This window comes from Cimex lectularius, unplaced genomic scaffold, assembly GCF_000648675.2.
Source record: "Cimex lectularius strain Harlan isolate CLEC.00 unplaced genomic scaffold, Clec_2.1 scaffold43, whole genome shotgun sequence".
Lineage (NCBI taxonomy): Eukaryota > Metazoa > Arthropoda > Insecta > Hemiptera > Cimicidae > Cimex > Cimex lectularius.
In genome coordinates, this window is record NW_019392661.1 from 29,350 (window position 1) to 145,775 (window position 116,426).

Sequence of the window (116,426 nt, forward strand, 5' to 3'; positions counted from 1 at the left end):
TTAAAGAGACAAACGATTTACCAAATATACAAATTTTTTTATCCTCCATTAATTTATATTTTATAATATTCGTAATGTGGTTGTTATCGATCATTTTAGTGTGCCTTCACTGAGTAGACCTGGTGGGATGGTTTGTCATCTGACACAGACCGACCCACCCAGGAATGCACTGTGATGTTTGTGTGAACGAGTGAGAGAGCCAATTGGGTACATATATGGGTGTGTGTGTATATATATATATATATATATTGCATCCGGATTCAAATGAGACTGAATAAACATTTTAAATTCCATAAAAATTAAACATTGAAAAATCCTTTATCCTTGTTTTGGATTAAGGTAAGTGTGTTTACCTCTAAATGATATTCCCAATTTAAAATATAGCATAAACAAATATTAATTGGTAAAAACAATGAGACAAATTAAGGGGAACATTTTTTTATCGAGAAAATGAAAAAAAATCAATTGGGCGGAATTTTTTGCCTGTCAGTGTATATACAAGGAGAACACCCCTTTCCATTAAAAATCGGAAGAGGGGGCTCAACAACCCACTCTCGGGCTGTCTTTAAATGGTGCCATGCCTACTCGCTCAAGGGGCCAAGGCATTCTGAACCAATTGTGACACTCTGAGTAACCATCCTCTACAAGTGGGATACCTACGGGGTCTGTGCCAAAAGCAGGTGTTGGTGTTTCAATCTGGTATGACCTAGCGTCAAACGGGTTAGCATGATCACTTCCTTGCGTTTCAGACCTTCACGCGAGAGTTTCTCGGACGATACGCATTGACGCTATCAACGTTCTTTTATTGCTTTACAGCTCGTAGGGTTTCACCGGGCCGGATCACGGTAGTTCTGTCAGTAGGGACGCCGCCTCGTCCGTATGTGTCTATGCAAGACGACTACCACCGTTTTTATGAGACGCTCCATATCAGCATATCTCTCTAATAGGAGCTCCAGTTGTTAAATAATGTGATATTCAAGTGGAAAATTCAATCAGCCTAAACAAGTCAAAATCAAACTTAAAAAAGTACTGTCCATTAGCTAATAAAAGATAACAAAAATAAACAACCAATCATAAATTGTAATTGAAGAAAAGTGTTATTGCATCAAAAATCCAATAGTATAACTAAGGCCTTATTAGTCAGTTGGAAAGTAAGCATTGTGTACTAGTTAAATATGAACTATTACTATAATTTTGTCTGCTGTTTGTTTTTATCTCAACGTTTTCCCAAGGTTCACCACCTGTGATGGTTGCAAAATTCCGGAATGTGTCGGACAGATCAAACCAGCGAGCATGGGCAGAAGATGATCATTATCGATCGAAGTAAATGATTTTTTTTTAATGATTCCAGCTTGAATGTATCGCTTGGTTGGTTCTCGCCACCATCAGTTTGTCTGTTGTATTTGAATATGTGGCTTGGTCATTTTCGATCATTTTGGGTGTCTTATTTCCCTGGGTCGGTGGCAGTTATGATGATTGCGAATTGCGGATATGGTATGGTATGGTGGAAGGGACGCTGGGAATCGGGGCTTGTATTCCCCAGGCACTGCAGCCTTCTGGCTTATTGTACCTTCCCAGTTCCCTAGTTTAGTCAATAGACTCAATCCTTCTTCTCAGAAGTATCAGGTCATTGACTGTTATTGCTGCAATTTGGTTCCCTGAGACTTTTTCGTACGTTAGGTTAAACCTCCATTGAGCTGTTGCTTCGCATTCGAAGACGATATGAGAGGCTGTTTTCTCCTCTTCATTACATAATCTGCAAATGGGATCATCATTGTATATACCCATGTTGTGTAGATGTTTTCTCAGATACCAGTGACCGGTTAGTAATCCCACCACTCCTCTGAGTTTTGCCCTCTCCAATTGTAGCAGTGTTTTTGCCAATTTTGGTGAGGGTTGTTTCATCATAAGTTTACTATGTCTACCACCGCTAGAGTTTATCCACTTCTCTCTTTGTTTTGTTTGGATCCATTCTGCGATGGAGGATTCTATGTTTGTTTTTGTTATCCCAAGGATAGGTTCGGGCCTATGTATGGTCTTGCAGATCCTCCTCTGGCCAGTTTGTCTGCTTCTTCGTTACCCAGAATTCCCCTGTGCCCTGGCACCCAAGATATCATCAGGTTGTTGTGTTTTCCAAAGTTTTGGAGATTTTGGATACATTCACTGACGAATTGCGGATATGCAACTGACAACAATTATCAAGCCTATCACTTTGAAAGCGTGTCTTACAGTTTAACTCTATGTTTCTTATATGGAATTTTAAAAATTTAATACTTTTTATATGTGTGTCGTTATTAAAACACTTACAAAAAATATACATGTCAAAGATAACGGATTATTTTAAAACCACACGTACATGATTTTTCTTTAGAAAAAGTCATAATTCAATTCGCCAAAGTTATATGGCTGACTAAAGTCCATAAAAAATCTCCCGAGACCGATTGTTTCCAGTATCCTGGACAGGCACACCTACTCACAATCTTTCTGGTTATTTTCCGGTTATTTCAGGCTATTTTGCAAATTTCTTAACGAAAAATTTTAAATATAAAATATACATCTATGTTTACCACAATATCTCTATTTTTTCTAATTTCTAGACACTTTGTGGGTAAAATCTATATCCGATTATAGTTAGATAACTTTATCAGTTTCAATCGCGGGCGTTTATATTTTCGGAAAAGTTTACAATTAGCCGAGTCAAGATATTTACAATTTTTTATGTTCGATTGTTGTCTATATTTATTAACAGATATTACTAATATTAGAAAGTTAATATCAGTCGATTATGATTAGAAAAATGGCAAGGCCTTTTTTTTTAAAGAAAATTAAATCATTCGGAAACTGGCTCAAAATGTTATAACAAAAATTAATCATAAGGAAAATAAAAATGAATAAGAATAACCTTAAATAAAAGGTAAGGTAAATACAACCTTTCTAACAATATTTAAAAAACTAGATTGGGTTTTATAATATGTGGTAGTAAAACAATATGACCTTTATTTATTCTAGACTATTTTAATTTAATTAAAATATAAATATATTTTCAAATAGAGAACGCGATGGGCCAGTTGTTAGTGCGTCCGGGTCGTTTTTGCCATATTAGCGGTTCTGTGTTCGAATGCCGGCACGCCTGGATTTTAATTGATAATATAAAAAGTAATAAGTTAAGCACAATACTTACTAAAATAAAAATCTATGAACATAGTGGAATTGGACAACATACACTAATTAAACGGAAATAAATTGTAGTCTTAGGCAAATTCTTCATGCTTGTATTATTTTAAATATTTAATAAATATGAATTCCTGGAATTCCAGTCACAATGGACTTTATCTGTTATGTTATTAATCGCTCTCCGTATGATTTTGGTCTAAGTACAGCACAACGGCCCGGCCAAGCTTATAAGTAGCGCTATTTACATTTCTCTTCAGAGATTTCTAAAACGTAAAATACATTTTACATTTCTTTGTGCTAGTGTAAATTTGTGAAGTTTTTGTAATTAAAAAAAAATTCTTTAACTTTGTTTTACTCTTACCTTTACCAAGGAGAAACCTATGGATGTAAGAGTTAGCCCGCCTATGATGTACATTATGCAACCAAGCATAAATTTCCTATCCTTAAATAAAATATATTATATCAAAGATACAATACATTTTATAAACATTGTACCAAATTTTGTACATTTTATAAACACTAATTTTACCAGGATGAAATCCCCGAAGCCTATTGTATACAGTGTTATTATGGTAAAGTATAAGGAGTCCAAGTAATGTAGATGTTCTTCGCTTGACATAAAAATTTTAACGCCGATGAGAACGTAAAAGATTTCAACCGTGAAAAATATCAACATGGGCCTCTTTGATACTCCGGAAATTTTAAATCGCCTCTTTTCATTTTTTTCCAACTGGCGTTCGTCTCTGCTAAAAAAAATTAAACCCCTTGATCTGAATTCCGAATAAAATACTATAAGACACAAATAACATACAATTTGCCACCCTTGGGGTCAAGTGGAAGTATGTGATCAGACGTCGTATTTATAAGATTTGCAAACGTCTCGCCGACAAAGCCGAGTAATATTAGAAACAACGGTATGCCAAAAAAGGCATAAAACATCATTAAAATTTTCCCAACAGTGGTTACAGGCGTAATGTCGCCGTACCCTGTAAATAAAAAATTTAACACGTTCTTCTGTTTTTGTTTGAGAATGTGATTACCGATGGTCGTGCAAGTCGTAGCGCAGAAGAAAATGGATCCAGTCAAATCCCAACTGAGTTCATCTCCTCGAGCAAATAGGTACTTGTTTATTTTAAATTTTTCAGTCAGAAAATCGTAATATTCGTTCAACAGTGAATCAGTAACCTTAAAAAAATTCAAGAGTAATCACGTAAATTTCTGCAGATTGAATTGGTTGTCTGTTTTTCTATTCACAACGTATCGCTTGTATTTGCAGTTGATCTTGTTTAGAGTGAACCAAGGATTCGAACATCCTATATCAGAGGTGGCAAAATCGTATTTTTCCTTAAAATGCGTATTGGTTAACTGTGATTGGTTCATCTGTGAAGGTTACAAAATTTCGGAATGTGTCGGACAGATCAAACCAGCGAGCATGGGCAGAAGATGATCATTATCGATCAAAGTAAATGATTTTTTTTTTAAATGATTCTAGCTTGAATGTATCGCTTGGTTGGTTCTCGCCATCATCAGTTTGTCTGTTGTATTTGAATATGTAGCTTGATCATTTCCGATCATTTTGGGTGTTTTATTTTCCCCGAAAGTGTCACTTATGATGATTGCAAAATGCCGATATGCAACTGACAGATTAAACCATCAAGGGTAGGCAGACTAAGATGATCAGTATAACTTCAATTAATAATTTGAATTGGGGCTGCGGCCATGATGGTTAATCAAATACAGATGTAAGATTTTCTCCTGGACACGTAATTTGATCATTACCGATGATCTAGGTCTGCCTATCCTCCTAAATTGACTATCAAATACATCGTCTGTTTTATAAGTCTGTAAGAGGTTGTCTTTCTTAGTCTTCGATGTAATAAGTCTGGGGTTTTTTTTATTGTTCTGGTCAGTATTTTTGATCATCCTTTTCTTTATATTTCCCACACTGGTTTAACTTAGGTTTAATTTAAAAAAATGTCAAAAACAAGATCACGTCACAACCTTACGTGAAGCCTGTTAACTTTTGTTTTTAATTGCCAATATCAGAACAATAGTAAATCAGATTAGACGTTTTTATAAAAGAAAACTAAGCGAGAACATAAAAAACAGTAAACATCCAAGTTTCACATGCCTGGAATAGTAGTTTTCGTAATAAACTTTGACCACGGTTAACCAAGTTAGCCACGATCGTTTAGTTTTGTTAAACATTAGACCAAACAAACGGTATAACAATAAGTAAGAATAACAACAAAATTGATTGAAACGTTGTTAAAGAAAAAACTCTATTCCGTTCATGGAAATAAAAAACATAGTTTCTGTAGATCGTACCGAGTCCAATTTAGCGAGTTTCGCTCTCTCTTCTAATACTTCATTGACTAACTTTTGTTCGTAATATCCCTCAACTGCGCGGAAAACAAATGCGCCTAACAGGGTGTAAAGAATTACAGCAATACACATCAAGATGTAAAACAACATGACATTCTTGGATCTGGTTAAATATTCATTCAAATATATAATCAACTTCTCTGTCCAATGCAGGTTATTATTTTCTGAGATCTTAAATTCTGAAATATTTTCTCCAAATTTATATAATGTAAATTAATTTTTAATTTGTTAATTAAGTTAAAATAATAATTAATGCGATAAAGGAACATGGCATGAACTTCATTTTAACTAATGTAATACCTTCGTAATGAGATTTAAATTCTTCCCGTAGTTTTAAAGATATTGATTTCCTGATCCTTCTATGGTATTTAGCCGTTTTCTTCCATAAATGTACATTTTTTAAGTATTTTTCTAAGTGTTTTTTCTTTCCAAGGGTCTTATTTAAGTTCAACAATTTTGTCGGTGTTGTGACCTTCAGTTTTACCTCCCTTAATCCAATAAACTTCGTATGCATGTCTAATCTATCCTTTCTTTTGTAATTATGATGTACAAGAATCTTCTTCTTTAATTCGACGTTGTCGTTTTCAAGTGCATTAGCTGAATCGGTCAGGTCCTGGCACCTGTACGACACCTCGGCCACGGCATCTTGGATTAAATACAACAAGTAGCGAATTTCTTTGAGATTTTCCACTTTTTCCTTGATTTCCCAGTTTCCGTTGACTTTTGTATACGAAATGTTTTCTCTTCTTTGCGTTGGCATTTGTTTCATATTGCGTTGATCTTGATTATCTTTCGGTTTAGTTCAGAACGGTTTATTATGTTTCAAATAACAATTGTCTGATATTGTATTATTATCGTTGCTAGCGGAAACCGATATAATGAATTATACGTTCTGAAGGATAACTAACCTCTTATCTTTACAATGACAACTCAATAACTTAGTTTTCAATGCTAAAATGTCTAACAAGAAATAAAGGAGTTTTCTTCTACAACGTATTCAATAACATGTGTTTTTGTCCATAATTCCACATATGGTCGATGGTAACGGACTTAACCACAGCGATCCGGCACTCTGACGATAAAAATACATTAAAAACATGTATGTTAGAAGAAATCAAAAGCGTCCGTGAGCCGGATGGGCAGAGAAGCTCTCACGTATGAACAGTACTATCGATAAGTGGTCCTCCAAAAATCTGACTCGTAGAAGAAGGTTCATCCTCATTAGATTTAGGATAGCCCATGCAAGGTGGGCACACGGACAATTACGTTTGGGCCAAAATGTGTCCGGTATATGTAGAGAAAGATTACTCTATGTGTCCCACCCAATTAAAGGTAGCAATTCCTTGACTCCATATAGAGAGCGTGTAGGAATGCCTCCTGATATGAGAATTGTGCTTGAGCACGGCAGTAATCAGGGCCCATGTACTGATTTTTAGAGGAAATGTACTACTGTATTGATATCTCGTCTTGTGTGTCTTAGTGCATTTTAAGAATGAATATATTTTTTATTATTTAATGTTTAGTGTTAAAGGGCTGATGGCTAAATATTGGCGACGCCATCGACCTTCATCATTAGGTTAGTTTTGCGGAAGTGTCGCACACTCCCTCTCCCTTTCTCTCACTTTCTCTCTCTCTCTCTCTCTCTCTCTCTCTCTCTCTCTCTCTCTCTCTCTCACTCATTCACTCACTCACTCTAAAATCTCCTTTGCGCATATTTTATTTGGTTGTATGTCTTATATTTTTGGTGGTATTTTAAACTATTTTGGTAGTGTCTGCATGCGAAAAATCTCTGAATATTGTGCATTATTTAATAAGTGACAATGCTAAGCCAGTAACACATTATGGACTTTCGGAAGTGTCGCACACTGAGCCGTACTTTAAGTCCTTTCCTCTCTCTCACTCTCTCTCTCTCTCTCATTCTCTCCCTCTCTCTCTCACTCTCTCTCTCTCTCTCTCTCTCTCTCTCTCTCTCTGAAATCTATTTTGCACATATTTTATTTGATTGTTTGNTCTCTCTCTCTCTCACTCACTCACTCACTCACTCACTCACTCACTCACTCACTCATTCACTCATTCACTCACTCTGAAATCTATTTTGCGCATATTTTATTTGATTGTATGTTTTCTATTTTTGGTGGTATTTTAAGCTATTTTTCTAGTGTCTGCACGTGAAAAATCTCGGAATATTATGGATTATGTATTTAATAAGTGGCAATGCTAAACCAGTGACACCTTACAGTCTTGCGGAAGTGTCGCACACTGCGCCGAATGTTAAGTCCTTTCTTTCTCTTCTCTCTCTCTCACTCACTCTCTCTCTCTCTCTCACTCTCTCTCTCTCTCTCTCTCTCTCTCTCTCTCTCCCCACGCTCTCCATTTTTTCTTAATTTATTTTCATCCACAACTGAACATGTATTATGTACAACGAGCACATTGAATTTCAATTTTGATTGTGGACATTACGGTTATAGTTTTCAACTAACAATAATCGCATCTCAGTAGGACTTCACTGATTACGATATTGCCACTGCGCAAGGTGTAAATTTGTCATCACAATTTGTAAAAATGGGACCAAGGTAGCCTAGTAGATACCGGGGTCGTGGGTTCGATTCCCACCGTCGCCCTTGGAATTTTTGGCCCATCCCCTTACTCAATATCCATGAGAATTAAGTAACGAGGCTTTTCTAATGTGCTAGTCACGACGTCATTAACAAATTAAATTATTTTATTTTGGTACCTACCTATATTATTTCTCTGACGATAAGTTTTCAAAAATATTTTTACTAATCCATATATGTTTAGTGGTCAGAATTGAACATATTAATTATTTCAATTTTTTTTTATCTAAGGACTTCATAATGATAGCTCAAGTGGTTAGAGCAGCGGCGTATTGAGCCGAAGGTCGGGGGTTCGAATCCGGGTCATGACACTAACTTTTCATCCAATCAAGACCTTTGTTAAAAGAATAATTAATTGCAATATTCTTTGAAGTTTACCGATCATAATTGACTTATTTAATTATTTCAATAGTAAGACATTTTATCTAACGTTTTGGTTGAGATGAAAAAGTTAATGTCACGAGCGGGATTCGAATCCATGACCTTCGGCTCCACACACCATTGCTCTAACCACTTGAGCTATCGTGTCATGGATCGTGGTGTCCCAGAGGATCGAAGTCACTATAGCTCAGGTGGTTAGAGCAGCGGCGTATTGAACCGAAGTTCGTGGGTTTGAATCCCGGTCGTGGGACTAACTTTTTTATCTCAACCAAGTCCTTAGTTAAAAGAATAATTAATTGAAATATTCACTGTTATTTTATCTGATTCAATGTTTATTCTTATATGAAATTTGTATTATTTAATGTATTTTATCCGACGGTCAACCGGTTATCCGGATCGGTCACACTCGTGCGACTCATGGGTACCTGTTGGTTGGCGCTAGTCGACCTAGGTGTCCAGGATGCCAAGATGACAGATTCACGGTGTCGCACGTGTTGGAGTGGTGTCGCAGCTTGGCCCGGTATAGGGACCGAAATGGAATACCGCCAGATTATAGGAGAATGCTCGAGCATGGCAGTGAGTTTAAAGAAAAACTTTTTAGGTTTTTAAGAGATATTGGGATAATGGGTTGTATATAGTGGGGTATTTATTTCATAGGCTAAAGTTTAGATTTAGATCGTGATATAATAGGAGTATGCTAAGCCGGGTCGGGGCGGAATATCGAGTACCCTCCGACCCGGATTCTACACAGAGGATATGCAAGTGTGATTGGGGTTGTATATAGGAGTATGTATGTATTTATTGTATGAGTGAGTATGAGAATGACTATTTTTAGGGAACGAAAGGGCGCTGAAATGACCAAAGAAGTCGATGGCGCCCGACCAGAGCCCAACCTCGGAGTCGCTCAGGCAACAAGTTGGATACTCCACTTGATCTATCAGGGAGAGGCCAGAGGCCTCCTAGGAGGTCTCGTAATTCTATTTTCTATTTCTATTTTAATGTATTTTTATTCAAAAACAAAACCCTAAGCGCATAATCAACCATTGACTCGATGAAACACAATACGATTATTTATCATATTGAGGCCAGACAGAAAGTGTCTGTTCGGACAGGAGGAAGATGAGTATAAAAAGAATCCCGGGTTGGATCTTACGCGTTTACGTCATTACACTTCGACGATTTGACGCGTTCGATCCTCTTCGTTCTATTAATAATTTGCCGAGTATGTCTTAACGCGTACAAAGACACGTTGTTTACACTATTTTTACCAGGAGGTCGGTTTATTTCGGCAGAAACCGTCCGATTCCGGCTCTACGCGGATTCATAACTCACCTTCCCCATCCCATCCCAGCCCAGCACCCAGTCTCTCTTTCAGTGCGGCCCAAATGCCGTTACAGATCCGTGGGACGAGCAGAGCAACGTTTCGTTTCATCTGTTAACATCAATGTTTGCAATTGTCAAACGTTGCTGACATGTGTGAGAAAAATAAGTGAAAGTTCAATATACTGTGAAACATTTAAACAAGTCTATTACATTTAAAATACTTAAAATAAAGTCAGTATTGTTCAGTTTTATTTATTTTTTATATTTTTTATTTTGTATAAATACTTTTTTCCACATAATCAAACCCGTTGCAGAGTTTATTGATTGCATGCAGTGAAAGCTTTCAGACGCAACCGCATTTTGTGTCAAGCAATCCTCTTTAAATATTTAAATCAAAAAAGCTTAAAGTTCATGTTTTTCTTTAAAAATAATAAAAATGCATAAAAGTCTGATTATTTTTGCATGCAGAGAAAGCTTTCTAAAGCAAAATTGATGAGAAATATTTCACAAAGCAGAGCATCCGTTTTGTATATTTAAATATAACTCGTTTTTATACTTTGTAATGTCTCTTTGTAACAAGTTCTAACACATTGCTTATTTTTATTATTTTATTTATTCATGTTAATAAAATATTGTTTCATGACTTTTTCAACTCTTTTTGTAGAGTAGGTACCACCCAGTCCTGCACACCATTGAACCATTATACTTATACTATACTTTACTGAATCATTATATTTTAAAAAGAAAAAACATTACAAATGTTCTTATTAAAAAGTAAAAAACGACTAGCTGAGAAGTAGAATGGGAAAACAATGCTTAATTTTCTAGTTTATCTCGTGACACCTGCTGGCAGAGTCACGTGTTGACTGAAAACTGTATTTTATTTCTGCCCCGTTTATTCCAAAAGTGGAAATTCCTACTATTTGCAATTGTTCATCAAGAGACATCAAGAAGACACTGAAAGTTACGAATTTTTTTAAATTGAATCATGAAATCATCATTGCCAAATTGTACTAGAGAACCATTTATTTGTGATTTACACTAAACCTGGACTATTCAGCAATGAGACATGTTAATTAGAAGAATCTTAGTTGAATACAAATAATTTTACATGTTTTATCCAATTCGACATAAAACTCGATTGAATTATATTCAAACTATTCTTTAAAAAACACGGTAGTATTGCAAAGTTTGCTGTGAGATTTTTAGATTAAAAACAATAAGACGTTTTCGAATTTTTTGTGGTAATTATTATTTTTTTAATTAGAAACAGAACAAAAACAATATTCAGTAGAACAGTTTACTCTTTTTTCCTTTGTTTATTTATTGACGTTTCAAAACTCTTTGTCCCTTTTATTTAGGTAGCCTGAATCAACAGTATCTTTTTAATTTTCCATATTTTTTTATTTTAATTTACTTAAAGGTATGTATACTAGGTGTTTTGATGAGCTGTTGCTCGTTTAGTTTACTTGTATGTACAAATTTTTTGAAGGTATACTACGAAATTTCAAAGGTTATTTTTATACCCAATTAAATGATTTATTAAATGATAAATTACATGGATTTACACATTTTATCAATTATATATGTTTCATTGATTCGTCAGTTGTAAAAGAGGAAAACAGAATTTGACGTTACTCAATTTTCTCCTAATGATCCAGTAGGTACTGGGTAGTACACTATTAATTTTTCCTATTTTCCAACTTTATTTTAACTTTTCTTGCGCTTAAGAGAGAATCATTCAATCAACTAAAATTCATTTTACATTTAAAATTGTAAAGTTACTGTTGTTTTAAGCCATGTTGATAAATGAGTTTAAGATTCATGAAATATTAGTAATTAAAAATTCGTTTTTCATTTTTTTTTCACATCCACAATCAGATAACAAAATATGATAATATTATTTTACATTTTTGGAAAAAATTGCATACAAAAAGTAACAAATAATTTTATACATTTTTAAATTTTGTTTAATACCATAAATAAAGTTAAAAAATATATGTATTTCTTATTAAATCTAATTTCAACGTTTTGCAAATAAACAAAGACATTTCAAGAGTTTATAGACCATAAAAAATATGTAAAAATATAAATTGTTTTTGGAAAACCTGAAAAATGTGGTTTAATTATAATCTTGATCAAGCAATAAATTCATTACTTGCTAGAAAAAACACCTGCACCATTAGAATCAAAAGATTTTATAAACCATACTTATTCCTATTAGATTATTAAGTAAAATAATACATTTGTTTATGCTAAATTTATAATTTTACGCAAAAAATATTATACATTTGTTTGTATTTACATAACAAATATATTGGTGTTAAACTAGTAGCAATATTCATTTCTGAATTCGTCGATGAATGTCAATTATCTCGATTGCTCTAAAAAAATGACAGTATGTCTGAAACTATAAGTTAAATATTGTAAGTAGATGTTTATATTTGTTAAACTTGTAAAATATTAAAGTTTAAAGTTCTGAAGAAGGGGATATATTTCTTAAAAGCATGACGAAGGAACTTGGTGGGTTTTTGTACCAAAAGTGATCTCTAAAAATCGCCTTGATTTTTAGTGTAAAATGACCAATAAATATCGTTCAAATTGACTAATATTTTTTCCTTCTTTTTTATTATTTTATTCTTTATTTTATATTTTAAATTTGTAACTAGAACACTTAACTTGTCAATAATTTCAATATTTTCGCACTGTTTCCCTATGCATGCACAAACGCCGTTAGGTAAGGTTTTAGTTTTCAAATAATTTGTAGGGTAACTTTTATTTTAACAAACTAATAAATCATTGCTGTTGATATCTATTTTTTGGCAATATTTGATCAATTTAATTTTAATTTTAGCTAATGAGTTATTTGTGTGGTGATTAGTGACCGTTAATCGATAATTATTCAGAAATCGTGAGATGCGGTCTGGTGTGATGTAGGTTTCAGAAAAAAAAACCTTTTTCTGAAACCTACATCAGACCAGACCGCATCTCACGATTTCTGAATAATTAATGAGTTATTGTTCAATTTGACTTAGATACATATAATTTTTGGAAGAAAATGAGAAACGTTACGGATAAAATTATGATCAATAATGATAGAAATTAAATTTATATAGGATCAATTTATTGTTAAACTGGTATTTTACTATAAATGATTTAGCTGTTTTAAAACTCGCTGAATCTGTAGGTTTTCTTCATCGATGGGTAAATAATCTTAGTTCGACTAACTTTCTTTATTTTTTAACAAGTTATTCTTAATTATACATATATTGATATTACATTGAATTACATGAATTCCAAATACATCACTGTAGCTTACTTTTAGTTTCATTTGACGTTTAAAAAAAATTTAGACAGCAGAAATTTTAAGTGTACTTCAAGCAGAATTGAAGACTTATGGACTTGTTGCGACAAACCTTTTTTTTTGTCTTTTCGCAGGATGAACCAGTGGGACTCTTCGCAGAAATCCATGGACTCTTTATCCGTGCCCAATTCGTCGGAGTCGGTCCGTCCGACTTCGCCTCAACTCCCGTCTTCTCCCCACCAGAGGAGGGCGCTGCCTGCCCGGAACGCCCGGAGGCCGAGATCCCCCTACATTTTCACTCCGCAATCTCCCAACTTGTCTCGCAGCAGGTCTTCCTACTCGCCTGTGTCGCTCACTGAAGTTTTCTTCCCGACGTAAGAGCAGTTTTTATTTATATTTAAATTAATTAATTAAAAATAAATTAAATCGGCGAATTAGCAAAGAGCAACTGACAAGTTTGTTAATTATTTTTTGCATTAATATGAGAATCTCTCATCTGATAGTTTACATAGGTATATGCTTTACTGAGAAAATTTTAATTTATGCATAGTTTAGTAATGAAAAGTTATTTGAATAAAGGCCATTGAGAAAGAAGAATCTAATTTTTCTCCGTGTAGAAAGTTCAAAAAACAACCAACATAAATTTATTTAGTTCTAAGTGCTTTTATGATTTATTATATAGTTATAATTAATAATAACAATATGTAGGTTTGAATACTTATATTTAAATAAGTTTTTGATTGAGAAATATTTCATTTATATATATTTTTTTATGTTCTATGTGAAATTTTTCAGTCATTTTTAGACAAAGTTTCAGTGAAGTCAAATTTTTTTAAATGTATTTTTCCTAAGCACAACCAAATTGGCTACGAGTGACGTTGTTCAAAAACATTTAGGCTGGGCCGGAGTCGAAAAATAGCCGCCAAGAAAGATGTGTTTCTGTGATTGACAGCAGCCAGCAATTTGTACGCCAATAAAGAGAGAGAAGCTTTTACACTGCTGGACTCTTACAACAGATATTTCAATTTATTCCGACAGCGGTTTATATATTATATTTTACAATTTTACCGTTATGAAAAATAGTGAACTTACCTGAATCAACTGTTTGATTGGACACTGCTGATGGTTTACAGGCCAAGCCTATCGTTTTTAACCTGAAAAGTTATTCTTGACAGTAACATTTGGCATCGAACAGTAAGCATTGCTGATTCAAATCTTGATTGAATGCAACCTTTAAGTATACATCCAAATATAGAAACTTTATAAATGGTCCAAGTTTCAAGTAACTGCTTAACTTTTATAAAAAAATAACTTTTTATTTTTGTTGTTCTAAGAATGTGAAAATAGTTTATCTATTTAGCAGACATAATGACAATTATTCATTGTATTTTTATATGATTTATAAAACACAATTGAATTTTTAAACAGACTAAGAGTTGATTATAACCTTGTTTATTTCTCATGCTCTAGCAATATGGTAAAGTACATATACTAACTAAATCCTGAAAAATGAATCATACCATTTTTTACTTTCGTATATTAAAATTTGTCAAGCTTTTGAAAATAATTGAGATCTCATAGGGAGCGTGATGTTCAATGAAGTCAATCCTGAACAATCAAACTCCACAACGAGACGATTGTCAATGGCAATTGGTTTTAAATGAGCAAGAAGACGGGCAAACGTCATGTTTGCTTTTTCCCTATTACATCGAACTCTGACCAAAAGAAAATAATTTATGAAAGAAATTTCAGGAGTCCAAAAACGATAGATCATCTTTTATTCTTTTATTTATAAATCCCTAGATAATTATATTCGATCAATAACCCTTAGTGTAGAATAGCTTATTGTTGTTGTAATTGGTCAGTCAAGTTTAATTCTGGGAACAGGAAGAACAAGTAATAACCATATATTTTCGAGTAAAGCAAATGAACTGTGTGCAAGTGTATGTCTACAAATAAGATATACCACTTGATTTTTTTTTTGTATTTGCTCTGTCACTATCTAACTATAAAATCTATTTTGTTTGTATGTCTTCTATTTTTGGGCATTATCTACGTTTGTGGTCTATAATCCACATCTATCTTTGTAAGGTTCGACAATCAGGCATTGCTTTAATACTACAAAATTTCTGCGCTTTAAAATTGAGTATATATCTTGTATTTTTGGTATTATTTTGAATGATTTTTGTAGTGTCTGCACGCGAAAAATCTCGGAATAGTATTATTTAATAAGTGACTATGTTAAACCAGTAACACATTATGGTCTTGCGGAAGTGTCGCACACTGCGCCGTATTTCTCGACCTTTCTTTCTCTTCTCTCTCTCTCTCTCTCTCTCTCTCTCTCTCTCTCTCTCTCTCTCGCGCTCTCTCTCTCTCTCTCTCTCTCTCTCTCTCTCTCTCTCTCGCGCGCGCGCGCTCTCTCTCGCTCTCTCTCTCTCTCTCTCTCTCTCTCTCTCTCTCTCTCTCTCTCTCTCTCTCTCTCTCTCTCTCTCTCTCTCTCTCTCTCTCTCGCTCTATAGCTCTATATACATCTTTCTTTACCTATCTATTTTCTATCTGCCTATGTACTGTTACTTCGATACTTGTTCACTAAATAATTGTTAAATTATTTACTTTTTCTACCTTCTACTTACTAATTTATCTTTACTAATTTCTTCTTGTGGCTTTTATATTATTTTCATTCAATTCTCATTGAACTTTACAGCTTGTTTTGTATTATATTTTTATTTTTTGGGAAGACCTTTTCAAGCTCCATTGAGCTCTTTGTTAGCCAATTTGGCTGTTTGGCTATCCTCTTTAACAACAATGTTTTATTTATCCTGTTAACTACTTATGTGCACGTATGTAATTTCTCTCTCTCGCTCATTTTTGCTCTCCCTTTTTTTCATTTCTATGTGATGTCAGGCTTTTTCTTGATGAAAGTATTTGAAAAAAACAATAATAATGTCAGAGTGTCTAAGTGCAAAATTATGTAGAATTTATTTATTAGCATTCAATAACAAGCGATTTTTTGCAAAAATGTGCCATTTTTCAATCCATAAAATTATTTACTGTATAATAAATAATCTATTAAATTGGTTTCAGTGATAGTGATTTAGCAAAAATGCCGAAGAGCCCGTCGGAAAAGGGTGGACCAGCAGTGAGCCAAAAATTCCAAGGTAAGTTCAAAATGGGTAAAACTCTAACCCCTGCTTAGGACAACCTTTTTAAGTGCAAAACTTTGTATACTTCTTGTAAGCGTAAAATAGAACAAAACAGTTTAAATTTTCCAAAGGCTGGCTTTAAAAAGTCAAAGAGAATAGAAAATTCAGCAATATAATGCAGATTTAACTGCGGAACACCGACAGGGGTTTCGTGACCACTTGCACAAAATCCTGGCTAATTTAAACCGAGAGACGAGACCAGGCTTATACGTGATTTTCTCAAATTCAGACTCACGAAAGCTCAAATTGAAATGTTTTCAAACTTTAACAAGTTACCGAATCTGATTAGATTAAGTTGAGAAAAACTCCATTTAAATTCTTTTAAAGTTTCGAACTAAATTTAACAAGTAGATATAAAACATTAGCACGATTTAACACAATTATATATCATGGAATGATCATTGTGTCAAATGTAAAACTTCATAAGCATAAAATAATGTTCCTATCTACATTTTTTTGGACATGTTCTTAACTCATATAACAGTGGTAAAATCAACTGGTAATGTTTTAAATAAAACGGAAAACTTTCAGATTTTGGGAAATTTGCTCTTTCCTCTGGGCTAAGTGTTGGGGAGCGGATGACGTTCTTCCTACACGGCAAACTTTCTCAATTGTCCCAAAAGTGGTTCACACACATATTCCTTCTGGTGGCAGTCGTCGGTTACACCTTGATCGGAGCTTTGCTGTACAGTATTCTCGAGGGTCGGTCTGAAGAAGCGCAGGCCAAACAGCTACTCGGCACACGGAGGGATGTCATAGAACAAATACAGCAGGTAAGAGTATTTTCAAATAAAAAAAACTCCAAGGGTTAAACTTTCTGTCAGTTGGCCATAGACAAAGACACGGGGCTGGACGCAAAAGTGACCCAGCTAATCCGCAAGTACGAAAGCCAGCTGGTCGGTCACTATCAAGAAAACAGCAGACTGCTGATGAAAGGGGATAATGAGCTTAACTGGAATTTCTGGAGCGCTGCGTTCTTCTGTGGAACAATTTACACAACTCTAGGTTAGATGAGGAAATTTAGAAAGCTTATAATATTTTGTATATGTCTGGACCCTTTTTGTTTAGTGCTGTTTGGATATTTTGTGTTGATTTCTGTGTGTTTTATGTTCTTGTTTGTTCTGTTGCTTTGTATGTTTGTATTGTATTGATTTTTTTGGCTCTGCTGTTTCAAAGCTTTTTGTGTGGGTTTGGTTGAGTATGTATCTTGTGCTTGTACTGTTGCAATCCTTGTATGTTATTTTGTGAGAAAAATGTTGATTTTGTGTTTCAATCAAATGTACGTCACTTCACAAAACACTTCTTTTCATTTATTTAAACCTTTTTTTATACAGTACCAGCCGGCGGAAGGATACAGATTTGCAAAGCACAACGAAATTGCGTACAATGATTAACTGTTGCGCCGTTCAAAGTTCTTTGAGCTTTTCTTTCAACGAGTATTTGCTTTACTCAAGCGGCAAATCGCCATTTGAACCGAAGTCTCAAAATAGCTACACTTTGTCAACCTCGTTGACCGCAAAATGGCTTAGGGTCTCGAATAAGCGACAGTCCCCTTAAAATATTGACAATTTTAGTATATTTTCGTCTATGCTACTGGCCAATCGTTTGTTACCACCCAAACTGTGTTCGCTGTTTTAAATATTTTTAACGTTTAATTGGTTTGTTTTGCATTACATAAAAAAGCAAACGTACAACTTTAATATCATTTACATAAATAAATAAGTACTTTTTCAAAAATAGTATTCTCTATAGGGTACAAGAAGTGATTTATTTAGTCAAAATTAGTTTTTGGATGCACAATACTATTTTAGGCTAACATGAATATTTGATTTATAACTGACTAAATAAGATATTTGGATTTAAATTTTATCCCCTAAAGCAATATGCAGCGTAAATACGGGTGCAACAAGTGATAAATAGCATACAATACAGAATACAAAGCAGAGATACCTATTGGTGAATGAGAAAAGTTTAAAAATCGATTTTGCGCATTCTCGCTGCAACACGCCTTATTTTTAACTCGTAAGGAGAAGTGGACGGTTCATGCAACCCAGTGGCTAAATTTACATGGGAGATGTCGTAGTTCGGTACAGGGACAGCTCGGAGGATGATGTCCGACCGCGATTTTGCATTGGGATCGGAAAAAGCGCCGTCCCCGGTCATCAGGAGGCCGGCGAGAAGAAGTCCGACGACGGGCCATCGAAAAAAGAAAATCGAAATTAAAAGGAGCCAATCGACGCCGAGAGAGACGATCGTACCCACGAGTTCGGACGATGACGCGCAGATTTTGCACCCACGGCGTAAATCTCTCACCCCTGACAGGGGTGAGCCGAAGAAGACAATTAGAAAAAAGCACAAGCTCAAACAGAAATTAGCAGAAGATGTTAAAAAAGATTTCAAAGAAATCACTAAACCAGAAGTTCCAAAAATTTCGGAAATTGAAACCTCCATTTTGAAAGACATCGAGCAAGAAGAGAAGACTCATGAAGTGGACGATTTCAGCGTGATAGGACAATTGGAAAATGTTGAAACCGAAAAACCATCACAGGAAAAAGAAAAATGTGAAGAAAATACTGCACCGAGCCTTTCTAGTTGGTTTTCGTCCAAGTTTAGCTGGAATCCCTGGACAAGTATCACCTCTAAAAAGACAGAGACTGAGAGTGAAGAAGAAGCTTACGAAATTATAGACAAATCGGAGACGCAAGTTTCAGAATGTGAAAACAGCGATGAAAACCCGGAAGACGAGGTTGGACATGATAACGATTTCTCTTCTGACTTCGCCAAAATGGTAGCACTAGTTGAAATAAAAAAAGAAGAAACAACGCAGAAAGACGAAGGACCGTCCAATAAAGAAATTTTCTTCCATTGCATTAGAAATTCCAGAGCAGAATTTCAAAAAATGAAGGCAGAAATGCCTGAAGAGATGGCGACTTTGAGGAAAATGTGGAACAGATGCACCTGCAAACTTTTCATCATCCTTATACTTTGTGGTGTTGGCTCGGTTTCATTCAAGTTCACGGAAGGGGCTTTCGAGTCATTTTACAAGTGCGGGGTGAAAAGGGTCAAAAGAGATTTTATAGACGAACTCTGGCGCGGGAGTCATTTCATGAGGGAAGATGAGTGGAAATCTAAGGCCAGGCGGAAGTTGATGGACTTTGAAAATCAACTTCAGGACGCATTCGAAGCCGGAATGACAACCTACAGCGGGCAAAAATCGTGGAGTTTCCTAAATGGGATTATTTACGTCTTAACTGTAATTTCAACTATAGGTAGGTTCCTGAATTTGAATTTCACATAAATTGGAAAAAAAGCCTCGTTTTTCTTGACTAAAGTTAATTTTCTTTTGAAAAATCTACTTTTTCTTAATCGAGATTATTGAAGTCTCTTTAAAGTTTTCTAAAATAAATATGAATTTAGACACTACATTATAGACAGCACAAATAGCTGAAAAATCTAACAATGCACTTGTTGTTATTTTATTTAAATTTGTATGCATTGTACTTGTAGTGCCATGCCATCCGCAAGTTTAATAGAAAATATTAATTAAACTGGCTTAATGAGTGGCTAAAAAGATAATTTTTTAAGCATTATATTTATTTGTTCTCAGTAAATAGGAATTATTGAAGAAAAAAATCATTGTCTTTGGCCTGCAATTCGCTTTGATCCATCAAACTCTCTTAGATTTTTTAACATGCTTTGGCGTTTTGTATTTGTTCTAGACACCAAATTGCAACAACTAACTTGATGTATAATCAGTAATTATTTTATCTGTTATAATAATGTAAGTTCTAAACTTAATTAGTATCATCTTTATATACATCTAATAATTGTCCATTTTTTTAAATGTTTTCAAAGTAATTCTTTTAGAAATTTTCCTTGTCAATTTTATTTATTTTTATATAGTGCAGTGTAATGTTGTGTCATTGACTAACTTGGCATGTAGTCAAACAACACACTTCCTTATTTTTCTCTGGAATATTTCAAAACCAGAAGTATATTTATAAAATTACTTAATCTGCTGATTTTAATTTTCTTATTTTACTTTTATTTATCTGTTTGTTTAGCGTTTTATTAATTTTCTGTTAACTATTTTATACAATAGTTCTTGTTGATAACATTTTTCCTTGGAAAATCTACCAATGTTTTCTTCAAAGATTTTCATTACCACAGGATGACAAAACTGATGAATTGCCATTTTTAAAATTACAGGTTTTATTTTTTAAATTATAGGGTATGGTCATATTGTTCCGATAACAACTGCAGGAAGGGCACTTACTATTGCATATGCAATCATTGGAGTCCCACTTTTCCTCACGTTGCTTGCCGACTTTGGTAAAATGTTCACAAGGATGATCAAACTGATGTGGGTCTATGTGAGACGTCTTTACTATACTGGCTCTCCTCGCAAATTTCCAAAAATGGTACCTAATATTTTTCTTTTCATTAAATTATATATTATAAAATTTTTGAAAATGGTATTTTAGAAGCAAGATGAAGGTTCCCCTGATGTCGCTTCATCAACTGGTTACACAATAGATGACGAATTCAATCTTCCAATCACCATAGCCTTGATAGTTTTTCTTGCTTATTTATTTATTGGGGCAATAATTTTTTACCTCTGGGAAGAATGGAGTTTCTTTGAATCATTCTACTTTGTCTTCATCTCAATGGCAACAATTGGGTTCGGTGATTTTGTGCCTGAGGTATTCATTCTTCAAATCATGAATATTAGCCATAAATAAATATTTTAATTATAAATTGTCATTTTAGAATCAAATTTACATGATGCTGTCAATAGTTTATCTTGTTTTTGGCCTAGCACTCACCTCTATGTGCATCAATGTTGTTCAAGTGAGTTAACTGTACACTTTTGTAATAATATGTTTGTATTAATTATTATTTACATATAAAATTACAGGAAAAATTATCTTCAACATTTGCACAAGCTAGTGCGAAACTGGGTGCTACAATAGGCTTTGACTTGGGAGAGGAATGTGAAGTGATACAAGTAGAATCACCCTTACCAGTGAAACCTCAGAGTGCTCCGGCAAGTGTTAGCACTACCAATCCAGCATTGGACATTACCCCACCTAAAAAAGGGATTCTTCATAAAGGAAAACATACCCAAAATTAGTTTTTAAATTTAATTTGACTTTTTTACTTTCTACTAATTCTGCCCTTTTTTGTGATGCAATTTCCTGCTCAAAATGGAATATGAAAAATCTTCAAGCAACTTGCTCTTAATTTTAGTTTATATAAGGTAATTGTTAAAAATTTCTTAATAACTGTACATAACTCTGTTTATTTTTTAAATATAACTTTTTTAAGTAATTTATTTTATTTTTCCAGTTTTTCTCTAGATAGTATTTCAACTTTTATGCCTTGATATGTTTGAAATATGTTATAAATATATCTGACTTGGACCATCGTAATAATTTTAAATTTACTACTTTCCTTATATTATTCCATGATCGTACAAAACAATAAGAATAATTTTGTATTCAACAGAGAAGCTCTCATGTATCAAGAGCTCTGTCAATGGGAGTTTCTCAGAGGATCTGCCTCACAGGGACATCCTCATCTGATTAAGGATAGGCCATGCAAGATTGACATACGAACACTTTCTTTTGAGCCAAAGCTCGCGTATGTGCCCAGCATGTAAAGGTTGCCCAATGTGTCCCACTCTAATTGAAGGGTTTAACCCTTGGCTTTATATAGAGAGCGTGAAGCAATGCCACCTGAGAATTGTGCTAGAGCACCTCCTGATTGGGTCCCCTGAGGAAACTGGGCTGTTTTATTGAATATAGTACTGATAATTTTGTGCCCCTAGAGAGTGTTGAGAGTGAACATATTTATTAGCATGAATGTGTAGTGTGAGGGTTGAAGGCGGAATATTGAGTACCCAACAACCCTCAATTAGGTTAGTTATATAATATGTGTAGAGGATGATGGAGAATATCGAGTACTCCAATGCACTAATTGAACGAGTGATATGTAAATAGGAGTGAATGTATTTAAGAATGTAAGTGAGTACGAATGGGTTTGGAACTGTTGGATGCTCAATTGACCTAGCTGTTGGCAACACCCCCCTCCCCAAAGCTTACCTGTGGCCGGATGGAGAAGACTGAGGTCTGCCCCTAGACTGCCAAAACCCAAGGTGGGGGATTCTCAAGGCTTGTTGGTAATTTTTGTATGTTACAAAAACTGAAATTGCAGTGGCCTGCAGTAGATGATAGTGTGTATGTATTACATACATATGTAGATTTGAACTTACATAAATCCAAATCCAATAAGAATAATATATACTCTATTGGTTTAGGAAATTATAACAGTACACTAACAGAGAAGACAGCACCAAGTTTTATTTATATTGTTCAAACAGTTTAAACATCTATTACTTTATTCAGAATAATAAATTGACTTTTCAGTTAGACAATGGATTATCAACATTCTTCTGTTCTTCTGAAAAATAAATTAAAAGTTAATTGGCATCAGTACTGTCTTATCTGTAAATAAATACGATTAGAGTTGAACTATTGCACAACTTACACACTTGTTTCCAATAGTGAATGATTTAAACCCGTCTAAATTGTGTAGGCTTGATTCTGATTTTTAAAATCTAAAAACAAATATTGAAAAATACTTTTAAGTTATTTTTAGTAATATTGATTACTTTTAATTATTAGCATTTCACTGACAAAAGTAGACACTAGAAGCAATGGAGTAGTAGAAGAAAAAATGGGGGTAAATAATTTTTTTTATATATTACATTTATAAAACTAATACTTTTTAATCAAAGTTATACTCTTAACATTATGTAGTTATTTAATTTCAAAATTACAATTATAGACTTCAAGGTTCATTCATTTAAAATCAAATTTAGCTGTTCTTTCATAAATATTATCTAAAATTACATTTGCACAACACTGATCATTAATATATCATTCATTTATTCAAATAAATTGTCTCACCCAGTTCTTCTTAAGCAATTTTTTTGTTCTTGCTCAAGTTTTATATCAATAAGAGATAAATTCATGAGATACTGAAATTTCTGGTTCCACAAGTGAACCAAATCTAATCCTCCGTACTTCAAAGCAAACGGCCCGTATGCCAAAGAAAGATTATGAAATTGCCCAAGCCAAATGAGCTTTTTCTGGAGCGACCTACTTAGTGTTTCTTTTATATGATCAGACAACTTTATCCTCAGCCCTGAGCAATGTTCTCTTATGTCTTCTAAATTTATGCTTTGAAGTTCACTCATTTTATATTTATTTCCACGGGAGTCTTCGATGTACTCTTCCCAATACTTCGGTGCTGGTACAATCCCAACCATTGGTACAATTATGACAAAAGGCATTTTTGCAATAGAATTCACTGCTATACTGAAGTTTTCATTGGCTCCTTATTGTTTATTGAAAAAGTCAAATTCTTGAATCTCTGTTGAAGATAAAAAAAAAAACAATAACAGCTTTATAAACAATGCAAAGTACAATACATATGGTCATGGAAAATCATACTTTCCTAGTATATTTTAATGTTTTAACACATTGAGAATATGAAGTTTAAAAATATTCTAATTATTAAGATATCTTTTAAATGACATTTGATGATCATAGAATTTGGTTGTATTCATTAAGGAAGTTTTAAGCTTATTACATTTGCAACATACATAAAATATTACTACTATTCTGTAGAATGATAAGAAGCAACAAACAATGAAATTCTAAATAAAAATTTTGAACAAAAACCTTATAAGCAAATTCTTTGTAAATTTACAAATATGTAAAAATGTAATCTTAGGATGAAGCTGAGGAACAATATAACTTTTTAACTAGTAACTTGTTTACGGTGTTATAAATTCCAATTTATAAACTGCAAACTATGAATAAAACAGTGTAAAACAGTAAAATTGATTTCTTGGATGGTGATAAATAAATGATTCAACTTTAAATCTCTAGTTAAAATTACAAAAGAACGAATGTTTAACATTAGAAGTTATACCAACTGTTTTAAAAGAACAAGATTGTTGTTCGTTTCATTAGGTTTTTCAGATGCTTAATACCAATTAAAATTTGATTTAAAAATTGTAATGTTTGCTCATTATATTAAAATTATTATAACTAGTGTACCTAAGACATAAACAAGGTTGAAAATAATAAATAAATGATAATAATGTAGATAAAGGCAAAAAAAAAGTAAAAAGCTTGAGTAGCTACTGACCAACTGTTTAGATGGTCTATAATATTATTCCCCAGAATTGGTGAATTCATACTCATTGACTATTAAGATTGTTTTTCAGATGGAGAATAATATTTAACTCTTCAATGCCCACGATAATACAAGTTGTAATAACTAAAAGATGTCAATTTATAAAATCGTAAAAAAAAACTTGACTAGCTATTGACCAACTTGGTATTTAGATAGTCAATAATAATTCTCCAGAATTGGTGAATTCATACACATTGATCATTAAGATCTGTTTCAGAATATTTTATTAAAAAATTTTATAGATGGAGAATAATATTAACTCATCAATGCTCACAATAATGTAAGTCATCTAATAAAAAAAAAATTAATTCATAAAATTGTAAAAAGCTTGACTAGCTATTGACCAACTTGGTATTTAGATAGTCAATAATAATTCTCCAGAATTGGTGAATTCATACACATTGATCATTAAGATCTGTTTCAGAATATTTTATTAAAAATTTTTATAGATGGAGAATAATATTAACTCATCAATGCTCACAATAATGTAAGTCATCTAATAAAAAAAAATTCAATTTATAAAATTGTAAAAAGCTTGACTAGCTATTGACCAACTTGGCATTTAGATGGTCAATAATTATTCCCCAGAATTGGTGAATTCATACTCATTGATCATTGAGATCTGTTTCAGAATATTTTATCAGCATATGAATAGATGGAGAATAATATTTAACTCATTAATGCCCTGTAATACGAGTCATTTAATAACAAATAAAAGTGAATTTATAAAATTCTAAAAGGTTTTACTAGCTATTGACCAACTTGGCGTTTAGATGGTCAATAATTATTCCCAAGAATTGGTGAATTCATACTCATTGATCATTAAGATTTGTTTCAGAATATTTTATGAGTATATTAATAGATGGAGACTAATATTTAACTCATTAATGGCCAGGTAATACGAGTCATTTAATAACAAATAAAAGTGAATTTATAAAATTCTAAAAGGTTTTACTAGCTATTGACCAACTTGGCTTTATGGTCAATAATAACATTCCCCAGGATTGGTGAATTCATAATAAAAGAGGGAAAAGTGCGTCATTGACATTCACCAAACAAACAGCTGTGGTTCATATGTCCCTGAAGACGACCAAAAGTTTGATAAGTTTATCTCTGAACGTCGGACAGGGCAGAAGTAAATTGACTGCCTGTGCCAAGTTAGTCAATAGTTAATAAACATCATTCTGTTTGTGTGTGCTTTCTTTGGTTTGACCGCTCTTGCGGCTGCTTAGAGATGTGGATCAATTGTTTATTTGACTTTTTGTTCAGCTTTCGCATGTAAATATTTTGAAATTGATTTGTTTGAAAATTTTGGTGCCTGCCTTGAGCCCTTTACCTACCTAGAGGGCTCCTTGTTTTTGGGGTGTTCTCTGATCTGAGGTGGATGTTCTCAGGTAACTGTGGTGTAAAGATTCAAGGCTTTGTCTATTTTCCCATAGCAATTATTATCAATGACAAGCGGGATTGCCTTGAGGTTTTTTCTAATAATATTAATACTATTTATAATTAAAATGAAACAATATAATTATAATTACCTTAGATTATTTTACTTAAAGAAATTTATGAGAAATATGTGTATCATTATGAATAACATTGACAACGTAGGTGAAAATGAAAGTATCTTTAAAACTTAGAATTATCTTTTTATTACAATCAAACTTTCCATTCATTAAGTAACCATTTAATTAAAAATTTGATAAAAATTACTTGGTCAGACTGCTTTCTAATCTTTGCTATTTTGTACAGTATTTGTTCGCCCAAAGTCTGCCCAACAATCTTAAAGGTTTTAATAAGAGATAAAATTGTGCATTCTTTATCAAAAATTACACAAAACGAGTTTCCTGTTTATGTCATACATAGGTATACAGTTTATTTGAGGACATTCATCCAGTTGAACGCTTTATAGCATTATTATTCAAGTCTTTTTTTGATTTCTTTAAATTTATCAATTCAAGTATTTATTTTGAGATAATTATGAATTGTTATCATTAAGAAATGCATTAGCAGCGTTGGCATTCATCAGAGATAGGATGAAAGTACCTTTTAAAACTTATCTGAATTGTTCCTGTAACCGTATACTAAACACACCTTTTATTAACATAAAATTTGATTGTTAAATGCAAAATAAAAGTTGTAATAGTTATCTTTACCAGCTTAACTTTGAAATTTGCTGTTTTGTTTTGGTTAGCTCTTATTTGTTTCAGCCTTTAGTTTACATAATTGATACCACCATATTTTTTGTCTAATCGTATACTACTATAAATTAACAAAGAACCAACAATTAAGTTGTACAACTTCACTATATTGTCAAATATATTGGCTGTTTTATTTGTCTGCCCTTCAATTTATTAGTCTAAAGTCTGTCCAACAATCTTAAGTTAAAAAGTTTTTAACATTTATAGTCATGTAATGGTAGATTCATGCGTTTCTTATCTAAAAAGCCGGGTCGGGGCGGAATATTGAGTACCCTATGACCTGGATTCTAGACAGAGGATATGCATGTGTGATTTGGTTGAGAATGACTAGTTTTAGGCGCCAAAATGACCAAAGAAGTCGACAGCGCCTAACTATAGTTCAACCTCGAGTCGCTCAGGCACCAAGGTGGGTGACTCCCCCTGATCTATCAGGGAGAGGCCAAGGGCCTCCTAGGAGGTCTCGTAATTCTATTTCTTATCTAAAATCTACAAAAACGTTCTTGTTTATAGTATATATATATATTTTTTTTAGGTTTGTTTGTCTTTCCATGGTTTTTTTTTTTTTCTCAAGTCGTGAATACAAACAAAAACAAAAATGAACTATTTCCTGTTTATGGGAAAAAAGCGAAATTAGACAAAGTGATCCGGCTACGTGTTCTTCACCTTGTAGACACTATTTTTTTTTAATTGTTTCCTATTCTACACTGTCACATTCATAAATTATTCATATCTCTTATTTATTGATTGTCAAAATACATTTCAAAAATATGGCTTGTTTATGTTTGTTAGTATACCGTGTGAGTTTTTATTAATGAATTGACTGTACACATTTTTCACACATCTATTTTTAAAACTGAGCGACTACTAAATTCTTTGATTGTTGGTCACACTTTTATTGATTGGTTTACTGTTTATAATAAAATATATGTGTCTGTGTACATACATTTATATTGTTTTCTGTGTATTGTACACAGCAATATTGAAAAGTTTTTTTTAATATTCTGCTTTATTTTTACATTAACTTTTTTCAACATTTTGAGAATTAGCATCTTATATTTTTTAAATATGTGGGTGTGAATTACTGAAACATCCAAAAAATTTAATGTAAAAATAAAGCAAAAAAAAACTGTAGCAATTTTTTTTAATAAAAATCAAAAACTATAAACATAAAAGAGACATGTTAAGAAAAACAAAAAATCCATGTTATATAATAAAAATTATAAAAAGGTTTAATTTTCGTTATCAATCTCGGTTTTAAAAGTAAGTGTTATGACTAATCTCTTTAATTGTTGTAGCAAGAGAAAATGATCACTTGAAAGGGATAAACAAAACAATTCAAGATGGAGACGATCGTTGAGACGACAATTCCAGAGCCTTCGTCATGGAACTCCACGAGTCTGAATTTGGACAACTTGAAGATGGACAGCAACTTTGCCCTGTTGCTCTGTTCACTTGTTACAGCCATGATGTGGGTCATATATATCACATACTACAACTCGAGAGTGATTGGATACATCATGACGAGGGCGTTGAACAAGCTTTACATCACCGAGGGATATTTCAAAGTCGGTGAGTAAACCCTTCAGTCTTTCATTTCATTTCTGTTATTTCAGGCAAGAAAGCATTTAAATAGTATGTGCATATAATTTTTTTAAACTAATTTTCAATGTCGTTTTTTATTTTAAAAAATTGACTCATCTCTTTTTATAATAATGATAGTATATTTCAAAGTGTATAGTACATCAGCTATCTTGTATTTGTGTGTATGTTGTGTGTAACAAAATTTTGTGCCCATACATACACCCAGTTTATTAAGTACAGTTTGAATAATTTAATAATAATAATGCTTTTTAATGCTCTATTTCTATAATTGTATTGAAAATTAATCAAAGATAATAATTCATCTATAAAGTATAACTTTCAAAATGTTATACCTGACACCATTTATGTATTTCTGAAATTTGTTTCTGAAATTGCATTCCTTTTGTTTTAGTCCCTACTATTTGTTAAACTGCAAAAATTCATTTCTCTATTATATTTATTATTTGTAAATTAATATGTATGTGCTCCTATACTGTATACAAAAGGTGGGCCTGTCACCATAAATCCGACATCATTTCACACGTGAATTAGGGCCTTAACATAAGCACTGCTATTAGCAAGCAAATTCAGCTAAACTAGAATGTAATTTTGTTACAACAAAGTATATACAAAAAAAATTGATTAACTCAAGCTAAATTAATTTGTCTCTTATCTTAACACCAAGATTTCAATAATTATATTTATATCCACAAACTTAATGTTTAAGTCTTCTACAATTTTAAGCATTTTTTGATCTCTTGTTGATCGAAGGAATCGAAAGGAATTTCTGAAATGAAAAAATTAAATTAAATTAAAGATCAGCATTCCATACACACACATTAAAATAAAGACAAATATTTTTATTATTTTTTCTTAGTTTATTTCCCTCATTAATAAATATTCAGAAATTATGTCAGCATTAAATTTTTAGTTAAATTAGTTCATTTAAATTGTAAGTGATAATTTTATCCTTACATTCTTCAATTTTAGCTTGTGATACTTTATTTCTTGTGGATTTATTGAAAGAAGTTGTAGTACATTAATTACTTTAATTTTTAAGGGTCGTTTACTCTCTGCTGTCTATCTGGAAAGATAATGTTCAGGGACGTTGTGTACATTACACATGATTATAGCTTGAGGGTTCAGGATGGTTGGATGATTTTCAGATGGTGGAGGTCTTATGTGCCAAAAGATGTTTCTGAAGGTATATGAATTTAATTAAAATGTTAATTTACCCCAAAATAATATTATCTATTTTGTTTAAGATTTATCACATTCAGACACAAGGCTTTCAGTTTTGCTAAATGGATTCGAATTACATGTGTACAATCGGTCCAGTGTATACAGCGGGCTTGAAGCAGCTTTTGGACTCGAATCTGGAATCATTCCTCCAAAAGAAGCCAAAACAGAAGGTATATAATTTATATTTACTAAGGTATTTTTGTTCTATATATTTACTAATGTTTTTTTCTCTACTAGCTTCAAGAAATCAGGATAATTTAGAACTAAGCCCAAGAGACACACCACAATCTGCGCCTAGATCTCTTGGGAAAAGCTGGCGTGACTTAATTCCTGTCATAAAATTTGACTTGTCTTCTGTAATAATTTGTTTTCTAACACTCAATCTAACTTTGTTTATACATTTATTAATAATTTTATTTTAGGGTCGAGTTGTTTTGGGAAATAGGCTAGTGCAGTCTACTTTATCAATCCAAGTAGAAGAAGCTCATGTAGTGTATTCAACTAAACCAGCAGCATCTAAACTTGATTACTTCATGCATTTTGCAAAGTGCAAAGCTGAAAACTTCAAGGTAAGAAATAAATAAAGCTTTTTTTGTGCCATTACTTTTTTTTTAATTTGGTTTGTTTTTTCTATGTGCAATAGGTCATGTTAGCCCCTAGTCCAAAATTCACTGGTTTGGTAGATGATCCTCCAAGATACATGGGTGAAGGGTTCGTCGTCCTTTCCTCAAATAATGTAGATTTATATTTTTATATGGATGAACCTGGTCTAGTCCCTCCTGAACCATTAATGCACGAACTTGCCAATGGTGATATAGTAGAATCTCAGCCACCTATGTGGGGAATGGACATTAAAGTAATTTTTTTTTATACTCTACCCCTCATTTGCAAATAGCTCAAAAGTTTAATTAATAATTATATTGGACAGTGTGGAAAAGGCACGGATTTCAGTTACGGTCCTTGGGCAGACAAACAAAGAGAGCATCTGTTTACATTTTTCTTTCCACAAGATTACCAGCCACTGAAGGTATTCATTATTATTACATTTAAAAGTATAAAATATTTATTCATTTTTGCGTTAGATAACAAAACCACCCATTCCTGGTGAGAAACGACAAATGCAATCATTTGATATTAGACTCAGCACACTCTATGATGCCACAATTGACATTCTATTTTCAAAAAATAAAGAAACAAATGCAGTTCATATAAATGTTGGCCCTGGATCGTATCTTGAAGTTACAATGCCCTGGGTTGTCAGTAATGATGGTTATACAACAAAAGTAACAGGGCAGTTGCTTCATTTAGAAGCTACAACAAGTTTACAGGTAATTTATTTTATCTAATTTATCTTTACATTTAACAATCGTTTGATAATATATTGTTTCTTCAGTATCGAAGTTTAGTCGAAAGTGAAACTCTAGAATTCACTGTCAAAGCGCACTTTCCAGTTAAATGGAACGATCATCAAGATTGGTCATTAAACCTGACAGGCTGCAAGGCATCAGTCTGGTTTATTTATGCACATAAAGAATTTTTTCAAGCTATGATTAATGACTGGGCTTCTAAAGCTAGACCTGACCTTCTACACTTTATACCCTACACATGGAAATTCACTCTATTAATGAAAGAATTTGAATTTATTATGCCTGCAAATGAATATAACTGGATTGATTGTTCCTCCCAGAGCCATGAAAACAGTAAAAAAAAAAATACAAGCCTTTTAATTAATGAGGCTGCAACATTTTTTCTTACTATTATGTATTTTTAGTGTTTATCGCATTTTGTGGGGATCTTTTTGATTTCTCATTTGACCTACCATTCACGGACTTCCTTCCGCCTAACCTTCCCTTGAAATTTTGGATTCAGGTAAGTTTCCTCCTTAAAAAATTACTAAATAGATTTACAAATTATAGATCGATATTAGCTTATATTTATTTTTTGCTAAGGGTGAGAGTATGGACTTGGCACTTTACCTGCCCGAAGTTTACACTTCAAGGTGTACACTTCTTTCCTTAGATCAAACTGCTAAATTACTTGGCCGAGATGGTAATATCATGGCTCCTAGGACAACTGATACAAACAGAAAATGGAGAAATATTTGCAAGAGAAAGTAAGCAACATATCATCTTTTTTAAATTTATAACAGCTTAACACTGAAATTAATTTTAGGGATGGTTGGTTAGACTGTTGGTCGGTACCTATTGTTGCACTCTCCATAAATTACATTTATCACCCTATGCCTCCGTTTGGCCCTCCACCTCAAGCAGATATAACTACTCCTGAGAAAGAAGAAATTCTACTTTCTCCCATGAGGATACCGCATACAAGAAAAAGACCTATAATAAGAAATTGGAGACAGGATGGACCTAGGTTTGATCCTACAACATTGCCACCTGATAAAGTTAGTCTTGAACTCGAGATTGGGCCTTCAATGTTGCTTATTTATGGCTCATGGATCAAGGGCTTTATCAATCTTAAGGTAACTCATTAAAATAAATAATTTATTTCTGAAAATTTAATATTTCGGCTTTTTAAGGAAAATATTTTTGGGGATGACCAAGTATTTACAGACATGAATGAAGCACCTCAATTTTATTTAACACCTAAAGCTCCTACAGTACCTGAAACGCCAACATCAATAATTGATGATTCTATGATGGTTGACTTTGATCCTAGAATTTATCGACCTTTAGAAGTTACAGTCTCAATAACTATGCATGATATACAAGCTCATCTAGTTAAGGTATTAAGATCTTATTGAAACTTTATAATTGATGTACTTTATTATTTTTATATTGTTTAGAACTGCACTGAAAAAGATCCACCTTGCCCTATAATTTTATTAGAAAGGTTTGGCTTTGAAATGAAGAAAGGTTACAAAGAGACTCAGCTGCAGTTATTGTTGTCTCCAGCAATACTTTTGAGTTGTGACAAACTCTCAAGCAGGACATCCAAAGAGAAACATTTAAACCAAGGACATCTAATGCTATCAGGGTTCCAGGTAATTGTTGCATTTAATAAAATAATTACAATATGTAATTTTGATCGTTTTGTATCGGCAGCTTCGAGGTCAAGCGATGTTCAGCGATGAAGGAAGGAGCCTGGAGCAAGAAACTTTAGAATATGCATGGCTTCTTGAATTGCAATTAGGAAAGCTTAGTGGAAAAATGACAACTCCTCAAGTAATTAACTATAAAATACAGTAATTTAAAATAAAACAATTTATAATATTTTGTAAAATTTGTTAAGATTTATAATTTGATGACATCATTGGAAGCACTTTTTCTTTTGACAATGGATGATGAGAACCGCTTAGTGCCACCTAGAGCACCTCCTCCGTGCCATCATGGTCTAATACCTGTACAGTGCCCAGAAAGTGAACCTTCTGGCACATACAGGTGCCCACCACCAGACCAGATCAAATATCGTTTAGTTCGTGTCGCAGTTGATGCCTTAGACCTTTATGTAGTCGAGTCAGGAACAGCAATTCATTTCTGGGTATGTAAAAGTACAATAGACTCTCGTTATACATACCAAGCATCACCGCAAATAATAGGAAAACCTCAAATCTCAGGCTTCGAAGTTTTTCTTCTATCTGCATACCAGACATTTTCTGTATTGCGTATGCCTATTGTCAATGTTATGTATGAACTTATGTACACATAGTTTAGGTTTTACGTACAGGTTTTACTTTTCCTGTGATTCACCATGTTCCCACACTCTCCTCATTCCCACTTTCCACTAGAAGTCAACTATGGGGGCAACCGCGGATAAGTGAAAGCATGGATAACGAGAGTCTACTGTATTGGTGATTTTTTAAGGACTGCGATAAAATTGTATAATTTTTAGGCTGCACCTATTAGATTTTCAACTTGCAACCTACATGGAAATAAAGTAAAATCGGGTCTCACCGGTGTCATCCCTTCCATTAAAGTAAGACAAATGATTATTACCAATCAACTATCAGCAACAAACACAACTGGAAGTGGGAGATCACAACATAAGTAATAAAATAAAGTGTTTTGTAAATTTAATTTAACAATAATAAAAATAATTATTAATTGTTTATGCCTTAGGTGTAATAATGAGCCAGATGTTTGGCTTGAAGTAGGATCCATTTCCCTCGGCCCCCTCATTTTAGAAGCAGCTGTATCCCTGTCGAATACAGACCACAATTTACATCTCGTTCAACACAGGTATTTTATTTAGGCCTGATTGAAACTGATACATGCATTGTATTGTAATTTAATTGTAGATTTCTGAAGACACATGATGAAAGGACAAGAAGATTATGGCTCCTCTGGCCGGGTGAAAAAACAGGAAAATGTGGCTGTATTGGAGGTTGTTCTTTCTTCGGTAGTAATGCGAACGGTGCCAAATTCTTCAGGCCAAGTCGGCAAGATGCTGCAGATGGAATCAACATTGCTGCTTTTAGGTAAATTAAATCTCCATAATTTTAAACTGTAAAATTAATCAATTTTTTTTACAGGATAAATGAAAATGGAAAGGACCCAGGCTTTGGGCAGAGCATACTACATGAATCTCAGCTTGTATTTCACACTCCACCGTACAATTCGAATAATGTTAACATTTATGACACTGTCGGTGTTTGGACTGACACTCTCACCAGACCTTCCGCCTTTAAGGTACACGGATTCGATGTACATTTGATTGAATAGTCTAATTTCAACTAATTTACAGTTGAACAGCGGTTTGGAACCATCAGATAGCCCGCACAGTGAAATCAAAGTAGAACGTTCAAGGTCTGTAACTGATCATCACAGGGATAGGCGAAAAGTAGACACACCTAGTCCGGTAGCAAGTATTAAATCTAGTCAGCCACGTAGATTTTCTTATACATCTACTACACCTAACAGGTACTTTTTTTATTACTCAGATAAATCAAAATCTTTAAAATTAATCTGAGATAGCTTTTATTTATTGTGATTCTTTTTTCTCTTTTTCTTTGAATTTTAATTCATAATTGAATTACAATCTAATGAAAGTATGTAATAACAAGATTATCTTGAAATTATATATTCAAAATTATTGTTGTGATATATCAATTTTATGAATTACAAATATAAATGTTAATGATCTTCATACAGTGCAGTTTATTAAAATTTGTGATTAAAAGTTTACATTACAAATTACATAAATAATTCTTTGTGTTCATTTTTAACCTCTTGGATGGTGCATCATTTAAATTATAAATTAAAGTAAAAAATAAGAACTAATGATGTTGGTGTTCAATTCAAGTGCTGCTCATCAAACATATGATCACTCTAAAATACATCATTTCGGAAATAGTCAGTGACCGGAAATATAATGAGTTTTCGAACCGTTTGCCTTCACGAATAATCTGTATCTTGGTATTGTCTGGATGAAAAAACAAATTCAGCTGTTATCTGGCAAGCTTTAGCTATTTTAAGGTCATCAGCAGGACAAACAATCTTAAAGATGTGTAAAAATTGACATAATCAAGGTTTTAATAGATGGTTTCATCAAGAGGACCGCAGTGGCAGAGTGGTTAGAGTATCTGACTCATTGCCCCACTGACGGTTCTGGGTTCGGATCCTGGTAGAACCCTTGTTTTTTTAATTGAAAAATAATTTAAAAATGTATAGTAATGTGGTTTTTTCACCCAGACCATATCAAGATATAGATTATTTGCAAGTAAAAAAGTGGTTGATACATCTAACACTTTAAACTATAACTAAAATTACACAACCAATAAACTTTAAACTGGCAATTTCTTCTGTTAAAGCACTTTCTTTACATATACCTAGCATAAAAGTTTAATATTTGTTTTTAATATTAAAAATGTATTCATTATGTAGCATATTGCATATTTTATAATGAGAATAAAATAACATATTTCATAGAACCAAAGGTTCTAGAGTTGATTGGCTATTCTTTACTTTGGGATTTCTTTATGTACTTAAATATTTACATTTTAAGTTTGTCTCTTTGTAGAATTAATTTTCTGATATAGGAAAAAATCAATATACATACTAATATAATAATTTTTTTAAATGTACTAGAGACTATATTTTAGAATGAATTATTACTGAACCATGTTTTTACCTTTACTCCCCAAACTGCAGCATAGAGAAAAATCTCTTATACGTTTCTACTCCAAAATGCACACCTGTAAAGTGTACTGAGTCAGTCATATCTCACACATTCAAAGCATAATCTACTCTGTCAAGTTGTCTAACAGTAAAGAGAAAGTACCTATACATAGTTTTTCATAAAAATTTCTGTGTTTAGTTCATCTACATTGTAGTATTCATGTTTTATCTCTTTTACAAATTAATTAATATTATCGCACTATTGACAATAAGTGTGTGATGCATTTTAATTTTAATATATAATTATGAACAGAGTGTAACAATATTAATATATTATAGCTGTAAACAGAAGTATTTCCACCTTGTTAGGTATGGTTACAATTCTATCAACGTGGTAGATGCAGTTTAACTTGATCGTAGATATAATTATATATATGAGATAAAATGAGTTGCTTGAAAAAGTAGGGGGTAAACAGTACAGTACAAATCTGTTACAGTTTAGTTAGAAATGCATGTTAATACAACTAATTACTAGAAGCAGTTATAATAATTTTTTCATTAAAAAAATTAAAAAATAGTTTGTATTGTAGCTAATTATTAATGTGTGTTGGTTAGTGACCGTTAATTGATAATTATTCAGAAATCGTGAGATGCGGTCTGGCGTGATGTAGGTATCAGAAAAACATTTTCTTTATCGTGCCAACGTTTCGATCTTTATTGAGATCATCTTTAGGGCTCAATAAAAAAACGTTGGCACGATAAAGAAAATGTTTTTCTGAAACCTACATCACACCAGACCGCATCTCACGATTTCTGAATAACTGATTATTAATGTTACAATTGTTGGGTTGAAAATATTTATCCCTTTTTTGTACAAATGTTATGATTTTAAATTTCATATGCACTTAGGAGTTCAACAAATGGTCATGGAAAAGATGTTCCATATTCAAGGCTCGTAGATTCAAGCCCGACAAGTCTTTTGCCACCAAAGCTAGATTCTGATTCAAGGCTACATGCAAGTGATAAAGCTAGAAGTATCTTAAGTGTACCTGAAAGTGAAATTCAGCCAAAATCGAGTATCTCAGATTCAAAGCTCGCAGTTGATTATTTCAATTCAACAGCTCAACAGTACAACGCTCTTGTTAACAGCGCCCTCGCTCAGGTAGTAACCCGGTTTTTCTGTTGAAGTGTTGACTCAAATTATTGAAATTTTAGTGCACAATTGATCCTTCTGAATCTGAACATTCACTACAAGAGCAGCTCGTCCAGAGGACGATCTCCATGTGCAGCGAAAACCAATCTGAAGCATTTTTTTCAGCCGAAGAAGACATAAGCCAGGGGTTGTTACCTGGAGGAAGTAGATCTTCTTCACTTAGACACTCTATAACTTTATCAAGGTAAAATTATTACAAAATCAATTTAAATGCTAGCAATTATCTAATACTGTTCATAATTTTTAGGAAACCTTATGGAAGTGATATGAGCATTGTTGGAAACATGCCACCCACAATTGGTGCCCAAGTTTCGAGATTATGCTCCCACAGAAGCGATCATGAAATCCACACACCACAACATCGAACAGATCAGGTATTTTATTATTGAAACAAATAATTTAATATAACTGGTTAATGTTATCACTAAAATATCTGAAATTATTGATTTATTTTGCAAATTGGGTATATGTAATAGAAATATTGTATGTCTAATATACAATGTCACATTTGCATGTTTATATTTCATTTTATTCTGAGAACATATGAGAAAGTGAGCAAACATTGATCTGGAAGTTCCAGCCAAGTTTAACTTTGAAATTCTTATTCTTTGGTCCTAACAGCTTAAGTTTTTACTATAAAAAAACTTGAAAAAGAAGCCAATTGCCAGCTTTTTCAATATTCTCTACCCCAAGAAAATAGGATACAACGTATCTGTAATTTCAGGCCAGTTACATTAAAAACGGAACAGAAACCGAAAATACCAAACACAGCCTTGTCACACCTCTTTTCCGTCATGGCGGAATGAGCCCCAGATCTTTAAATTCCGAACATCAAGTAAGTAAATATTTACCCTAAAAAAGAAATGCTGCATAATACCCTAACGGCCTAACCCCTGGGCTCGAGGATATACTCAACAATAGAGAAGACTCTTTGCTTAATTAATCTTCTTCAAGCTTCTTTCTTCTATAAAATCTTCACTGCTAGATAGCCTCGTTTAGATAGTTTACGTAGTGTAGATAGATCTTATTATTTTTAACATCTCATGTTCATTTAAACTTATTGCATTGTTTTGAAAAAGTGCTTAATACTTAAGTGATTAATTGTGTTTAGGATGGAATTACAGTTTTGCTTGATTCTTCAGACACCCACTCAATATCAAGCACATCTTTTATATCTGCAGTTTCATCTCAGGAAGATTTGACTCTGGTCAACCTACATATGCAAGTCAATAAACCCATTGTAGATTCTCCTTTGTTGATGTCTAGTTATGTTAATCATTTATCACAGGTAATTTATTTGGCTGATTAAAAATTATTATGTGATGTTTACTAGTTCGATTATCATTTGTACATATAAATATATATGCTTATAATTTTAGGTTACTTGCTTGAACTGGGCATTGTGTTCTTTTCCAAATGGCTCGGATGTTTTCACAGTGCCTTTGTTCCAAAAGACCGATGATGGAAGATTGGTATATGTTGGTAAGTAAAAGCATAATTGTGCACTTTATGAGGTGAAAATTCATTTATATGTGATTCAAGGGAGCCGCTTTACACCACGATTTGAACATCTAACAGAAGGGTTTACATCTCTGAAAATGATCAATAGAAACAGAGATGGTTTCTCACCTCCTCCAAGCCTTGGAAAAACACCGACACATCCTTACCCATGGGATATTTTACCTCCAGAAAATCCAAAAAATGATTCTGAAACTGATACTGGTATGTAATATTTTTTGTTTCTGTAGTTGTTCGATTTTACGTGGTTTTCAAACTGGATTTGTTAGAAGACATATTATAAAATCTATAGATGACAAATCAACAAATCTGTACATCCTAATGGGACTAATTTGATATTTGAAAGTAATTTTAGTAGTAATTATCTATTATACATATGGGTAATAGATGAGGTATTCTCATAATACAGCAATAAATTAATATTTGGTATAAACAGTCAAAGTAAGCCTCTAGAAATAAATTATTTGTAAAAATGAAACTAACCTACTATGAAACTAATCCTCAAGGTTAAATACAATAGTTTTCACCAGCATTCTTCTGTTCAAGTTTCTTCAACCCCTCACAATAGGCTCTGTCTTACTTTTCACCTTGCTCAATTTGAATGTTTGTTTTCTTTTCCTTTTATATCAGTAAAAGTAAGGCAGAAGAGAAATCATAATCCAATTATTCTTGTGTTAGGTAAACGTGTTTGATATGGTGAAGATAGTTCATGACCTGAGGAAGTGCTAGGTTGGGTCCTCAGCATGAGAATTGTGATCCGGTCCATATTTTTCCAAGAATTATTTTTTATCGCTTTCCAATACTATTGGGATCTTGGACCCATTTACAACTCCTATGCAGTGACAGTATCCAAGTTTTGGTAGTTCTACTGAGGGTGATCCATCCCATTTTCTATGCCAATGTCTGGCATTCATCTCCTCTTTCTTATTACTGAGTTGGCGTTTCAATTAACCTACCTTCTCCCATTCAAAATTTTAAAAATTATATAATTAAACATAGTCGTTTACATAAAATTGTAATCATCTTTTCTTCCAGTTACCCAAGAGGAATTGCTTTCTTCAAGAAATGAAATGGGCACAAGAACTACAGTGGTGGTTAAAATGAAAGGCGATGTTGATATAATGGTTAGCCCACTTGTTTTAGAATCTTTACAAAGGTAAAAACTAAATTTACCAGTTTTTGTTTATATATATTTTTTGTTTTAATTTTTTTTCTTTGTCTAAAGATTTATAGATGCTCTTACACCAACCTTATCAACAATGCACCCTCTCAGTGTAATAAACAAATTAGGTTTGAGTTGCATGGGTCGCGTGGAAGCTAGCAATGTACTCAAAAGGGACCAATATCTTAGCCAATTGCAAGGAGGTGGCAGTAAAAGAAGTACTGCTGAAAGAGAAGGAAAAGTAAAAGGCCAGCCCCATTGTGTTATTGAACAATGTATCGCTACTCAAATACAAGCAACAGTGATTCTCCCTAAAGTAAGACTCTTTGTAAATATTTATAAGAAAAAGGAAATTGTATTATTCAAATTTATTTCTAGGTGAATATAGCACTTTTACAAGCGTCGGTCGTGGAAGAAGTTATTTCATTTTCTGCCCTTGATAACATCAGGGATCTAACATGTGTTTCCCTGTTGGCAGTGTCTTTCAATAACCTAACGGCCAGTTTTCATTGTGGAAAACAAGTAATTGCCATTTTGCTTAATTTTAATATTTATATTACAGACATACTTGATATCGTTGGCTACTTTTTGTTATTATAGACGAGAGAAATTGTAGAAACGTTTGAAAGGCCTGCTGTATTACCAAGCGGTGTAAAAAAGAGTGGCTTTGGGAAAACAGGAAAAGCTTTATTTCTTGGTTTGAGAACAAGCACGGCGAAACATGATTTGACTGGGGAGTCAGTTTATATTGAGACATCGCAAAAACAACAAGAAGAGACTGTCATAACACTAAATATAAGTATGCCATTCTCTTAATACTCACATAATTTTATGACGTATTAACATGTCCTTTTTAGATAAAATACATGCCCAGTTGAGAAGATTACACAATGAATGTTCACTTTTAAAAGATGCAGAAATCACCGCTATACCTAGCCATTGCTCTAAAGTAATTTTTACTACAAAATTGGCTACTAAATCCCATGAAGAGAGTGCAACAGTATGTTAATGTTTTATTTTATTTATACTTTATTAAAGTAATATTTATAATGATTGTTTTTCAGATAAGATACTCAGGAACAGAAGATTTATCCCTTGTTGGATTGTCAGATGAAAAAATTGGTTTTATAATGTGTGAAAGTGGTCTTGAAGGGGTTTCATTTAAGGTTTTTATTTTATTTTTTACATTAAATTGATAATTTATATCAATTATTTATGAATATATTTTTTCCCATGCAGGTTGTGAATAGGTCCAAATTTGATATTGAGGAAACAGATGATAGCAAAGCATCGCTGGCACCTCCTGGGGAAAACGAGACCAATTATACAGATTCTGTTCGTTCAAAGGATGAGCTTGAATCTGTCATCGTTGATCAACAACAGCAACAGAGCAGTACTGCAACTCAGCCAGAGCCTGTAAACATGACTCCAACAAGTGTAAAAGCCCCAGCGCCAGCTCAACAAGATTCAAGCCAACAAGAATGCCATTCAGAACCAACGTAATTAAAGTTAATATATTTATTAAATAGTGAATAGATATTAAATGAGCAATTTTCCAGAGCCAACAATACTCTATCGCTTCATGGGAAGGACGGAAATGCATCATCTTGCGTTATTGATGTTAAGCAGGTCTGGTTTAATTTCGCTGCACCTCCTAGAATACCAATCACAAGGAAAATTGATTATACAAGGTTTTACAAAAGATTATTTTGCTATCTAGGTTTTGAATAATGTTAATATTATATTTAAAATATTCTTTGCAATTTAGACTGGACTGGAATTTACTCAGCACAGCCTCACCAGCAATAAATGCTTGGATGAATCCTAACAACAGATTTGCAATAAGGGTTGTTCACATGTTGCGCTGCAAATACAGAAGAAGTACAGCTATTGTGACTTGCCTCATGGCTGAAGCACTCGACGTCCAAAAAATTCATTTGCCAATTAAGGTTTGACAGTACAATCCAATAAATCATAAATAATTGTAAACAATTTTATGTCTGCCTAAGTAGAGTCGACATGGAAGATTTACTCCCTTAAGCAAAACTCTTCAAGAAGACCCTTCATGCCAGTTATGCTGTGTTTTACGAAGATACCTTTTACAAACGACAGCAAATATAGAAGAAAACTTGAAGGAGGCTGACCTTCCACATCTTTCTACATTAAGACAGGTAAAAAAATGAATATATACATAGATAATCTATAAAGATTATGTGCATTATAAAAAAAGTTTTATTTTTAAATAAATTGGAACAGTGGAAACCTGTTTATCCAGACCCCGATTATCTGGACCCGTTTGTTAAAATATTTTTTTATAAATTTTTCATATTTCTCAATGCATGTATATTAATTTTTTTAAATTTATAATTCAACTATGGGCTTTTTAATTTGTCGTTCAAAATCGTAAAGGCCACCAAATCAAGGCCCTTCCACTAGTCACATGATCAAAGAGGCCGGAGAGGCCAACGGTCACGTTTTTGGTAAAAATAAATTTAAAAAAAGGTATATCCTATTTTAAAAGACTAGAAATTGTCGTAGTGTTGTTCATATGTTGGCTTCCATTGAAAAGGTTTTTTTTATTATGTATGATTATTCAGAAATCGTGAGATGTGGTCTGGTGTGACGTAGGTTTCAGAAAAACACTTTCTTTATCGTGCCAACATTTCGGTCTTTATTGAGGTCATCTTCAGGGCCTGGGATTTACAAACATTGTTTAAATTTAACAAAAACATGTAGGATGCAGAAAAAAAGTGAATTTATGCAATGCAAAAAAATATTTTTTTATATTCAATCAAGTATTTCTACTCACTCAAAGTGTTTTATTACATATATTTTTATTAGATATTTTTTATGTATAAATTTTGTCCGGGCTTAAACAAAAATAAAACTAATAAAAACTATCTATCACTTTAAATGTTTCGTGATATATGAATAAAAGTGTTCACTTTCATATGTGTTTTTTCCGTTTTTATGACACGATACTAATAAAATCACAAATTTTTGGATTATCTGGACTTTCGATCATCCAGACAAGTCCCGGTCCTTTCAAGTCTGGATAAACGGATTTCTACTGTAATTACATTTTTCATGTGTGAAATGTAATCAATTTAAATGTACTCACAATGACACATAATGTAAAAATTATTGTGTATTTTATTATTAACAAGCCAAGTGACTTAAAAAATAGACATAAAAGGGTTTTTAATGCAAAAAATACTTTACTTGTGCTTTCTTTCTAGGGTGTGATAGTACTCAGTAGGCAGTGGAAGAACATCTTGTACACACCTTTGCTCTTGGAGCATAATTTTAAAGCAAGGCATAATGTTAAACCATTTAATGTCACTTTTGCAGTCCCAGATGCTGAAGACGTAAGATATTTAAAATTTGAGGATAAATCCATTATAATAAAATCTGATGCCGCCGGCAGTTTTTTTTTTTTTTTTTTCTAATTCTTTAATTCGTGTTTTGATTTACTTTTCAGTCTTTTCATTGAAAATGGATTCCATTGTTTTTAATTATGTAGTAATACAGTATTTGATACTTCATTTAACTCAAACCTTTGTTAATATACCACAGGTTTCATTGTGTTACATCCCGGATGAGCAACTAGATCATGAATGTCGGCAATTTTGTAAGGAACTGAATTAAATGAAAGTTGAATTTAAAAAAGAGCTGAATTTTAAATGCTTTATTCGTGTTGGTGTTAGCTCTTTGTTGCGAGTAACCCTTGCTATGATTTTGGGAATGGATATGTTTTTAATTCCACACATAATATTCCGAAAGGCTTTATCCCTTTTTTGCTTTTGTAACATGGGGCATGCACAACTTGTTTTAAAAACCCGTAGTGTTTAATTTGCCCTCCTTTTACTAACTAAATAACAAATATTGTACTATGTATAACGCCAGAGTAACAAATTTATGTTCCGTAATAACTACACTCACAAATATTAAGAACACGTGCCTGCCAGAAAGTAAATGCCTTTTCCTCGTTTTTATTTCTGGTTTGACTATTAAAATTGGCTTTCTTTGGTCACTTAGTTTTATGATTTGGTTAGGTGTTAAGTAGAGAATCCAGCCACTAAATATAATTAAATATGTTAGAATTCAATTTGTCTTAAATTTTTAACGCTTAAACAAAATTTTAAAACGCCATTAAAAAAGAAAAACAATTATATAAATTGTCTTGCATGAGTAACGGTCGCCACTAAATGGAAGTTGTATGGTGAGGGGCTAGTAGACCAGAATCTCATTTATTACAAATGTTTTTCAAAGCATTTTATCTTAAAAAGTCATTGTTGCTAGTGGTATTTGAAAAATGTGTACATAAAGGTGAAAAAGTTTCAATATTCAATAGGGGTGCTTCAAAGTTAAAGTAATTGTTGTACGGGAGAGTTTATTGGGTGCTTCAAACTATAATCAGTGCAAACATTGTACTAAAGTTTTGATGAATACATTCAACTGTCATCATTTCTAGAACCATGAATTTCTTTACTTATCACGATTGCAAATTAAAAAAATAGAGGATTTATACAACAAATTTAATTAGGATAGTTTAATGTGCTTAAACAACTGACTTAAACAGTGCCAAATGAAGCAACATTTGACTGAACTATGCATAAACTGCATGCTTGTGCTGTTTGGCTTGACAAAGATTTTGTCAGATTGTTATATGTACATTTTAAAATGTTAAGGGTTTCTTAAACTTTAAGTGACAATTTGTCGCAATTGTAAGTGTTGTTTTGTTAGGTTTTTGAAAAAGGTTGTTCCTAGAGAATTTTTACATTTTAAATTTCAATTCTGACTGTTTTTAAATAAATAGCAATTATCAACATAAAGTAGACTTATGGCATTACTACTATACCAATAAATGAGATTCTGGGGTAATTAAAGAGACTATTAAAGAAATTTAATAAGAATAATTATAAATTTAAAAAAATTTAATTTTTGAATACATTTTAAAGAAACATTATTTAAATATTAATTTATCAAAAAGTATTGGATTTTTATTTTTCTAATTTAATTATGTTTTCTGATTAATTTGTTTTATTTTATAATTTTCAACTTTAATAGGCTCTTGGAATTTATTAAAGTGTAGTTGTCTTGAGTTTTGAACTTTGACCGATTGCATTTTGGGAAGCAATTTTGAAATTCAGTCCTTTTATTGTGAATTACAGTGGAAATTTGATTTAATGATGAACGTGTTTGACTTCTTTGAGAGTCTAATTTTGTTCTTCCAGCTATAAACAAAAAATTTAAATTTTTAGGCTATTTTAAGTGTTATAATGATCGACTTTGTATATAAAGATAAAGGCATTTATTTTTATGATTAAATTTCATGTTTCAAAGACCTATAAATTACAAATATGTAGATAAAAGCTTAGAAGGTCAAAAATTATGGTGTTGGGCGTAGGAAAATGTCCTGACTGATGGCGAATTTTCATATGAGGACTGCGAAATCACAGATGAATGCGCAATGTTGCTTAACACTGAGGCTGGAACCAATTTAAGAAAAGTGCTCAAGGCAACACAGAAACATGGTAAAATACAAAACTTCTTTAAATAATTTAAATATTATTTATCAAAAGACATCACTTAGTCTTTGTTTCTTATTTTGATTCATGTTGTACTTTCTTCCCTTTTGTAGATTTAAAACCCCATTCCTTTTACAGAAAATATCAATTTCAGCTGTGCAGTTTTTGTTTTCAGCACTTCCAGCTTCAGTTTTATGATTGCTTATTAAGAATATCACCTACTTTGTTTGCTGATTTTGTTTTAATTGAAATTATTTTTGCACTAGCACAAACTTCACATATTTTTGTTTTTATACACTCCTGATAGCACATCATTAATGCATGTTAGTGTAGTGTCTGTGTCTTTCTGATCAGAAAAAATGTTGCTTCAGTTAATTACATACATTAAATTTATATGGAATTATTCATATAAAATTTTGTATATGTGACTCAGAATGTCAACATAAACGTTATTAATGTCTCTGTAGATGTTCCAACTACTAGTATTGACGGGCCTACAATCAACATGCAGTCACCGCAAACTGGGCACATCACATTGGACAGTCTTCAGTTCAGCTCTCCGACTTCACCTGGATCTGTTCATCAGGTATTATTTCCTCCTTAATAAAGAAGTTCCTTTTAAGTCTCTTATTAAAATCCTTCATTTTATTGAATTTTTGTGCTTTTTATGTATATCTTTGTGTCTAAATTGTGATTTGTTCAAAGTAAAATATTAGAATTGTTGCTTGTTTTAGTTTAATTACAGCCTGTATATCTGTAAGTTTTTTATTTTTCTAACTAGAGCTACGAATATTTTTGTAATTTGATAAATGATGTGCAATTTACCGTGCTAGTGAATTGTAGATTAGTTTTATGGTTGGGTGTTAAATACTCTTAGAAGACAATGCGTACATGGAAAAGAATATTGTAAGTATTACTGAAATTGGGATGGGATAGTTTTGGTAAAATCTTAACTTGGCTTGCGGCCATATCTGTCATCAACCTTCTATAGGCTTTGTTCAAACTCTTTTTAACTTTTTTTAAAACGCCCAAAAATAAAACCAAACATTTTCTATAACCCAGTGAGTTTAATTAATAAGAAATCTGTGATTTCACTCATTTGGGACATAAAGTCTGTAGTTATGCAATAAGTTTTACAAACAGTCAAAAAAAATCTTATATAATTAAATATACAATTTTCTATTAAGTAATTCTAATTTTAAATTTTTTGAAACAAGATTAATTTTTAGAAGTCCCATAAAATTAAAATAATTTTAAAAAAATGTATGTATGATCCACGCAACACTGAACAAATCATAGTTGCTTTAAGTTTGTAAAATAAAATTTATTAACTGTAAAAAAAATTTAAAAATTTAAATGATAAATTAATGTTTCAAGTTGGGGAAAAAAAAATCTTTACTACCAACACAAATACCATCATCATCGAGAGCTAGTATTGTTTTCCCCTTACTGAACAACAACCCTTTTCTTGGGCATCATCGAAACGAAAGCGATTCTAAAGGAATTGGTGAGTCTCATATTATGCACGAACTTGACTACTGGTAGTTCTCATTTTAAAGATTCTATTCTAGGTTATTCTACTCTTAAAAAAGACCAAACAAGAAGTCTAGTGACAAATGGTTCAAATCCGTCTCTTTGCTCGGGTGGCAGGGGCGAGCCAGATGGTCAGGAAACATCCATCCCAAGTCTGGATCGTACCCTGTCTCCTCCGAGAGATACTGATAATGATGACCTTTACACCTGGATGGCGAAGCAACAAGAATTTACAGAGGCGAAGAAAGAAAAAGAGAAGGTCTTGCCCCCACCAATCACACATCCAACGGTGGTTTGTAACTGCAAAATAATCTGTGTCTTTGTGAATGTAGTTAATTTGTAGTTGGGCGTTTGTTTTTTTACCCCCTTTGTTTTGTACTACTAGTAAATGTTAAAGCATTTTAGGCTTTGCTTTTAAGTAAACAAAACAAAGCTTTTTTTGTCCTTTTTTTTATATATGTTTATTTCATGGTTTATAATCATTAATTGCACACATTTTTATATGTTTTAGTTGCTTATTGCTGTAGTTCTTTATATTATTTTGTTTTGCAGTTATATAACCTTATTTTTATTAATTAGCATGATTATATTTCTTTTTTTGTCTTTTGTTTTGTGTTTTTTTAAATAATATTTTTACTAAATAATTATCATTATTTTTAGGTACAGACAAAACCTACATCAGCCCCTGATGCACCTTTGATGAATCCAGATTACCTCCTACTAACGTCAGGATATAGTCTGTACCCAATGCATGATTCATTAAGGCTTCTTGATGCTCACCTCATATTTGAACCACTTTTGTCAAGTCTCGGTGTTATGCCTACACAAATGATCAGTAGTGCCGGTAAGATTTTTTTTTTTTTTTTTTTTTTCAGTTCTAAATACTTTTTTTTAATACATATTAATCAAATTTTTAGGTACTAGCAGCAACACTCTAGAAACATGGGGTTCAAACCTTTCATTAATAGGAGGAGTGGATTCAATGAGGATTGATATCGTAGTTAGTGAATATGGGAAAGTTCAGGATAAAAAAGGTTATGGTCAATGTTCAAAATTTTAATGCTCTGCTCCACATATGAAACATATAGTTGCGTTTTTTCCGTAATTATTTAATAACTTTAATTTCAACACATGTAAACATTGTCACTTCCAAAAGAATTTTCTCACTGGTTTTTTTATTATTTCAATTCATTCTTGGGGGGGGGGGGATGCGGTAGTTGAGTGGTCAGTTGACAGACTTTCGCCTGATAAACCTAGCAGTTGTGGGTTTACTTCCCACCATCACCCTAATCTTTTTTCCTGCTACCCTTCCCCCAATAAATTACTATGATATATTACATAGTACAGTACTCTTGCTAATACGCAAGAACACAACAAAACTTCTTTTATGGCTTTGTGTTTTCCACATCAATCAAAAAAGTATAGTGATGATTAAACAGAAGCTTTCATGGTATTTCTGGAATGAAAAACACATATCCCGTAGCTATTTGTGCTGACTGATGTTCTATTTGTGGAGTGGAGTATATTACATGAATTTGAAATATTAGAGTCTGTATAGGATTAAAGTCACATAACGACTAATTATTTATAAATTACAGATAAATTCTGGCTTGAAATGCCCCCTGAAACTCCTGCTTTTGTGTGTGAGAGGGTTGGTGTGGAACTAGAACTGTGTAGGCTGGCAGATATGACTATAGTAGAGGACTTGAGTAGGCAGAGGAGAAATATGTTATATGTGTCTAGAGGACAATTGAAGAAGCATTCTAGTACTGTCTTGAATGTCAGTATAGGAATAAGATACATCTCCCAACAAGTGAGTATTTTACATGCTTGTTTGTGATTTTAAATATGAACTTATCAAATGTGTCTAGGTTAATATGCCACTGTTGAGACTTTTGCTCCAAATAAGCAATATGTACCAGAATGTTAAAGAGACACAATCAGAACTGAAAGAGCAGCAGCCTGCTGAAAACAAGAATGTAGCGAAAACTCCTCCTGCTACAGCTTCAAGTAAGAGATTTTATTTACGGTTTATCTTTAATTTAATTTTTCAATTGTTTTTTTTTTTCTTTTAGGACTAGACCTTCAGGAATTTGTATTGCCTATACCAACAGAAACAGAAAAACCAAAGGTTTTTCAGAGGTCAAAATTCTCTGATAATAAAGTTCTAGTTTCACCTTCTTCTTCTATGAGGGCTCAATCACTTGCCAATAGAATAAGATCAACGGGCAAAAGTGTTAGAGGTCAGATTGAATTTCAACAACTACCCAATTTTATTATCACAGAATTTTCATAAAGACTTGTTATTCAGGTTACATGAATTTATCAGATACTAGCCAGTTGACCTCTCCCACATCAATTGTTGATAGGAGAGTTTCTGTTAAAAGCAAAGAAGGGTCTATTAATGTAACTCCTAGGTGCTGGAAAACGGTGTATCATCTTCTTGAACTTTATGCAACAATGCCCCACACAAAGACCATTGCGCACAGGTAAGAAGTCTTAATTATTATTACAGTTATTAATAATAACTACTAATTAGTGTAAAACATTTAAAAATTTACTACTTCTTGTGTTTTCTATTTTTTAAGTTGTACAGCCGGTTTGGTCGGTGTTGATATCTTCAGGTACAGAAGAGTATAGAATATTCTAATAGAAATAAAATTAGTGCATTTTAGAGGAAAAACATGGAAGCATGATATTTTATAATTTTTTGTATTCTTTTAAAATAATTATTTTCAAACAAATTTTTTTTTCTTTTTTTTAAAGAATTTAATCATAAAATTCTGTTTCAGTCGTTTTTCTGTTGGAGGAGATTTATCAGATAGTTTCCGCAAGAAAACAGAATCCAAAGATTCTAAGTCGACTGATGTTGAAAAAGGAGAATCACAGACCACCACACACAACCCTGTCAATCAAAAAGATTCCAGTAATTTTATAAAGTCAAAATATCTTTTTCCTGTATATACATGTTATGATTTTTTAGGCGTAACAGGGGAGAGAACACGGCTGATTGTTTTTGCAGTAGCAAAAATTCACAGAACGAGACTTTTAGCAACGCTGAGTGGCCTTAAATTGGAAGCGGAAATGACAAATCTACATTCAAGTCTGACTGTTAAGAAAAAGACGAGGCCAACAAGTCTGGAATGCTCAATTACGGGCCATGTCGGTAGAACAATGATTGTCTTACTCGAAGGAGTCCCACCAAATCAGCAGTAAGTATTTTAATTATTACGTTCAGACTAGTGCTTATCACCAACCAATTTAAGAGAATTATAATAAAATAAATTATTGTGAGAATGAAGAACCCCATCAAGAACAAGTGCTCTTGTCATTTCTGGGGAATCTGCTTTTTATAAAATAAGTCTTAAAAATAATTGAAACGCATAAAATAAAATGAAACTCACTATTTTTCATGGTCCGCTTGACCAATGAATAATATTCAATTAATTAAGGTTTTAAGTTGAGATAAAAAAGTCAGTGTCACGAGCGGGATTCGAACCCACGACCTTCGGCCGATACGCCGCTACTCTACCACTTGAGCTATCGTGACTTAGATTTTATCTCAACTTAAAACCACTTGCTCAAGCGGACCACGAAAAATAGTGAATTTAATTGGTTAAAATGAAGTACACTTCACTAAAGCTCTCCGAGGCCATTTCATTTGTCGCCGAGAATCCAGTCCGATTACACGACATTTGAAAAATGGCAAAAAGGAGGAAAAATTCAAAAGGTGGGGTTGAGATGGGAAGTTGGTGTCCGAGTGGATCGAGACTTTTTTTTATCTCAACTTAAAACCTTAATTAATTGAATAAAATGAAACTTTATTCACATTTTAAACGTTCGTGATTGAGTTTGTTTGTTTAAAAAAATTATTTTTATTTATTTATTTATTTTTTTAAAGGACTGTGGTAAAAGTGATGATTGGAAAATCCCAAGCCTTGTTCTCAAGCATGAACGTCCCAGGAAAAGACAAAAACTCAGCCCTGCTCACTGTCGGTTCAGTGGCAATTACAATTCCTCAACATCCAGTCGCTTTACACGGCATGATGGCAAGAGGAAGCAAGCACCTATCATCAACCCTTCAGGTATACCTAGAATTCAACTATCACAGATCTGAATCTAAAAACTTCAAAATTTTGTTGTGGTTTAGGAATTGCGAGTCACACGAACATCAAGCAGAATAGGCAGGGCACCTACAATTGACGAGGTGGATTCTTCTCACCCACCGCATTCACCTTGCCACAGTCGTACAGCTATACCAAATTATTCTTCCAGTCAGCAGAACACATCAGAAACTACTCCTCTACTCCATCCGTTAGTTATTCAATTCTCAATAGTCTTACAGGTTAGTGACTTTACAAAACTTTTTATTGAATAATAATTAAATTTGTAAAGATTGTATTTTATAAAATTCTCACTTTTTTCTTTATTTTGTAGAGTTTAAGCATCACTGCAGCTCTCTTACCCTCGTTACAAGCGCAGTATAAAATGGAACAGGTCACAAGCACTGGGATTACTGCAAGCAAGGTTAAATTTGTTGTGGATCTTCCAAGGCATTCACTTTCTTTTTCAACAAAAGTACAGGTTTGCTATAAATATATATGTTCTGTTCATTGGTTGACTTACACTACCTTTTTTCAGGTAACTGAGGCTAATCTTCCATCAGAAGCAAGCATAGCATTACCACAGGTGCATGTATCAGCAGAATACATCCAAGATGAGCATACTTCTATTGAAGGCCAATTTGGAGGTAAATCTAAAAATCCAATTTAATTTTTTGTCTGTCTTAATTTTGAATATGTATACTCATATCTACTTTGTTTCTTAGATGGCGTTGTCCTCCGGCATGGCAACTACTTAAGTGCTTTAGCAGATATTGGTGTTTTTGAACATTCTTTAACTACAGACTTGCTCAACCATCTTGTTTTTGTCCAGAAAGTGTTTATGAAAGTATGAACTTAGCATTAAATTTTCTTAGTTTAAAAACAAATTGATTTGTGTGATTCTTATAATATTTTGTTATTCACTTATTTTACCTTATATTTGTAGAAAAAATAAACTTAACTCTTTAATTTAATTAGTCATTAATGAACAGTTTAATTTTAGGAAGTCAATGAAGTTGTACAGAAAGTATACGGTGGAGAAAAGCCAGTTCCCCTTTGGGAGGACGACCCACAGGCTGATGGAAATATTAATAGAATGCTTTTCACTCTTGTTATAAGACTTCAGGTACAATTTTTTTAAGATGTGCCAGTTTGCTAGATGTACCTATTTAAATTCATTTTCAGCGAATCCAATTGACAGCCGTTACCCCGACGAATTGTGCTGTGAGGCTTGAAACTGGCAGTGTCGATCTTCAGCTTTCAAATAGAGTTCAGAATATATCTGGACCTGTTCCTCCAAACACAAATATGAAGCTTTTCATAAAGGCAACTGTAGACGTGAATCTGTCTTTGGGTCAAATAATAAAGCATGCACTGTTTGAAGAAGCTGATCCAGAATACCAGCAATTCGCTTTCTTCAGAACAAGAATTGGTATGTGATTATATTTATTATAAATTCACCATTTTTTTCTGGCATTAATGTTGAATTTTAGGTTTAAGAAATGCATTCCAAGGAGAAATGATCGGTACTGGTAGTGAAGGAAAAGAAGTGATTCTTATAACTTTAAGGAGACCTTTGGTTTACATTCAACCTATGGCTGTGGACAAAGCCATTCTTGTTTGGCTTAATTATAAAAATGCTTATGAATATTGGAATGAGCAAAGATCCTCTCTAAATAAAGAAGTACTCACAGCAACACAGCAAGTCTTTGAGAAAATGCCTTTTGAAAAACTCACAGGGCCTCCCATATTGGGAACTTTGTTTTTACAACTTACTGTTGAAGATATGGGAATCTGCATTCCTCTCAACCCTCTTCCACCGGTAAACATTTCAATTAAAATGTTTTTAACCCTTTTTTAAATGTATTATTTCTATTGTAGCCCACTTTGGGACGTCACATGTTTGCTGAAGATTCTTGTGCAGCAGTCGTAGTTACCTTGGAATCGACGAGTATTTCAGCTTGCAGCTGGGGCTCCCTTGTGAGCAAAGGACGGTTTGTCGGTTTGTGCCTAAGATTCGCCGACGATTTTGAAACCTCTTTAGATGACTGGAAGCCAGATCCTTCTGAACCAGCAATGAATCTCTGTGTTGTGTCAGAAGGCACGTATGAAGTTTGCTCAAGAACTGTAGCAGCTCAAAAAATAGACTCAGGTACTAAAAATACTTGAAACTGTACAATATTATCATTTTCTAAAGTGCAAACTTAATTTAGCATTCAATTAATTAAGGTTTTAAATTGAGATAAAAAAAGTCAGTGTCACAAGCGGGATTCGAACCCACGACCTTCGGCTAAATACGCCGCTGCTCTACCACTTGAGCTGTCGTGACTTCGATCCACTCGGGCACTAACTTCCCATCTCAACCACACCTTTTGAATTTTCCCTCCTTTTTGCCATTTTTGGCTCGTGACACTTTTATCTCAACTTAAAACCTTAATTAATTAAATGTTATTAATTGGTCAATCAGGCCACGAAAAATAGCGAATTTAATGAATTAAAATGAAGTACACTTCACTAAAGCCCTCCGTGGCCATTTCATTTGTCGCCGAGAATCCAATCTGATTACAGAACATTTGAAAAATGGCAAAAAGGAGGGAAAATTCAAAAGGTGTGATTGAAATGGGAAGTTGGTCTCTGAGTGGATCGAAGTCACGATAGCTCAAGTGGTAGAGTAGCGGCGTATCAAGCCAAAGGTCGTGGGTTCGAATCCCGCTCGTGACACTGACTTTTTTATCTCAACTTAAAACCTTAATTAATTGAATGTTATTAATTGGTCAAGCGGACCACGAAAAATAGTGAATTTAGTTAATTTAGCAATTAACATTTATCTTTGATTGTTTTACTTCAACATTGATTTGGTTAATTAAAAATTAAAGCCTGTTAAATTCATAAGAAATGGCCACTTTTCTCTGCAACATTGATTTTCCTACCCTTAAAAGAGATATCAACAGAGATTTCTGATTCATTGAGTAAAAGATCAACTAGGCCACAGGCTTATTGATTCCCCCAACACAGGGTCTACCTGTTGACCTCGCATACCACGGTGTGCTTCCCCCCCCCAGAGCTCGACCTCAATGGCTGCATGGTTAAGGTCTACACCCAGGGGTGGGTGATTCTTGAGTCTGCTGGCAATTTACTGTAAATACCAAAAGCTTGAATTGCCGGTGGACTACAAGAAGTAAATACACTCACTCGGCAATTTGTATGTTCTTACACATGCAGATTAGAGCCTATACAAAAATTCCAAATCATAAGCATAAAAAATCTTTGTATTCTATAAACTGTTAAATCACGAATTTATAAATTAGTGGTTGTTTTCAAAATTTTCAGATAATGCCAAATGGTTTTTGAATGTTCAGTGGGCAATGCAAGGTGTTGATATTCACTTAGATGTAAATATTGGTAAACAGTTATCAGCATTAGGGCATACGCTTACAACACTTACAAGTTATCAGGAAGATGACCTGCCTAATAGAAGTTATGATAGTGATGATGGTGACAATGCTGATAATATAGACAACTCAGTTGTAAGTTAGATACAAAATAATTATTAGAAGATAAAAAATGCTGTTTTTTTTTGTTTTTGTTTTTTATAGGAAAGTCCACTTTTGAAAAAATCACGACTGACATATGAAACCATTCCTTCTTTCCTTGATCCATCCATCGATTCAAAGAAACGTTCCAAACTAATTGAAAAGGAAATGAACGAACAGGCAAAAATAATTAATGACCTCAGAACACTAGGAGCGTCTCAAAGTACTATTGAGCAGGAGATGAAGAGGTTAAGGGAGTTGGAAGCGTTGATATTCAAGGATTTCAGGCGAGACATGATACAAAAACTGAGACGGCAGAGCGTCAAAGCTTCAAACATTAAAAAGAGACTTATGGGATCAAAATCTGCAACATTCCGGTCGAGGTCATTCATCGTACCCTCTCCTACACCTGAACACCAAATAGAAATAGAAAGGTAACTTTTGTATACATTATGCAAGCATGAACACTAATGTTCATCACAGATGCCTATTTTTATTATATCAAGAGCTTCTAGCATGAGTTAATTTTGTTAAACTTTGAAATTCACAGTCCAGACGTAGTAGCAGGTAGTTTTGGAAGTTCACCAAACACAACATTATTCCCTAGAAGCAATATTACACCAACCACAAGAGTAACATTTAGTGGAGAACCACACAATTTCACTAGGTGATAGTCTTCTTGCTTCATTCCAAGAAGTAAGGTTTCTTTATATCTAATATAATATTTTTTCTTTTTACTTTTAGACAATCTTCATTGCCAAGTGCTTCTTCTGAACTTAGTTTGCCTGTAGAGGGTGAATTGATGGATTGGAAAGCTGGGAGACATTCAACTGATAACATACCACCTCATACGGATGTTGATCATGGGTAAATAGTATTTAATAAATTAGCTTATTGCTAGGACAATTTTCGGACAAATTTAAATATTACAGAACTCTTCTGCTTGGAGATATTGAGAGCAGTACTACTGGTTCCAGCCCAAGTACAGCACCCGCTCAGCAGAAGCCGACAGAGCCTAATATTGATTTTGAACTTGACGTCAAAGTTTTGATAAACAGAGGAAAATGCGTCCTCCACACTAAGGACCAGGCGAGAGATGATGAACTGAAAATGTACTAATTTGATATTTTTATTTCAATTCCTTGAAAAATGTGTATAAAGTTTGTTTCCCAGGTTGTCAAGGATGAAAAAAGAGCGAAGTTGTTCTGGTGGAATGTTTGAGTTTCCACCTTCTTCACCTAGTCTCAGCCGCAAGACACACAGTAGGCATCATAGTTCAACTCCTGGAAACAGATTGAGACAATTGCAAGCTGCTCCTCTTGGGGATGTCACAGTTTTTCATATTCCTGGACTCGATGTCAAGGTATATTACTACCTTTGAATAACAATAAAAGAAAGATATTATTTTTAATATACAATAAATTGCTAAGGTTCACTATGAATCCAAGACAGCACCTGAATGTGGTAAGTCTGAATCTCCAGCCGGTCCAAGAAGAACTGGTTCCGGTGGGACAAAAAAAGCCGCCCTGTTTGCCTGGATGACACTTCAGAGTATTCCAGAAGAGACGATTATTTCTCCCCACATTCTTGAATTTTTGGAACAGACCCTTGAGCCTATCCCCACAAATGATAAAAGTTCCCCGTCTACACAAGGAGGAATGTTCGCTAACAATGGAAACATGACGAACAACACTGTTCAGTACTACGCATCTTTTCCTGTGGATGTTATTGTTTATTTCCACATGCAGCCATCTACTTTCAGATTTTCATGCCTTCCAGTTTCAAGGGTCGAATGCATGCTTCAACTTCCTTCCTTGGATATAGTGTTCTCCTCAAAACGAGCAGATCCCCAATCACCTATGTGAGTGATAATTTCTATATGATCAATAAAATTTAATAATACATTAAAATATCTTTATTTAGAACTGGAGTTCATGGAGCTATGGGTGGGATTAGTGTCACAAGTTGTCTTTCTGATTTTTCCTTGTATATATTTCATCCTTATGGTGGGAAAAAGACTGGTATGTATATAGTCAATATATTTTTTCTAAACTTTTTTTTTATTGCCTGTTATTTTCCTTTATTGTATGTTGTAATTAGGTGTAAAAGAAGCTCAATGGAGCCCTTTATCTGACAGTGAAAGAAAGGATTCTCTCAGCGTGAATGTTGAATTTGTAAAATTCCATCTTTCACGCTCTCGCAAACTAAATGTCGAACCTAAAAGTACATCGGACCATCAAGCTATCATTCGTTTTTCGAGTAAGTTAACATTACCAATAATATCCATCAAATAATATTAAAGCAAAAGTTGCTCAAAGTAGAATTTTTTTAGCCATTGTTGATATTGGATCTGCATCGTTTAAATATGACATGAGGAGGCTAACAGAGATTTTAGCATTTCCCAAGGCTTGGTACAGAAGAAGCATTATGAGAAGGCTCTTCCTTGGCGATTTAAGCAGTACTGCAACTTACAGTGATGGAGACGAGTCCGACACCGGTTGTGTGTAAGTGATTTATCTAAGTCCAAAATTTATTCCTTTTGTTGTGTTATTTACTTGAAAAAATATTTTTAGGGATAAAACGTTTGCTGAAAGGAGTCCTATTTTAAGAGAAAATATGCGACTGAATCTTGATTCAGAGTACTTGCTACGCAACAGATATCGCAGAGGTAATCTTTATTTATAAACTGGCCATTAAATGGAATCTTATTATTTAAAGTATAACAACAACAAAAAATTAAAGATAAAAAATATTTTTTAGATCGAAGTTCAAGTTCTGAGTCGAGTCCTGTGACTGCAGACAAAATTCCAAATTCAGCTTGGGAAACACTTGTCCTATTTGCCGTCAATTTCAAACGCTTAAATGTGCACATGAATATGGGAAATGTCATGGGCAATGTTATGTAAGTTGATAATACAGTTTAATAAAGCAAAACAAAAAATTATGCTTTCATGTTTCAGGTGGCTTACAAAAGATTTTCGATCAGAGGGAAGGCTCTCAATCGGAAGTTCAGGGCATAAAAACATGTACATTGGTCTTGGTTTAGCAGGTGCAAGTCTTGATGCAAAAGGCGGTATTGTGGGTGGTACCATTGACCTAAGCAACATTGATACTTTCAGTAATATTTATAATTTTCTCTTAACATTTTTGAACTTAGGCTCAAAACAGTTTTCTCTAATTTAATCTTTTCAGTAACAATAAGAGAGGATCCTGGTACTGAACCAGATCACACAGTAGGTTTGAAGCTGTCTGCTCTCGAATGTCGCCTTGATTATATGGGTACAGCAGTTTTAATGGGACGCGTCAGCTCCTTGGAAGTATTGTTAAGAGATGAGTGGAAAACTGGTGCACCCAATTCTGTATTTAGCCCTACACGAAGGTTTGTATTCAAATCTAAAAGTGACACTTCAAATATTTTCTAATCTTTATACCTGTTGATTTAGGCCAGCTATGATCTTTATGCACGGAGACTTACGATGGGATCAATTACAAGTGATGATCTCTAAATCAACGACAGTAGATCTCTTGAAGATGCACTACAAATTAGAAGAGTTTTTCACCCAGCAGTTTAAGAGTAGCAAGAGAGTGTTTTCATCTCTAGGAAATGGAGGGACTGGGGCAGGAAGTTCATTTAGGAAGCGTCAACCAAGGAAAAAGATATCAACCACTGAAAGTAATTATTAAAACTAAAAAATGATACTTGTTATTTTATTTTATTTTTTTTATTTTTTTAAGGTTGGGCTCAAGAAGCGAGACATCATAGGCATTGGCAGCGAGCTTTAGGACAGGCTGTGGTTCTGAACTTAGTCACCAACTCTGATAATTCTGCTGTTCTTGGTGGCACTCTTGAACTGAGAGGGACGAACATATCTTTAGCATGCTTTCACGGAATAAATTTTAAATCCAAATCATGGGCTTTATTTTCACTCAAAGAGCCGAGCATTTCTTTTGCAACAGAAGCACAAAGAGTACCTAACACAGAAAGTGGAGAAATCGATTCCCACATTGTACAAACGTTGACATTCAGTCTTGGAATGATGCAACAAAGAACCGCTCAGCATGACAGTATGGCAACAGTGTGCAAAGTATCAAGAAACGTAGTTTTCCCACCTCAGTTTAGAACTTTGCAAGAATGGTTCCATTATGCATTTTCATGCAGTGAAGATGATGGTAAATTTTAAAAAAAATGTAAATAGCTATTGTTAAAACTTAATAAGATTGATTTTTTGGCAGCTGTGGATAGATTTCCATGCGTGGAAAGAGAAACTGAAAATACAGGTGTAAGAGTTCGGGTTGCGCCAAAATCACCAGATCCTAAACATACAAGAGAAGTTATTTTTGCACTTCCTTCCCTACAAACACATCTTAAAACAGAACATCTACAAGCACCAACTACTCCAAACGTTGCAGGTATAAAACAGCAAACATAGGGGTTAACATACAAATTTACCTAGATGACAACTAACATAACTTTTTTTTTTCTTGAAGCTGAAGAAAAACCTGTGGTACAGTGCAGTTTTGTGACAGAATTCGAAGACCACATTTTTGTGACAGTGGATGCAGAAGCATTTTTCTTCCTCCATGATTTAATTACTTCTTATTTGAAGGAAAAGGATCGAGTGGTACTATTATTTTACACTATTATTTACTATATAGAAATTCTACAAAAAAAAAAATTAATACACAACTGAATCTTTATAAATGAACATGAATATGATCAATTTCAATTAATTTTTCTTTTTATGTGTGGTCTTGGTTGAGATGACAACCTTCGGCTGGTTTGAATCCCTCTCGTGACACTAACTTTTTCATCTCAAACAAGACCTTACATAAAAAAATAATTAATTGAAATAATTTACATGGTCAATTAGGCCACTAAACATAAATGGATTAGTATGATCAATCGTAATATCTTTTGGTTGGCCGAGTGATAAAATAATAATTATTTTATCACAATTATTGTTGTCATAATAAAAGTTAGTACACATTGAAAAAGTAATTGTGTTTGTTAAAGATTGTCATTGGAGATTTCAATGCAATTTTTAAAAATTTGAAGAAATGATTTTGAACATTTTTTGTCTGGCAAATTTGTTTTTAAATATGACTTCTAAATATTGTTTTAAGGAAAATTCAAATGTTAAAAAATTTGGTTAATCTCAATGATTTAAATATAAATTCACTAATTTTGTGGTCCGCTTGACCAATTAATACATTACAATTAATTAAGGTTTTTAGTTGAGATGAAACAAAGTTAATGGCACGAGCGGGATTCGAACCCACGATCTTCGGCTAGATACTCCGCTGCTCTACCACATGAGCTATCGTGACCTCGATCCACTCGGACACCAACTTCCCATCTCAACCCCACCTTTTGAATTTTCCCTCCTTTTTGCCATTTTTCAAATGTCGTGTAATCGGATTCCACTCGTGCCATTAACTTTTTTTCATCTCAACTAAAAACCTTAATTAATTGTAATTTATTAATTGGTCTAGCAGACCACGAAATTAGTGAATTTAATGATTTAAAATGAAGTATACTTCACTAAAGCTCCTCTCCGTGGCCATTTCATTTGTCGTCGAGAATCCAATCCGATTACATGACATTTGAAAAATGGCAAAAAGGAGGGAAAAAATTTTTTTAAAAAAAATTCAAAAGGTGGGGTTGAGATGGGAAGTTGGTGTCCGAGTGGATCGAGGTCACGATAGCTCATGTGGTAGAGCAGCGGAGTATCTAGCCGAAGATCGTGGGTTCGAATCCCGCTCGTGCCATTAACTTTTTTTCATCTCAACTAAAAACCTTAATTAATTGTAATGATTTAAATATAGTTCAATATTTTAAAGTGATACTTCATTCCACTATAGCTTTTTCTATATAAAAACTGTGGGTGTAACTCCTCCATATAGAAAATGTTATTCAATTTAGTATGTAAAATACATAATAGATCTTTTTATTTGTTTTTAATTTTTATTTTTATATTTTAAGTTGGGTAACCAAAATACTAGAGCGCAGAGTCCAACGCCTGAAATCTTGAAGAAAGAATCGAAGAAAAGCGATGGTGCTAGCGGAAGTTCAGATACTGGAGAAGAAGAAAAGAAGAAAACTGCCTTTGAACCAACAGATGTTTTCAACATGGACTGGAGGTCATTTGTTTGTAAGACATGGCATCTTGAGCCTACCGTCAGGTAAAATTAGTTTCTTACAAGACCTCAAACTCAGTATTGCAATGTAAATTTTTCTTTTCCAGGATTTTGTCATGGGGAGGTAAAAGGATAGAGCCGTACGGTGTGGATTACATACTTCAGAAATTAGGATTCTCACACGCTCGTACAACGATACCAAAATGGATGCAGCGGGGTTTTATGGACCCGTTGGACAAAGTATTATCTGTGCTTGTCTTTCGGATGACGCAGGTTGCAAGAGAAGAACTTGTCAAAGGCAAAAAGTGATGTCAAAGATAAAAGACTGATCTTAGGGAAATTGTGATTTTTGTTTATAAACTTTATTTGCGACATTATGTATTTTTCTGCAGATTTTTTTAATCAGTTTAAAGCTTTCCCTCCTCTCTCTAACTTATTGTTGAAATTGTTTTATTTTTATTTGTTATGTAATATGTTGTATATAGTCGATAAATAAAATGTGATATTCATTGTTTAAACAATTAATTATGTTTTTTTAATATAATTTCTTCATATTGAATTACTTTAATAAAGCGCTTATTGAAATAATTTTTTGTTTTTTAATTTTTTGATATATTTTATCAAAGTTGATGGTAGGTGTTGGTCTATGAGTCGTGAACAAATACTGAACTTCTTGTTCATTCCTTACTGGATGGCACAAAGGTGAAATATGTTTGAGTGACATCAAGAAGAAGAGTGTACATGGACTCAGCGCCAGCTTAATATATATTTTACCAAGTTTATTTCAAAACTTTAAAAAATAATTACTATTAGTAAATCTTTCTTTTACAGTCTTGCATTTTTCATTTTAGCCAACATTATGAGTTAGTTATGAGTACATTGAAATGATTGATTGAAATGAAGTACATTGAATGGGTCAAAATTTAAAGGACGATGATACAATTCAAATAAAGTATGTGAAATAAGAAAATCTGATTACGACAAAAAAAAAGTGTATTTGGAAGGTGTAAAATCTTGTATGATGGATACGCTTGGATAAGAAAAAGACATGTATGATTATGCATACTGCATGGGGTACAGCAGTTCCTAATTACAAAATGGTTAATTTGGAGAAAAACAATCAATAACAATTAATTATTCGTTTTATCTAAGGTTTTTGGTTGAGATGAAAAATTAGTGTCACTGTCACAAGTGGGATTCGAACCCGCGACATTCGGCTCAATACGCCGTTGCTGTAAACACTTGAACTATCGTGAGCTATGAAGCTCAAGTGGTTAGAGCAGCAGCGTATTTTGCTGAAGATCGTGGGTTCAAATCCCGCTTGTGACAATAATTTTTCATCTCAACCAAAAACCTTAGATAAAAAGAATAATTAACATGGTTAATTATGACCATGAAGCAAATATGGATTAAGTTAGCAATAATAAAATTACTTTTAACTGATCATATATTTTAAATTTGTTATATTACATACAAAATAAACTATTGCATAGACCCTCTTAGATTTAAAATATAAAAACCGTTTAAAGTCCATAAAACTTTATTATTATATACATTCTTATATATGTTTCACCGATAACAAGAACAAAAATCAAGAACTACCCGCTTTTCTCAAAATTTTATAAGTATCTTTTGAAAAATATACGTAACATATAGCTGAAATAATTGTAGTAGAGGCAGTCACACTCCAGAGATAAAGTAAATAGGGGTGGTCGCTAAAGCCAAAAACAGGGGACGTGAGAGAAATGCCAGCAGTTGCGAGTTGAAACAGAGTGTTGACTTTGCTAATAAAGAGAGGTTTGATTTTTGCAGTCGCATGAGACAGGTCAAAATATCTCGCAAAAGTCTTGGGAGGAGGAAGCGACAAGTACCGGATGTAAAACCCGATCGCAGCAAGCCATACATCTCGAGCAATTATGAGACTTGTCAACGCGACCGGGACCAAATCGACATAAGTCATGGTGATGAACATAGTCGAGATGAGAATCTTGTCAGCGAGGGGGTCCAAGAAACTGCCCAGTTTCGACGCCTGACTCCGGTAATTTCTTGCTATAAGACCATCGAGCAAGTCAGTGAAACCGGCAAACATCATGAGGTAAAACGCTATGTTAAAATCCTCCTTGACTATCAGGTAGCCCAGATACGGAGAGGCACATATGCGCATCAAACAGAGAATGTTCGGAAAAGTCCAGATATTTTCCCTTTCTATTATCCTCTCCATCTTTTCTTTTATCTTGTACTTTTGCTCTAGGTTGTTAAGCAGGATGCGGCTCCTTGTCCTAAGTTTCTGCTCCGTCTTCCAAAACTGCTCGCTCCGGTCCTTCAGCGTATTGTGCAACGCCTTCCTCCTGGCTCTAGAGCTCGACATGAACCTCTGCCAGGCAACTTCTTCATTCCGCTTTCTACTGTTTAACAGGCAAAAGTTGGCAGCATACAACGGCCTTACCAGCGACCCTTTGAAGAAATACCACGGGGACAGACCGGACGTCAGCGAAGAAGGGATCACAGCTAACAACGACATCTTTATTTTCTATTTTCCTCCTTCGCCATCAAACACGGTCGTACAAAAGAAAAAGCCGTCTTTATGAAAATTTGATTTTTCATTTGATAAGAAAAACAATAACAAAATATATCAATGGAAGGTTTCGAACAGTTTAAAACAGTCTGCACATCACTTTGCACATCAGGAATTGATTGTGTATACACAACAGCCTTAGGTGAAAAAAATTTACACGAGAAAAAAAGATCAAGTTTAAAAAATGTTTTTAAAATTATTTTTCTCTTTTTTTTTAACTAGATCACAAATGGTTCCTTTTATTATTACATTGTGGAGCATAAATATAATTCTAGAAGGACCCTACTTTAAAAGCAAGAGTTTGAACTTAAGGTTTTTTGTTAAAATATATTCTTTTGAAATCACAACTGTGTTGATTGTAAACATTTTATTTTAGCTTATGTAATACATTCAGCTGGATAACTGAAATGGTATTTCGTTTTTCTTTAATTTTATATTTTCAAGAGAGATGTTTCAAGGTGGCCACCAGTAGAAGTCGTTGGCCTGTCGGGCACCATCTCAACTAGGCCAGTACAGCAGAAGGAGTCAGGACGGACGGTACTTCGGACTGGGAAGGAACGGGCATTGTACCCAACTCTTTTCGTCCTTGGTGAAGAGCCGACGCCCCCCTAGCCTGATATCGGATGACAACAAGCAGAAATGGTGGATGTCAAGTCTTTCCCGTGGGTCTACCCAGTCTCAGAGAGGGAGTGCGACGACCCGGACGTCACTGTCGAACAGTACGTGCAAGATGTCAAAGATTTCAGCTCCCAGTACGGAAGCGACATCAGTATATCCTACACGGCATACAACATATCTGGCAAGCCGAGCAAGTTCCCCGACTACGGTGACTTTCCTCAGGCATTTGTCATGGTGGGTGATTTATTAATATTATTAACTATCGGTAAATAAATAATTAATAAACTAATATTAACACAGACAATTGTCTCTGCAGTAACAAAAAGTCACCAGACTATTCTTTATTTAACTAAAGTATTTCAATTTTGAAAAATTTCTTGAGAATTGTATGTTACATTGGAACTTAGAATATTAGAATTTTACAGCTAAACTAATTGAATTTATATTTGTGAATTACAATTTGTTAATTGTTTTGGTTGTACCAAAAACAAAATTTTTATAATTCTTTTATGTTCAGCGGTCTAATTGACCAAATTACTTATTTCAATTAATTATTATTTTTAATAATTATTCAGAAATCGTGAGATGCAGTCTATAGTCTAGACCGCATCTCGATTTCTGAATAATTATCTATTAACGGTCACTAATCACCATACAATTCTTTTTAATGTAAGGTTTTGGTTGAGATGAAAAAGTTAGTGTTACAAGCAGGATGATGGATCAGGTTAAACGAACAGAAATAACTTCAATCAATGCCCGTACCAAATTGATTATTGTACAGAATGGATCGTTCACCGCACTAAGTTACATTGAGGAATTCATTTGGAAACTGGTCCTATTTGCTCCAATTTTGGGGGACAACTTTGTATTAATGCATGATAATGCTCGACTGCGTATACCTAGAATGTCACCTATTAATTGGAAGATGTAGGGATAACTACAAAAAATTAGTTAGCACATTCACTTGACATGAATCCCATAGAGCACTTATGGGATGTGATAAAGAGATGGATTAGACATCGTTTACCACCTCCAACAAGTGTTGAACAGTTTCAAACCACTCTTGTTGAAGAATGGGATTCTGTTTCACAAAATTAAATCTGATCACTTATTTACTTGATGTCTGAGATATTTAAGTCCTCCATAATGTGCATTATTAAGAGTAAAAGTAGGTAATAAATTGTTAGTTAAATGTTTTGTATACACCAGTCATAATTCTGAGCTCTTGGGGCAAAACTGGATAAGTCAAATTTTGGCCAAATGAAATAAGTGCATATTCCAGTCAGTTTTAAGACCTGACAGACAGTATATTATTGATTAAGTCAAAATCACTTCCTTTAAAATGCAATGTGCCATTTTAGATACAATTCAAAAGATTTTGGCAATTCTATTTGTGCCAAAGGTTTAAGCTTTAAAATCGCAATGCTGAAAAGTTGGCTCTCTCACTTAGCCAGTTTTGTTCTGAGGGTGTAGAATTATGACTTTTATGACTTCTATTCATCTATGAATTGTATTATTCCTTCCAGTTGCAGTTGTGGTGTAATTCCTAAAATATTTTCTCCACAGTTGGTTGGCAACAGTGTTATTAGTTTCTTCTGTTTCTTTGCTGAATTTACACTTCTTGTGTCCATTGAGTCTGGAGATTTAAAAAAAAAACCTGCTCAAATTCTGGATTTTGCCCCCTTTCTCTTAATTATTCTGAAATTTATTCCAGCATATCTTGCAAGATTTTTGGATTGTGCCCATTGCTTAGTATTTTTTTCCTCATCCTCTCATCTTCTACTCTAAAAATGTCTGATAGTGCGTACAGAAGAATTGGGGGTCTTTTCTACTTAGCTTAGTTGAGGTAGCTTCATTCTTTTCAAGGATATCCACTTGTCCATTCCACTCAATTCTTGTGCAGGAAGTGTGAACATATTTAGTTTTCCATCTTGAGATTGATATTCCAATTCAGTGCTATTATTGCTAGGTTCTCTGACCTGAGCCTATGACCTTTTATTTTGTGTCCTCAAGTACTTGCATCTTTCAAATTTGTCTAGAAAGAATTTGGTGAACATGTCTACGAGTTCCAAGAATGCAACTGAATACTTTGGCAATTCAGTTCACCCTCAACAATGGTACTTTCTTTAACAGACAAAATTTCCCAAATTTCCATTTTGTTACTTAGGTATGTCCTTCTTAACCATGAATATTAGTTTTCTCTCATCAAGGTGGTTTGATCCTAATATTTATATTTTAATCCCCCTAAGACTTTGTTTTTTATTTTCATAATTGCAATATTTAAATTGACTGCTTTATGTATATCTTTTTTCTTTTAGTTAAGGCAACTGTGATTGTTTGACTAGGCTTATTTCCTACTGGATTTATACTGTCAGTCTATAAATTGGCATCATGGATATTATGGCACAGATTATTTTCCAGAAGTTTTCTTAAATGTATTTGATGTATTTTCTACATTCTAGCTGTAGTAAATGTTCTCTTTTTGTGCCTTTTATTATATATAAAAGGATGGACTTCATTTATTAGCAACACATACTTTAAACTAATCTCAGTTTATTGCACAATTTCAATGAAAGTTAACATTTTCAGCGAACATATGGCAAGTGGTGGAACGATGCTCCATCCAAGCCCATTCCAATAATGACTCAAAACAGCCAGATTGTCAGTGAAGACTACATAGGTATTGTTATTTTTTCCACAAAGAATATTGAAGTATAATTTTAAATTTCCAATAAATTACAGATATAACATTTGAGCAAGAAGTATACCCAGAAAAAGTCAGCATTTTTGAGACTTTCAACCCTGGATCTGTCGTCCGCATCTGGGCTGGGGATGGTGAAGGTCTTTGGAAACTTCTTTGGGAAGGGGAGCCTCAAATAGTTGGGCACAGGCCCAGAATATTTTCCCCTGAAATAAGACCAATTGATTTTATGACAAGGTATATTTTTATGATTATTTATTGACTGTAAGATGCGGTCTGGTGTGATGTAGGTTTAGAAAACATTTTCTTTATCATGCCAATGTTTTGAACTTTATTGAGATCATCTTCAGGGCATGGGATTTATAAACATTGTTTAAATTATATAAATACATCTCCCAATCTCTAAATAATAATTAATGATCACTAAATACTATACAAGTATATTTGAATATTAAAAAAAATCTGAATATGATTTCTCTGTATGTCATGATAATATGTTGTCCAGTTTCAATGCTTTTAAGCTAATAGCATGAGGTAAATGCTATGAGATTATTTCATAGCATGAATCATTCTTTCAGCCAGTAACACCTACAAGATTTGCTTACAATGGCATTGCATTTAGTGATTCATATCCTTAAAAGTGTTTTCATAATTTCAGCTTACTGCGTATTGAATTTAATCACTCACAGCTTGATTATTACACTGAGCTTGATGCCGTTTTACTCGTTGGCTCCCGTGTACCAAATAAAGAAGTTGATTTTGGAAAGATTACTTCACAGATAAAAGGATTTAAAATAAACGCGATTACTAATGATGTGAGCACATTGATTTTTGTGTTTTTGTCGCCTGTTTAATAACTTGAATAAAATGTTTAAGGTCGATATTTTGACAATTCACAAAGACCTTTCATCACTTGTGGATTCACTTCTGGAAGATATAGATCAAGAAATTGATACAACCACTGGTTCTAGCAGTGGACCATTCAGTGACCTTCCTGTAGGTTTTTCGCATCGGTTGATATTAGTTTTAAAAAATTAAATTGAATATATAATTTCAGGATGAAACAATACTCAGGATCTTCGGTTACCTTGATCTTATCTCACTTCGTCGTTGTGTTAGAGTTAATAAGCATTTTTCACGTTTAGCCAATGATGCAATGCTTTACACTGGTTTAAATTTAAAGGTAGTATAGTACATTTTATATCCATGAACAGAAATTAAATTAAGTTTATTACAGCCCTATTGGTTTTGTGTTAATTCAAATGCATTAAATACACTTTCTTCGAGATGCTTGTATTTACAAAAGCTAGATCTTTCTTGGTGTGGTAATTATGACCAGATAACACCAGCTCAATTTTCATCGTAGGTGTTCCATAATTTTGTATTATTATTAACCCCTTAGAACTAGACTACATTATATTTCTAATTTTTCAGATTTATTAATACTTGTGGCAAGCAAATCACTCATTTGAGATTGGATTGTTGCAAATATATAGATGATGATTGTATCAAACAAGTGGCTTATTCATGCCGAAATCTTAAAGGTATTCCATTTACTAATTAAATTCTGCAGTTTTGATTTTTTTTATACTGATAGTTGTAATAATAATAATTAATATATATGTTTTAGTTGGTCCTCTTAACCAGTGTAATTATTTTTAATTGATTTATTATCGTTATGCAAAGTGTGGCTGAGATGGAAAATAGTGTCACGAGGGGGACACAAACCCATAACATTCAGATTTCCACACTTTACATAAAAATAATAAATCAATTAAAAATAATTACTCTGGTTAAGAGGTCCATCTAAAACACTATATTAATATAATTATTAAAAGACACATACTTCACTAACAGCTCCCTATTTATGCTGCCAAGAATCTATATGATTTCACAATATTTGACTTGTGACTATTTGACTATTGGCAGAAAGAGGGAAAATGTAAAAAGTTGGTAGGTTGAGATGAAAAGTTGGTGTTTCAAGGGCCGAAGACACTTGATAGAGCACTGGTGTATTTATCCGGATTTCATGGGTTTGAATCCCCCTCGTGACACTAATTTTTCATCTCAGCCACACTTTTGTAAAAATAATTCAAATAATTACACTTAATAAAGGTTTTTAGTTGAGATAAAAAAGTCAATGGCACGAGCGGGATTCGAACCCACGATCTTCGGCTTGATACGCCGCTGCTCTACCACTTGAGCTATTGTGACCTCGAACCACTCGGACATCAACTTCCCATCTCAACCGCACCTTTTGAATTTTCCCTCCTTTTTGCCATTTTTCAAATGTCGTGTAATCGGATTGGATTCTCGACGAGAAATGAAATGGCCACGGAGAGCTTTAGTGAAGTATACTTCATTTCAAATCATTAAATTCACTAATTTTGTGGTCCGTATATTACAATTAATCAAGGTTTTTAGTTGATATAAAAAAGTAATGGCACGAGCAGGATTCAAACCCACGATCTTCCGCTTGATACGCCGCTGCTCTACCACTTGAGCTATCGTGACCTCGAACCACTCGGACATCAACTTCCCATCTCAACCGCACCTTTTGAATTTTCCCTCCTTTTTGCCATTTTTCAATTAGTGAATTTAATGATTTCAAATGAAGTATACTTCACTAAAGCTCTCTGTGGCCATTTCATTTCTCGTCAAGAATCCAATCCGATTACACGACATTTGAAAAATGGCAAAAAGGAGGGAAAATTCAAAAGGTGCGGTTGAGATGGGAAGTTGATGTCCGAGTGGTTCGAGGTCACAATAGCTCAAGTGGTAGAGCAGCGGCGTATCAAGCCGAAGATCGTGGGTTTGAATCCCGCTCGTGCCATTGACTTTTTTATCTCAACTAAAAACCTTGATTAATTGTAATATATTAATTGGTCAAGCGGACCACGAAATTAGTGAATTCAAATAATAATAATAATAATGTGAGAAGTTTAGTGACCGAAAAAATAGCTGAGGTCATCGCCATTATTACACAGTACACATCATTACGTCTTTTTCTGGTCTTTCAACCTCTTTTTGAGCGTCTCAATCTGATACTGACTGTTTTTATATAAAACTAAGTCGATATCGTAAAATGCTAGCCTCTCACAACCCAGACAGTATATACATTTAAAATCCGTACAGCTCTGAGGTACCAGAATGGCAATCTAGTCTTGCCGTGGTGCTCCAAGATTATGCACAGGTGCAATAATATATCAAAATATTGCCTATAAACATCAAGCCTTTTACAATTGAAAATATGCTTGGTCATTATGTTTAGTTTCTATTTTTCTATTAAAATGTATAATGTTTTATGTATTAAAATTTTTAGAGCTATCTCTTCGAAACTGCTTCAAAATCTCAGTTGATGGTTTCCACAGTCTCACTAACATCACAACATTTCAACGTCTTGATCTTTATAGAACTGCAATTGAAGGTGGACCCCTAGTCAAAATATTAAAGCAATCACCAAAACTCCAGCATATAAACCTTGGTATGGAGTATTATTAATGGTTAAAAGAATATTTTGTCAAATGTTTAATTATTTGTTAGGCTCGTGTGTAAGGGTGTCAGCAATGGATGAGGTGGCACACTCCCTCGGGACTTACAACCGTCAGTTGATTTCTGTAGATTTTTGGAAGACGTACAGCTTGACGCCGAGCGGTGTGAAGTCGCTCGCTAATTGTTCACAATTGGAAGAGATAGATCTTGGATGGTGGTAAGTTGAAAAAAGCACCAGCTTCTTTTTACTTGCTTTAATGTTGTTTCTTTGTAGCCTGGGAGTGTCAATCCCCGGAGAATGCCTAACAGCTTTAGCTGCAGGCTGCCCCAAGCTGCGTAAACTTTTTGTTGCTTCTTTACGTGGCATTACTGACAGAGATCTCATACCATTTATCAACAATTGTCCACACCTTCAGCAGGTCGACCTCCTCGGCATTAGAAACATCACACCTCAGATTTGTTACAGGTAACTTTAAAAATCTAATTATCCAATATACAAAAGATCTAATTAAATATTTTTTAATAGATTTTTAAACACGTGCAAGGAGCTGAGACTTTTTGATCTAAGCTTTTGTGATCTCATTCAAGACAGCAACATACAGATGTGGCGCAACCAATTTCCACATGTGAGCATCAAGCGTAGTTTTCAGAGGGATGGAGTGCCTTCTCCTTTTCAACACTATTGATCTTAAACAGAAAAAAAAAGATTTCTCTTCTTTTATACTTACTAACTTACTCTATCCTTTGAAATGCTCATATCCAAAAAGTCTGACTATTGTCCTTCCGAGCTCAGCTCTAATGCTGTGATATCATCTAGTTTAGTTAAAGATATAATATGTTAACTATAAATTTTTATTGTAGATATTTTATATATATATATAAAACAAAAAAATATCAGTGGACCTATCTTCAGTTACATAAACGGCATTTTAAGTAATACGAGTTTTACCTCTAGTGTTTCCTCAATTTCAAAATTTTGAACTCAAGATAATGTAATTTATTGTATCTATTTGCCTAAATGTATAATGGAGTTACATACATTATTATTATTATCATCATCGTAGCAAATAGTAAATTACAAGCTCATGCTAAAAGGTTGTTATGAGTAACAGAGAAGTGATATAATAAGACATTATTAGAAAATAATTACTATTATTTCTAAGAATGTTAGTCAGTTAAGATATTATTAAGTTATTAAAATATTAATGTAGCTTTTTTTTAATTTTTTGTGATTTTAGTGTGTATAGTTTTAAGTCTATTATTTTATTTTTATTTTTGAATTTCAATTTATAACATACATTCCATATTTTTTATGTTTTAGTGTTCAGTTGTTAATAAATATAATAATATAATTATTTCGTTGAATAAAAGAAACACTTTTTACCTGTAGTTCTTAATGGTGGAGTGGTCACTCGCACCACATTCTGGCATTTACACGGCAGAACTGTAAGCTATTACTTAGTCGGTATTGACTCCCTCAGCTACCATGGTCCGTCACAGGTTCTCTGTCGACCCTCTCGTACTTTTCTTAGAGAAATATCATGAAATGAAGTTCTCGGCAAAACAGTGGTTGTCTGGGTTCCAGACACAACTCTGGAGGGATACGAATAGGCCGACGAGGTGGCTAGGGCTGGGATGTCACAACGTCCAGACAACCTCCGCGATCCGCCCTCTGATGATAAAAATGCATTAAAAACATGTTATGTTCGAAGAAATTGGAAGCGTTGGTGAGCCTGGTTAGTAGGGAAGCTCTCATGTATCAACAGCACTGTCAATAAGTAGTCCTCGAAAGATATGACTCGCCATTCCTTGGCTTCATATAAAAAGCATGAAAATTTTGATTGAGCACGCAGTAATATTTGGGTTCCCTGTTCTGATTCTTGGAGGGAATGGAGTTATTTTATTTTATATAACACTACGTCCCATGTGTCAGTTGGGAGTGAATGTATTTATTGGCTTGACTGTGTGAGAGCCGATGGCAGATATTACTCCGCATTGACCCTCAATTAGGTTAGTTTATAATAGTAAAGTTTAACATGTTCATGGCATGTAAAATAAAAGTGGACTAGAGGTTCATTCTGTAACAGAGTCAATGTACATTGTAAAAAAGTATTTGTACTTTGCAAAAGCAGCTAAAAAATCTCAGCAAGTGTCATAGATGTGTTGAGAGACTGTTGGCCGAGGCTAACTTCAATTCATATTTTCAACCAACCTCTAGTGCAATATATATATTATGCAGGGTGGGCGACCAAGACCCGAGGGGTTAAATGCCTGGGTAGACTCGTACCCCATCCCTAAAAAAACAAGGTATACTTCATTACAGGAAGGCAATGACCTCTGCAAAAGTCGCTTAGAGATCACATTGTTGGAATAACTTAATTTATAAATAACAATTACTAAACTTAATTTATTTTAAAGTTTTCAAATTGTGAGTTATGACAGTTTTTATAACTGAAAACATTCATAACTTTCAGTCAAATTTATGAAATCATCTAGTAGCAATTTATTTTCATATAGTTCTTTTTATTATCTTCATTGAATAATAAATTATGATTGAAGGCAACAGTTTGGATAAGGCTGCAATATTTTAGTGTTATTGTTTTACAAATGCCAGGGTGAACATATCAAACAACAGTCAAGTTACGGACGTCAAACACGTGCCAGTACTCAGTAGCCAGTAGTGAGTAGTGAACCTAAGATCTCAAGGTACCTTCTTGTGGTGGCTTATCATCTACAATTTAAAACCAGCAACACAACCGGCGAAACGTCGCCCTGTAGAAGGTTAGATGCAAAATGCTGTCCAAAAGTATCTCAGAGATTAGACAATGTCTTAAAAGTGGATCGACAACGAAATCAGAGTTAATGAAGCTATGTCATGACAGGGCCAAGCACGTTAAGGTGCTCAACGCGATTGTCTACACCATAGAAAATCCTCATATAGGCGATGGTATTTTTATTTTGTTTCTTTTTCTAAGTACAAAGCCCAATTTAAACTTAAGTTTGAAACTTTATTTAATATAACATAATATATCTCATTTTATTTTTAATACACAGAACAGGGTAGCGATGTCGATGGTATTCCAATAGTAGTTAAAGATAACTTTTGCACTAAAGGAATAAAAACAACCTGTGCATCAATGATGTTAAACGACTTTGTTCCACCTTATAATGCCACAGTGGTCGACAGACTAATTAAAGCTGGGGCAGTTGTTTTAGGAAAGTCTAACTTGGATGAGTTTGCCATGGGGTAAGATATTTGTTCAATGCTTTTGAATATAATTTCTCAAAAATGACATTTTTTTAGCTCAGGGACGGTTGATTCAATTCACGGACCCACTAAAAACGTCTGGGGTTCGGATTTGAACTACAGAATCGGTGGAAAACCCAGAAAAGGAAGACGCGTTTGGAAAATAGCGGGGGGCAGCTCCGGTGGCAGTGCTGTTGCTGTTGCAACTGGTTCATGCTTTGCGTAAGTCTTATTTTTTAGCAATGTTATGACTGTCAGGTAAAATTTTAGCGCTTTGGGTTCAGATACTGGCGGTTCGACTCGAAACCCTGCGGCGTTTTGTGGAATCGTGGGTTTTAAGCCGACTTACTCCTCTGTATCGAGGCATGGCTTAATTCCACTAGTCAACTCAATGGATGTTCCCGGCATCTTGACTAGAACTGTTGAAGATGCTGCTCTTGTCTATAGTAATTTTGAATTTAATACTATTGTATGAACTGAAAACAATATTGTTTTAAATTATATTTTAGATGTTGTTAGTGGGTATGATCCATTAGATTCAACAACTGTCCCAGTTGAAAAAATCAATCTAGACAAAGTAAACGTAAAAAATCTTAAAATAGGGATACCAAAAGAATATCATTGTAAAGGTATCAGCAAATGTATGTTAGATACTTGGAAGTTTGTATCTGACTTATTAGAAAAAATCGGATTTACTGTGAAGCAAGTAAAAAAAAGACTAAATTAAGTTCGTTTTAGTTTGATCAATGTGTATTTAAAAAAATGTTTTCAGGTTTCACTCCCGCATACAGCATATTCAATAGCTTGTTATTCAGTACTTAACCAATGTGAAGTTGCAAGTAATATGGCACGATATGATGGTTTGCGATATGGTTTTAGAGCTGATAATGATTTCTCTACAAACCAACTTTATGCAGAAACGAGGAGTATAGGATTAAATCAAGCAGTCAGGGGAAGGATACTTTCAGGAAATTATTTTCTTCTTCAAAAGTATGGATTCAGAAACATTGAATTAAACACAATGATGTGATTATACCGTTTAAACGTTTTTTCAGTAATTATGAGAAATATTTTGAAAAGGCATTAAAGGTCAGAAGGCTCATTTGTGAAGATTTTACCAAAGCTTGGAACGAAGTTGACATCCTTTTGACGCCTACGACGTTAACCGAAGCGCCAGATTTTCAAGATTTTCTCAGTCTTGACAACCGTGAACAGTGCACCATTCATGACTACTGTACTCAGCCAGCCAATATGTCAGGTCTGCTTACAAACAAAAATCCCTACATTTTTTTTTCTCTCTTCTTCTAATTGATGACCTTTCTCAATTACAGGCTGCCCTGCCATTTCAATTCCAATTAGGCTAAGCAAAAATGAGATGCCTTTGAGCTTACAGCTTATGGCTCCTAATTACCAAGAAGAAAATTTGCTCTCACTTGCAAGATTTCTTGAGCATGTGATGTCTTTTCCAAATTTAGAAATTGTTGAGAACAGCTAATATAATTTATTATTTTTTACTGTAGTCTAAATCAATATTACATTTTTATTTATTGTTATGTAATAAATATTAACTTTATTTATTTTTTATTTTTTTACAATATCCTTAATTTTATTGATAAGACCATTATAATATATTACACTTAAGACAGACACAAATAGTTCATGCTTGTTTTCGTCCAAAAATGTAAACCTTAATTTCGTATTGAACGATAGTGATGAAACACTAATAATTGTATTAACACTTACAACAAAAAATAAATAATAATTTATTATGCTGGTGGGTTATTGATGTTTTATCAATTCATAGTATAAACCACGCATATTTTTTAATTCTTCATGGGTGCCTTTCTCAGCAACTCGTCCTTGATGAATGACCACAATGACATCCGCATTCTGGATTGTTGATAGTCTATGGGCGATGACAATACTTGTTCTGCCCTTTCTCGCCCTATCTAGTGCTTCTTGAACGATCTAGACATGGATGAAAATAATTTGCATAATGAGGGAAGAATATGGTGTAATATTTGATTTGAGGCTCCTATCAGTTGTATATATAATGGAAGGATTTCTAAATAATAGTTGATTAAATAATTTACCTTTTCACTTTCTGTGTCTAAAGCTGATGTAGCTTCGTCCAAAAGTAAAATTTTAGGATCACGTATAAGTGCTCTAGCGATTGCAATTCTTTGTTTTTGCCCTCCTGAAAGTTTAGCGCCTCTGTCACCAACCATGGTCGCATATCCCTTTGAGTGTTAAAATATCTTCACTGTTTGAATTGTTTTGTCATTAATATTTGTTATTACCTGAGGAAGATTTACAATGAAGTCGTGAATATTTGCAGTTTTTGCAGCCTCAAATATTTGATTATCTTTTACTTTAGACGGCTCTCTAGCTCCATATGCAATATTTTCTTTTATCGAGCAGTCAAAAAGAACAGGTTCTTGTGTAACAAGGCCTATATGACTTCTCAGCCATTTTAGGTTGATCACTGAAGTGTCGACATCATCTAAAAGCTAATTTGTTTTGTTTTAATTTTAGTCAAAACTAATAATTGACTTACTAACCACTTTGCCAGTGATGGGCAAGTAAAAGCGTTCAAGTAAGCCTATCACAGTTGATTTTCCACAACCAGAACTTCCAACAAGTGCTACAGTTTGGCCAGGCTCTATTGTCAAATTCAGCCCTCTCAGTATAGGAATATTTTTTCTCGTTGGGTATGAAAAATAAATATCTTTGAATGTTACTTTCCCATGGATTATCTGAAAAACTGGATTTAGTACATGTCGACATTGCAACAAAATAAATATATAAAAATTCTAACTGGTTTAATTCCACCCGGAGCTAGAGCATCTACTAGGGAATTCATGCTCATCAGTCTGTAGACAAATCCAATAGACAATTTTGCTTTCGCAAAATCTTGAAAATATGTGGAAGCTTGGCCAACAGCAGTTGCACAAAATGATAAAGAAAAGAACACCCTGTAAATAATGAAAATATTAATAAAAATCCTATTACTTTTTAAATTTTAAAGTATGAAAAGAACCTATAAACTGATGTAGGCGTCATTTCATCTTTTTCAATTAAAACAGCACCAAATCTAAAAGCTGCCGCATACATCATATAGACAAGAGATTGAGAAATAGCAAAGACTATTGCATATACATATGCTTGTTTCTTGGATTCACTATTCACAAAAAAAATCATCTATTAATGTACTACTCTAATATTTTACAATGATATATAAAAATTACACAAAAGGAAGTAGTAAGTAATCTTTGTATCTTTTGAGAAAAAGTTTTTCTCTTCCTAAAGCTTGTACTGTCCTCAGATTGAGTACTGCTTCACTCGCTACCTGAAATCATACTGATCAAAAGAAGTATAATAAAAGAAAGATATATTCAATACCTGTCCTGCATCATCCATAAATTTTGCATCTCTCTTTTGATGTCTCCTCAAGAGACTTGCTTGTTTGTAGGCAGCACCTGCAATTATAGGCGCTACAAATAAAAGAACAGTTGCAAGCTTCCAGCCTGTAGAAAATGCTATTATTAAAGCTGCGACGAGGGATGTTGCTGCAATAAAAACTTGGCCTGCTCGAAAACCAGCCGCCTAGAAAATGAATTAAAATTATTCATTATACTAAATAGTATAAATAAAATAAATTTTACAGATTTTATTAGAGGTGGGTCTCTTGCTAGGCATGTTACCAATCTCCCTGCTGAATGTGCTTCGATATCAAACCAGCATATTGCTTGCCTAACAATAGAAATAAATGCTTTCAAGCGCATAACTGCTATCATTTTTTCCGTTAAAATACTTGAGCAAATCGCCTGTAAATTTTTTTGTATTTATTTTCCTATTTTAGTATATGTTAATTTTACTTACAACTAAATAGTTTCCAAACCCAGTTGAAACGGCAAAACAAATATAAATTATTGTCCAAAATCTTACAGCTGATGAAAATTCTTCTCCTTTAAGAGTAAAAGTCTGAAAATAAGTTTGTAAAACTAGTATACAATTTTTAAATTCTTCTCTAAACATAATCTCATAGAAAGTATTTAAAAATATTCAAGATGTAAACTTTTAATTAAATTAATAACATACATGAAAAACGTCGGCATAGAGAGATGCAAATAATGGCATACTCGTTCCAACAATAACGCATCCAATCATTGTTAACAACATGTGTGGCCACTGATTGATGTTCATTTTCAAGATTTTCAAAAAGCTTACTCTCTTTGCCAATTCCTAGATCGTCAGAAAATTAGTAATACGAAAAAACTCGTAAAAATGTACAACCACCTCTTTAGTCTCATCATTCTTAGGAGCACCAACGTACACATTTCCGAGTGCTGATGATTTTCTCCTACTTCGTCTTAATGATGCCCTTGATAGAACTCCTGACGATCTCCTGAAAATTAATATATAAATCACTTTACAGTTTTTGTCTGCTTTTTGGTTCATAAAGATAATTAATGAAAAAAACCTTTCTTTCTCATGAAGGGTCACTTGGTTCTCTATTATTGCTGGCCTAAAAAAAATTAATCAATTGAAAATAAATAATGATATTTATTTATTTTTAAATAGATATGCTACCCTTCCTCTCCAATTTGAGCCTTAGCATCTCTTTTCTTTTGGGCCTCCACCAAGCCATAGTATAAGCCTTGTTTAGCAATAAGTTCTTCATGTGATCCAGATTCAAAAACCTTTCCGTCCTTCATTCAAAATAAAAATAATTAATTACTTGAAATAGCATTTGGACTAAATATGTATTAGCATACTTTTAGAGCATAAATCGTATCTACATTCCGTATTGTTGATAGTCTGTGTGCAACAATAACTGTTGTCCTTCCCCTCATTGCATTGTCCAAAGCAGCTTGTACAATGCTTTCACTCTGTGCGTCTAAAGCAGAAGTAGCCTCATCTAGAAGAAGAATCTTTGGATCTCTGACAAGAGCTCTTGCGATAGCTATTCTTTGTTTTTGTCCTCCTGACAACATTGTACCCCTGTCGCCGACTTGAGTGTCATACCCCTTAAATTTTTAAAATTAATATCTCAATTTTAATATTATAGAAGGTACATACAAGGGGCAAATCTCTGATGAAGGAATGAGCGTTTGCTAAAGTAGCAGCTCGGACTATATCGGATTCAGTTATTGATTCACACCCGTAACGGATATTTTCAGCAATAGAAACACCAAAAAGGACAGGCTCTTGTGAAACTACACCAATTTGACTTCTTAGCCATTCAAGATTCAATTCATCAACTCGAATACCATCAATTAAAACCTACAAAATAATTGTTAATAAAATCTTCGTTTTATAAATCTGATTTTACCAACTAACTTCTCCACTATCTGGATCGTAGAAACGCAGTAGCAAACCTACGACCGTGCTCTTTCCAGCCCCACTTCCACCCACCAAAGCGACAGACTTTCCTGGTTCTATTTTAATGTTTAAACCTTTCAACACCTAAAGTATGTTCTTATTAGGAATTAGAAAATGAAAGCTTAATTTTAACATTAATCACCTTAACTTCAGTTCTTGTAGGATATGAAAATTGAACATCTTTAAACTCTATTTCACCAACAAGTTTGTCTGGAATTTTTCCATCTTGGGAATATGAGTCTATAGGAGGTATTCTATCAATTATGTTAAATATTGTAGATGCTGAACCAATTGCCGTACTAACTGTGTTAACAAAAGGGAGAGCATTTCCTATTGTAAATGCACCTGTCATAACGCTGAAAAACACCTAAAAGTATTGATTATAGTCATTAAAAATTAATGAAAAGATTATAAATTATATTAATATAATTTAAGATTTACAGTAAAAACGCTTCCAGGTGTTGCGTCACCATGCATTATGAGATCAGAGCCATACCAAAATGCAAAACCAAAAGCACCGTACGATGTCACAAACATAAACGCTGCAGCTATAGAAAGAATGTAGTATTTACCCATCGTCACTTTTCTTCCTTGCTCCAAAGCGTCCCCATACCTAAAATAAATGTATTACTGTTTAATAAACTGCATGGAAGTTTGGATTTTTAGAAAAAATAACCTTGCAATTTCGTTTGGTTCTCCTCCAAATGAAGCAACAATTTTGATACAGTTAAGCACTTCTGATGCAATTCCTCCAGCAATGCCGTATCTTAACTGTTCTCTTTGTGCAGATCCACTCATTGCCTGACATTTCCAATGTATAATTTATAAGAAATATTATAATTATTTAAATGAATATTATAATATTATTGCTTTAATTAACATTCATTTCTAGCAAAACTTATCAGTTAAAAAATGTAATTATGCATTACTTAAAAGTTTAGCCAATTAGTCAATTTTAATAAACGTCTTTTATTGATTTATTCTTATGAATAAAACACCATAAAAGATTAAAGATTAATCTTTTTTTAATTAAAAATCAAACTGTTAAATAATTTAAAAGAGTTCTGTTTGGAATTACCCTTGCTACAACTGCAGAAATTCCTATGATTAATGGCGCTATTATAATCATGGCACTAGTCAGTTTTACATTTGCATTAAAACCAACAATAATTCCAACAATGAAAGTTGAACCATACTGCGTGAGCATGCTGAATTTGCTTCCGATACCTTCTCTCACCCTCTCCAAATCACTTGAATCATTAAAAAACATGTAGATTCCCTTAAGGGCCGATTTTAATCACCCATATTACCTCATTTGTATACCTACTCAGAGAGTTTATGAGGAAGGTCACCGTCTTCGTTGGCGTCGTACCAACTTATGTCTTGGCGTAGGATTTGAGAGAAAAAAATCTGTCTTAAGCGGTATACTTGCCTTTCACAAGCCATTTCCCAGCAAAGAGTCTGTGCAATTTTAATTTGAATATTAACCCTATATTACCATAAAAGTTGTAAATTTTACCTGAATAAATACAGATATAAGAACAGAAATACTTATATAAATGTAATAAAATGAGAAATATTCCATAGATGATGTGAACTCTTCTCTTGTTATTTGTACTGGTATTGGGCTGAAACAAATTTCAATATAATTACTCTCAATCAACACAGAAAACAAAAAACACAAACTAATTATAATTATTTTGTAATTACGTTTTTTCATCAAGAATTGTTGATTGTGTTGTGAAATTGGGTATTGTATAATTTGTACCACTTTGTTTAAATCCCTAAAATAAATCCTTAAATAATCTTCTTTAATTATTATAGTATATAATATAAAAATAACAGATAAACTCACATTTGAAGAAACATTAATAAACATGTTTGTCATTTTCCCAAAAACGATTGCCATTATAGGTAAACTAGCACCATTAACTATAGAAGCCAAAAAGCCAATTATCATCAAAATATATTCAGCAGGTTGAGCATATCGAAACTGTAAAGTTACATCAATTATTTACACAACACTGCAATTAACACTGAAATATATTTACAAGCCCTGTGATTCCAGCAAGTCCGCTTGGATGTTCTTCGTTGTCTTCGATTTTCTTTTTCTTTCTAAAAGTAAAAAAAAAGGTTATAAAAATGAAATTTACTTTTGTCACTATAATTCCTACTTTAGTCAATAGTACATACTTTGCTTTTCTTTTTGCCTTCGAGCCCAGTTTGTATACATTCTCATCATTTTCGACATAGACATTGACTGCCATTGATCCGATATTGCCCTAAAGATGCAAGAGAATTTTACAAAAGTGTTTTATGTTATAGTTGTAGTTCACTTTCACTTATTTTTTCTAAGGTTTCGTTTTGTGAGATAAACAAAATTGTGCTGTACACAATTTTTTCTTTGTATTTTTTTATAATTAAAATTAACTTGCACTCTAATTTACCACACACCTTTTCATATATAAAATAAAACAACATGCTGCACATTTATTTTGATTGTTTCAGTAAAGTCATAGTTAAAGTAAGTAATTTCATGGTTTCTGTTTTTATTTGAAAAAATTTAAATTTTTAGAACATTTCAAAATGTTAGTATTGAGCTATTAAAATTACTCACTGGTAACGGGAAGACGTCATTGCTTCTTTCGATTTCATTATTATAGCTGCGATAGTCATATTCATCGGACATCTCAATTAACGTCTCCCCTTCAAGTCACTATCGAATGAACTGCAAAATCAAAAAGTTCACCTTTTTAAACCCTATCCCAAAAAAACAAAAAAACCTATTTAGATATGCGAAAGAATTTCGTCGGTGGTTTACTGACCCATATCTCTGAAAGAAAAGATAAAAATACAACTAAAAGGCATAAATTTCAATATTGCCAAGGTTCTCCCAGGAGCATAAGCTAAAATACAAAGAAAACGTTTTATTTTTTGTACATTAAAGTTCTGTGAGGCATGAACTGTGAAATTGTGTGCATTTTGCAATTTAAATCTGTTCAGTTAGTATGTAGTAAAAGTTGGCAAAGCAATTTTGATTAACTTATAAATTATGAAATTGGTTTAGATTGTTTAAACTCAAATGTCAATATATAATTTAAAGTTTAACGGCCCTTTTTGAACTTAAGTAATAATGTGAAGAAAAAATTTCCTTAAGAACCACTATCCAATTGAACCCTTCAACTCATATATCAAAGCAATTTCACAACTTTTTTGCATGGTATTTTAATAAAAGGGAGTAAATAATGTCAAAATAAATCCATAAAGTATAGAGGACTTTTTTTAAAATAACGTTTGGTAGCTATTATTTGACTTTTTGTAAATGAAACTCTTTTGCATGTCGTGACATTGTAGATAATTAAAGGATGATGAAGTGTTAAAAGGACCTTGTTCTTATACGCCGTAAGGTATAAACTCCATGATAACACCTTTTAAGTTATGATTTAGGTTTTTCTGCCTTCAGCTTTCTTAATACGAAATGCAAACAATTTGGGAACAATTAACAACATTTGTATTCTTTATATGACTTTAAAGTGAAATCTTTCATTATTTTTAAAATTTTATTTTTACTATTAATATATAATGTGCTGAATGGTAGTAAAGTTTTATTTATTTATTTATTTTTTGCGTGTGTATTTAAGAAAGACATGTCACTACAATTAAATGAGTTGTAGAAATTTGTTACTCTAGAGCAAATGTACAAAATGTTCAACTATGTTCAAGACAACCAAGACTTTCTTATTTTAAATTTATTAATTATTCAATCATAAACACATATTTGATCAATATGCTATAATGTAAGGATTATTATATAGACAATCTTAGAAATGTGAAGCATACATATATTTGGTAAAACAAATATTATCTATAATAACTTTGAAGTAATTTCATTTAAATCCACAGAGAATCCAATAATGATTTAACAATAAATAAACATAATTATTTATTAAAATTAATTATTTATTTAAAGATTAATTTAATCATTTCAATAGTGGCTATTAGAAAATGATTTTATATCGTTCTCCAGTGTGCTACAAAATTTTTTGTAGCTGAAAATTTACACTGATAAGATTCGTAAATTAAAAACAAAAAGCAACATAAACTGAACTAGAATTGATTAAGGGAAGATTAAATATTAAACTAGATAATTGTGTCAACAGTTATTGTGTCCACTTTCACCCGACCTTTGGACTTAAAAATGTTTAAAAAGACCTGCCAATAAAGCCAGTCTCGCCTGAATGATCTTCGCTTAAAAAGGGAAATGACTTTCCAACTGAAATCTAAGGATGAGGAGAGCCTTTTGATAAAACCGGAAAACGTCATCAATTATGGGGCATTACCTAGGTGAATATTTCTTTTGGTAACAAGTCATTTAAATTTGTAAATTTAAAGGAAATCCTTTATAGAATCAGCAATTCTTCAAAAATCATTACTTTTACTAACTTTTAGAGATTATAAAAAGGCGTGCTAAATTAAAAATGACTAAACAAATTGATCAAAATTGTGTAGAAATTTGTTATAAAAATTATCTCGTATATTATTATGGAAGGAAAATTTACTATAATCCATGCAATGCTAGTCGAAAAAATTAGTTTTGCTAGTTTAAACATATTAAATATTAGGAGGACAGTTGGTGGCTGAGTGGTTAGGGTATATGACTCATGTTTGCTATGCTAGCAGTTCTGAGTTCAAATCCTGGCAGAACTCATTCATGGCTTTTTAATTGATAATGATATGAAAAATGTATTCAAAAGTGGTTTGACCCTCGTCCTTGACAACCAATGGGTAGTTGGATGTTAAGCTCTGTATGACAGAAATTACTTAACTTTACTTTTATTAACATATAAGTTTTGCTAGTTTAAACTGAATTACATTAAAATTGTAATAAATCTTACAAAGGTCAAAGAAAATTTCTTGTGAATATATATCATACGATGTATAATTATATTCAATATATTAATAACCCCAGTTTAAATCAAGCAAGAAAGAATCTTTTACTATTTACACTGTTACACCATAAAGAAAGGAGTTTTATTAAATGTTGGTCTGAACAATATGGAAATTTATTTTCTACTAAAAATAATAATAATAATAATAATATAATAATTGTGATTTGGTAAACATTGGTATTGGAAATAAGACGAAAAGTAGTAAGCACCACACTAATTTTGTGCTTACAAAACATAGTTGAATGATCCTACAAACAAACTTCACTTTTGATTATTGCATTTAGAAATAAATCGTTTTTCTGAAACATAGAATTTTATTTTAGCATTTTGAATTATAAAAAGAAATTAAATTTAACAATCGATGTAAAAATTGACTGATATTGCAATATTCAAATAATTGTTGCAGCAATATAAAAATTTTAAAAAATTACTTTTCTCATTTTCGCTTTCAGAGTTCATCCGCACAAACTCTGACAATAAAACCTAACTTTACATATCACATTGTTTAAGGCAATTTTTTGGTGGTTTGATATAAATATAAAATATTTTTCTCTTTTTTAAACAATAAATTAATAAAAGAATCTGAAAAATTGTTATTACAGGGTATAATTATAACAAATATTATATTTCCTCAAAGGCCCACTTCCAGGTGGATGAGGTATCATGGAATTGTTCATACATAGGTAAAGTAATTCCAGTAATACTGGAGGTCTTAGCCATTGAATTTGTGGAAGAGGAGGCAAACCACTTTATGATACCTTTTACACATTATTACCAATTAAAATTCATTCATTTTTCATTTTCATTTCCATATTATTATTCCAGAGCCCCCGACATAGGCAAATTTGAGTAATTGGGTAACAGACACCCAACCACTCGGTCACTGCAATCCTCCATTTTCATGTTATAATTATGATTTTTTCTCAAGAATTAATGTTTATATTTTCCTAGTATGTACTATAAAATAAAAATTCTTATTATGCATATTTTTTATTTTATACATTAACCTGAGATTGAATTATGTATTGTCATTACAGGTTCAGTTCTACCAAACGTGAAAAACCTATAACAGGGATTCGAGGATTGGTTGTACTCATGGTATAATTAATTAAAAAATAAATAAAAATATCTATCTCTTTTTAGTTTCGGTATGCAACGAACAGAGATTATATTTACCTAATATTTGGAACGTTATTTGCTTTCATTCAAGGAGCAAGTGTTCCATGTTTAGGATATGTATTTGGCATTATGTCTGACACATTTTTAGAAAAATCTGTAAGTTCTAAATAATTATGTGAACACAAAGGACTTGTATTTAACCAATAAAAATATTATAGGTAAATACACAGATAGATGACATTTTAGATAATTTGTACAGTAAAATAAACCATAATAGATCTTTCCATAGTTCTGCACTAAAAAGGTAGTATTTTACATTAAAATGTAGTATAATTGATAAAAATTTATTTATTTATTTTTGAAGCTATGTTAATGAAATGAATATCAGTGAAAAAGATGGATTTATGAAGAGTGTAATTATATTTTGCACCATTTATATTTTCCTAGGAACAATTTCTTTTCTAAGCACTTTCTTTCAGGTTTGAATCTATAATTACATTGTGATCCTTGAACAATTTAAGTCTCTATTGCCTTTTCAGGTCTTTCTTTTTGAAAAAGTTGCTGATAGACAGCTTTTCAGATTAAGGAAAAACTTTTTCTCACAAGTCCTAAGGCAAAATATTGATTGGTTTGAAAGTTCAAATCATGGAGACTTTACATCAAATATTTCTGAGTATGAGTACAAAAATATAGAAATCTAAATTAAATACATCATCACTTACGTTTCCCTAAATTATTGTAGTGATATAGAAAGAATACGAGATGGAATTGGTTACAAATTAAGCATGATCATTGTTTACGTTTCTATATTTGTAAGTGGGTGTATTCTGAGCTTGCTTTTAAATTGGAAATTAACTTGTGTCATATTGGCATTGGCACCATTAATTATCATTTCATCAGGATATATGGCCAGGGTAACTTGTATAAACATGTTAAATTTTAACCATCATTACCCACCTGTATTTATTATTTTTAGTTCTTGTCTACCGGTGCGGTAAGAGAACAGCTTAGGTACTCTGATGCTGGGAGTGTTGCTGAGGAAGTGTTTACGTGCCTTAAAACAGTTATTTCTTTTGGCACTATCGAATTTGAAGCTAAGAGGTTTTGCTTGTTTTATTTGCTTGCACAGCAATTATTTTATAATCTAAATAAACATTTGGCATAGATACCCATAAATAATTATTGATTAACAAAATTGGTTCAAGGTATGAAAAAGCTCTCGAAGAAGGAAGGAGAGTTTCATTGAAAAAATATTATTTGCTAGCTTCATTTGTATTATTCTTTTATATTATCATGCATTCATCATATGGGTTTGGATTTTGGTATGGGTCAGTGTTAATTTCAACAAATGAAGCAACAATAGGAGAAGTGTTTGGTGTATGTATAATTATATTATTTATAAACTATTTCTAAATATTTATTAACACTGTAAAATGTTTTTTGAAGGTATTATTTTGTATGCTAAGTTCTGCATTTTCATTTGGGAGCATCCTTCCATATATAAACTCTGTTTTATTAGCCAAAGGTTCTGGAGAAATAATACAAGAAATAATTAACCGGGTACCTCCAATTGATCCTTTGTCTACATACGGGATCAAACCGGTTAAATTCAGTGGGAAACTTTCATTTGAAAAGGTCTGTTTTAGATATTCAACAAGGCAAACAGTTCAGGTGAATTTATTTAAAAATTTTATTAATGACCTTATCTATTCTAAAAAATACAGTTTAAATTTTTATTTTTAATTCTAAGGTTTTAAATAGAATAAACCTTGAAATAAATCCTGGAAAAATTGTAGCGATTGTAGGAGAAAGTGGATCTGGTAAAAGCACTATTGTCAATCTTTTACTTAGATATTATGATGCGACAGAAGGCCGAGTAATTTGATTCTTTAGATCATTTATTTGATTCAAACTTATACCATGATTATTATTTGATTAGATTACATTCGATGGTATTGATATACGAGATATAAACATAAAATGGTTGCGAAGTAAAATTGGAGTTGTTTCCCAAGAACCAGTCTTGTTTGGAGTATCAATTGAAGACAATATACGCTACGGTAGAAAAGAAGTCACCAAGGAGGAAATAATCTCAGCAGCAAAGCTAGCAAATGCTCACTCATTTATAAAAAAATTACCACAGGTAGATATTTGCCATTAACATCAGAAAATCAGAAAAAAAATCAAACTTTTCAATAGGGTTACCATACAATGGTAGGAGAACGAGGAGCCCAGCTTTCAGGTGGGCAAAAACAGAGAATAGCGATTGCAAGGGCACTCATTAGAGATCCAACTTTTCTGCTGTTAGATGAAGCAACGTCCGCTTTGGACTCAGAAAGTGAAAGTGTTGTTCATGAAGCTCTGAACAAGGCAATGGAAGGGAGGACAACTTTAATCATAGCACATAGATTGTCCACAATTAGAAATGCTAATAAGATATACGTTATGAATGTAATTATATATTTTTTAAATATAAATTTTTATATAAAGCATGATTTCATAATCATATTTCTGTTTTTTAATAAAGAAAGGTGAAATCATGGAAAGCGGAACTCACTCTGAGCTTATGGAGCTTAAAGGTGCTTACTATAAATTTGTGTCTATTCAAAGTATTACCAATGAAGAGATACCACAACTTGAGGAGTATGACTTAAAAAAAAATACAATTATACTAGTCCAATATAATTCCTTAATGTTAAATATGATAAATATTTATTACAATTTCAGTGTGAACTTAATACAAATGAACTCTCCTAAACAAATATCAACTGTTGATGATAGTCTGAAGACAGATAGAAATACAAAGGTAAAAAGCATACTTGTAATATTTGACCTAATATATATGAATTTTATTTTTTCAATTGATAAAAATTGCATTGTTATTTATGGATTAATATTGCTTAAGGATATTAGCATGACTCAATGTTTCCTTCGTCTTGGGCTCCTTAATCTTCCTGAATGGAATTGGCTTCTTCTTGGATTTTTTGCCTGTTTTGTTCTGGGCTCAACACCGTGTGCATTTGCTTTCCTTTATTCTGAGATGGTGATGGTAAAACAATTATTATTTCTCTGTGTTGAAAATTTATTTTGCAATTAAATTATACAATTTAGGTATTTAATTTAACCGGAGATGAATTGACTGAAACAATTTTATTCTGGTCATTAATGTTTGTCGCACTTGGAGTTTTTAGTGGACTCTTCTACTATGCCAAGGTATATTTACACATTATTTCTAAAAGTTCAATGCTTGAAATGAAACATTTCTCAGATAATTTCTATGTCCACTGCTGCTGAAAATCTTGTGGTGCGCCTTAGGAATCTTTGTTTCAGAAACATACTCAGACAAGAAATGTCGTGGTTTGATAATGAAAACAACTCATGTAGTGTTCTTTTGACTCAACTTTCAAGGGATGCTCCTTACATCAAAGCTGTAAGGCTTTTTTCTTGACTAAAACATTAACGTGTTCAAATCATTTCTTCTTAATGAGATGAGAATGTAATTCCAGGCCTCTGGATTGAGAGTTGGTCAATTAATTACAGCTTTTGTCACAATGGCATGTGGTATAGCAATTTCACTTTTCTTTGGCTGGAAAATGGGTTTACTGCTGATAATAATATCTCCAGCATTAATATACTCTGGTTTCAAACATATGTCCCTTGTGCGGAAATCACAGCTTGAGGATTTGAAAGCTCTTGATAAAGCAGGAAAAGTATATTGTTCATGTTATTTTTTCTATTTAATGATAATTTGCAAAAACAGAATATATTTAGATTACAGGAGAATGCTTCAGAAACATAAAAACGGTACAAGCTTTAGCCCAAGAGGAACTCTTCATCAATCGTTACATCTCTTGCCTTGTAGAGCGTCTAAAGTAGGTCAAGTTTATGAATATATTACAATTAATTAAGGTAAAAAAGTCAATAGCACGAGCGGGATTTGAACCCACGATCTCAACTGAACGATCGTCAATGACTTTTTTATCTCAACTAAAAACCTTAATTAATTGTAATATATTAATTGGTCAAGCGGACCACAAAATTAGTTAATTTATGAATATAGTACTTTTGTTGATTCTTATTACATATCATTTTAGGGAAGCAGGAAAAAAAGCATTTTGGTTTTCTCTTACATATGCTTTTGCCCAATCAACTATTTTCATAATGTATTCTGTAGCTTTTGGCTTTGGAGGATATTTAGTGATCAGCAACCAAATGGATATTAATAATGTTTTCAGGTAAAATTATCTCATTAAATGTAAAAATTAGTTATAGCGTGATCAAAGTATACATTTTTTCTCATTGCTTGAACTTTATATGTTGTAATGTGCACTGTATTTATACAGGGTATTTTTCTCCATTACATTTTGCGCAACTGCAATTGGCCAAGGAATTGCCACTTTGCAAGATTTTTCAAAAGCAAAAATAGCCGCTATGTCAATATTCAAACTTATAGAGAGAAAATCTCTTATTGACCCATTGTCACTTGAAGGAATTCGAAAGGTACATGTCTGTATTATTCCATTAAATATACATGTACACACGTGCATTTTTTTTCAGGAGATTCATGGCAAAATAGAATTCAGGAACATTACATTTATTTACCCTAGTAGACCACATGTGGTTATCTTAAGTAATTTCAATCTTAAAATTGAAGTAAATCAAACATTGGCTCTAGTTGGTACATCAGGGTGTGGAAAGTCAACTGTAATTAATCTATTAGAACAATTTTATTTACCTATAGCAGGGAAAATTGTTAGTATGAAATCTCCTTTATGTAAAATATATAATTTTTAAATAAACAATTTTTAGCTTATTGATAACATTGATATAAAAAATATGAATACGGAATTTTTAAGAAGCCAGATCGGTTTAGTAACTCAAGAACCCCTTCTCTTCAACTGTACAATAAAAGAGAATATCATATATGGGTCAAAAGTCTGTGGCTGTATCCCTTCAGAATTTGATATGTATAATGCAACAAAATTAGCTAATATACATGAATTTATTTCATCGTTGCCACAGGTCAATTACTTCTGTAGTTTTGTAATAATTAAATAATTCATACTTAATTTTGTAAAGGGTTATGACACAATATGTGGGACACTCGGTACTCAGTTATCAGGAGGTCAGAAGCAAAGAATCGTAATTGCAAGAGCTCTTATTCGGAATCCCAAAATCCTACTTTTAGATGAGGCAACTTCTGCTCTTGACTCCAAAAGTGAAGAGGTATTTTTATCTAAATCGTGATCAATTTGAATAACTTTTTATTTGTTAAATGTTAAATTCATTTCAGGTGGTCCAGCAAGCATTAGATCAAGCTCGAATAGGGAGGACGACGATTGTAATCGCGCACAGGCTGTCGACAATAAAAAATGCAGATGTGATAGCTGTTCTGCACAAGGGGCAAATTGTTGAATTGGGAAATCATAAAGATCTTTTGAAGAAGCAGGGGCTTTATTTTAACTTAGTAAAACATCAAGTGTAAAAGCAGTAAAGCACTTTGGAATGTTTTGATTGTTAGACAATGTGTCTTTAATATAGTCGTTGCCGATTAATTTATTATTGTACAGATTATATAAGCGTTAAATTATTTGTTAATTTTTATCCAATTTCATACAATAAGAATAAAATAATAATAATAATTTTTAATTTTTCTGTACCACAATTCCATGTGAAATACCATTTTATATGTTAAAGGTTGTATACCAGAATCCCTTAGCCGTTTTATACAATTGTATACGTAGGTAATTAATTTTTTTAACTGCACACATATAGAATAGACATTATAAAATAAAAATATATATTGATTTTATCATATTTTTAAATATATTTACACTAACATGAAATAATTAATTTTTAACATATTGTCTATTCGTTGATTCCATTGATAGGGGAGTGCAACTGGTAATTAATTAGTAGAGCAATAAGAGGCATTAAATTTGTAAAAGTATTTTTACATATTGGTTACAATTTTTGAACCGATAGGTACTTGAAGTTAAGTCGAACAAGTCAAATATTCCCCAACTCGCAACTCGCCCCAACTGGTAGGTGAACATCTAAAAGCCAGTAAAAACACATACTGTTTCGAAATTTTTTTAGTATTTTTTATATTTCATTAGTTTCAGAAAGTATTTTTACATATTGGTTACAATTTTTTGAACCGATAGGTAGTTTAGAACTAGTCGAATTTGACTAATTCAACTAGATTTGAATATTTGAATACGTTACACAATTCCCCAACTCACAACTCGCCCCTCAACCAGTAGGTGAAAATCTAAAAACTGGTATAAACACATACTTTTGCAAACTACTTTTTGGGTATTTTAGATATTTCATTAGTTACACAAAGTACTTTTACACATTGGGTACAATTTTCAAACCAATAGGTAGCTTAGATGTAGTTGAATTAGTTCAATACATCAATTCCCAAACCCCTCAACCTGCAGGTGAAAATCTAAAAACTGGCAAAAACATGAAAGGATAAGAATCTAATAAGGAAGTAGATCATAATAAGAATAAGTTATAATGATGAGTATTGTATTTAAGAAGAGCACATTCTGTTAAAACATGTTTAACGGTTATAGTTTCATGGCAAGCATTACAGAGTGCGGGCAGTTTTTTGGCCATGATGAAACCGTGTGTGTAACGAGTGTGGCCTATACTCAGTCTAACTAACACCATTTCTTGCCCATTCTGTCAAATGGGAATGTTTCACTGTAGTGAATCAACATGTTTGTACGGGACTTGTGCATCGAAATCATAGACTAAACAGTTGCTATGAAGAGGGCAGTAATTTTTCCCAGTGATTCCATAAACATCATTATATTGCGTGCAGCATACGATGATGGGTATCCATGTGAAAGGTATGGTAGGGAACATTCCCAACTTTTTGACATTCTTTCATGTCTCTTAGATTGTTGTCAGTAGTGGCCAAGTTTGTTCCCAGTCTCTATATAATATTCATGAAATGAGATGCCAGATCAACACGTGGATGGTACAGGGATGCCGGATGCAAGTTAGTTGTTAACAAAATTTAAAAAATTAAATAAAGTCTGAATTGCAGTACACCTGATAAAATAAACTATAAAATAAGAATTTTTGATATCAGCAGCCCATACCATAGCCCTTGGCCAATGAGGCAAAATTGTTTGTACCATATTTTTATAGTGCTCGTGTCCTTTTTTTTATGAATTGAGCCTGTCATATTTGAATTTTGATTTCGCGGGCGTGTAAAGTAGATTTCAACCCGACCGGAAAAATATTCACATTTCTGTGAGCAGATGGCCGAAGCAGCTGCAAACTGTAAAGTCCGAGCCACTGCGACAAACCAGCACAAGAGCCAATCGACATAAATTGAAATCGAACATTTAACGAGGGGAAAATGTGCGGAAAAGCCAAAATCTCAGAATTCTGTCCGATTCAACGCAGATGTGGAACATTGCCAAGTGAAGCCGATGCTGGTACATAAAACCGAAACCTAGTGTTTTCTGAAAAAACAAAAACAAAATTCTGTGAAAAGCAGGTCGGTTTAGAAATTGAAACGGGCCCGAACAAATCTCAGGATAATCCCCAAAAACGAGAAATAAGGGACATTTCGTTATTTGATGTTGTCGATACCGGATAATTATCACAACAGAGCCAACATACAGAACGCCCCTAGCGTAGAGAATCAACTTGTTTGTGTCTGCCATTTGGTATGTCATCTCGACTCAATATCTATTATTATATAAATAATAAAGTAAACCAAGAGACTTATTTTAATCAAGTCTATTGTAATGTAAAGGTCTAAAATTAATCGGATGTATTTGTTTTTCAAGGGGGACATAATAACAAAACTGGCTGGTTAAAGGTATTAATCAGGACGGATCTCTGGCATACAGTACAGTGAGTACTCATATTTGTGCATTTATGTTAGAAAGTAAGTGTTGAAGTCGGGACTGGTTGGCCGGCAAAAGAGTCTGGTCGTTTTTACGTCCCGTCTTCTTTATTTGGGTCGGGGGAACGTTCAGTTTCGTTTTAGCAGGTACAACACAGCTACATGCTTTCTTGCCGACGTGTCAACCTCTTTGACCCCCGCACTGTCGCAATTTACCGGATCCGGGTGCTAGCCCCCGGTCGCTTCTAAGTTCCTCAGTCTTCGCTGCCGCTTCTACGCCGCCTCTTAACGTTTTTCCCCCGTTTCTTCTACTTTAATTGCGTCCTAAACGATAAGTCGCAACTGATAAACATACGGAGTTCAAGGTCGGTGAAGTGAAATTTCTTCTGTTAAATTTCACGAGGATCGCATTTTATTTTTCACTTCCACGCGGTCTCGCTTTCCTCGAGGTCAACAACCCTTCGAAAAATATATCCTCTTTATTTTCCGTTTCACAAAATTTTTGTTTTGTTGGGATTAAATTTTTATAAGGGGGTCTCTTGGCTATTTTTATATTTACACCAGTAGTAAAAATGTATGCCATGCTTTAAACACCTTGGGCTTCACAATATCTCATGCCATAAAAAAAAACCACTATTGTACAGTTAATGCAAAAAAAAGCACAATTCCATATTATATTTTAAAAAACTACATCCAATTTTTTCTCCCAAATTAGGGCACATTGCAAGCAAGGAAACATGATTGGCACCAAATACCTTGTTATTCTTAAAAAGGCAATTCTTTATTCCATTCTCTCTTTGCATTGTAACAGGAAATTATTAAAAAATGTTTAAACATTTTGGGAAATTAAATATTTTTAAAAACCTATTTTTTTTTCCAATTAGGGCACATTACAAGTTTTCCATCATTGGCACCAAATACGACATTCTGAGAAGGCAGCAGTTTGTTCCATTCTCACTCTGCATTGTAATAAGGAATTATTTACAGGGAAAAAATTATTAAATATTTTGGAAAAAGCACAATTTCATACTTATATTTTAATAACTTATGTCCACCTTTCCCCCCCCCCAAATAAGGGCAAATAGCAAGCCTTCCATCATTGGCTCCAAATACCATGTTGTTCATAATAAGGCAGTGCTTTACGCCATTCTTTCTGCATTGTAGCAAGGAATTATTAAAAAGTGCTTAAACATTTTGGGAAAAGCATGATTTCGCATTTACATTTTAAAAAACTGTACGTAATTTTCTTTAAATTATGGCACTTGGCAATCTTTTCATAAGTGGCACCAAATACCATGTTAATAAGAAGGCAATGCTTTTCCATTCTCATTCTGCATGGAATTATTTATTAAAAAAAGCTTAAGCATTTTAGAAAAAGCATGTCCCACAGTAATTTTTAAAAACAGTTATAAATAATTTGAAAGAAAAAAAAACACATTATAAGCTTTCATCATTGGTACCAAATACCATGTTCTTCAAAAGAAGGCAGCACTTTGTTCCATTCTCCTTCTGCATTATAACAGGAAATTATTTATTAAAAATGATTAAAAGTTTGAGAAAAAGCACAATTTCACAGCTATTTTTAAAAACAATTCTATCGGGTTGTCCGGAAAATAATGCAGGATTTTAAGTTTTCATTAAAAAAAATCTATATAAAATATTCTGTTTACGTTTACAGGATTACTCATTTGTATGAATGTCAACACTTATTAATCCTCTTCCAAATGATATTGTTTGTTTACCTCTGTAGCATTCCGCTACTTGGAAATAATTCAGTCATCCTTATAATGTCAAAGCGAGAATTTCGTACGATTTTCTTTTACGAGTTTAAACTCGGCCGAAGCGGAGCCCAAACGGCTAGAAACATTAACCAAGTCTGGGGCGAGGGTTGTGTTAATGAGTGCACTGTGCAAAGGTGGTTTAAAAAATTTCGGGAGGGAGATTTCAGCCTTGAAGATGAAGAAGGCCTTCCTCTCTTAATGATGATGTTCTGCGATCAGTGGTGGAAGAAAACCCCAAAACAACTGTTCGAGAACTTGCAGAGCAACTCAAAGTCAGTAAAACGACCGTCGCTGACCACCTCAAGGCGATTGGAAAAGTGAAAAAACTCGAAAATTGGGTTCCACACTCATTAAACGATCGCCAAAAAAATCAGCGCTTTGATGTTTGTGCATCACTTCTTTGTCGAAACAAAAATGACCCATTTCTGGCCAGAATTGTTACATGTGACGAAAAGTGGATTCTCTACGATAACACTAGACGTTCTGGACAGTGGCTCGACAAAGGAGAAGCTCCAATACATTTTCCAAAGCCCCCAACTCATCAAAAAAAGGTAATGGTTACGGTATGGTGGGCTTCATTTGGTTTAATACACTACAGCTTCTTAAATCCTGGCGAAACCATCAATGCTGAATCATACTGTAACCAAATTAATACCATGCATCAGAAATTGGCAGTAATGAAGCCCTCTTTGGTCAATCGGAAAGGGCCCATTTTGTTGCATGACAACGCTCGACCACATGTGTCACGTGTAACGTCACAAAAATTATTGGAGCTTGGCTATGAAACTTTGCCTCACCCACCCTACTCTCCGGACCTCTCGCCTACTGACTACCATTTTTTTAGACACCTGGACCACTACTTACAACCCATAATATTCAAAAATCAAACGGAACTGGAAAATGCATTTATTGACTTTATCAATTCTAAAAATTCTGAATTCTACTCAGACGGAATTAATAAGTTACCAACACGTTGGGAGAAATGTATTGAGAGTATGGGAAATTATTTTGATTAAAGAACATTGCTTTAAAGTAACTAGTTTCTTTTTTTTTGTTTAATACCAAAATCCTGCATTATTTTCCGGACAACCCAATAATTTGAAAAAACGGAAAAAAAATAGCACACATGCCAGCTTTTCATCATTGGCACAAAATACCATGTTCTTCATAAGAAAGCCTCACTTTAATTTAAACTTGAGATGATTCAATATTTTTAAAAAAGTACTTTTTTTTTAATTTTTAATAAGGTATTGTCTTAACTGATCCTGACATGAAAGTCTCCTTTTTTTGGGATCATTGGCATCAAACGCTTGATCATAAATCATAAAAATTAATATTTTATGTTATAGCTTTCTTCTTAAAAAGCTTATATGTGCTGTTCCATCTTTCCCAGTCTAAACTGTGGAAGTATCCATTTTCAGCTTGTTGCCATCACATATTACTTTACCTATAAAAATAATATTTTGTCACATTCTGTATTGAAGTAAGAAGTACACCTCATTTGTTTAGTGGCCATAATTGACCATTAATTATTAATTATCCAATTAATTATTCTTTTCATCTAAGGTTTTTGGTTGTGATGAAAATTAGTGTCATGAGCGAGATTCGAACCCACCCCTTGAAAAATGGCAGAAAAGAAGGAAAATTCGAACGGTTGTAGGTTGAGATGGGAAGTTGGTGTCAGAGGGGATCGAAGTCACAATAGTTCATGTGGTTAGAGCAGCGGCGTATTGAGCCGAAGGTTGTGGGTTTGAATATCGATCATGACACTAGTTTAAAGTAAAAACCTTAGATTAAAAGAATAATTATTTGGAGTAAGAAGTAATGTTTAAAATAATATTGGAGCAATACAATTTTTTAAAGTTAAAGCTCTTATTTAAACCTGTTTGGTCTAAAATATGAAATTAAGGTTGACATTGTAAATTCACTTCATTAATTTTGTCATTTGCACTGTGTACCTTCTTCTACATAAGATCTTGAGAAATGGAAACCTTGCTTTTCAAACCATTTTGCTTTGAAGGTTTGATATAATGGTTTTCAATTTTTATCAATTTTAAGCCTTCTTTTAACTTTTTTCATTAAAACAAGTGTAAATTTGTTCTGATTGTTAAGATCAATTATTTTATTTCAAACTTATTACCTTTTATCTTTATTTGGCTACAAGTTTCTAGAAACAGTTTAAAATGTATTTTAAAATGCATAAAACCATTTTTTATGTATTCATTGAATCATTACTGATTCTAAAACATTTGGAAAGATTGTATCACCATTATATTCATTGTACCCTGTATGAAATTTATAAATTTTAAATTTAGTTGAAACTTTAGCTTATATTTTGTGCTGTTACCATCTTATTACATGTTTGTTTACAAAGTGTGATTTATCAATCACAAACTAGAAGAGAAAAGAATTGTTAGTTTCAAAATTTGTATTTCAGCCTTTCCCATTTGAAATATGCTATGAATTTATCCTTTCTCTGGTTAATTACTTACTTTCTAAAAGTCTGCAACATGCAATTTTCTGAAGTACGATAGTTTTTCTATCTATCATTTTTTCATGTCTTTGCTTCATTAAAAATATTTTTTATTACTTAAGCAAAAATATTTAAAAAAATATATAAAAAAATAATTATCATGGTGTTATATTTTCACAAACAGAAAAACTCATGGTTGAACCGTATCAAAACTGTCATGTTATTCTATTTTAAAATCAGTTATTCAGTTTTGATGAAATAACAACTAAATACATGATCAGAAATGTTTTGAATTACTCAATTTTGCTTTCACTTCTGGTCGTGTTCATCAAATTAGAAATTTTTATGTAATCACTATAAAATATATTATTTAGAGTACTACTAAATTATATTAATTTGGAAAAACAAAACATAAATTTTATTTTTTAATAATTTGGCTTTTTTTTGGGGGGGGGGGGGTTGGCTGCATTATGAAAAATTTGAAACAGACTTTTTTTCTATACATATACATTACATCCTGTATAGAATTCACATCACCTTTTTTTTTGTCTTATCAGATTGGGTATTTCCATGTTGATGTTTGTGGTGTTTAAACATGGAATTGTGGTTTAGAATGATTGTAACTAATATTCAAAATAAAACAACTTGTTTTCGTTCATGACTCTTTCAAGGAAGATTTAAAACTATTTGTGCATTTATTAAAAACCTAAACTTTTTTTTAAATTTATTATGTCAAATGCTGTGAAAATGTACTTTGGTTCCAGTTCCAGTTGAATTCTGTTTAAAAATGGCCTTCCTTATCAAAAGAATGGTTTAATTATTTTTGCTGAGTCCCTTTTCTGTTTTATAATCTCTTAACACGTCAATAATACTGTACAAGAGATAACTTTCTCTTTTTTTCTACTACAACATGCATATATCTCACATTTTTGATTACTTGTCTAAAACTAATTGAATGTTGTTCAATTTTTCAATGCAGATAGGGGTTTAGATTTAATTGAATTCAGTGGGAACAGTTATTTTAAATATCTTCTACTATTGTATATTCTTCCAACATGGACATGACCCTCATTGAAAATCTCAAAACCAACCTTCTTAAAACTATATTAGTGACAACTTTTTAGATATCTTGTGTAAACATTCTTTAAAAACCTTCTCACGGTAAGCACCTCTTTCCCTCATAATATGTGCAATGGTTTTAAGGTCAGGAAAAATTGACATTATTTTCCTCCTAAAAAGTTCGTGGGGGTACACCGTATGTGAACATACATCATTGTGCTTTAGAATTTTTTTTAGTAGTTCGGGTCAAATAAATGGCAGCTATCAAAGAGCCTCCATCAACAACAATGACTTTAAAAAATCCCTTCCCAAATCATAAAAAGCCATGGAAAATATTTAATATTTCACTCACGTTACGAAGGTGAAATAATGAGAAAGGATTTTTTCTGTATTAACTGCCTCCTTGTTACCTTATCCTTTTAACAGCCCAGAACTTTCTTGCTTTCGTCGCATAAAAAATATGCTGGCCAAAACCTGAGTTGTTTTCTCTTCATGTTGACTTTTTACAACACTGTGAGGTCGTAAACCTGAATCGTCGCTGATCATCTTGGTCTGCTATTATCCTTGTCTTTAACACCCGCTGGACTTGTTTCATTTCTGTCTGCTTCTGTTTTAAAATGGCTTTGAAGTCTGATCTTCTCAGGATGCAGTTACCATCCTACCTCTCTTTTATAATCTGTTAATTCTATATTTTTTACATTTTCTAATCTGGAATATTTTTTAGTAAAATTAAACAATACGCGCTAAAGCTGTTGTCTTTAGTAAAACATTTGTAATATTTTACCAGGCGAAAATGTGTTCTAACTGTAAGATTAATTTGTTTTTGAACATTTTAGTTTCTTATCTTACCACTACAGCTTTAATTAATGAATTTTCCTCTTGGAGAATCTTATCTATAATCATTTTTAAAGGTCCTAGTTGTTATACCATTATCTCTTACATTAAACTGCACATATCAAAAACTGTTGACATTGCAAGGCGCTCAATGTTAAAGAGTTATCTGGTATTTTTAAATTTATTTGCACTAGACAGATTTTTTCCCTTTCAAATTTGATAGAAATCAATATACTTGCCAAATGATAAAACGCTTTTGTGAGAAAGCTATTCTATAAATATCTATTTTAATCAAGGCCTAACGATGGAGATAAGAGTTTCACTAATGCTTACAGTTTATTAGTTTCAATTTAAAAAAAATTTAAATTAATTTTTTTTTTCCTGGCGTTATGAACTATGCATATTAGCCATGTGACAATTCATATATGTGTATTCAAATTTGGGGGGGTTATTGTGAAAAAAGGGCCAGAGGCGACGGTGGGAATCGAACCCACGACCGCGGCGTGAGAGTCTCTCATGCTAACCACTCGGCTACCGCGGTCCCCAAATTAATTTTTAAGTTTTAAATTTGGGAAAGGGCTTTCTGGAGCTTCTTGATAACACTGGACGCAAATTTACAAGTTAGTGTTCTATTTCAAATAATGACAAATTTTGTCTCAGTTATTCGTGTGTAAACCACTGTTAGCAGAAAATACATAACTGACTTAACGTTTAATTTTTCAGGGTAATTTTGTTCTCTTTTATTTAATCATGGTGATAAATTTTCATTGCACCCATATCTTTGTGTGAATTTAGTTCGGTTGATAATTGCCTGTTAACAAGACCACTACATAATATTCTTTGATAAATATTAAATATGTTTGCACTGTCACAGAAATTTGAGTACATGTTAATAATCTGAGCAATTGAATTAATTTATTTTGCTGTTCAAGCAATTGATCAGTTTTAATATTCAACAAAAAAAAGTAAACCACAATATTGCACCATGGTCATCTCTAATCATCCTGGATGGTGATTTTCATGTTTTGTCTGCCTATCACTTTTTGCCGTTTGAGTGGTAAAATGTTGAAATGTGAGAAATAAAATGTAAAACCAGGAATGGCCAGAGGTGATCAAGCTATTCATCACTTAGCAGAGCCTAAATTTAAACAATTTTTTAAGTCTTTTATTCAAATTTTTAAATTTAATATATTTGTCTTAGTGTTACTGTAAGACACGGCACGTGACTGGATTACTCAGCAAGCAGAATGGAGGAGGGACAAGTGTACCATTCAAATACCCAATCCGACCAATCACAATATGTTTATGATGAAGCTTTCCCAGCATTACCAGAGTCAGCCAATCCGACTCCCATCAACAACATCGGACAATGGAACAACAAGATGCGAATCAGGAGCTCTGTCATAACACAGGTGTTTTTGGTACCATCAGACGAAAGAAGATTTGACCACAACAACAGCTTCGGAGAGAAGGAATCTCTGAGAACGTGCTCAGCCATTATGAAAGAGACTGGTGCGCTCATAGAGATATCTTCATGCAAGGACGGTTCACTCACTTTCTTGCTCACTGGGAAACAAGAAAGTGTTATGGATGCTAGGAGGAAAATTCTTACCACCTTCCAAACCCAAGCCAGTTCCAAGATTTCCATCCCTAAAGAACATCATCGCTGCATTCTCGGAAAGTCTGGCAACAGACTTAAGGAACTTGAAAAGATTACTGCAACTAAAATCTCTGTGCCGGTTATTTCTGATAATTCAGATGAAATCACTGTCACTGGTACAAGAGATGGAATTGAAAAAGCTATCCACGAAATGCAACTCATATCTGATGAACAGTTAAAAAAAGCTATTGAGAGGTTTACGATTCCAAAAGTCTACCACCCTTTCATCTGTGGCGCTTTCAACGAGAATGTGAACAGAATTCAAGCAGAGACTGGTGTAAAAATTCACATACCGCCTGAAGGCCATAGTGCTCAGGAGATAACAATATTTGGTGAAAAAGAAGGTGTTTTAGCTGCCAAGGAAGAAATTCTTTCCATGTACCATGACATGGTAAGTGTACCGACACATTATTTTCTCTGATTAATCTGTTTAAAAATTAAAAATTGAGGAACAATTTATTATTTGGCTTCAGGAAGCAAAGTACACTACAGTCGGTGTTGAAGTCAACAAATTAAGGCACAAGTATGTGATCGGATCAAAACGTTCTGGTATCGCAGAAATTCTACATGCTACAGGAGTCAGTGTTGAAATGCCTCCCCCTGACTCCCAGAAAGAGACAATTACCCTCAGAGGACCACAAGATAAATTGGGAAGTGGTACGTAAAAATAAATTAGTTTATTTTATATATATATATTTTTTTTAATCTTGAAAAATTCTATGTTCACATGTTGAATTTTTAATTCGTACTTTGCAATTGAGTCAAAGTCACAGAAAAGAAAATAACCAATTTATATTGAAAATTTATTACGGGCGTACATTGACCTTATCAAATGGTAAATAGCCCTTATTTTGGTACTACTATGTTCAGATCCCCTTCACCAAATTGTTTTCTGGTGTTTTGGACGGTTCATTTTGAAAATATATGTATAAAAACAGTTATAATATTTCAAATGTTTAACAATTATGTTTCATATGAACTTTATTAATAGATCCATTTAAAATATGCACTGTCTGTTGCTTATTATTTTCTTTTATGGAATTGTTCATAAAAAAGTGTACTTTTTATCAAAACGCCTGCACCTGCTACATTCTGCTTATGGCATATTTTAAAAGTTTATGGTTTAACTTTTACCTCAAATTGCTTTCAATTTTGGTGAATTTCACTATTTATTAGTATTATTATGCTGCATTAAAGAATAATTTTCTTAGAAAGAAATGGTAAACCATCGTACAAAACCTGATGAAATCACTTCTGTAAAGATATTGAGTAAAATTAATACAATAATTACTTATTTCATCAATACAAAAAATCATTTTTTTAAATTAAGATTTCAGGCTATATTTATTCCTAGAACTATCTTTAGTTTAAAATTGCCCATAGTTTACATGCATGAAATAAACCTAGAAGTTAACATTTAAGAATTAGTTTTGATACATTTTATTTCTGAATAACGTATTTCTAATTTATAACTTTACCTTTTCTCTTTTGTGATGAAAATAGAAAAGTAATCTTTAATTTAAATGAAAAATAAAAACAGTTTAACAAAATTATAATTTCAACCTAATTTTATAACCTGCATATTTTTAAAAATTGTTTTTACAACTTTTTTTAGCCCTCAACATGGTGTATGCTAAAGCTAACAGTATGCAGTCAGCTGTAGTTGATGCTCCTTCTTGGATTCACAAATACATCATTGGAAGAAAAGGAGCGAACATAAGGTCTATTACTCAAGATTTTAGCAAGGTATAAAAAATTCTGGGCAAAAAGGAGAAAAGAGGACGTGTGTAAGACAAAACATTTTTTTTTCACTTGTTAGGTTCACGTTCAGTTTACGGACAAGGAGAACAAAATAACAATAGAAGGCCCTCAAGAAGAAGTTTCTCAAGCTTTCACAAAACTCAAAGAACTTACGTCTGAATTGGAGAGTAAACTTGCATACACTGAACTCACTGTTGATCAGAAATATTACAAGCATATCATCGGGAAGAACGGAGCAAATGTAAACAGATTGAAAGAGCAAACAGGTGTTTTCATCAATATTGCAGATAAAGATGAGAACGTTATTAGAATCGAAGGTGACAAAGAGGGTGTAGCAGCTGCCAAACATGTAAATCATTTTTCCAATGTATATTCTAGTGGTCTTATTTTATATAACATATTTTCTGTTATATTTTTTTAGGAATTAGAAGAGATGATACAGAAAATGGAGCAGGAAAAGGAAAGGGATATCATTATTGAATGGAAACACCACAAAGCCCTAATTGGAAACAAGGGTGAATCCATTAGGGATACTAAGGAAAAGTTCAGCTCTGTTATGATTACATTTCCTCCTCCAGGTGAGATTAAAACATACATATAGCAATCATAATTCTTTTACTTTTATGTAATCCGTATTTATTTTATTGTTTCAGAAAAGAAATGTGATATCGTCAAACTACGAGGACCGAAGGCGGATGTTGATAAGTGCTATGAGTATTTGTTGAAAAAAGTAGATGAAATTGTTGAAAGTAGTTTCACTTTGAAAGTCCCAGCAAATGGTTGCCATAAATTTATTATAGGCAAGGGTGGTGCCACTATTAAGAAGGTAAGAAATGGTTTTGTTTAACAAAACTAATATTTATTTTTATTTTTATAAATTATTTTTTCTCAGTTAAGAGAAGAAACAAATACAACAATTGAAATGACCAATGATGGCGGAAAAGACATAATAACAATTATTGGTAAAAAAGAAAATGTTCACAAGGCCAAGGACATGATTATCAAAATTCAAAGTGAACAGGTAGTATTGAATTTTTTTTTTTTAAATGAAGCTTTTTACTATTATTATTTTTTTAACAGTTGAATAATGTGACTGAAGAAATTTCGATTCACCCCAAAATTTATAACTCTTTGATTGGCGCTGGTGGAAAAATCATCAAATCCATTACTGATGAGTGTGGAGGAGTGAGTATTAAATTTCCATCTTCTGATAGTAAAAGCGACACGGTGGTACTTCGTGGATCTAAGGATGACGTTAAAAAAGCTAAGAAATCGCTTCTGGAGCAAGCTTCAGAAAGGGAACTCAACAGCTACACGGCAGAAGTCCGAGCGAAAAATCAACATCACAAATTCCTTATTGGGAAAGCTGGAGCCAATATCAACAAAGTAAATAAGTAGTAGTTTTGTTAATTATAATTAGTGTATTAAATTTATTATATTTCAGATTCGAGAAAGTACTGGTACTAAAATCATATTCCCATCTGATCGGGATCAAGATAATGAAGTAATAACAATTATGGGAAAGCAAGAAGGCGTAGAAGAAGCTAAAGCTGCTCTTGAAGCTGCCATTGAAAAATTGGTAACATCAATTCAAAATGATTTTACGATTTTATTTTAATACAATTGTTATTATTTTACAGAATAATGTTACTGACTCTGAAATGACAATAGACATAAGACATCACAAACATTTTGTTGCAAAAAGATGTGAAGTCTTGCACCAGCTCGAAAGTGAGTTTGAAGGAGTGACAATTTCATTTCCGAGAAATGGAGTCGAGTCGAATGTTGTTCTTATCAAGGGGCCAAAGAACATGATTGAGCCAGTGAAGAAGAAAATGGCCGATATTGTCCATGATCTTGAGGAGAGGGTCACAATAGACTGCGTCATCCCCCATGCAAATCACAGATCTATTATGGGACAAAAAGGCATGAAGGTTCAAGAAATTGAGATGATGTACAATGTCAAAATAAAGTTTCCAGATCGCAACATTCGCCGTGAGTTTTTTGCTTTTACATATTTTTTTTCTCCCTTTCTAAGACTTTAACATATATGTTAAAATAGCACCTGATGAAACACACGAACATGCTGAGGGAGAGTCTGCTATGGTCAATGGTGATGGGTACCCTAATCCACTTGATGTTATTAAAATCAGAGGGCTACCAGAAAATTGTGAAAAGGCAAAACAAGCACTAAAAGACAGTGAACCTGTTGATTATGAGGTAAATATGGCAACTGTTTTTTTAGCACATTGACAAAAAATAAATAATGAATCAAAGTTTGGGGAAAAATATAATTAATTAAATGTGCATATTTGTTGTTTTTTATTACAGATGGATGTACCAGCTGAATATCACAAAGCAATTATTGGGCCTAAAGGTAAAAACATCAAAAGCATTGGCAGTGATTATGATGTGTATATTGAGGTCCCTGGTCAAGACCAACAGGAAGAATTCATTCGGGTATGTAATTTTTATACTTGCTTTGACATATTGACTGTCATGAACTCCATATACTTTAGTTGGAGTCAATCTGGACTTAGTGGACAAATCTGAAGGTTTGTCTAATCCGAACATGTTTTCATACGCAGAGATATAATTTTTTTGTTTGAAAATATATAGTATGCAGTTAATTTGGCTTTGCCCACTCTATTGCCAATTTTTCGCTGCACTTTGTTTAAAATGATTATTCGGAAATCGTGAGATGCGGTCTGGTGTGACATAGGTTTCAGAAAAACATTTTCTTTATTGTGCCAATGTTTTGATCTTTATTAAGATCATCTTCAGGGCTCAAAGTGTTTGTTTTCTGTGTAATTGTGCCATTCTTGCGTGTCATGTTTGTTCAAAATTGTGAAGTCAACATTTTAGTTTCGAATCATTGTCATTTTGGTTCATTAAGATACGTATTGACTTGTCGCCATATCCAAGGTGGTCTTTAGGCAAAATTATTATTGAGACTGAAGATGGCGAGGCCTACTTGGGTAGGCAGGTCAAAATAATTCCAAACAACTACACTATCACTCTTGTCTTGATTTTTCACAACTTCCAACCTATTTTTCAATTAATTATGCTTTTTTCTAAGGTCTTGGTTGAGATGAAAAAGCTCGTGTAACTTCAATCCACTCGAACACCAACTCCTCATCGCAACCTACAAACTTGAATTTTTCCTCTTTTTGCCATATAGTGAGCGGGTTCGAATCCCGCTCTTAACATTAACATTTTCATCTCAACCAAGACTTTAGATAAAAAGGTATGAGTAATTAATATGGTCAATTATGACTACTAAATACATTTATGGATTAATTTTCAATGTACACGTGTGAGTATCACCTGCTCCAGTGTATCTACCAGACTTGTTTTACTGCTTGTTTCTGTCTTATTCAGCTTCTAACTTTTTGCTAATCTAAACAACACTTAGTCTTAAGCCGGGATCACACTTACCTGATGTGACGCTACCCGATGCTATCCGACGCAAGCACATTTTGTCAACATGTAATTAATATAACGACAAAATTACATGTACTTAGTTCGAAATAAACTACAAAAAATATAAGTGTCCGGTTCTGATGCTACCCGATGAAAATGGTGTAATTTGACGAGCAAAACTATGAAATAAATTGTTAATTAAATTTTATGAGCAAAACCATGTAATAAATTGTTCCAATTTTAGTATATGTACCGCCGAAGCAAGTACAATAAATTGTTAAATTCATATCAAAAAGTCATATTCCGGTGTTTTGATTAATTTTCTACCAAACCATTAAAATTAATTTTTTAAATAAAAACATTAATTTTTAATCACAGTTAATTTGGTTTATATTAAAATAAGTATGTTGTAATTAATATAACAACAATAATACATGTAGTTTGAATAAAAATATGAGTGTCCGGTTTTTTGTCTTCGACTGTACTCGATGCGACCCGACAAAAATCTGGACAATGGGGATCACAGAGCGTCGGGTAGCGTCGCATGGCATAGCATCGGGTGTGTTCCTGGCTTTACTCAGTTCTGTCTAGTGTGGCGCTACTGTATAACTTAACATAAACCATCATCAATGCAGTACTTACTATTCTTCCATCAATCCTCTGTCATTTCTGTCATTATTCTTTCTGGCTAACAAAATATATTTGTTCAATCAGACAATGAGCATAGTTGACTACAAGATGAAACAACCATTAAATAAGATGGCTGTTATTTCGTTTAACCTTAAAACCTGCTGTTGTATACAAGGACAAATATACCACGTGGCATGTCTACTATTTCTGTTTAAAGCCCAAAACATTATGCATTGAGCTTTTTTTCTATGTAGCCTTTCTTTACATGCCACATTTATGTTTATGACCGAAATTCAACTGATTTTATATTTTCGTTTTACAATATTTAGTTAGTAAAAATTGTTACATCCATTAGTTATAGACGTACAGCATCGTTGGAAACTGTCTGCAAGAGAACGCTGTAAGAAATTTTGAGAAGTTATAAACTATATTTAAGAATATTAAAATAAATGCTAAAATGGGGGATAAGCATACATAAAATAACTTAAACAGTACAAAATTCCTTTGTGTACCAGTATATAAATACAAGTTATTACTACGTAAATACACTGCTGTGATGAATGAGGTAGTGCATAGTAAAAATATTACAATTAAAATATAAAAAATCGAGGAATTTGTTACAAAACCCAAACTGAGGCCAAGTAAAAACTGCGAGACATAAAACATCTACTTTTATATTATTGTAACTTGAAGTAAAACATGTACCAAATATATGCAATCAATTGGCCAGAAAAAAATTGCTGGACGATATTTTTTTCTCAATTACTTATATTTATTTCAGATTCGTGGTGTTCCTTCAGCCATTGAAGAGGCCAAACTGAAAATTCTTGAAGAGATGAAGAGATTTGATGAAGAGAAGGAAGACAGAAGGCTCAAATCATTCAAAATATCTGTAAGTTTTTTTTTAACCATTCTTTGTTATTGTTACATAACTCACAATCTTGTTTTCAGCTTGAAGTTGATCCAGAATTTCACCCTAAGATTATTGGAAAGAAAGGTTCTGTAATATCAAAAATACGAAAAAATCACGGGGTTCAGATTAATTTTCCTAATCGAGATGAACCTGAAGAAAATCTTATTACAATCCAAGGATATGAAGAGAATGTCAATGCAGCTAGAGATGAAATCATGGCTATAGTTAATGGAATTGTAAGTTTCTCAAAGCAATGGAAAAGAGCAATTTCTGTAATTTATTATATTGTTTTCATTGCAGAAAGAAAAGACAAAAGAAGAGTTTGATATTGACAGCAGAGTTCATTCTCGCTTGATTGGTTCAAGAGGTCGGGCCATTAAGAAAATCATGAACAAATTTAATGTTGAAATCAGATTCCCGACGGCTGGAAGCCCAAACCCAAACCTTATTTGTGTCAGAGGTGAAGAAGATGATGTTTTCAATGCAAAAGAACACCTCCTCAATTTAGAAGAAGAATATGTAAGTCTCACAAATTATTGTAAAAATGAAAATGATTAATATTCTATGTGTTTTAGTTGCAAGATATATCTGAAAATGAGGCCAAGGAGTCAAGAAATGCTGCTTGGCGGGGCAGCGATTTTACAAATAATTCAGGAAGTGGGAATGCTACAAGCGGTAATGGTTTCGTTGTGATGGGTGGCCCTTGGGAACACAACCAGCAACAAGCACCAGACACTGCTTCCACACAGGAATTTCCCAGTTTTGGCACTTCGGTTTCTAGTGTCACCCCCACACCATCTTGGGGACCGAGAAAATAAATCAATATCTATACTTTAGAGTAAAGCATGTCACCTCTTAAAACGCCAGAAGAAAAGGTATCTTTCAGGAAGATAAAACCTCCTTACGAATAATCATCATATAATTTTAATTACCCTAATTCATAGCGTCCTTACCCCTCCCTTTAAACCCCATTTAGAAATGGGCACTTTGATCTTTTCCACTGCTTGCTGAATCGGCAAATGACCTTTGGCTACCAACGGACACACGTTTGAATTAAATTATAAAAACCAAAATATGGATTACTTGAATTCCTTATATGAAAGAAGAGTCTTCCTGTGGAGGACGACACGTGCAATATAGACTCAAAAATTTGTAACAACTCACATAGAAGCTCATATAGGGAATTAGTTCGATTTACTTTTAAAGTTTATTTTGAATATAGTAAATGTGAACTGAAAGTTTGTAAAAGTGTATAAAAATGGAAAAAAAAGGCAAAGGTTTATTTAAAATATATTTTGTTGTAAACAGTTTTATTTTTTAAAATTATTTCTATAAACTGATTATATTTAATAATTATTATTATTATTAAAAAATAATTTAAAAAAAGCAAAAAATGTAAACAACAGTTGTTGTCATTTACAGACTGAAGAAGTTAAGTATTTTACAGTAATTTCTATGGTGAGGACTGCTGTTTTTATTGATGCAGTTGTTTAATTGTTTTTGCCTCAACCATTGTTAGATTATAAATGATAAAATAAAGAAGACGAAAGGAAGGCCAAATATTCACAATATTATGTCATAAAAAGTGTTATAAGACAATATTTTTTACCATAATAAATTTTGGCCTCAATAAAAGGTGGATATTGCTAATAAAAAAATAAAAACTGACCAAAAAAAGAAAGTGTTTTTATTTCACAACCCTTCCACATATCACCGAAGGGAGTGTGAGTGACCACAATGGTTTAGGTATTAATACGGTGCTCATTACTGTAAGTCCTAGGTTAGAATCCAGTGGCCTTGCATTTTGAGATTAACATATTTACAAATGGGCTTTTTCAAAGACACCAGCACCCCAAGGGTTCATATAACCTCGTATTTGAAATGAGATCATAAAAAAAGCTTCTTGTTGGGAAAGAACGGAACCCAATGGATCTCTCGCGTCTAATACTTAACATTGTGCTAGTCACCATCAAATTCACTGGAAATTGATTGATTCAGTCGGGGAGGCACCCTTCAAACCACAGCCCAAGACCGACCAGCGCACCCGAGGACAGGGATGGGCCACACACCAACATGGAGTGCCAGCGTGGATACAAGAATAAGGGGATATGAAATAACAGTTTATATGTTGCATGACTGCTAGGAAGTTAAAAATTTGGTTTATTGAAGTTGAACCGTTGTTTAGTATGGATCGGAGGTCTTTGGGGAGTTGGTGGAGGGTTCTGGCAGATTTTTTGCTGATAAAGTAAATGATGATTAACATGACATTGACATAAATTAATAAAAACCGTAAAATGTTACAATGACCTCAAGTTAAAAGCTGTATGTTGAAAAGTTTGATATTTTTTATATGGCTTTAAAAAATAACAAAAAAGGTTACACTTCTACATAATAATGATTATATGAGGACTGAAGATAATCAGAATAAGTTCTAATAAGAATAAAGTTTTTTCCATCACAGAAAAAGGGACACAGGTTTCTAGATCAAACACTGGAATTGGAGAGCATCTCTTTAATTCTGGCATTATTCAAAACAAATCAACTAACAGACAAAAATTTATTTATTTATCCCAGCAATTGGTTAAACCAGGTACAATTGGCAGACACACATTTTCTTTTAACGTATCTTCATTATTTTTCAAACAGTATGTGCTTAAGTTTTTGTGCTTGTATTTACCGGTAGGTAGTTTATAAATAAAAAGAAGACATTTCTCCAGGGGGAGTACCATAATAGTATAGTTCATAAATAAGTTTTTTGTTTTTACCAACCATACACGAATGAATGCTTATTAAAGACCGAGTAAAAGCTCCTTAAGATGGGCCATTCTTTTGAGTAATTCTGTATGGTAACTAAAATTAAATCTCTATTCCAGATACATTCCAATATTTTAACATTCTTATACCATGGTGTGGGTGGTATTTATTAATGACATAATTGATAAATGGTTATCTGCGTCGAGTAAATAGTATTTCATTGTATTCATACAGATGTAATAAGATTGGTCCAAGAACAGACCCTTGGGTGACCCCAGCTCTTATACTGCTTTACTCTTATACACCTTAAAGGTGACCTTATGCATTGATCTGTACAAAAAATTTGCTGTTCATTAGGTAATAGCTAATTAAATATGTTAGGTAGTTAGGAAATTGAGATGACATGAGTTTAAATAAGAAACCTTGGTGCCAACCACACTCAAACCTTTCTCCACGCCAATAAGTACCATCTACGTTTTTTTTTGCATTAAAATTATGAAGAATCAAATCCACTACTCTCACCAGTTGCGAGGAAGTAGGATGCATGGGTTTGCAGTCAAATTGGCAAGGCATAATTTTCATATAAAACGTGCATGATTATTTGCAGTATACGTTCTCGCAATTTTTGAGAGGACATTAAGGAGTGATATTGAGCAAAGTTACCAGGCAGGATGTCTTTATTAGGTTCCAACCTTCTGGCATTCGCACGTATTTTTAATAATGTTAATTGGATTATTCCAAGTCGTGTTAAAGGCATTAAATACAGCCGAAAGTCCGACGATGAATTTATAGAGTGGAGAGTAACTTTTCATTTATTATTTTTTGAATCAATGGCTTAATGTATAATACCATAAAATATAGAATAAGGATTATTCGACACATTCCATAGTAAAAGAAATCGTAATAATTGACGACGAGATAAAAACAATTGTTTTCCTGAGCTAGTCGAGTTGGAAAATTGAAATTGATTACTTGGTTTTTGTTTACAGTAGAAAACGCAGTCACGCGACCTCACGAGTGTTTCGGAATTGATGTTCGCTTTTTACAAATACGGAAAAATTACTGTGTTTTTCCAATTATTCGCCGAGCCAACCATTGAGCCGATTATTTAGTATAAAATCAAGAAAAAAATAAAATCGTTTTGTCGATACTCCGACCGGCAAAATCGTGTTTATTTTTATTAGCGGCAGTGTTTGAATTTTGAAGAGCGTGTCCTCCATTTTGTAAATGCTGTTTAAAACCAGGATGGAAATTGTACGCGGGGCGTCTTTAGCGGAGGCGACGATGCCGTTTTTCCTTGTCAGCAAATACCTTGGCATAATGCCGTATGGGGACAATTTTGAGATTTCGTCATTTTGGCTCAAATATTCATTTATTTTAATCTTATTCGTCGTTAGTACTACAATCTGTTTGAAAGCAGTTCTGGCCTTTCATATGCAGACACTATGGCTTACGAATCTTTTTGACCGCTTGCTTTTTATGATGGAAGCGGTCATCGAATGCGCCATTTTTGTGGTCCATGTGACTGCTTTGTTCGTGTGCAGGACTACTTTCAACAAAGTCCTCCTCGGCCTGAGGGATTTCCAAGAGCAAAAGAAAAATAGCTTCTTTTCTAGGATGGCACCGGTGGCCTGTGTTATAAAGCTTCTCACACTCTACTGCAAATATATGGTGTTTGAATCAGTCGGATTCGAATCAGACATACTCTTTTATATTGTATATTTTCCTAGAATTATCTTCTATTTTATACATATCCAATTTTGTATGATTCTTGAACTTTTGAGGCACCACCTGAGCACTCTTATACAAGAATTGTGCCCCAATGAACAAAAACTCGTTTTATTGACAAAAAGGCATCATTTTCTCATCAATCTTGCTATTGATGTAAATGAAATATATTCATGGCAGCTCTTGGTTATCTGCATGATGATATTTCTAAAACTGGTCTCAACCCTCTATACATGCATTTTGGAAATGAAAGAAGGAGATATTTTAGAAGTTTTGTACACCGCATGGATCTGTATCTGGCAAATTCTTCTGCTATTCGGTCTAGCAATCTCTTGTGAAGAAACTAAAGACAAGGTATGCACTATAATATTAAAAGCAGACAATTCAATGAGTTCAAATAAGAAACTTGCTTTAAACTTAACATTTGGTCTGCCCATCCTTGTTGAGTTGGTCTGAACAGACTGACCCCCCCCCCCCAACTCTGAAGATGACAGTATACCAAAATATGTCTGACAGATCAACTCAGCGTGATAGACCAATATGATAGATAACAACCAAATAACCAAACATACAATACAGAGAAATTTCACAACTTGGCATTAAAGTCTGTGTAATAATTGTAATTTCTCTAGTTACTTCATTTCTTTCCGAACATCTCCTAATACATAAATTAGGGTCACTTTATTTTTTCAGGCAATTGAGGACATAAAGAGGAAAAGGCATACATAATTCCTACTTGTATATCTTCATTTCTTTCATGAATCTTACTATAGAGGTTTTAGAAATTAGATGAGATGGCCCAAGATTTTGCAAGAGAGGAATGTCCTTTTACCTCATGCTTTGTTCTTTTATTGTGTCTTCTTTTATTTTTATTTGTGCATTTGAATGTGTGAATGGTGACCTATTTACTATTAAATCTTGGGGTTTTATTTATGTATTTATTATTATTATTTTTTTAATGAGGATATTTGAACTATGAGGTTTTAAAAAAAGCCCATTTGTAAGTATGTTTGGTTTGAATACAGGGGCGCTGGATTTTATATTACAGTGATGAGTACTGTCTAAACCGTTGCAACCACCGATGCATAATGATTTGAAATAGTTTGCAAAATAAGTTTCTCTTTTTTGTCAGAGTTGTTTATCAGTCTTTGTAGTCACTTTTTAATGTTTTTTTTTTCTTTCTTAGATCTGACTTTGTCCACATTTACCTAAAAGTCTGTGTGGAAGTTGCAGACTCAGGGACGTTTCCATCGTAGTAGGTGGCAAGTTAGGCCTGACAGTTTTTAGACTTGACTGAAATGCTTCTTCAATAAAAAAATGTCACCATTGGAGCTTATGATATTTTCCATCTGACTAAGCTAGTTTGCATATAACTGCTCAAAAATGAATAGGGATGCTTGTATTTTATTCTTATTCTATTAATTTTAATTAAATTAACCGATATATTCTTGTTAGTTGGATAAAACAAAATAGAAAATACAAACCAAAAACAAACAAATGTTAATCCTCATTTTTAATAACGGATTAACTTAAGAATAGTAAATATGAAGATTATTCATTTTGGTGAAATACCTTTTCTCCATTTTAAACCATTTGTATTCTCTTGAACCATGGAAAGACAAAATCTTGAACAGAAGTTTCTCAATATTATTGCGTGAATGAGTCATCGAGGTCTCCAGCAAGTGTCCCTTTCGGACGACCTGCCGACCACCAGCAACTGAGAAGATAATGGTGCAGCGAGGAGAGAACACCAATTGGAATGCTATTATGTTTACTGATGAGTCACATTTCTGTCTGTACAGTGATAGCAGGCGCTGAAGAGTCTACCAAGAATTAGGGATGCGCACAATGCCCTTCTTTGTGCTCAGTTTGAGAAGGTGGTGTAATGGTCTGGGCCGGGATTTACACTGGAGGACGAACTGGACTTCATATTGTTGAAGGCAACCTCACCGCAGTCCGTTACATCCAAGGAATTATCATGAAATACATCCCTCAAACCAGGGATCTCATTGGCAGGGATTTTCGATTTCTGGATGACAAAACCAGACCAGGAAGGGTTGTTCATTAATGTTTAGAAAACCTGGGAATTTCCCGTCTGCCCCTTCCCCCATTTTCTTCAGAGCACATGTGGGATGCTTTTCGATCACCATCTACAGCCAATTGATGTGCAATAACTAAGTGGCAGCAATTGCAACATCTATGGAGTTAAATTCTTTATGAAATTAGTGACAACCTTAGTAACAGTATGCTTAACAGGTGCACAGAGGCTTTAGCTAGCAGAGGACATTATACACGGCATTAATTGTTTAAAAAATTATTTATTAAATAAACAAAATTACAGAATTAAAAGCTTTATTTTTTATTTTTCAAGATCCCTTAATTAAATTTTCCTTCTGTAAAAAACATATTAATTTCTAATAAATTTTAATGCAATTTATAATAAAAAGTAAATAAAAATGCTAGGAAAAGTAAATACTACACAATTGGCAATATCCCTATTAATTTTTGAGCAGTTTAGATTGTCGTAATTAATAGTTTATCATCTTGGATTATCATGATGGTCAACCTACAAATAGATATTAAAACAAAACAAGACTAATGACTTGAAAATTTAAGCATGATAATTCTTTCTGTACCACTTTATTGCTATTATTATTGATTTTTTGACTATCACTTTGCGAGTAAATAGTATACTTGTTGCAGAATAAATAAATCTTACTATCTTACTTTATGTAGCAATAATTGATAAAAGAGCCTAAATGTATTTAATTTAAACCATGATCTTTTCAGCATAATATTATTGTTTAATTAATTTATTTTATTTTTTAGGCAGAAGATTTTAACAATGAACTTTTCAAATTAATGAGAGAGAGTAGAGTTCTTTGTAGTAATGCAAGTATAGAATTTAATGGGTTAATTAATTATTGATAATGTTAATTAATGAAAACAGTAGATTAATTTTTATGAATGCTGGCTTTTAGGAAAAACTCCATCTGTATGTCACAATGAAACAAACGATCAATTTTACTGCATGCGGATTTTTTACAGTTGGATACCCATTAGTCACTTCCGTAAGATAACTATTATTATATACTAAATAAGAAAAAGTAAGAAATTACACTATTAAAAAAGTAATTAATTAAAAAAATATGTAATAATTTTTGATATTTAAAATTGATTTTATAATCAAAATTATCCCCAATCTTTTTTTTAGATTATTGCTGCAGCTACGACTTATTTAGTTATATTGGTCCAGTTCAGTATACAAGATAAATAAAGTGCTTTCTAATAGTATTTAATTACATATTTAATTTATTTTTTATTTAAAATCAAAATTTTATATTTCATCTGACTTTATTACATGTATGTATATATAAAAAGTGCTATTTCTTAAATGCAATAAGGGTAAATAAAAACATTATTTTTTACTTTGCTAACATTTCTTGAATCTATAATAAAATAGCAATTAACAAAACAATTTCTAATTATTCAAATAAAAATAAATGGTAACAAATTTAACACATGTTTGAACTGTTTTCATCCTTTTCCTTAATTATTAATAAAATTACCAAGTTTATTAATTGTGTGTATTACATTAATTATATCTAGTAAAATAGATGTTTATAATGGACATATAAAATCACTGTAAAAGTCTAAATAAAATGCACATTAGAAGAAAATGAAGTACATACTAACATTAACAAATTTACATCCGCATTCTTTTGTTCTTTTTATGATGAGTTTTATCTTTAGCATCCCATAAAAATTAGTAGCTGTGATACATTGGGATAAGTTGAATGCAGTCCCCCTTGTTCATTCTTTTACTCGTGACAAGTAACAAACAATGTGAAACACTTTGATGCATGGTGATGGAAATCCAGCTTAATGGTTGTATTTGATCTTGTTAATATTTTCATAAATTTATTTTGATTTAATAAACTGAATGTAAGAAGTTCTGTGGGGATATTTTAACTACATTTCAGTTCAATTATAAAAAAATCAGCAACGAGTTGTCAAACAAGAGAAACAATTAATTACATTTATTGTAGGGACAACATTATGATTTTAATATTCCAATGTAAATTCAATACTTTTTTGTAAGAATTTCCCCACAAAGCAATAAGTTTTCTTTCTGATAAATTATGGGGGTAATAAAAAATTTTGTTGTTTGTTTCATTATATTAATAGCTTTTATTAAGTTATTTTATCATGATAATTGAAAAAAGTATATCCAGAAGAATAATTATATTAATATTTAACCGCATCTCACGATATCTGAATAACTATAAATATTTAAGTAAGATGATCATAGAGGCATTTGGCCAAAACCAGTTCTAAAAGAATGCAAATTATCTGCTGAAGGGCAGTCTTTATGCAGACTGAGCATACAAATGGGAAAATTAAAGAAAAAATATCACAGTATTCTTTATAAATATTCGTATACTTTTATTTACATTATAAATAGTTGTATACATTATAAATAAATCGTCTAATAGCGATGCAAAAAAAGTTTCAACCTGAAAAATGTTTGTTTTCATGCTGGGTTTTCTTGCAAAATAATTATTTTCAGCATATTTATTAGTTTAAAAGTTTAGTTACTTAAACTTTAATTTAAAAAATTATTTTTAACTTTCTTTTTGTATTAAATTTATTAATATGAGAATGGATAACCCCAGATTAAAATTACATTGAATAATGTCTATTTATTTAAAAATTTACTATTACAACATTAACTTTATTTTGGGCATTATTATGCACACATAACAATTGAATAATTGTTTAAAATTAGTTTAAAATTTATTAAATGTTTATAAAATGTGCATAGAAACTACATCATATTCTGGAAAATTGCATTGAATATTTTAATAAATGGGACAGTAGTGATTTAAAAAAACCCTTATATTTAATATTTTTATTTACATATTTACCACATTGTTAACAACACAATGTTCACATGACTAAATATAAA

General features: G+C 32.9%; 9 protein-coding genes, 1 long non-coding RNA gene and 1 other non-coding gene across 20 annotated transcripts; 6 read left to right on the top strand and 5 right to left on the bottom strand.

The window, feature by feature from the left end:
- Positions 1–3,261: 3,261 nt before the first annotated feature.
- Positions 3,262–6,558, bottom strand: LOC106662676 (TWiK family of potassium channels protein 18-like). Of its 3 annotated transcripts, none has more exons than XM_014386911.1 (7): positions 5,860–6,558; positions 5,503–5,738; positions 4,215–4,359; positions 3,986–4,160; positions 3,704–3,917; positions 3,536–3,616; positions 3,262–3,437 (listed from the first exon to the last, which is right to left on the bottom strand). In XM_014386911.1, the coding sequence occupies exons 1-7, from the start codon at positions 6,326–6,328 to the stop codon at positions 3,345–3,347; spliced, it is 1,413 nt and encodes a 470-aa protein (XP_014242397.1). In that variant the 5' UTR covers positions 6,329–6,558; the 3' UTR covers positions 3,262–3,344. The 3 variants fall into 3 exon arrangements, with proteins under 3 accessions (XP_014242397.1, XP_014242396.1, XP_014242398.1); XM_014386910.1 differs by having other exon boundaries at positions 3,704–3,920; XM_014386912.1 differs by lacking the exon at positions 3,262–3,437 and having other exon boundaries at positions 3,552–3,611; positions 3,682–3,920.
- A 1,395-nt stretch (positions 6,559–7,953) lies between these two features.
- LOC112126239 lies at positions 7,954–8,095 on the bottom strand. Its single transcript, XR_002909845.1, has one exon. It is a non-coding gene; the product is annotated as a U4 spliceosomal RNA (small nuclear RNA).
- A 1,821-nt stretch (positions 8,096–9,916) lies between these two features.
- LOC106662629 (TWiK family of potassium channels protein 18-like) lies at positions 9,917–21,681 on the top strand. Of its 2 annotated transcripts, XM_014386847.2 has the most exons (9): positions 9,917–10,109; positions 13,317–13,556; positions 16,267–16,340; positions 16,917–17,158; positions 17,210–17,390; positions 20,616–20,806; positions 20,870–21,088; positions 21,156–21,236; positions 21,304–21,681. In XM_014386847.2, exons 2-9 carry the CDS (start codon positions 13,318–13,320, stop codon positions 21,517–21,519), a joined length of 1,443 nt encoding a protein of 480 aa, XP_014242333.1. In that variant the 5' UTR covers positions 9,917–10,109; position 13,317; the 3' UTR covers positions 21,520–21,681. The 2 variants fall into 2 exon arrangements, with proteins under 2 accessions (XP_014242333.1, XP_014242332.1); XM_014386846.2 differs by lacking the exons at positions 9,917–10,109; positions 13,317–13,556; positions 16,267–16,340; positions 16,917–17,158; positions 17,210–17,390 and adding an exon at positions 18,400–19,654.
- Positions 21,682–22,731: 1,050 nt separating this feature from the next.
- On the bottom strand, positions 22,732–23,890 carry LOC106662473. The gene is made up of 3 exons (XR_001339904.1): positions 23,357–23,890; positions 22,935–23,004; positions 22,732–22,847 (listed from the first exon to the last, which is right to left on the bottom strand). It is a non-coding gene; the product is annotated as an uncharacterized LOC106662473 (long non-coding RNA).
- A 1,820-nt stretch (positions 23,891–25,710) lies between these two features.
- LOC106662472 (uncharacterized protein KIAA1109) lies at positions 25,711–60,904 on the top strand. Of its 2 annotated transcripts, XM_014386582.2 has the most exons (81): positions 25,711–25,810; positions 28,144–28,417; positions 29,490–29,633; positions 29,695–29,841; positions 29,909–30,027; positions 30,094–30,240; positions 30,315–30,527; positions 30,600–30,698; positions 30,754–30,999; positions 31,065–31,371; positions 31,443–31,540; positions 31,621–31,784; positions 31,844–32,153; positions 32,211–32,417; positions 32,478–32,675; positions 32,737–32,856; positions 32,924–33,172; positions 33,524–33,678; positions 33,751–33,870; positions 33,930–34,109; positions 34,164–34,320; positions 34,376–34,551; positions 36,658–36,913; positions 36,964–37,145; positions 37,209–37,335; positions 37,686–37,796; positions 38,073–38,249; positions 38,341–38,443; positions 38,504–38,683; positions 39,515–39,635; positions 39,705–39,957; positions 40,020–40,163; positions 40,242–40,440; positions 40,499–40,641; positions 40,706–40,807; positions 40,881–41,140; positions 41,201–41,332; positions 41,410–41,590; positions 41,654–41,812; positions 42,881–43,009; positions 45,052–45,178; positions 45,640–45,758; positions 46,550–46,679; positions 46,732–46,997; positions 47,366–47,549; positions 47,623–47,739; positions 48,304–48,518; positions 48,577–48,715; positions 48,781–48,948; positions 49,017–49,194; positions 49,498–49,631; positions 49,689–49,917; positions 50,607–50,790; positions 50,856–51,050; positions 51,143–51,289; positions 51,347–51,455; positions 51,534–51,655; positions 51,812–51,934; positions 51,994–52,240; positions 52,302–52,630; positions 52,690–52,960; positions 54,139–54,335; positions 54,405–54,775; positions 54,892–55,008; positions 55,086–55,208; positions 55,274–55,453; positions 55,515–55,704; positions 55,772–56,202; positions 56,265–56,362; positions 56,442–56,600; positions 56,674–56,845; positions 56,915–57,009; positions 57,102–57,243; positions 57,302–57,459; positions 57,534–57,720; positions 57,785–58,014; positions 58,077–58,511; positions 58,575–58,751; positions 58,830–58,963; positions 60,325–60,524; positions 60,587–60,894. In XM_014386582.2, the coding sequence occupies exons 2-81, from the start codon at positions 28,189–28,191 to the stop codon at positions 60,786–60,788; spliced, it is 14,475 nt and encodes a 4,824-aa protein (XP_014242068.1). In that variant the 5' UTR covers positions 25,711–25,810; positions 28,144–28,188; the 3' UTR covers positions 60,789–60,894. The 2 variants fall into 2 exon arrangements, with proteins under 2 accessions (XP_014242068.1, XP_024080682.1); XM_024224914.1 differs by having other exon boundaries at positions 46,744–46,997; positions 49,498–49,917; positions 51,143–51,283; positions 60,587–60,904.
- Positions 60,905–62,008: 1,104 nt separating this feature from the next.
- LOC106662595 (probable cardiolipin synthase (CMP-forming)) lies at positions 62,009–63,198 on the bottom strand. The gene has a single exon (XM_014386793.2). The coding sequence runs from the start codon at positions 62,998–63,000 to the stop codon at positions 62,071–62,073; it is 930 nt and encodes a 309-aa protein (XP_014242279.1). The 5' UTR covers positions 63,001–63,198; the 3' UTR covers positions 62,009–62,070.
- A 240-nt stretch (positions 63,199–63,438) lies between these two features.
- On the top strand, positions 63,439–70,560 carry LOC106662594 (F-box/LRR-repeat protein 4). Its single transcript, XM_014386792.2, has 12 exons — positions 63,439–63,906; positions 66,262–66,352; positions 66,415–66,610; positions 67,032–67,188; positions 67,250–67,369; positions 67,431–67,556; positions 67,611–67,735; positions 67,808–67,917; positions 69,696–69,857; positions 69,917–70,082; positions 70,140–70,331; positions 70,392–70,560. Exons 1-12 carry the CDS (start codon positions 63,694–63,696, stop codon positions 70,549–70,551), a joined length of 1,818 nt encoding a protein of 605 aa, XP_014242278.1. The 5' UTR covers positions 63,439–63,693; the 3' UTR covers positions 70,552–70,560.
- A 1,758-nt stretch (positions 70,561–72,318) lies between these two features.
- LOC106662554 (glutamyl-tRNA(Gln) amidotransferase subunit A, mitochondrial) lies at positions 72,319–74,645 on the top strand. The gene is made up of 8 exons (XM_014386733.2): positions 72,319–72,812; positions 72,920–73,112; positions 73,170–73,334; positions 73,383–73,558; positions 73,622–73,818; positions 73,885–74,102; positions 74,168–74,370; positions 74,444–74,645. Exons 1-8 carry the CDS (start codon positions 72,659–72,661, stop codon positions 74,605–74,607), a joined length of 1,470 nt encoding a protein of 489 aa, XP_014242219.1. The 5' UTR covers positions 72,319–72,658; the 3' UTR covers positions 74,608–74,645.
- A 206-nt stretch (positions 74,646–74,851) lies between these two features.
- On the bottom strand, positions 74,852–81,232 carry LOC106662553 (multidrug resistance protein 1-like). Of its 2 annotated transcripts, XM_014386731.2 has the most exons (28): positions 81,115–81,232; positions 80,691–80,779; positions 80,549–80,612; positions 80,353–80,490; positions 80,208–80,281; positions 80,017–80,125; positions 79,825–79,958; positions 79,576–79,747; positions 79,174–79,298; positions 78,939–79,110; positions 78,640–78,864; positions 78,456–78,581; positions 78,195–78,398; positions 77,891–78,142; positions 77,706–77,824; positions 77,596–77,640; positions 77,412–77,520; positions 77,214–77,357; positions 76,995–77,096; positions 76,778–76,939; positions 76,515–76,718; positions 76,361–76,461; positions 76,153–76,293; positions 75,931–76,087; positions 75,674–75,868; positions 75,413–75,622; positions 75,206–75,352; positions 74,852–75,080 (listed from the first exon to the last, which is right to left on the bottom strand). In XM_014386731.2, the coding sequence occupies exons 1-28, from the start codon at positions 81,184–81,186 to the stop codon at positions 74,892–74,894; spliced, it is 3,981 nt and encodes a 1,326-aa protein (XP_014242217.1). In that variant the 5' UTR covers positions 81,187–81,232; the 3' UTR covers positions 74,852–74,891. The 2 variants fall into 2 exon arrangements, with proteins under 2 accessions (XP_014242217.1, XP_014242218.1); XM_014386732.2 differs by lacking the exons at positions 80,017–80,125; positions 80,208–80,281; positions 80,353–80,490; ... (1 more) ...; positions 80,691–80,779; positions 81,115–81,232 and having other exon boundaries at positions 79,808–79,897.
- Positions 81,233–82,676: 1,444 nt separating this feature from the next.
- Positions 82,677–90,193, top strand: LOC106662607 (multidrug resistance protein 1-like). 3 transcript variants are annotated; one of them, XM_014386808.2, is made up of 27 exons: positions 82,677–82,841; positions 84,484–84,532; positions 84,590–84,721; positions 84,784–84,869; positions 84,930–85,044; positions 85,105–85,238; positions 85,308–85,479; positions 85,542–85,666; positions 85,771–85,942; positions 86,012–86,236; positions 86,316–86,441; positions 86,505–86,708; positions 86,765–86,807; positions 86,874–87,016; positions 87,093–87,208; positions 87,293–87,371; positions 87,471–87,614; positions 87,677–87,778; positions 87,834–87,995; positions 88,072–88,275; positions 88,337–88,437; positions 88,660–88,800; positions 88,909–89,065; positions 89,123–89,317; positions 89,375–89,587; positions 89,645–89,791; positions 89,859–90,192. In XM_014386808.2, exons 1-27 carry the CDS (start codon positions 82,759–82,761, stop codon positions 90,048–90,050), a joined length of 3,762 nt encoding a protein of 1,253 aa, XP_014242294.1. In that variant the 5' UTR covers positions 82,677–82,758; the 3' UTR covers positions 90,051–90,192. The 3 variants fall into 3 exon arrangements, with proteins under 3 accessions (XP_014242294.1, XP_014242293.1, XP_014242292.1); XM_014386807.2 differs by having other exon boundaries at positions 86,765–87,016; positions 87,471–87,608; positions 89,859–90,193; XM_014386806.2 differs by having other exon boundaries at positions 82,678–82,841; positions 86,765–87,016.
- A 1,609-nt stretch (positions 90,194–91,802) lies between these two features.
- On the top strand, positions 91,803–108,655 carry LOC106662523 (vigilin). Of its 3 annotated transcripts, none has more exons than XM_014386680.2 (18): positions 91,803–92,259; positions 92,383–92,449; positions 99,790–100,639; positions 100,722–100,905; positions 101,864–101,994; positions 102,068–102,358; positions 102,431–102,587; positions 102,663–102,835; positions 102,902–103,030; positions 103,090–103,395; positions 103,454–103,588; positions 103,650–104,004; positions 104,072–104,229; positions 104,341–104,469; positions 106,844–106,954; positions 107,014–107,211; positions 107,276–107,494; positions 107,551–108,655. In XM_014386680.2, the coding sequence occupies exons 3-18, from the start codon at positions 99,836–99,838 to the stop codon at positions 107,791–107,793; spliced, it is 3,723 nt and encodes a 1,240-aa protein (XP_014242166.1). In that variant the 5' UTR covers positions 91,803–92,259; positions 92,383–92,449; positions 99,790–99,835; the 3' UTR covers positions 107,794–108,655. The 3 variants fall into 3 exon arrangements, with proteins under 3 accessions (XP_014242166.1, XP_014242167.1, XP_014242168.1); XM_014386681.2 differs by lacking the exon at positions 91,803–92,259 and adding an exon at positions 92,285–92,303; XM_014386682.2 differs by lacking the exons at positions 91,803–92,259; positions 92,383–92,449 and adding an exon at positions 97,754–97,856.
- Positions 108,656–116,426: the final 7,771 nt, after the last annotated feature.

Bases quoted from the DNA above. Each gene is read 5' to 3' on its own strand.
- LOC106662676 (XM_014386910.1), bottom strand. From the start codon at position 6,328: ATGAAACAAATGCCAACGCAAAGAAGAGAAAACATTTCGTATACAAAA. The intron at 5,739-5,859 runs GTATTACATTAG...AAAATATTTCAG, and splicing joins ATTTAAATCTCATTACGAAG to AATTTAAGATCTCAGAAAAT. The intron at 3,438-3,535 runs GTAAGAGTAAAA...TTTACGTTTTAG, and splicing joins TAGGTTTCTCCTTGGTAAAG to AAATCTCTGAAGAGAAATGT.
- LOC106662629 (XM_014386846.2), top strand. From the start codon at position 18,493: ATGATGTCCGACCGCGATTTTGCATTGGGATCGGAAAAAGCGCCGTCC. The intron at 19,655-20,615 runs GTAGGTTCCTGA...TTTAAATTATAG, and splicing joins AACTGTAATTTCAACTATAG to GGTATGGTCATATTGTTCCG. The intron at 21,089-21,155 runs GTATTCATTCTT...TTGTCATTTTAG, and splicing joins TCGGTGATTTTGTGCCTGAG to AATCAAATTTACATGATGCT.
- LOC106662472 (XM_024224914.1), top strand. From the start codon at position 28,189: ATGGAGACGATCGTTGAGACGACAATTCCAGAGCCTTCGTCATGGAAC. The intron at 37,797-38,072 runs GTAAGTAAATAT...AATTGTGTTTAG, and splicing joins CTTTAAATTCCGAACATCAA to GATGGAATTACAGTTTTGCT. The intron at 52,631-52,689 runs GTAAACATTTCA...TTTCTATTGTAG, and splicing joins CTCTCAACCCTCTTCCACCG to CCCACTTTGGGACGTCACAT.
- LOC106662595 (XM_014386793.2), bottom strand. From the start codon at position 63,000: ATGTCGTTGTTAGCTGTGATCCCTTCTTCGCTGACGTCCGGTCTGTCC.
- LOC106662594 (XM_014386792.2), top strand. From the start codon at position 63,694: ATGGTGGATGTCAAGTCTTTCCCGTGGGTCTACCCAGTCTCAGAGAGG. The intron at 67,557-67,610 runs GTAGTATAGTAC...AGTTTATTACAG, and splicing joins ACACTGGTTTAAATTTAAAG to CCCTATTGGTTTTGTGTTAA. The intron at 70,083-70,139 runs GTAAGTTGAAAA...GTTTCTTTGTAG, and splicing joins GAGATAGATCTTGGATGGTG to CCTGGGAGTGTCAATCCCCG.
- LOC106662554 (XM_014386733.2), top strand. From the start codon at position 72,659: ATGCTGTCCAAAAGTATCTCAGAGATTAGACAATGTCTTAAAAGTGGA. The intron at 73,113-73,169 runs GTAAGATATTTG...ACATTTTTTTAG, and splicing joins TTGGATGAGTTTGCCATGGG to CTCAGGGACGGTTGATTCAA. The intron at 74,103-74,167 runs GTATGGATTCAG...ACGTTTTTTCAG, and splicing joins AATTATTTTCTTCTTCAAAA to TAATTATGAGAAATATTTTG.
- LOC106662553 (XM_014386731.2), bottom strand. From the start codon at position 81,186: ATGTCCGATGAATATGACTATCGCAGCTATAATAATGAAATCGAAAGA. The intron at 77,825-77,890 runs GTATGCTAATAC...TTTTGAATGAAG, and splicing joins ATACGATTTATGCTCTAAAA to GACGGAAAGGTTTTTGAATC. The intron at 75,353-75,412 runs GTAATAACAAAT...TAACACTCAAAG, and splicing joins TCATTGTAAATCTTCCTCAG to GGATATGCGACCATGGTTGG.
- LOC106662607 (XM_014386806.2), top strand. From the start codon at position 82,759: ATGACTTTCCAACTGAAATCTAAGGATGAGGAGAGCCTTTTGATAAAA. The intron at 89,066-89,122 runs GTACATGTCTGT...ATTTTTTTTCAG, and splicing joins CACTTGAAGGAATTCGAAAG to GAGATTCATGGCAAAATAGA. The intron at 89,588-89,644 runs GTCAATTACTTC...AATTTTGTAAAG, and splicing joins TTATTTCATCGTTGCCACAG to GGTTATGACACAATATGTGG.
- LOC106662523 (XM_014386680.2), top strand. From the start codon at position 99,836: ATGGAGGAGGGACAAGTGTACCATTCAAATACCCAATCCGACCAATCA. The intron at 104,470-106,843 runs GTATGTAATTTT...TATTTATTTCAG, and splicing joins AACAGGAAGAATTCATTCGG to ATTCGTGGTGTTCCTTCAGC. The intron at 106,955-107,013 runs GTAAGTTTTTTT...TCTTGTTTTCAG, and splicing joins TCAAATCATTCAAAATATCT to CTTGAAGTTGATCCAGAATT.